At 37.8% G+C, this 144,179-nt stretch overlaps 6 protein-coding genes and 1 non-coding gene across 7 annotated transcripts; 2 read left to right on the plus strand and 5 right to left on the minus strand.

Moving 5' to 3' along the window:
* The first annotated feature begins 25,807 nt into the window (after positions 1–25,807).
* On the plus strand, positions 25,808–29,624 carry LOC107795596 (cationic peroxidase 1-like). The gene is made up of 4 exons (XM_016618264.2): positions 25,808–26,080; positions 27,224–27,415; positions 28,147–28,312; positions 29,063–29,624. The coding sequence occupies exons 1-4, from the start codon at positions 25,877–25,879 to the stop codon at positions 29,443–29,445; spliced, it is 945 nt and encodes a 314-aa protein (XP_016473750.1). The 5' UTR covers positions 25,808–25,876; the 3' UTR covers positions 29,446–29,624.
* Positions 29,625–29,687: 63 nt separating this feature from the next.
* LOC107795597 (zinc finger protein ZAT9-like) lies at positions 29,688–31,379 on the minus strand. Its single transcript, XM_016618265.2, has one exon. It carries the CDS (start codon positions 31,323–31,325, stop codon positions 29,922–29,924), a length of 1,404 nt encoding a protein of 467 aa, XP_016473751.2. The 5' UTR covers positions 31,326–31,379; the 3' UTR covers positions 29,688–29,921.
* Positions 31,380–59,058: 27,679 nt separating this feature from the next.
* Positions 59,059–60,979, minus strand: LOC107816001 (uncharacterized). The gene is made up of 3 exons (XM_016641664.2): positions 60,341–60,979; positions 60,042–60,249; positions 59,059–59,855 (listed from the first exon to the last, which is right to left on the minus strand). The coding sequence occupies exons 1-3, from the start codon at positions 60,977–60,979 to the stop codon at positions 59,059–59,061; spliced, it is 1,644 nt and encodes a 547-aa protein (XP_016497150.2).
* An 8,021-nt stretch (positions 60,980–69,000) lies between these two features.
* On the plus strand, positions 69,001–71,061 carry LOC107816002 (uncharacterized). Its single transcript, XR_012697869.1, has 2 exons — positions 69,001–69,092; positions 70,631–71,061. It is a non-coding gene; the product is annotated as an uncharacterized LOC107816002 (transcript).
* Positions 71,062–71,937: 876 nt separating this feature from the next.
* LOC107816003 (uncharacterized) lies at positions 71,938–76,114 on the minus strand. The gene is made up of 3 exons (XM_016641666.2): positions 75,775–76,114; positions 72,799–73,274; positions 71,938–72,695 (listed from the first exon to the last, which is right to left on the minus strand). Exons 1-3 carry the CDS (start codon positions 76,037–76,039, stop codon positions 72,087–72,089), a joined length of 1,350 nt encoding a protein of 449 aa, XP_016497152.1. The 5' UTR covers positions 76,040–76,114; the 3' UTR covers positions 71,938–72,086.
* Positions 76,115–79,293: 3,179 nt separating this feature from the next.
* Positions 79,294–85,628, minus strand: LOC107816004 (uncharacterized). The gene is made up of 3 exons (XM_016641667.2): positions 85,232–85,628; positions 80,378–80,859; positions 79,294–80,268 (listed from the first exon to the last, which is right to left on the minus strand). Exons 1-3 carry the CDS (start codon positions 85,578–85,580, stop codon positions 79,726–79,728), a joined length of 1,374 nt encoding a protein of 457 aa, XP_016497153.1. The 5' UTR covers positions 85,581–85,628; the 3' UTR covers positions 79,294–79,725.
* Positions 85,629–96,034: 10,406 nt separating this feature from the next.
* Positions 96,035–97,876, minus strand: LOC107829642 (ethylene-responsive transcription factor ERF035-like). The gene has a single exon (XM_016657097.2). It carries the CDS (start codon positions 97,189–97,191, stop codon positions 96,379–96,381), a length of 813 nt encoding a protein of 270 aa, XP_016512583.1. The 5' UTR covers positions 97,192–97,876; the 3' UTR covers positions 96,035–96,378.
* Positions 97,877–144,179: the final 46,303 nt, after the last annotated feature.

A 144,179-nucleotide genomic window follows, 5' to 3' on the forward strand; every position in this document is an offset into this window, starting at 1 on the left:
TACTAAGAAGACAAAATCGCTGAGAAGCCAAATTCTTGGGTTCCAACAACGGGATGGCGAGACACTTCGTCAAGCTTGGGAAAGATACAAGAAGCTACTCAGAGACTGCCCGCATCATTGTCAGACTGATGAGGTATTGGGTCACACTTTTGTTGATGGGCTAGACGAGGCATCAAAGATGAATCTGGATTCAGCTTGTGGGGGTAGTTGCATGGCGAGGCCGTACAGTGAAATTCAACTCTTGCTGAACAACTTCACAGCTAATGATCATAATTGGCAAGGAGATAGGGATGCAAGAAGAGCAATTAAACAGAAGTCAGCCGGGTTGATTGAGCTTGATGACTTCTCAGCCATGAGAGCAGATATTGCAAAACTGGCAAATCAGATGAACCGAATGACAACACAACAAACGCAACATGTACAACAAATGTCTATTTGTTGCGAAATATGTGGTGACAGTCATATGAGTGATATGTGCCCCACGAATCCTGAATCTATATACTATGTGGGGCAACAAAACAGAGGTCCTATGAATCAACATGCACAATATGGGAACACTTACAATCCAAATTGAAGGAATCATCCTAACTTCTCATGGGGCAGAAATCAACAGAATCAGAATCAGTATAGGCCTCAAGGAAATTTTAATCAGCCTCAGAAGCCACGCCAACAAATAGAAGAGAGTACGAATGACTTGCTGAAAAAGTTGTTGCTAGACAATCAACAGCTCAGGACCGATTTCAGAAATCTTGAGAGGCAAATGGGGCAGTTAGCAGCAAATCAAAATACTAGACCTACAGGTTCTCTTCCCAGTGATACAGAGAAGAACCCTCAAGTTAATGCAGTTACACTTAGAAACGGGAGGGAACTAGAGGAAGTGCCAAAGAAGAGAAAGGAAAAACCTATACCTGAGGGGGAGCTGACACCTAAGGCAATACACGAATCTAAGGAAAATGATGCAAGTTCAGAGCGAATGGAGGCTACAAGGCCACCACCACCTTTCCCCCAAAGATTGCAGAAAAAGAATGACGATCGTATGTTCAACAAATTTCTCTCTATGTTGAGTCAGGTTCAATTAAATATTCCATTAATAGATGTACATCGTGAAATTCCAAAGTATGCTAAGTACATAAAAGATATAGTGGCTCACAAGAGGAAATTGACTGAGTTCAAGACGGTTGCACTTACTGAGGAGTGCACATCAAGGGTCCAAAACAAGCTTCCCCAAAAGCTTAAGGATCCTGGCAGCTTCACCATTTCAGTGCGAATCGGTAATATTGATGTGGGTCGTGCTCTTTGTGATTTGGGTGCAAGCATAAATCTGATGCCTTTGTCCTTGTTTAAGCAATTGGGTCTGGGAGCTCCGAGACCAACCACTGTGATGTTGCAATTAGCTGATAGGTCCATAGCCTACCCCGAAGGAGTGATTGAAGATGTGCTGCTACAAATTGGAAAATTTATCTTCCCAGCTGACTTCATTATTCTAGATTTCAAGGCTGATGAACAAGTTCCAATCATATTGGGACGACCTCTCTTGGCTACTGGTGATGCAATAATTAAAGTGAGAGAAGGGAAAATGATTATGATGGTGGACAACGAGGAAGCAGTCTTCAATGTCTACAAAGCAATCCAACTTCCCTGCCACTATGAGGAGCTCTCTATGATATCTGTTGTGGAGGTGGATGCGCAACTTCTCGACACGAGTGTATATCTAGACGACTCTCTAGAAAAAGCAATCATGTTGTTTGATAGCTTGATGATTGATGATGAGATTGAAAAAATGATGCATATCCTAGATGCATCATGTGCTTACATGCAAGGAATACACCCGTTTGAGCTCCTGAATAGGCCAAGTGCCCCCCCTCCAAAACCGTCAATTGAAGAAGCTCCAAAATTGGAGCTTAAACCCCTACCCCCTCACCTTCAATATGCTTATTTGGGTAGTTCTGACACTTTACCTGTTATTGTTTCTTCTCACTTGTCTAAATTGCAGGAAGAAAAGCTATTAAGGGTGCTACGTGAGCACAAGCGAGCAATTGGGTGGACAATGTCAGACATTAAAGGCATTAGTCCAGCTTTCTGCATGCACAAAATCCTCATGGAGGACGGACACAAGCCAAGTGTAGAGCATCAACGCTGACTAAATCCAATCATGAAAGAAGTGGTAAGAAAAGAAGTGATTAAGTGGCTTGATGCAGGTATTGTATTTCCAATCTCTGATAGCAAATGGGTAAGCCCCGTTCAATGTGTGCCGAAGAAAGGGGGGATGACTGTAGTAGTTAATGAAAATAATGACTTAATTCCTACAAGAACTGTCACTGGATGGAGAATTTGCATAGATTATAGAAAATTGAACAATGCCACCCGGAAAGACCACTTTCCCCTTCCCTTTATTGACCAAATGCTTGATAGGTTAGCTGGCCAGGAATACTACTGTTTCCTGGACGGTTATTCGGGGTATAATCAGATTGCTATAGCCCCAGAGGACCAAGAGAAAACTACATTTACATGTCCTTATGGCACGTATGCGTTCAAGAGAATGCCCTTCGGTCTTTATAATGCACCTGCGACTTTTCAAAGGTGTATGATGGCTATTTTTACTGACATGGTTGAAAGATTTGTAGAAGTATTCATGGACGATTTTTCTGTGTTTGGATGTTCTTTTGATAGTTGTTTGATGAGCCTTGATAAAGTGCTTGCTAGGTGTGAAGAGACGAACTTGGTGCTAAACTGGGAAAAGTGCCATTTCATGGTACGTGAAGGTATAGTTTTGGGGCACAAGTTGTCAAAAGATGGTCTACAGGTGGATAAAGCAAATGTGGAGACGATTGAAAAATTGCCCCCACCGATATCCGTCAAAGGCATTCGCAGTTTCTTGGGTCATGCAGGTTTTTATCGTCGTTTCATTAAAGATTTTTCGAAAATTTCTTCTCCTTTGTGCAGGCTTCTAGAGAAAGATGTCACCTTCAAGTTTGATAATGCATGTCTGAAAGCATTTGAGGAGCTGAAGGGAAGATTGGTAACTGCACCAATTATCATTGGCCCAGATTGGACACAACCATTTGAGTTGATGTGCGATGCAAGTGACATAGCAATCGGAGAGGTTTTGGGGCAAAGGAGGGATAAAATCTTTCACTCCATTTATTATGCGAGCAAAACTATGAATCCAGCTCAGATGAATTATACAGTTACTGAAAAGGAGTTGCTTGCAGTGGTGTGGGCGTTTGACAAGTTCAGATCCTATCTAGTGGGAACCAAAGTCATCGTCTACACAGATCATTCAGCTATCAGATACTTGTTTGAAAAGAAAGACGCCAAGCCGAGGCTGATTCGTTGGGTCCTCCTCTTGCAAGAATTTGACTTAGAGATCCGAGATCGAAAAGGGACAGAAAATCAAGTGGCTGATCATTTGTCCAGATTAGAAAGTCGGAACCATGTAGCTGAAGGAGGGTCAATCAAAGAAACATTTCCTGATGAGCAATTATTAGCAGTCACCTCAGGTGAAGCCCCATGGTATGCAGATTATGTGAATTTTATTGCAAGTGGGGTGACACCACTAGAATTGACACCTGACAATAGAAGAAGATTCTTACATGATGTAAGGCTCTACATGTGGGATGAGCCATTCTTATATAGGCAGTGCGCAGATCAGTTGGTGAGAAGGTGTGTTCCTGAGGAAGAGATGAATGCTATACTGTATGACTGCCATGCTTCGCCATATGGAGGTCATCACGGCGGGGATAGAACCGCCCAAAAAGTGCTACAATCAGGTTTCTATTGGCCAAAATTATTTAAGGATGCACATGCCTTTGTTAAAAATTGTGATAGATGCCAAAGAACCGGAACTATCACGAGGAAGCACGAGATGCCCTTGCAAAATATTCTGGCAGTAGAGCTTTTTGATGTTTGGGGGATTGATTTCATGGGACCATTCCCATATTCTAATGGGCACAGGTACATCTTGGTGGCGGTCGACTATGTTTCTAAGTGGGTGGAGGCCATTGCTCTTCCTACTAATGACGCAAAGGTAGTGGTAAGCTTTGTAAAGAAGCACATCTTCACACGTTTTGGGACTCCAAGAGTGTTGATAAGCGACAGGGGAACTCACTTTTGTAATAAATTACTGAATAATATTCTTGCAAAATATGGAGTTAAGCACAAGGTTTCCACTGCCTATCATCCCCAAACGAGTGGTCAAGTAGAAGTTTCCAACAGAGAGGTAAAGCAGATTTTGGAAAAAACAGTAAGTGGGAATAGAAAGGACTGGGCCGGGAAGCTAGATGACGCATTATGGGCGTATCGCACTGCATACAAGACCCCCATAGGTAATTCTCCGTACAGGTTGGTTTATGGGAAGGCATGCCATTTGCCCGTCAAGCTTGAACACAAAGCATATTGGGCGATTAAAAAGCTAAATATGGACATGGACTTGGCCGGTGAGAAGAGATTGCTACAACTCAACGAGCTTGATGAGTTTCGATTGCATGCGTATGAAAATGCCAAATTGTATAAAGAAAAGACCAAAAGGTGGCATGATAAGCACATCCAACATCGTGAGTTTGAGCCAGGTCAAGAAGTTCTCTTGTTTAATTCAAGGCTAAAGCTTTTTCCAGGAAAGCTTAAATCTTAATGGTCGGGTCCGTTTGAAGTGGTTAGTGTGAAACCTCATGGTGCGGTAGAATTGCGTGATACAGGTTCCAATGCGACATTCTTGGTAAATGGCCAGAGAGTAAAACACTATTGGGGTGGTGACATTACACGTCACAAGACCTCGATGGATTTAGTGGAGGCATGAAAAATGTGTTGTGTCGTGCCGCGACGTTAAATCAGGCGCTTCTTGGGAGGCCACCCAAGTTAGTTAGTTCATTGTTTTGTAGGAATTAGATCTTGTATGTATATTGAAAAAAAAAAGGTCTAGATATGGGAAAACGAGGCGGATGCGTCGCATCACCCTCAGCATGAAAACAATTGACGGACCAATTGCTCAAGGCAGTGAAGTCTGCCTATCGCGTCCGCATCGCGTCCAACCAATTTTTGGAGAAAGCAGAGGGGATGCGTCGCGTCCAAGCTCACACACACAGGTAAGTGCTATATTTTAACACATCCTAGGCCAAAAACAAAATTCAAACATAAAAACAAACACGACACCCTAACATAAAAAGCCCGTCTTCCTCGTTTTTTCTTTAATCCTAATTGCGACGCATCCAAACGCGACAGGTACGCATCATCTTCTTCGTTCTTTCTTTTTCTTCTCTCCTAATTCTCCTCTCTTCCCTCTCTCAATGGTAGCAACAAGTTAGGTTTTGCCAATTTCAAATATCACATATGTGATTAAGAGAGGAACCGAAAAAGCCTGAGGTTTAGGGCTGTCGTTCTTGTTAGTTGTAATGGTTGCGAGATGATAAACTATAATTCCCTTCATCTCGTTAATTTTGGGAGGGTAGTCGAATTACCCAACTGATAGAATGAACTAGGCACTACTGTTGCATATCACATGTTCGACGAATTGCCCGTGAGGTAAATTTAGGCGCCGGTGAAGTCTGAGTAACCGAGCAACATTGGTATATGCTTGTGAATAAGTGTGAGGTTGTTTGTGTTGATTGTGTACAGCAATGTTTTGAGCCTATGATATATTGTCTAAATGAATTGAACATCCGTCACATGCTAGACATCTTGAATTATAAAGTGTTACTCGATTTACATTGTGTGAGCGCTATGCGTAATGATATGTCATGAGAATAAGTGTGGGGTCGAGTGAGGTGCTATGTGAAATTGAACATGGTTAGTGAGCGTCGCTCGGATAAACCTCATGTTGGGCATAATGATATCTATATAGCGCAATGCTTATTTGTAAAATTTGAAGAGAGTTATCACATCCCTGCTGAAAGCCATGAGCTATAGTTTCATGAAGTATTGAATGGCATGACTCTGTGAATAATTGGAAGTGCAAGCTGTTGCAACTGCTTTATAGCTGAACTTCACTGTTTTATACGCTAATTGTTGATTTCTTTGCATTGCAGGTACTTAGGTTCATAAATGGCAGCAACGAGTAAACCGTCCAAGCAACAAGACAAAGATAATAACAAGCAACCGCCCAAAAAGCCTACCGGAAAGGCAGCAGGTGCCCCAAATCCACAGAAAAAAAGGAAGCGGACGGAGAAGGAAAAGGAACTGCAGCCTAGGCAGTTAAGTGATGATTCAGAGCAAGAAGAAGAGGAACCATTAGTCAGGAGGACAGTGAAGAAGGGTATTACAAAAATATCATTAAATCCACCAAGCAAAGGGATAGAGATAAGAGAGCCTGTGACATACCAGAGAAAAGCCTCCAAAAAGAGTGATCCGACTGATAAAGGAAAGGAGAAGATTACTGCAGAATCTGAGTCCGAATCCGATTCGGATAATGACCTTCTACATGTCGACATGAGTGATGAAGATGAGGGTGAACCCATAGACCGAGTTGCTTGGGAGAAGAACTTTGTTAATGAGAAGGCATTCCGAGCCTATAATAAGATACTGGGTTCAAAGAAGTACATTCCAGAAAAGCCGATCAACATCGGAACACTTAAGAAAAAGTACCCAGAGTTTCTAAAATCAATTCGCGAGGTGCAACAATGGGGACCCATCTTGAAGGGTCACGGCAAAGCCAACCTCACTATTGTTAGAGAGCTTTACGCCAATTGGCGTCACGCCAGGGGCAACATTGTGAGAGTACGAGGGGTAGATATTAATGTGTCAGCTGAAGCTCTGAATAATTTCTTAGGGGTGCCACACACACTAACAGATAGGTTTGACTCCATATGCAAAACACCAGATTATGCACACATTAAGTCTGTCCTATGCCCTACCAGGAAAGATGCAAATTGGAAGCATGAGTGCGTTAGCCAAGGAATTCATGAGTGTGTTAGCACGTGTAGCTCTAAATTTCATATGCAACCACCTGATGCCATGCCAACACAAAACTGATGTCCCTCGTCACCGCGCACTAGTATTGTATGCTTTATTGGAGGGGATACCGCTCAATTTAGGAGCTATCATGCATGATCAAATGCAGCGCACCAGGATGAATTACAAGTGGAGGCTGTTCTTTGCAAATACCCTATCGGCTTTCTTGACAGAGATGGGAGTACTATGGGACAAGGAGAATGACGACATTGAGGCTAAAGCTCCAGGACCATACGATGTCACTCATGTTCTAGAGCCAAACAAGGGAAGGTCTTCTAAGCTCACCATTCAACAGTTATTTGAGCAGATGCAAGCAGATATGCAAGAGAGCAGGGCTGAGTTGATAGCGACTCGTGTCGAGTTGAGTGCCACCAGGGATGAGTTGAGTCAGACTCGTGCGGATCTAAGCCGAGTCCAGACTGAGCAGGCCACGATGATGAGGGATATATCATTACTCCTTAGAGCTCTGGTTCAAAGTGCAGATATAGACATCTCACAGCTGATTGCATCGTCCACTGCCGGACTATCCACTCATGTTCCTCCTATAGTCCCTGAGGCTCCACACACCAGGCCTACTGAGGTTGTTGTACCACCTGCTACAGAATCAGCTCCAGTTGGTGATGATAGAACAATGACAGCTCTCCCTCTGCGTGAGGATGATGTTGCAAGGCCGGAGGGGGTCTTGATGAATGCCATGGATGCAGATGCTCTTCCACATACTGCGGATGAGCCTTCCACCTTGACTTGAGGGAGTTTCTTCTCACCCTACTTTACCTTATTTGTGTGCATTGGGGACAACACACAGTTCTAAGTGTGGGGTGGGGGTTATTCATATTTTTGTATGGATGAATGTACTAAACTGTTACAATTTGACTGTTGGGGGCTGTAATATTCACTGGATTAATGGCAAAAAAAAAATAAAAAATAAAAAATAAAAAAAATTTAAAGTAGTAGCCTTGAGTAATTAGTAAAATTTTTGTGTAGGTAGTAATAATCCCCTATGATTTTTCTTTGTGCATCAGTTCTTTTTTATGGGATGTATTTTGAACCGGGTAGTAAATTTTTTCTTTTAGAATAGATTAGAGTTAGAAAATAAATGGAGGAAGAAATATGAGATTCCTAGGGGGCTCTTGACTTGTTTGATAGTAGCATATTCAGGCTTTGGCATGTGTAGTGCCTTTCCTATGTTTTAAAATTGATCATGAAGCCTTTATAAATTGGATAGCATGTTTTGTGACACCTATGTCTCGTTTACATGACTTATGTTCACTTTGTGCTTAATGCTTAATATCTCGTTGCTCCATGAATACTTACATTGTTTGAGAGTCGGAATGTGATCGTCCTTAGTGAGTCATGTGCCATGTGGGGTGAGATTTTTGTATTGTTCATGTATTGTACTTGTGTCTAGAACTTGCCCGGTATGTGAGTTGAAGCGAAATTTGAGGTGATGCTCGGTTTGAAAAATGATTTTAGACTTTCTTTGATCTTTGTGAGCTTATTGCTTATCATAAATAAAATTTATCCCTAGTTAACCATTTTGAGCCTGTAGACCTTTTATTTGGTACCCACATTACAAGCCTATACCCTTTTTATTCTTAATTGACATTGTTTTGATCCTTTTACCTCTTAAAGCACTTTAATTGTTAGATGAGCGCTAAAAGAAGTAAGAAGGGACTAAGTGTGGGGTGACTTTTGAGTGGAACCAATGAAAGAAAGAAGGGTGCACTTATTTTGTAAAATAATACACCACTAGCGGAAATTGAAAGAAAAAAAAAAAGAGAAAAATCTGGAAAAAAAAGAAAGAAAAATTTAAATGAATAAATTGTTGTCTTGTTCTTGCTAGTGGGTATGAATTAAAGTAGTGCTTAAAGAAAGAGGAAATATTGTTGGGGTGATATTATTTGTGAAATTGAAGTGGTGTTGAAGAATTTGCGCTTAAGTTATTTGGTGATGTGTTAAAGTGCTTAGGAGGTTGAGTCACTATTCTTAAAATATATCCTACCCGTCCCTTAGCCCACATTACAACCATGAAAAAGTCCTAATTTATTTTAGATCGAGCGAGCTTACATTAGTAGAGATTTACATTAAGGGCAAGCCTATGGTACCAATTACATGCATGTGACTTCTTTTGTGAGAGTGAGCGATTTTCGTTGATATATGTGAGCATGAGATTTGAATGTGTGGATTGATTTTACTCTCTTTGCTTTTGTTGTGAGGGCACATGGTTTCACGAGGGATAAGTAACGTTATTAGACTTCTCTATGATGTTGGGTGTTCAAGCCATGAGTGCATAGTGACATTAAGTCAGTTTTTGAGGTTAGGGTTGTTGTGAGCATGTTGTCTTTGTTTAAATATTTTCAAAGAATGACATAAGTAAAGGGAAGTCTATATGATGCATATTCTAGAGCCTAATTGTTGCAAATAACCATGGTCATAGGTGCAGTGTGCTTTGAATGATAAGAGCTTAATTTTGTTTCGTCTACTATAGGATGGTCTGTTCGAGGACGAACAAAGGTTTAAGTGTGGGGTAGTGATGTTTGGCATATTTCGATATGTGTTGATATTACTTTACCCATGTTTTAACCGCTTCTTGATGTTATTTGATCTTTAAAATGCCCAACATGGTTTAATTATTGGTTTTATGACTAATTGAGTTGTGTGTGGTGAATTAGGGTGTTTGGAGTGCAAAAATATGAAGAAAAGGTGCTCTAGGTAGAGGAAGAGAGATTGGATGCGTCGCATCCAATCTAGAAAAAGATCAGATTTCGTGCACCCTTAGCAGTGAAGTCGGCCCATAGCATCCGCCATAGCATCCGCACCTGGGCAAAGCTGAGATGGAGGAACTAGGGTTGGATGCGTCGCATCCACCCTCGCATGCAAAGCTGAGAAATAGAGGACGAGGTGGATGCGTCGCATCCACCCTCGCATGTGAAGCTGAGAAATGAAGGACGAGGTGGATGCATCGCATCCACCTTAGCATCAATCTCTGAAGCCGATTTGGACTAGGAATAGGAGAGCTTTGGCCCACGACTTTTGTACGCAATATATAAGTCAAAAACGCCTCCTTTAGGTCAACTAACATATTGGAGAAGGAAAAAAAGCTACAACAAAGTTCTAAAATCACGGAATTTGTCTTGAGTTCCTAGTCTCTCCTTCTTTTATTGATTCTTATGCACTCTTGTGAATTTTTGATGATTGCCTGAATATGAGTGGCTAAGAACCCTATTGTTCTAGGGTCATGGGTATACATGAATGTTGATGTTTGAAGTTTAATTTGACGAAGTTGATTTTATCATATTGGGTTGTTTATTTAATTCTGTTTTTAATTATTTTGCTGAGTAGCTAACAGTGAAATATTATCTACGAATCTAGAGTTGAACTCGAAAGTGGGAACTCTAGATTGCATATAGAATTAAATAGAGTAAGTTCTTAAACCCGGGCATAGGGGAAATGATTCGCAATTGGGATAGACATATACCTAATTGCCTTGCTCGGTTGCAATACAGGAATTATAAATGCGTTCCTGTTAAGTTTAATTCCATAGACATATAGGTATTAAGTTAGCTTGAATAGGCGAGTAAGGGCTCGACAGACTCTTATGAGTAATATCAACCTTGTGAACCAACAATCCAGATAAAGCAATTAGTTATTTTAAGCTAAGAATGCAACATGATGGTAAATAACCCGTGACCCTGGAATATTATCTCCCATTGATTGTTATTTAAAACTATTTAAGTGTTGTGTTGATTTCTGGTATTCCATTACTTGATAGTCTTTAGGTGGTAAATTAGACAATTAACTATTTTATAAGGAATCGCTTGAATCGATAAGCTATTTGAGTTTGAATTAGTCAAAAGTTAATCATAAGTCCGCGTGGGAACGATACTCTATTCACTACTCTATTACTTGACGACCATGTATACTTGCGTGAGTGTGTTTGGTCCCAACAGTGGCCTTCCAACCGTGCATGTTAATTATGGCACATTGTATATAACATAAAGAAATGAAGAAAAGAAGCTATTTTCTCTAGAAAAATATTTCCCCCACACTGTGTTAATATTTCTTCAAAAAGATCATTATATGAAAATTTGGAACTTTGATTTTTGACTAGAAATTGAAAAATCTCACATATAAACCAAATACTCTGTTATATCTCAATATTTAGGAGGAGAAAATCACAAGATTCAGAGAGAATGAATACCCTTTTGATACTAGTATATTGTCTACACATGTAATGTTAAGTTAATGGTTCAGCTGTCTGTTAAGTTCAACGTTTTATGCAATTTGGCATTGTTTTTTTCTTTTGACATGAGGACTTTTCTTACTGCGGGATCAAAAACAGGAATTAGCTAAGAATTTCGTCGCTAGTATATCGCTGATCCTAGCTAATGATAATCGCTCGTTAATCCTTAACTAAATAGGATTAGCAATGGAAATACTGTTTAGCTACGAAATGTGTTCGTCATTAATTTCTGTTTTTCTAATAATATAAGAAAAAGAAACGCTCGTTATAATTTTGTTTTAAACAAAATCTAATAATAATTGACGGGGTGAATGCAAAGGCAATTAGGCAAATGTCTAATGAAGCTAATCCTCTCCACCAACTTCTCAAAGTAGAGGCATTTCTTGATTGATTATGTTAAATTTAATCAACTGCTTTTAATGTCAAAAACAGTGGCTGATAAATTTGTCGGATGTTAATTTTTTAAAATTAATATTGGGTCAAATATCTTACCCTATGTGCTTATTATGCATCGCCTCTATATAATTCATAAAATGTAAACCACTCTTCCATAATCTCAAAGAATAATAGTCCAACTTGTTCAAACCAAAGTTTGAGTGACAAATATTCTTCAGTTAATCTCAAAAAGATTAAGTAACTGCCAAAACTCCCATAGTTGGCTAATAAAATATTTGTAATTAATTGACTTTAAGAAATTTGGTGATCTCTAATTTTCCACAACGACTTCAGCTTATTTTCCATTTATCCTGACTACATGCATTACAGTAATAACAAAATAATTAAAAAAATTCTCAGACTAGATAATTAGGCAGTGATTAGATTTGTCAGCTTTAATATATAATGATTTTTCGATCTTGGCTTCATTCAATGGTCAGAAGAATATTTTATAAAACAAGAAATTTGGTAAGTTCATTACACTATAGGAAAAAAATATTATTACTATGTTATTAGATTATAATGGTCCACCAAACTCTATAGAGAATCCCAATTCCACTAGAACACACGCACACTGCAGTAAGTAGATGACAAGAGGATTTTTATGTGAAAAATTCACAGCTCAACGGGATTAAAAACCACGACCTACCCTTGTAGGATTTCAACTTCACTACTGGGCAACTTTTAGATTACAACCTCTACAATCTAGGAATTAATCTTTAATCTCTCACTAGCTTGTAATACTCTATTACAAGCCACTTTGTAATAACTCTATTACAAAGACTTTACAACTCGACTAACTCTAGCCAAGACTCAAACACAAAAGTTTAAGGTTTACAAAGGGTTTCCTACAGAATAGTTCTAAATAAGCTAAGTAGTAATTGCAATTGAAGAACTATTACAAAGTTACAACTCAACTAAGGACATACAATGACTTGCTGTGGGGAACTGGTCCGTAGTAGTGTTGTTCTTTGTTCTTGATGCACTTGAGAATTGATTGCTTGATGATCAATGACCGTGTGAGAGCTTCGATGATTTCTCTAAGTGAAAAAGTGATTTGTTTTACCTTCCTTGATGTTAAATATGCATTTGTGACATCACTAGGATGATGTAAGCAAGGTAGGTGAAAGACACTCCCCATAAAGTTGACTGCTATATTGTTTCTGCACTGTAGTGTGTACATGCAGCAACTTTACAGTTGGGATAGTTAACTTGTACAGTTTTCTCGAAAACGATAGTTATTTGTTCCCTCTGTTATTCCTCTGACTCTGAAGAGTCGAAGCATATTCCAAGATGGAACCTTTCGATCTTAAGGTCTTGAGAATATGTAACTGGTTCCTTATCTGGTTCTTGACAGTAAGTTTGTTATATTACCAAAACATAAAACAAGGTACTTGTAACCTATCAATCTTTCCCTTATTGATGATGACAAACTTATAATTGAACATCCCAGAATAAGACCGCACAGAACCAGACAGTGAACCAAAAAAGCCTTAAGTTTCCCCCTGAGTCTGTATTCCCCCTTAATCAGTGCTAATTAATCTTCCCCCTTTTGGCATCATAAAAAGAAGAGCAACAAGTATATAGAAAAAAGAAGTCTAGCTTGAGTAACTCATGCCATTTGTGTGTACACAACATGACTAAAAACAGAGCATAAAGATAGGGCATAGTTAGCAAAAAGGGAAAAGCTGGCATTAACATTAATTTGGATTTTTCAACAGGAACAGAGTCATGTTACTACCACCATCCACAGTTTTGAACAAACAAACAAAAAACACCACAAACATCATCATAAAAACTGACACTGAGGGAATAGACTGATCACTAAAGACTAGACACTGAAGGGACACTGTTTAGGGAGTACTAGAAGGAGATGGCTTAGAAAGGGCTTGGAGGACTAAATCCATTCGAGCATTTGCTGATATTTGCTCGTTGAGCAGTCTCTCTTTCAGGTCCTCCACTTATTTCCTGAGCTCATCATTCTCTTTTGTTAGACGAGCAACCTCTTCTCCTTGAGAACAACTGGAACCAGGTGCCTCCTGCAGCTGACTTAACCGAGTCTCAAGGATAGTATTCCTTGCTTTCAATTTCCTTATCTCCGAGGTAGCACTGTTCTGAGCATTGATCAGCTAGGATATGGTAGAAGTTCTTCCAACCCCTCCAATTTTCTCGATACATTCACATTCTTCAAGAGTAGCTTTGGAGAAAGTTTGCTTCTTTGTGCCCACCTTAGCTTGTCCCAGAGGAACCTTTAAGTGCTTAAAGACCTTAGTGATAAGGAACCCATATGACATCCCATGATTATCATCTTTAAAGTCTGCCACTTTGTTCATGTGCTCTATCATAATCCCAAGTAGATTGATGGTAGTGAAGTTGTCCAGTGCTTCAATGAGGAGCAGGTCTGCACGAGAGGTGATAGATCTTCTCTCATCTCGAGGCAGTAATACCTTGTTCACCATCTCAAACAGCAGTTGGTATACAGGAAGGAGGGCCTTCTTCTGAACTCGTTCCCCATGCTGAATTGCTCTGTCCTTTAATATGGCATTTATGAAATTTTGAGAATAGGATCCATAAACACTAGACAACCCTTTAGTAGGCACACCAAGAATGGACCCCAACAAGGCAGATTCCATCACCATATCAACTCCATTCACCAACACACAAATGTGATCATCTTTAACTTTAAAAAGGCCAGCATAGAAACTTTGAACTTCCTCTTCATACACCATTGGAGCATCATTTGTGAACAAATGTGTCCATTGTTGGAACTCACAGATCTCAACCAACTGTCTCATACCAGCCTCCTCCAAGATATCGGGGGCAAATGTGCGGCCCCATAGCACCTTTTGACTTCTTAATCTCTCTTTCCCATCACTCCTTGGATCACCCACTCTGGCCTTCTTTCAGGAACCAAGTTTCTCATCCATATCAGCTTTTCTCTTAGCAGACTTGCAAACACTCTTTCCTTTTTCATCACCCTGTTAGCAGACTCTTCTACCAACTTATCACCAGATTTTTTCACCATATTTTCACCAGCAACAATATCATCAGACTTGTTCAGTCTTTCAGCAGACACAGAAGATCCCCTTTTAGGCTTGGGGAGACCATGCTTCTGTGAGCGCTTTCTTGTCAAGGAACCAGGTTCCTCTTCTACTTCATCATCCACATTCACAACTAGCATTGTCTTCTCGCTCACAACTTTACCATCTTTCACTAATTTTCTTCTCATTGACTTAGCTTGGTTGTTCTTAAGCGCAGACTCAAAAGCCTCCTTCCTTTGCAACCTTGTAGTAGGTCGTTTAGGAGTAGAATCTTGAGTAACCATTGGTCTACTCTTAGTCAAGCTAGCAATTGGCATATCATCAGAGTCCTCTTCACTTTCCCAAACTACTTCTTCATAATCAGATCTAATCTCAGGCATAACCACAGATAAAGGCTCAGCATAGAAATGAGAGGAGGTAGCATGATCAATACTGACCTGGGGCTCTTGATAGGACCCCTGAGTTGGATTCTCTGAGGAAGGATCAAGTCCCTTATTTGGGACCCCAGTAGTATTGTCCTGTGCCGATTGTTCAACAGGCACAAACTCTCTACTCTCTTTCACAGTCTTAGACTCTTCCCCCTGAGTCCCAAAACCATCATCACCTCCTTATATAACAACCCCTTCATGATCTATAGACAACATGTTCTCTATTGCCTTTTTCTCTTTTACATCCATGGAGAACTTAGTATAGAAAGGAGTGTTACCTGTGGACACAAGATCATGATCAGTCTTTGTTGAGTTAAACTTCTCGGAAGTATCAGTTTGATATACCTTTGACCCTTTTTTCATAGGTGAACTTGAAATTTCCTGATCTTCTTCCTTGTTAACAATGCTCTGTTCATCCCCTTTTTTCGACGTAGTAGGAGAAGGGCTCTGGGCTACAAATCTTTTGGGAGTCGAGATTTTGCGACTCCTATGAGAACCAGAACTTGAGTGGGTAGGAGAGGAGATGGAATATGGGAGTGACTTTGTCCTAGGGTTTGGGTTAGCAGTGGTGTGGGTTCATAAGACGTAAGGAAAAGAAACTGACTCACTGATGATGTGGCATTTGTTTTAACCGTTCAAAATTGTGCATGAAAGAACAGATAAACTACTAACCTGTGTTAGGAGAATCAGGTTCCCTGACTAATCTTGCATCTGTAAGCTTTGCCCTTTTTACCAGCGCGTACTGCATCAACTGCCTATTTACTCTGTAATCACCATGTATGTCTACCTGTAACGGTATAAAGATGAGTTAGACTTTGCAAGAAAATACTTTTTAGCTAATATTACCTGAACATGTCTTTCATAGACAATTATCGAGGGACTAGGTTCTTAGTTGGACTTTATCAATCCCAGTGCCAGGCGATTTCTTTCAAAATATTCTCTACTCAAGGCCTTGGTAAATATGTCTGCAATCTGATCTTTTGTGTTGCAAAATTTCATGCAAATGAGCCCCTTTTCAACATTGTCTCTGAGGAAGTGGTGACGCACGTCAATGTGCTTGGTTCTCTTATGTTGGAATGAATTTTTACCCATATTGAGTGCACTTGTATTGTCACATATGAGAGGCACACAATATGAGAACACTCCAAAGTCTTCCAGCTGCTGCTTGATCCATAACGATTGAGCACAGCAAGAAGCAACTGCTATATATTCTGCTTCTGCAGTTGAGAGTGACACTGAGTTTTGCTTCATTTGAACCCCACGAGATTAGGCAAGAACCCAGGAAATATGCCATTCCAGACGTGCTTTTCCTGTCCACCAGATATCCTGCATAATCAGCGTCAGCATACCCAATAAGATCAAAGCTATCACCTGAGGGATAGTAAAGAACCATGTCCTGCATTCCTTTGAGATATCTCAATATTCTCTTGGAAGCCTTCAGATGAGATTCCTTTGGATTGGATTGAAACCTTGCACAAAGGCCCACGCTGAACACAATGTCTGGTCTGCTTGCAGTGAGATACAAGAGTGACCCTATGATCCCTCTATACATGCTCTGATTTACAGGGGAACCAGGTTCATCCATGTCTAGACGGGTAGCTTTGGAAATAGGGGTGTCGATGATTTTTGATGCTTCCATGTCAAACCTTTTTAGCAATTCCTTGATGTACTTCTGCCGACTTATCAATGTTCCCTTTTGAGACTACTTCACTTGAAGTCCTAGAAAGAAATTTAATTCTCCCATCATATTCATCTCGAACTTACTCCCCATGAGTTTTGCAAATTCTTCACAAAGAGAGTCAGTTGTGGCTCCAAAGATGATATCATCAACATATACCTGAACAATGAGCATGTTTCTCCCTCGTTTCTTCAGAAAAGAGTGTTGTCAATTTTTTCTCTTGTAAATCCATTTTCTAGAAAGAATTTTGACAACCTTTCATACCAAGCCCGGGGAGCCTGCTTTAGCCCGTAAAATGCCTTGTCCGGTTTGAACACATGCTCAGGATGTTCGTGACTCTCAAAACTAGGAGGTTGCTTGACATAGACTTCTTCTTTCAGATAGCCATTTAGAAATGCACTTTTGACATCCATCTAGAATAGTGTGAACTCCATATGAGATGCAAAGACAATAAGAATTCTAATAGCTTCCATTCGAGTAACTGGAACAAATGATTCATCATAATCGATCCCTTCTTCCTGATTGTAGTCTTGAACTACAAGCCTTGCCTTGTTTCTTGTTGTATTTCCAAACTCATCAAGTTTGTTCCTGAATAACCACCTGGTTCCTATGATAGTTCGATCTGCAGGTCGAGGGACTAGGTGCCATACTTTGTTCTTTCAAATTGATGCAACTACTCTTGCATGGTTGTGATCCAATATGCATTTTCAATGCTTCTTTGATGTTTTTGGGCTCTAGTTGAGAAAGAAAGGCTGAAAACGCAAGTGAATTTCTAGCTTTTGATCTAGTTTGAACACCTGAGTCAAGAGGGGTGATTATGTTGTCAAGATGATGTGAACTTTTGTGCTTCCAGTTTTGTACCTGAATCTAATTTGTAGAGGACCCAAGTATATCTGGATAAGGTTCTTGGCTGCTTCTTACTTCAGCAAGCGGAGTGTCTTGGACTGCATCAACAACTCTATTTTTAGCTTCAGTTGTTGTGATCGTGGGACCAGGTTCCTCTCCAATGGATGGAGATGTATTTGCATCATCTTCACTGGATTTCTTGACGTGACTCATCATGTCTGCCTTTCCATTTGCCATGTCAATAACTTCACCTGGAACAGATAAAGGTTCTTCATCTTGGTCAACACGTCTGTCCTTCTCACAGGGAAGGTGAGATTCATCAAAGATCACATGTATACTCTCTTCAACACATTGAGTCCTTTTGTTGTATACTTTGTAAGATTTGCTTTGGGATGAGTATCCCAGAAAGATTCCTTTATCACTTTTGGCATCAGTACTTTTCCAAGAGCTTCCTTTCCATTGTTGAGGACAAAACATTTACACCCAAAAGTCCTTAGATGTGTCAGCTTGGGCTTCTTTTCATTCAGCAATTCATATGGAGTTTTGTTTAGAAGGGACCTGATCATGCAACTGTTCACCAAGTAGCAAGCAGTATTGACAGTTTCTGCCCAGAAATTCTTTGCGATCCCACTGTCAATCAACATTGTCCTTGCCATGTCTTCAAGAGTTCTATTTTTCTTCTCCACAACACCATTTTGTTGAGGTGTTCTTGGAGCAAAAAAACTGTGAGTGATATCATTTTTAGGACAGAACTCATCAAATTTGGCATTGTCGAACTCTGTCCCATGATCAGACCTGATGCAAGCTACATTATTACCCATCTTCACTTGAATCCTTTTGACGAAGGCAACAAACACTTCAAAGGTTTCATCCTTGGTTATGAGAAATAGAGTCCAGGTGAATCTGGAGTAATCGTCAACTATAACGAAGATATATTTCTTTCCTCCCCTGCTTGCCACCCTCATGGGTCCACATAGATCCATATGAAGAAGATCAAGTGACCTTGAGGTAATGACTTCCTTTTTGGGCTTGAATGAGGATCTGACTTACTTGCCTTTTACACATGCATCACACACTTTGTGATCCTTGAAACTTGACTTGGGCAAACCACGAACCAGGTCCGTCCTGACCAATTTGTTCAGCAACGTGAAGCTTGCATGACCCAGCCTCCTATGGCATAATTCTGCATCATTATCAATAGCACTTAGACAATTGATATCACTATTCTGCAGAGACTCAAAATTAGCAACATAGATATTTTTGTATCTTTTTGCTACTAGCACCACCTCACCAGTCACTAGGTTTGTGACTGTACATATTTTTGACACAAATTCTACCTTGTTTCCTTTGTCACATATCTGGGAAACACTTATCAAGTTGTACTTCAACCCGTTCACGTAGTACACATTTTCGATTGAGTGTGAGAGAGACTTCCCAATCCTTCCAACTTCTAGAATGTATCTTTTCTTGCCATTTCCAAAGGATACACTCCCTCCTTGCAGGGCTTTAAGTGAAAGGAAATCATTTGTACTTTCAGTCATGTGCTTTGAGTAGCCATTATCCATGTACCATTGTAGGTTGCTTCCTTTCACTGTTCCCTGCACAAGAAAATCAGGAATTAGACTTAGGAAACCAAACGATTTTGGGTCCCTTGTAATGAGGAAAGGGGTGAATGAGGGATCTTCTGGTCCAAGTAGGCATCATGCTTTTTTTTACATGAGGGACCAAGCTCTCTACCAGTAGTACTTTTTCAGCGAAAACTTTGTTTTTCTGCTGTGACTGAAATCTGGCCTTACAGTTTTCTTTAAAGTACCAGTGTTTCCACAGTGAGTGCAAAGCCAATTATCAGGTACAGTAACGTACTTGCTATGAGGGTTGTAGGGAATCTTTTTCCTTTGGAACCCAATCCCCTGCATGTTTCCTCCATTGTTGGTGTACATGGCAGTGATAACATCAGATGACCAGGTCTACTTGAGTGATTTTTCAAGATCACTCTTCACTCTTCCTAGTTCTTCATGAAGTTGTTTGTTTTTCTCAAGCTCAGCACACATACTAGACTTCACTGAATTTAACTCACTTTCAAGATTAATGTGTGCCTCGCTTGCAACTGCCTTTCCCTTTTGAGAATTTTCAGGCCTACTCTCTATTTTAGGTTCCTCAATTGTTTCCTTCAAGTCCACTACCACCACTAATAGGCCATCTCTCTCATGCTCAATATTAGCAACTCTCTTAGCTAAGACTTATTTTTTCCTTTCTTACACACTCAAAGGTCTCATTTAGGTCTACCACAATGACCATTAGATCATCACTTTCATGTTCTATATGTGCAATTATTTCATCTAAGGCATCCTTCTCTTTCTTCAGGTTCTCAATTGTTTCCTTTAAATCAACAACAACGATTACTAAGTCATCTATGGTTTGTTCTTCTTCTCCTAACTCCATAGTTAAAGCATCTTTATCATTTATAAGACTGTGATAAGCATCAATTAACATATTTTCCAAAGACATGAGTTTTTTAGGAGAATAAGATTTCAGATTTCTCTGAACATCCAGAAAATTTACCTCATCATCGTCGTCATCTTCATCATCATCAAACTGAGCCATCAAGGCAAAGATTGAGTCATACTCAGTTCACTTTTCACTGCCATCATTGAACTATCACCATGCTCATTTTCTTCTTCAGATTCGCTGGAGGAGTCTCCCCATGCAGCAAAAGCTTGCTTTACAACATTGTCAGCGACATTCTTTCTCTTGAAGTGTTTATCAGGAACCAGGTTCCTCTTGACTTCTTTGTCAAAGTTGTTTTTGTATTGATCTTGCTTTAAGAGAGGGTGCTACTTGATGAAGTGTCCTGGCTTGCCACATTTATGACAGAGGTCATAATATTTTGGCTTGCTAGAACTTCCCCTTTTTGGAATGCCTCCATTCTTGCGAACCATCTTCTGGAATCTTCTTGTCAAGTAAGCCATATCACCATTCTCACCACTTGAATCATTGTTGTCTGTCTTGAGGAACAAGTTCTTCTCCCTTTTGGGTTCTCTTCTTTCATTGTCCTTCTTCTTCTTCTTCTTTTTCTTCTTCTTCTTCTTCTTCTTCTTCTTCTTCTTCTTCTTCTTCTTCTTCTTCTTCTTCTTCTTCTTCTTCTTCTTCTTCTTCTTCTTCTTCTTCATTTCATATGTTTTCAGATTGCCGACAAGTTCATCTATGGTTAGTGTCTGCAAGTCCTTCGCCTCTGTAATGGCATTCACTTTGCTTTCCCAAGAACTGGACAGAACACTAAGGATTTTCCTAACAAGCTTGTTTCTTGGAATAGTTTCACCAAGAGAGTGAAGCTCATTAATGATGGAGGTGAAGCGAGGTGCATATCTTGGATGGATTCATCATCTTTCATCCTGAAGTGCTTGTATTCAATTGTGAGCATGTCAATCTTGGATTGCGTAACCTGTGTTGTTCCTTCGTGAGCTATCTGTAGAGCCTCCCAAATTTTTTTTGTTGATTGACATGTCGATATCCTATTATATTCATCAGAACCAATGCCATAAATAAGAATTTTCTTTGCACGAAAGTTCTTTTTTATGGCCTTTTGATCAGCGTCATTGAATTCCTTCCTCATCATGGGAATGGCTACAGCTAGGTCACCAAGATTCTTGGTGGGGACAAAGGGTCCGTCACATATGACATCTCATAGCTCAGAATCTTCATCCATGATGAAGTCGTGCATCCTAATTTTCCACCATCCATAATACTGTCCATTGAACCTAGGTGATCTGTAAGTAGACCGGCCTTCATCGATGTTTGGAGGAGCAGCCATGAGGATCTTTTCTAGGTGTTAACCTGATAGAAAGAATCTGCTCTGATACCAATTGGTAGAATATAAGGGCCCACCAAACTCTATAGAGAACCAGGTTCTCTATCAGTTCCACTAGAACACACGCACACTGCAGTAAGTAGATGACAAGAGGATTTTTACTTGAAAAATTTTCAGTTCAACGGGATTAAAAATTACGACCTACCCTTGTAGGATTTCAACTTTACTACTGAGCAACTTTTAGATTACAACCTCTGCAACCTAGAAATTAATCTCTTAATCCTTCACTCATTTGTAATACTCTATTACAAGCCACTTTGTAATAACTCTATTACAAAGACTGTACAACTCGACTAACTCTAGCCAAGACTCAAACACAAAGGATTAAGGTTTACAAAGGGTTTCTTACAGAATAGTTCTAAACAAGCTAAGTAGGAATTGCAATTGAAGAACTATTACAAAGTTACAACTCAACTAAGGACATACAATGACTTGCTGTGGTGAACTGGTCCGTAGTAGTGTTGTTCTTTGTTCTTGATGCACTTGAGAATTGATTGCTTGATGATCAATGACCGTGTGAGAGCTTCGATGATTTCTCTAAGTGAATAAGTGATTTGTTTTACCTTCCTTGATATTAATAATGCATTTGTGACATCACTAGGATGATGTAAGCAAGGTAGGTAAAAGACACTCCCCATAAAGTTGACTGCTATACTGTTTCTGCACTGTAACGTGTGTAGGCAATAACGTTACAGCTGGGGCAGTTGACTTGTACAGTTTTCTCGGGAAGCGATAGTTATATGTTCCTTCTGTTATTCCGCTGACTCTGAAGAGTCGAAGCATATTCCAAACTGGAACCTTTCGATCTTAAGGTCTTAAGGAAATGTAACCGGTTCCTTATCTGGTTCTTGACAGTAAGTTTGTTAGATCATCAAAACATAAAATAAGGTACTTGTAACCTATCAGATGTGTCTGATAGAAAGGCAGAAAAATATTTACCAAGAAATAAGTCTTTTCTAGCAATCAATAAACGAGTAACTAAATATCAAAAGATATAGAAAAAAATTGCATTAAAAGGGAAAGAAATGAATTTCTCAGCTTATATTTTCTTTTAGTAGTCCATTTAAAATATTATTTAAATTTTAATCTACTCTCTAGCTACTCTACATTCATTCTTTTTTTTGGGGTTGGGGGGGGGGGAATAAAAAATAAAAAATAAAAAGAAAGATAAAGAACTGAGAAATCTGCCCTATACGTTGACCTTGTATTGCATGCATGAGGGCAATATAAGTGTCAACTGCCTAAGTTAGAAAATTTCAAAGATTGAATTAATGGCTTTTGGAGATCTTAAATGTAAAACTAATTGAATATTTACAAGTTACAATATAATAATTAAAGGCAATAATAGTCTTAGTCGTCTCCATTTGCAATCTAGAAATGCAAGTGTAAGGAATTTTAGCATTAAGACAATTCAGAAGTTGAAAAATGATTCACCAAATGACAACTTAATTACGCGTTTTTTTTGGTTGTATTAATTGTTTAAACCTGAAATTGACATGAAAAAGTCATACAAAATCTTCTTCTCTTTCTCTATTAAATATATCTGGAGAATCTGGACGCTAGCTTGAGAGGTTTCAAGGATTTAAATGCTTAATTAATTAGACCGTTTATATATTTTCCCAATTGATCAAACAAATTAATTAAAGATTCTCCAATGTTACTGGTTTCATACAACCTTTTGGTGGGTTGGGTTAGGATCAATTACCACCAAGTCCACACATAAAAAAAAGAAAAAAGAAAAAAGAAAAATTATATTGTATATTCTAATCTTTGCAATGCCAATATGAAAAGGATATTCTAGAGACGTACATTTGATTTGGACTGAAGCTCGAAGCTTAATTGTTGTAGTTGTTTAATTATTTAATTCTCATTTTGAGAAATGAACGCTTTTAACCTTTGACTTCAAAGATACAACTTACCAGTTTTTTTGTGGTATTTAAATGTTTTGTGTATTTAGTAGTTCCTCCTTTTATTATTATACTAGTTTTAGTGTATGCGCGATATGCATGTTCCTTGTATCAATATGCCCAAGCTTTTAAAAATCACGTAAATACTATTGAAAAATATATTTGGGTTATAAAATAAAATCTAAGAAAATAAATCATAAATTTATGAAAATGGTAAATATTAAATTGTTGATCCTATTTAGCTAACTCGGTGAAGGAAGAAATCATGTCTTATAGAATTATCCAATATTTATGGATTGTAAATATTAATGAAAACGTGTAAAAGCAAATCAAACTAAAAATATATTGGCACTAATTAAACCGACTACACCTAAGAAAATAATAAACTAAATGCATGCATATTCTTGAAATTTTATTTGGAGTTATAATATAAAATTAAAGTTATATTATAGCTAGACATTTGAAGTTAGAATAGATTGTGATTATCATACTTGATATTGAATTGGATCCATATGCAACGATGATAATAAAATAAAGTTAGTTCAATATGATTTCTAAATAAAATATTGTTACTTATTAAGTGTGCATATCTTATTAAGTTTTACCATATATAAACGTCTTTATTTACAACTAATTTTTGAATAATCGAAAGGCACAAAGAAATTAGTAGCTTTTGAGCTATTGGCCACATGAATAGAATAGAAAAGAATATAAACTTTTAATTAAAAGAAAGGGCTGAAACGGGAAAAGAAAAAAAGGAGAGAGTTGTTAATGAAAAATATAAACTCTAATAACAATTAATTGTTTTGAAAAAAAATCTTAAAATGTGAGAACTTAATTGAAAAAAAAGAGAGGATAAAATCAAATTAGGTAAAAAAACAAAACCAAGCTTACAAAGAAACACCAAAACCAAACTCATTACCATTAAGTTTGTTTTGAAACAAAACATACGAAATATAGTTTGGAAGAGTCCTGTTATTTTACATGTTCAAATAAGGAAATAATTTATATAATATTAGATTTTAATTGATTTAGAAACCCTAAATATTAGGATTTTCTATATGGTTCAAACAAGGAAATATTTAATAAGTAAATTATTTTAGTTAAATTCAAAGTCTTAAATATTAGAAAAATAACTAAATAACTATTTTGTCTAATAAGAACTCTATTTTTAAAGGGTAAAAAAGGCAAACGATATTTCACTAAGGGCTTTCGTGCTTTTAATATAGTATAGTATTATTATGATTATTATTATTATTATTATTATTATTATTATTATTATTATTATTATTATTATTATTATTATTATTATTATTATTATTATTATTATTATTATTATTATTATTATTACTATTATTATTATTATTATTATTATTATTATTATTATTATTATTATTATTATTATTATTATTATTATTATTATTGTTCTTGTTGTTATTGTTATTTACTGCTATTTCATGTGATTAACCCCTTAATTAGGGTAGAATTTAAAGGTACCTTAAAGAGGGAGTTTGTCACTAATTAAAGTTGTTTGGCGATTAAGCATCCTATCTCCTTAATTAGGGTACAGTACGAGGACCCCAAAAACTAGAATTACCCTAAGATACCGAGCTTACAAGAATTAAAAACTAGCCGAAGATTTTAACTTGTTAAGTAAATTATAATTCTTGTGTCAAAGTCAAGTTTATAAAGTATAAAATAACCAAGTAAATATACGTAAAGATAATTTTTTTTTACACTAAATATAGCATATATGAGACTATATATTTTACTAAAAATTACTTGTATGGCCCTCATGCATGCAAGCAAACAACTCTAAATCTCTAATAAGTGCCTTAACTTTACAGTCAAGTAATATGGAAAAGTAAGTAACCTATTGAGGCAAGAACTTAGTGGGCGTTTGGACATAAGAATTGTAAAATTCCGAAAAAAAAAAAAAATTCAAGTGAAAATGGTATTTGAAAATTAGAGTTGTGTTTGGACATGAATATAAATTTGGGTTGTTTTTGAATTTTTGTGAGTGATCTGAGTGAATTTTGAAAAACAGTTTTTTAAAGTTTTTCAAATTTTCGAAAATTTCAAAATTCATTTTCAAGTAAAAATTTGAAATTTTATAGACAAACACTGATTTCGAAAAAAAGTGAAAAATTTTCGAAAAAAAAATGAAAAGGTTTTCATGGCCAAACGGGCTCTTTAGAATCACTGACTGCCATTAGCCTAAAAACCTTAGAAAAATTCTCTGTTCTTTGGAGTTTGGTACTGCAGGAAACTTTGAATTAGTTATTTTATTTCTCTTAAAAAAAACAGAATTAAGTAAATAAAAGTTGACATAGAACTTTGACAATTGGGCACACTCTTCTGCTTCCTACTACTATAAATATGTGAGCATATTTCACTTTAAGAAGTACCAAACCAGAAATTGGGACACTATCTTCTTCTCCCATTTTACTGCTAACTCTTCCTTAATTACTTTTATCTAAGTGTAATTATGGCTAAGATATCCTTTCTGCTACTAATTTTACTCCCCTTTCTTCTTAGAATAAGCTCTGCTGAGTTGACTTCAAATTTCTACTCTTCAACTTGCCCTAATGTCCTCTCTGTTATCAAAACTGCTGTGAATTCTGCTATCTCTAAAGAGTCTCGGATGGGGGCTTCTTTGCTTCGTCTTCATTTCCATGATTGTTTTGTCAATGCAAGTTTATTACCTTTACATCGTTTCATTTTTTTTTATGTGACATAGTTTTACTCGACACATACTTTTAAAATTTATGTTCTTAAACATATACTCCTACTATATCATAATATCTGCGTGACTACAAAACGTTTAAAACTTGTTACATTATAGCTTTACTCATTTCTTGAGTAGTAGTACGTACTATTCATGCATGCATGTGGCTTGCAAATAAAATGTAGCTTCGAGCCAATCATATATATTCTTTGGGCTCGTTTGGCCATAAGAAATTTTTCATTTTTTTGAGAAATTTATTTACTTATTTTAGAATTAGTGTTTGGCCATGAAAATTTTAAATTTCACTTGAAGTTGAATTTCGGTATTTGTCAAAAATTTGAAAAACTCCAAAAATATTTTTTCAAAATTTTCACTTCAAATCACTCACAAAAATTCAAAAACAACTTCAAATTGTATTCATATCCAAATACAACTATAATTTTTAAATATCATGTTCATTTGAATTTTTGTTCACTTTTTCCGGAATTTCACATTTCTTATGTCCAAACGCTCACTTAAACAACTTACTTTAATGACAAATAAATATGTGATAAAGAGGGACATGTTTACTGTCCAAAATATGATGCACATGAACCTATGTTCTCTTCATCAAATTAAGTATTTTATGTACATATTTTCTAGAATTGATCTAACATTATTTGTTGGCCCTCAAGCTCTAAAAAGGTCAAATGTTGGACTTAATTGGTTGAATGTTGAGTTATTTATCTAGAGGAATATGAATCGATATACTTTTTTTCTTCTTCTATGTTTAGGGCCCGTTTGGCCATAAGAAATTTTTTACTTTTTTCGGAATCAGTGTTTGTCCATAAAAGTTTCAAAATTCACTTAAGGTTGAATTTCGGATTTTTCGAAAATTTGAAAAACTTCAAAAAGCTGTTTTTCAAAATCACTCACAAAAATTCAAAAATAGCTCCAAATTGTATTCATGTCCAAATACAACTCTAATTTTTAAATACTATTTTCATTTAAATTTTTTTTTCTGAAATTTTACAATTCTTATGTCCAAACGCCCACTAAATGATGCACCCATATTCAAGAAATTCTTGATCCGCGCCTTTGTGTGACATGTTTACGTATTTGAATCAGGGTTGTGATGCATCTGTGCTATTAGATGATACGTCAAGTTTCACAGGAGAGAAGACTGCTAATCCAAACAGTGGATCATTAAGAGGATTTGATGTAATTGATACTATCAAAACTCAAGTGGAGTCAACATGTGCTGGAGTTGTATCTTGTGCAGATATTTTGGCTGTTGCAGCTAGAGACTCTGTTGTTAAAGTAAGCCAAAAATACATATACTAAAAATATTCTATAAACTTAGTTTATAAATTAATTTTTTTAGGCACGTACCTTAAATATTCCTAACAGACACCCCATGTAGTTGATGGTTAGGGAAAAGAAAAAAAAGCATGTTGATCTAAAAAGCCAAGCACAAGTCAAAGTTTGGATATACTCCCGTTTGGTCATAGATTTTGACTTTATTTTTCAACTTTTCTTTTTGAAAAAACATTATTTGTTTATGAAATATGATCATGTTTTAAGAAATATTTTTTTAAAAAATTTTAAGTTCCCAAAAAATAGTTTAGGGCAGTTTTTGGGTGAAAATTTATAGCTTTCACTCACAAAACTTCAACTTTTCTTCAAATAAAATGCATGTACAAACACAACTTCAACTTTCAAAAATTATTTTTCAACACAAGTTCAAAAACTATTTTTTTTAAGTTTCAATCAAATTTATGTCCAAACGCTAGCCTAGATATTCTTAGTGTTAATTAGATGGAAAGTACATTTTAGAAACGGAAGCTTTGCATAAATAGACAGCCAAATTTATTATTTACTTTTGTTAATTAGTTGGTATACATAAATTATAAACGATTATACACATATTATATATGAATTATTTAGATATTATACATTCGCTGATTGTTTTTAGTTTAGGTGGTTGGGTGAACGATTATTCAAGTTAATTCGTTATAAACTAATTAGCGTGGACTTGATTGATTTGTCAGCTTGGTGGCCCTAGTTGGAATGTTTTACTCGGCAGAAGGGACTCAACAACTGCGAGTTTGAGTGCAGCAAACAACGACATTCCTGCACCAACTTTGAACCTAAGCAGCCTCATTTCTTCCTTCTCTAACAAAGGTTTCAACGCGAGGGAAATGGTGGCTCTCTCAGGTTTATTTTACTTCCAAAACCACTAATTTTCTTAAAAATATTTCGTACTTATTGTTAGTATATAAATTAAGCATTCCTAGGAATTTGTTTATCCTTAGCTTTTCAAACATATATCTTTAATTTTGTGATTGTTGGTGATGGCTTAACATTGTCATCGCAATGACTAAGCCAGAATATTCACTAAGAGGAGTCAAAATATAACGAAGTATACAAAAACATAAAGGGGATTTAATATACATTAAAATTATAACGAAGTATACGAAGAAGTATATACATTAAAAAAATTATACATATATAACTACACATTGTAATTTTAGGCGAAGGTGCATAAGTTGACACCTCATGGAATAAGGTGGCTATCCACAGAGTATTTTTGGTATGTAGGTAATTATTTATCAAAAACTATTTTTTTAGATATAGGTCATTTTTTGGTGTTTAATTGTTATAAGTATTTTAATAATATCTCTTTTGAGCGGAAGCCATTCCCTTCATAATATCTCTGCCCTTACTTTAGGTCATTGCTTTAACCAACTCATAAACATTATTATCAAGCTTTATTACTCAAAAATTTCAAAAAGCACCAAGTTATTCTAGAACAATGGATCTATTTTACGCGAACAATTGGGTTCATAATCTAATATTTGTCGTTTTTCATATGTTTCGTGTAAAAAATACTAGGTTCAGTAAACTCGTAACTCTAAGGCTACATCCGCAAATAAAACTAAATCAAAATATTTTGGGATTTTGCAGGATCTCACACGATAGGCCAAGCGAGATGTACTACTTTCCGAGATCGTCTCTACAATGAAACAAACATAAATTCATCATTTGGGACATCAATTAAAGCAAATTGTCCACAAAATGGAGGTGACAACAATCTTTCTCCACTTGACACAAGTCCAACCACATTTGACAATGCTTATTACAAGAATTTGCAAAGCCAAAAAGGAATTCTTCATTCTGATCAACAGCTATTTAATGGAGGCTCAACTGATTCTATAGTTAACACTTATAGTTCCAATTCAGCCACTTTTTTCACTGATTTTGCAATGGCTATGGTTAAAATGGGTAATCTTAGCCCACTTACTGGTACCAATGGCCAAATCCGCAAGAATTGCAGAAAAAACAATTAATATTTCACACATATTAGATTCTAAAATTTGGTCTCGAGATTTTTAAGTGTTACTCTTTTTTGTTTTACGGCAAAATTTGATGTTCTATGTTTTTGGAGGTAAAGGTGGTAAAGTCCCTCTCCAATATGTAACGTTCCAAGTATTGAAATAAAATAAATAATTATTCTATCTTTTATATACTACTAAACTTCATATTGCAAGAAAATCAAATGTGAGTTTCTGTATTGCACACTGAAAAATTACACCTCAAGAAATGGAAAGTATACAAAATTAGAATTACAAGATTTTGTATCTATGGTGCCTTACAAGAAAGGAAAAAAAATATTACAAATTAACAGTATTTTTATCACTAAACAGTGAACATGTATCATCTGTTTGGTGACTTAATAATTACAATTTTTGCATAAAGATATATACTTGGGTGAGGAAAGGAAAAAGAAAATTAAAATTAAAGGAATTAACTGCATATATATAACTTATGAGTCAGCCCCAACTTCTGTAGCTGAACCAATCCCAACTTGTAACCAATGAGAAGGATTTTCAGAACTGGTATTCATATCCTTTAATTCACTTAGCTTAGCTAACTTCAATTTACTGTCTGCTTCATCATCTTCTACATTTTGCGTCAAACTATTATTATTGTTATTGTTGTTATTGTCGTTATTGTTTTTGATTTCCTCAAGGTAGTAGTTGTCACTGGAATTATCTTTAGTATTCCATGGATGCAAATGTATTTCGGTAGAGACCTCGAAACTCAAAGGATTCATAGGGTCTCGTCTAACTCGTGACATGTCTTCGTGTGATGGAATGTTAAGATCTAATGCATCACCTGATTTTCTTAAGTTTGATCGTAGATTAATTTGCTCCATATGACTATGGAAATTGTATTTCGATGAATCGGGTGAATTGGAGGTGATCCAATGGCATCTTTTGTGTCCACCTAAAGCTTGACCTGTGGAGAAAACTCTATGGCATATTGAACATTCATGGATTTTTGATTTCCTCATTGATTTTGAAGCTTGTAATGTGAATTCATCATGTGTGATATTCATATCTTGATCATCAATTAAGCTATCATCTAGTTGATCTTGCTTAGCTGCATAACACCCTTTAACTTTTTTGTGACTTGCCCTATGTCCACCTAAAGCTTGGTGGGAATTGAAAACTTTCTTGCAAGCTTTGCATTCAAACAATCCTTTAGAAGAAGCCCCTTTAGCCTTGTTGTCCAAAGGTACACGAGTTGTTACTAATGGGGTGAGGTAAGTCATGGGATTTCGTGCTCGCTCCTCATCCTTGCTAGCTGAGGCGCACGACTCCTCTGGCTCAGCCAACGATGTATCAACCCTCGCGTTGGCTAAATCTATAAGACATTTTGCAAGGAGAAGATCATCTTCCTCACTTGATAGATAAGTTGAAGTACTAAGGGTTCCAACTTTTGTTCTCAATGACCTCTTCCTTTTAGACCATCCATACCCTTTTCTTTCACCATTAGTAATGTACTCCTCGCCCTCTGAACAGGGAGAGGATACTAGGGATTCTTCTACATCTTCTGAGCTACATTTTCCATGCTCAAGAAAAGATTTCCAAGACGAGAATTCTTTCCCACAATTCTCGCATACCCTATTGCTCTTTTGTCGATTAGGGTTTGTTCTTAATTGATACATCCTCTTATTACCTCCCTTAACACTCCCTCCAAACTTATCTTCCCAATCACTAGCTGGATCATCATCATCTAAATTTGCACCTTCATCTCCAATTCCATGAGCTCTCATATGCCCACCTAGAGCTCTCCCACACACAAAACCTTTCTTGCAAACCCTACAATAATGCTTAAAAACTGGTGGTGGTGGTTGTTGTTGTTCTTGATCTATACAAGCCATTGCTTAAATTTTATATTTTCTCATTGAATGTACTACTTCAAAGTATGATTGAGAAGAAACACAAGAAATAAGAAGCAAATGTACATGCATGGGAGAGTTTGTTCTTCTTGTACTAGAAGTTGTTGTGGACTTGTACGGTTAGAAAAAGTTAGTCCTAGTTTTTAGTTGGAGTAGTGGTTTAATTTGTGGAGGAGAGTTTAGAGGTAGAGAGAAAAATAGGAGTGTGAGTGGAAGTGAGGAGTGAGAGTTGACAAGTGGAAGGATAAGGGAGTGGAGAACTAATTTTTTACAAACTTTTTACTAGCAACCAAATGGACGGCGCAAACGATTAATGTTACACATAATGGCGTCATTAGAGTAAAGTTATACTTAGTTTTATTTATTCCTTTTTTTTTTTAAAGATTTTCGCTGAACAGCCGCAAATAGGGGGTATCAAATGAACAAATATGGTTATATTTGGGCATGTTAAAATTAGTTAGATCAATAAGTGAGTTGGCCTATAAACCGTACAATGTTTGCTTGCTCAAATTGAAACGGGTCAATTTGGCAAAACATTGGGTCATAACTCTAATTTGTTTGTTTGGTCTTTTGTAATTTATTTATATAATTACCAAAATGCGAGAAGGAAGTCAAAAAAGATGCAAAGGAAAAGAGGGGCATTTGCATCTATACCCAATTTTGGGGTCACAATTGAAATTATACTTACTTTGCAAAAATATTTGCAAGCGTAGGATCAACGTCAAACTTATCGGCTTTGAAGTTAAAAAAAAATTTAGTCTGAAGTGCAATGCACTTAAGGGAAAATAAGTCTAAAGTGCAAAAATTGCATTTAAGATGCACTTAAGACCAAATAGGTCTGAAGTGCAACAAATATTTTCATGCACTTAAGGTCAAGTAGGTCTAAAGTGAAAAAATTACACTTCAGATGCATTTAAAGCCAAATAGGTCTGAAGTGCAGCCGATGTTTATTTGCACTTAAGGCCAAAGAGGTTTCAGATGCACTTATGACCAAATATGTTTGAAGTGCAAATTGCCCAGAAATAAAAAATTGTTCTACAAATTTCAACAATTCAATATACGATTTAATACCTAAATCTACTCCAAATGAGCTTAAATTTGAAATATAACCTCCAAATATCAACAAGAAGAAACCTTAATCATCAATTTATCAAAACAACAATAAATCTAACAAACTCCATTTGCAATTAAGAAGAAGAAGAAGAAGAAGAGGAAGAAATCCGAAGTAGTAGTAAAAAAAAAGCGCCACAACAGCTCACCACTATAAAAATACCATAAACCACCTTAAAATAAATTTGAAATAAACCACTGTTCCTGATTTTCTATCTTACGGCCATCAAAAATGAACTAAGGAACAATAGTCTTCGCCTCGCCATGACCGTTCCTCGTTTTTGGCGTTTTAGGGCCATGAAACTAGAATTACATCTCATTCTAAGATTTTCGTGTTCTATAGCCCACGCCTTCTGCATGTGCCCGGGCCACCGGACCCGGACTGCCTAAAATTTTGCCGGAACATCAAAAATGACCTAAGGAACAATAGTCACCGCCTTGCCATGACCGTTTCTCATTTTTTGGCGTTTTAGTGCCATAAAACTGGAATTTCGCCTGATTCCTAGTTCGTGTGCTATAGATCACGCCTTCTGCACGGGCGCGGGCCACCGGACCCGGACCGTCTATAAATTTTTCGGACCATTAAAACGACCTAAGGAACAATAGTCACCGACTCTCCATGACCGTTCCTCATTTTTTGGCGTTTTAGGGTCATAAATTGGAATTCCAACGGATTCCCAACTTTTTGTGTGATATAGTCCACGCCTTCAGCATGGGCCGTGCCACAGGACACGGAATGCCAAATATTTTGCCAGACCATCAAAAAGCAACCTAAGGAACAATATTCACCGCCTTTCCATGACCGTTCCTCATTTTTTGGCGTTTTAGGACGCTAAAACTAGAGTTCAGCTCGATTCCTAGATTTTCATGTGCTATAGCCCACGCCTTCTGTATGGGCCCAGGCCACCGGATCTGGACCGCCTAAAATTTTTCCAGACCATAAAAAATGACCTAAGGAACAATATTTACCGCCCTGCCATGACCATTCCTTATTTTTGGTGTTTTAAGACCATAAAATTGAAATTTCGATCGATTTCCATTTTTTGCGTGTGCTATAACCCACGCCTTCTGCATGGGCCAGGGCCACCAGACCCGAACCGCCTAAAAAATTTTTAGACCATCAAAAATGACATAAGGAACAATAGTCACCGCCTCTCCATGATCGTTCCTTATTTTTTGGTGTTTTACTGCCATAAAACTGGAATTGCGCTTGATTCCCAGATTTTCGTATGCTATAGCCCATGTCTTCGGCATGGGCCCGGGCCACCGGACCCCCACTGCCTAAAATTTTGTCGGACCATAAAAAATGACCTAAGGAACAATAGTCACTGCCTCGCCATGACCGTTCCTCGTGTTTTGACGTTTTAAGGCAATAAAACTGGAATTCCGCCTGATTCCCAGATTTTGAAGTGTTATAGCCTACGCCTTCTGCATGGGCCTGTGCTACCTAACCCGGACCCACTAAAATTTTGTTCGACCATCAGAAATGACCTAAGGAACAATAGTTACTGTCACACCTCTTTTATATCCCCCCCAAAAGATATATATTATGGATTGTTGTGGGTTAAAGAGTTTTTCCAATTAAAGTGATAAATTTGAATAAGGATTATTTATTTACAGAGTCGCCACATAGAATTAATTTTTTGGGTGTTCCAAGTCACCTTTTATTTGAATCCCTAATAAAAGAAAGGTTTGACTCTATTATTATTGGTCTGCAAAAACAAAGTCCGGATAAAGAATTTTGTTGACTTGGGAGAAGGTGTAAGGCATTCCCCGAGTCCCGTGGTTCTAGCACAGTCGCTTTATTAACTACAACTTGGCTTGAATTAATTTTAAATAAATTGTGATTTATTGGTTTTCATGTTTTTTTTGTCCGCTTTTTTAATAAAATATGAAATTATCTTTTAAACGAATCACGTGTGTGAATCTGTGTTGTTTATTGTGCCAAAATCATGTCACGTATACGTGCACACAATTAATAGCATTGTTATTATATTTCAGGTTGTTTCGCCCAAAGTTGCGGGAACACATATCTTGATTTTAGTTTTGAGAATCGTAATTATGTCACGCGAACGTATACATAATCACGATGATTCAATTAATTATGAGTACGCCTAAAGCATTCTAGCGCATTCATGATTTGTTTCTTTCTATTTATACAAAAAAAATTCGGAATTGTTTCAGATTTTTTTTATATTATTATTTTATAATTAAAAAGAATTCTCACTTCCCATTTTTCTTCTTTTTAAAAAAATAAAATAATTCTCCACTTTCCTTTACTTTTATTTTTTAATTTCTCACTTTTTTTTCTTTTTTTATTTTTTATTTTTCACTTATTTTACTTTTCTGTTTTTTAATTTCCACTTATCTTACTTTTTTTTAATTTTAATTTTCTACTTTCTTTTACTTTTTTAAAAAATAAAATTCAGCTACATTTACTTTTATTTTTTAATTCCAACTTTCTTTTACTTTTCATTTTTTAAATTTCCACATTCTTTTACTTTTATTTTTTTATTTTCCACTTTATTTTACTTTTTAAAAAAAAAAATTCCACCTACTTTTACTTTTACTTTTTTATTTCATACTTTTAATTTTCCTATTATTTTATTCCCATCCGAAAATTAATATTTAAAAAAAATTGGTTTTTTTAAAATTTATTTTATTTAAAAATAAAGATAAAAAATACAAAATAACACTAATAGTAATAATTTGACCTTTTAAATTATTTATAATTCTTACCCTATATAAAAAATTTGTAACAAAGCTAAAAAATATATATTAAATTTTATAAAATATTTACATAGTATAAGATGATAAAATATTTAAATATAGTAAAACATTAGGTGCTCATAGTTGCCCCTCTTTGCTTGAAAACATGAAGAGTTTTTAGGAAAAGACTAGTTGAGCCATGTGACTAATTTTTGACCAAACCGTTATTCAAAAGGAAAAGAAATAAAAGATAGGGTGCAACCGAAACCTGGTTTTGGACAACCTACATATCCCGGATTATAGGAGAATCATGTCACGTGTAGTTCAAGGAGAATGGTGGAATGATGAGTTGATGAGTTGAGTGACGTTCCGTCGAGGCTCCGGTCCGCGGTCCTGCTATTATAAAAAAGAAACTAAACAAGCCTATCAGCTATAAGTTACAAGATTCCTATATATGAGTCTTCTGAAACTTGATCTTGAGTCTTGACTCGTTCTTCATGCAAACTCTGATCTAAAACTTGATGCTCGCTAGCTGTAGGTGCTAGTTCATTGTTCTATAGCTTCTTCTAATCAAAACGGGACTGCAATGCTCGTGGCTTCAGTCATGTCTTGAGCACTCCACATCTTTCAACTGTTTTTGCATTTTGGATTCACCTATTTTTTCTTTTCTTTTATTCTAAATTGAGACTTCTTCTTTTGGCCATATCGAACCCTGTGCCTCGAGGTAAAACCTACTCAGACACCAAAATAAACAAACGAACGAAATTTTTCTGCCCCAGTTTGCACTAGGAAAATTTCATGAGTTATTGTAATAAAATTTTAAACTACTTCTTTATTGAAAGCAATAAAAGTTATTACGATAACTTTTATTGAATGGAGACCCTATGTCTAAAATGAAAGAAACTAGAGAGTGGAGACCCTATATTGGAAAAACGACTAGGGATTGGTGTACCCTGATACTGGTAAGGAATATAACTAGAGGTTGATACCTTGTATTACGGAAAAAGAATGTAATCAGGGGTTGGTACCCTGTATTACTGAAAAGAATGTAGCCATAGGATGACGTCCTATATTACTGAAAGGAAATGTAATCAGGGGTTGGTACCCTGTATTACTGAAAAGAATGTAGCCATGGGATGGCGTCCTGTATTACTGAAAGGAAATGTAACCAGGGGATGGCACCCCGTATTGCGGAAAAGAAATGTAACTAGGGGATGGTGCCCTGTATTACTGAAATGAAAATGAATCCCCTGGGTGAAAAGTTTCTACCTAGGTTAAACTGCGAATAGCGAGCCTGGGCGAAGAGTACTTCTACCCGGAACTATGAGCTGGATCCCCCTAGGTGAAAAGGTTCTACCTGGGTTAAGCTACGTAAAACAACCTGAGCGAAGAGTACTTCTACCCGGAACTATGAGCTGGATCCCCCTAGGCGAAAAGGTTCTACCTGGGTTAAGCTATGAAAAACAACCTGAGCGAAGAGTACTTCTACCAGGAACTATGAGCTGGATGCCCCTAGGCGAAATGGTTCTACCTGGGTTAAGCTATGAAAAACAGCTTGGGCGAAGAGTACTTCTACCCGAAACTATGAGCTGGATCCCCCTAGGCAAAAACTTTCTACCTGGGTTAAGCTACATAAAACATCCTGAGCGAAGAGTACTTCTACCCGAAAACTATGAGCTAGATCCCCCTAGGCGAAAAGGTTCTACTTGGGTTAAGCTACAAAAAACAGCCTGGGCGAAGAGTACTTCTACCCGGAACTATGAGCTGGATCCCCCTAGGCGAAAAGGTTCTACCTGGGTTAAGCTACGTAAAATAACCTGAGCGAAGAGTACTTCTGCCCGGAACTATGAGCTGGATCTCCCTAGGCGAAAAGGTTTCTACCTAGGTTAAGCTACGAAAAACAATTTGAGCGAAGAGCACTTCTACCCGGAACTATGAGCTGGATCCCCCTAGGCGAAAAGGTTCTACCTAGGTTAAGCTACGTAAAACAACCTGAGCGAAGAGTACTTCTACCCGGAACTTTCCCCTAGGCGAAAAGGTTCTACCTGGGTTAAGCTACGAAAAATAGCCTGGGCGAAGAGTACTTCTACCCGGAACTATGAGCTGGATCTCCCTAGGCAAAAAGGTTCTACCTGGGTTAAACTACGTAAAACATCCTGAGCGAAGAGTACTTCTACCCGGAAACTATGAGCTGGATTCCCCTAGGCGAAAAGGTTCTACTTGGATTAAGCTACGAAAAACAGCCAGGGCGAAGAGTACTTCTACCCGGAACTATGAGCTGGATCCCCCTAGGCAAAAAGGTTCTACCTGGATTACGCTACATATAACAACCTGAGCAAAGAGTACTTCTACCCGGAACTATGAGCTGGATCCTCCTAGGCGAAAAGGTTCTACCTGGGTTAAGCTACGAAAAATAACCTGAGCGAAGAGTATTTCTACCCGGAACTATGAGCTGGATCCCCTAGGTGAAATGGTTCTACCTGAGTTAAGCTACCGTAAAACAACCCGGGGCGAAGAGTACTTCTACCCGGAACTATGAGCTGGATCTCTCTAGGCGAAAAGGTTCTACCTGGGTTAAGCTACGTAAAACCGCTTGGGCGAAGAGTACTTCTACTCGAAACTATGAGCTGGATCCCCTAGGCAAGAAGGTTCTACCTGGGTTAAGCTATGAAAAATAGCTTGGGCGAAGAGTACTTCTACCATGAACTATGAGCTGAATCCCCTTAGGCGAAAAGGTTCTACCTGGGTTAAATTACGAAAAACAAGCCTGGGTGAAGAGTACTTTTACCCGAAAACTATGAGCTAGATCCTCCCAGGCGAAAAGGTTCTACCTGGGTTAAGCTACGAAAAATAGCCTGGGCAAAGAGTACTTCTACCCGGAACTATGAGCAGGATCCCCCTAGGCGAAATGGTTCTACCTGAGTTAAGCTATGTATAAAAACCTGCTATGAGTGATGTATGCTGAAAATAAAATAAAAATGGAGGTTTTGCGAAACTTACCTTTGGTGACATTCGTCCTTTAAGAATCGCCATTCTGCACTGCTTTGTTCCTGCTTCAAAACAAAGAAACATTATGAGTTTTAAAAGTGGTAGTTGGTTTGTGGCCTTGATGTCTTTGGCAACTTGACTTTGTGCCCATCTTCTTTTGATGATGATTTCAACCTGCCACTAGATGTTTCCTGAATACCACTTGCATTTCTGGCCCCAGAAAGCCTTTGATTTTTCAAACTTTTACATGACGGTTGGTCGCGTGGGACTTAACCTTTTCAACTTTATTTTGCCTTTGTGGCATTTCACTTTTTACTTTCAATTTCAGAGCATTGGGGAACCTTTGGCTTTTCAAACTTTTCCAAAACGATTAGCCACTTGGGACTTAACCTTTTAAACTTCATTTTACCCTTGTAAGCACTTTCAATTTGATTTCCTTCTTTCGAGAGTTTTTTATTTCAATGTATAAGCCACCATGGCCAGCTGGGGTTGACGTGATGCCCCTGTCGAGGTTGGGTGCCTTTTCAATGTATTTGTTCACTTCAAACGAGAGCCCTATAATCGGTCTTACTATCCTTTCTTTGCCTTTATTTTGACACGAAGTTATACCGAAAGGGATTCAAAGAAAACAATAATGGAATGGAGAATGAGTTTAAACAAGAGGTGTCCCTTTCGGGGAATAGAAATTAAAGAATGACTTATCTGGGAGTACATGCGGATTTCAATGAACATGACATGCCTTTTGGATTGGATGCATGATCTTTGTAAACTGTCTGACTCTCAGCAATTCAACACAACTTTTGCCTCGAAACCGAGAAACCTTGCCCAGGACTATATCGATGCCAATGGCTGTGAATATCCTCTTTTCGATCAGTAGTGCTCTTTGCGGATTTTCACTAACTGACCTCTCTCATTTCTCTTCTCACCATCACCTTATAGTGCCCTTTGCGGGTTTTCACTAACAAGACTCTCTTATTTTTATTTTCTCTGCTCGACATCGCCCTACGATGCCCGTGAGGGTTTTCACCAATAAGACACTCTTATTTTATTTCTCTCATTTGGTTGTATCAGATCCAAGTAACTGTATCCTCCAATTCTTGAACATTCTCGTTGATTGATCGGAAAGACTTAAAAATGATTTGGGTAAAAAGGATTTGGATTGAATTATAATTTTGGAACCTTAAGGCGAAACCATCGTCGAACCATTGTAACATCTGCCCCAGTTTTTTTTTTTTTTTTTTTTTTTTAGAAATGTGGATTTTTATTTTGGTGTGACTGAACCCTAAGAGAGGCTACCTACGTATCCTTTCGGAATCAAGTCGAACGAAGTTCAAGGTAACATGAACTATTTTTTTTCTTATTTCTTTTTTTTTTCTTTCTTGTTTTTTTTTCAATAACTCCTTCAGGTTCCAAAGAGGGTAATCAAAGAAAAGTAACCGGCTCAAAGGATTGGCAAAAAGGGTTAATGGTGTTTGGGTAGCGAGAATGAAAGCCTTCGTCATCCCAATCAAGGAGCATTAAAGCTGCGTGAAGGGTCAAACATAGTACCTTTTTGACTGCATCAATTTGGAGCCAATTTATTTTAGCTTTTTCATGATGTGGGGGGGTACATCTCAGAACGAGTTTCCCCACTTCAAATTTCCTGGGCCGCACTTTCTTGTTGTAGGCACTGGCCATTCTTTGTTTGTACAACTGCCCATGACAAACTGCGGCCAATCGTTTTTCATCAATCGGTGTCAATTGTTCCAATCGATTCTTGACCCAATCTTTATCCTCAATCCCGGCTTCAACAATGATCTGAAGAGAAAGAATTTCAACTTCTTCTAATTTCATTCGGACTTGGCTTATGCCTACTATTCCAATTCATTGTTTATTTTCTCACAAGCCTTATCTTCAACACATTCTGCTTCTTGATTCATTATTTTGAGGTCTAACAACATTTTAGGATCTGGGCATGAAGTCCGCAAGCATGTCATGTTATTAAAATCTGCATTAATAGAACTTTAAAGAGAACAAGGAAGGTGACAAGATTAAGAAAAGAGACATTCCTGTACAATGAAATATTAATTTCATTTAATTTGATTTTTTTTTTAATTTTTAAAGATAGAAGGGTTTACATCATAAAGTAAGATAGTAAAAGTAAAACGTCCGGATTACACCCTGAAATAATCCAGACGCAGAAAAGATAGCTAGACCGGCTACCGAGACTCCCATCTGACAGAGAACTTTTCAGATTTGGCACCCGTTTTTAGGTTTCTCTTCTGCCGCGGCAATGGCTACTGTAGGTTTTAGTGCTTGATCAAATTTCCCATCTTCACAGATCATTCTGACTACTGACCCATTGGTGTGAGTAGGTAGAGGATTGTTCATCATATTAGGGGCCTCTTCGTCCATAAGCATTATTGCCTTGACCTCGATGAGGTCTTCCACTGCTCTCTTAAAAATCCAATAGTCTTCCGTATCATGTCCCACAGCTCCAGAGTAGTATTCACATCTAGCATTAGCCCGGTGCGCCGGTTCGAGGCTATTGGCTGCAGTAGACCTAGCCTGACTAGCTTTTTGAAACAAGCTCGAGTATGATTCACCACCATGGGTGAACTCATTCCTTCTGGGGAGGCTTTTTTTTTCTTTTTTCTTTTTTTTTTGAATTTGTTTTTCGTACCTTGATTTCTTTTTTCTTTCTCTTTTTGTTGTTTTTCGCTCTTTGTTTTTCTTTGTTATTTTTTTGTCACTCTTTTCTTTCTTTTTAACTCAATTTTTTTCTTTTTTTTTCCGGTTTATTTTTTCACTCAATTTGTTTATGGCTATGATCGAATCCGATAGGGATTGCCTACGTATCATGACGCCGCATGAATTAAATCATTACGTAGTTCAGGGAGATTGGGAATAGACTGACCCATTTTTCTTTTTCTTTTTTCCTTTTTTTATATAAAGACTTTTAAATATTTATTTTTGAGTTTTTTTTTCTTTTTTATGGAATTTTGAATTTTTTTTTTAAAAGAAGGAAGAAATTATTTTGGATTTTGATTTGAAAATTGTTTTTGTTCTTTTTTTCGAATGAAAGACTTTGGAAATGAAGGAAAAATATTTTGGATTTTTTTTTTTGGAGTTTCTAAGGAAAGAATTATAGAGAGGGAATCAAGGAAAGGGAAACTATTTTTGAATTTTTCTTTTTTTGAAAATTGGGGCCGGAACCGATGAAGTTTGCCTACATATCTCACATCCGTTGATTATCAGATCTGCGTAGTTCCGTCAATATTTCAGGAATGGGATGACACTTTTATTTTTGGGAAAAAATCAATCTTATTTTGTAATAATTGTTTTGGGGTAAAATTTTGACAGGGTTTTTGGATTTTCAAATACCGAGATTTTTTAAAAATCGAGTAAATCTTCTCTCTCCTATTTTGTTCCTTCTGGTTATCTCTCAATTCTTATTTTTATGTTTTAGAAGCCGGTCAACATGCACAAACCGAATCAAACATAATGTACATGTAGCGCATAAGATGCATCAGGATGGTCTTGTAATTATCGGTTACACCTGTCCTAGACGGACCCAACCCCTGTGTTGAGTCGCCAAAGTCAAATGCACGTGATGCAAACAAATATTCCTACTAGGGATCCGGCATGAGGCTATGTTATTCTAGGTTTAAAATCCTGGGGAGTGTTTTAGACCAGGCTTACCCAAGCGGACAGCTCGAGCCGAGGTGGGGGCAACATACCGAGAGCACGAAAGTCTACCCGACCTAGTTACTGATCCAACCTCGTTCTATTTGGTATGACCTATAACAGAAAAGTGGGCCACGCGCACATGTACACCATAAATTCAGAAGACTCAGAAGGGAGGCGTAAGAAGACAGTTTATATAGTTCAAATAATATCAAAGCGGTAAATGGGCGGCAATTAGCACTTTAAGTCCACAAACAAATTAATATCAACAATAAAGAAAGCCAAGTATAGATTACATTACAAGCTCGAATTCTGAACCCTGAACCTTGAACCAGAAGTTCTGGGTTCTTTTCCCCAGCAGAGTAGCTAGAGCTGTCACACATCTTTTATACCCCCCAAAAAGATATATATTATGGATTATTGTGGGTTAAAGAGTTTTTCCAATTAAAGAGACAAATTTGAATATGGATTATTTTATTTACAGAGTCGCCACTTGAAATTAATTTTTTGGGTGTTGCAAGTCACCTTTTATTTGAATCCCTAGTCAAAGGAAGGTTTAACTCTATTATTATTGGTCTGCAAAAACAAAGTCCGGATAAGGAATTCTGTTGATCGGGGAGAAGGTGTAAGGTATTCCCCGAGTCTCGTGGTTCTAGCACGGTCGCTTTATTGACTACAACTTAGCTTGAATTAATTTTAGATAAACTGTGATTTATTGGTTACCATTTTTTATCTGTCCGCTTTTATATTAAAATATAGAATTATCTTTGAAACGAATCACGTGTGTGAATCCGTTTTGTTTATTATGCCAAAATCATATCACGTGTACGTGCACGCAATTAATAGCATTTTTATTATATTTAAGGTTGTTTCGCCCAAAGTTGCGCGAACGCATACCTTGATTTTAGTTTTGGGAATCGTAATTATGTCACGTGAACGTATACATAATCACGATGATTCAATTAATTATGAGTACGCCTAAAGCATTCTAATGCATTCATGATTTGTTTCATTCCTAGGTTTGAGATTATTGTGAATGCCATGAATTAAGAAATTACTTGTGGAAGAAGTGTATGATTATAGATATTTGAATAAATAAACCATCATATACCAATACCCTACAACCCAACAATTGAAACCCAAACTCATTAGGGTCCAAATCTTCTCAACTTTAAAGCAAGTTTGAATACCATATTTCCAATAACATGATTAAGCATATAGCATTTAAGGATTAACTTATATTATTATTTATAAAGTTTAAAGGGAAATAAATAAAATCACATGAAATAAGATAAAAAGAACAGAGGGAAGAATAAACATTTAATGCAAAATTTCCAATTAAATGTGTCTCCAAGAACATGTACAATAACTCAGACGAACGTCGAACAAGCATAAGCGACGAATAACATCAAACCTAGTGAACAGAGCTCCAACGGAATTCTCGACCTCGACTATTGACTCCACTTTTTGGCGTGTAAAAAGGGATGTTATGAAGTATTTTTGTTGGATTTTGGGTGATGACTTGCTGGATTGTTTGAAGGAAATACGAAGAAAGAATGACACGAGTAGAAATTCCCTTAGCGTAGAAGAAGAAAAAACAATTTCTCTCAATTCCCTCCTCCCTTCTTTTTTCTCCTTCTCCCTCTTTTCTCCTCACATTTCTTTTCTATTTATAGAAAAAAATCAGATTTTTTTCATTATTTTTTTATTTTTTTATTTTTTATTTTTTAATTAAAAAGAATTCTCCACTTTCCTTTACTTTTATTTTTTAATTTTCCACTTTTTTCACTTTTCTTTTTTTATTTTCCACTTATTTTACTTTTCTTTTTTTTTAATTTCTTCTTATCTTACTTTTCTTTTTTAAAATTTCTACTTTCATTTACTTTTTTTTTAAAAAACACTCAGCTACCTTTACTTTTATTTTTTAATTCCAACTTTCTTTTACTTTTCATTTTTTAAATTTTCACATTCTTTTACTTTTATTTTTTTAAATTTTCTGCTTTCTTTTACTTTTTTAAAAAAAAAATTTCCACCTACTTTTACCTTTTTATTCCATACTTTTAATTTTTCTATTATTTTATTCCCATCCGAAAATTAATTTTTTTTATAATTTTTTCGGTTTTTTAAAAATTTATTTTATTTAAAAATAAAGATAAAACATTAAAAATAATACTAATAGTAATAATTTGACCTTTTAAATTATTTATAATTCTTACCCTATATAAAGAAAATGTAACAAAGCTAAAACAATATATATTAAATTTTTAAAAATATTTACATAGTATAAGGTGATAAAACATTCAAATATAGTCAAAAATTAGGTGCTCACAGTTACCGTCTCTCCATGACCGTTCCACAATTTTTAGTTTTTTAGGGTCGTAAAATTAGAATTCCGCCCGATTCTCAAATTTTCTTGTGCTATAGCCTACACTTTCTGCATGGTATCAGGCTTGCGAACTCGGACCGCCTAAAATTTTGCTGAACCATCAAAAGTGACCTATGAACAATAGTCACCGCCTCGCCATGACTATTTCTCGTTTTTAGGCGTTTTAGGGCAATAAAGCTGGAATTCCACCTAATTGATTTCTAGTTTTTGTGTGTTATAGCCCACGCCTTTTGCATGAGCCCAGGCTACCGGACCTGGACCGCCTAACATTTTATCGGACCATGAAAAATGAACAAACGAACAATAGTCACCGCCTCGCCGTGACCATTCCTCGTTTGTTGGTGTTTTAGGGCCATAAAACTCGAATTTCACCTGATTCCCAGATTTTTGTGTGCTATAGCCCACGCCTTCTGCATGGATCCGTGGGCCCGGGCCACCTAACCCGGAACGCCTACAAATTTTCCTCACCTTCAAAAATTACCTAAGAAACAATAGTCACCGTCTCGCAATGACTGTTCCTCGTTTTTGGCGTTTTAGGGCCATAAATTTGAAATCGCGTCTGATTCCCAAATTTTTGTGTGTTATAGCCCACGCTTTCTGCATAGGATCAGGCTACCGGACTTGAACTGCCTAAAATTTGGACGGACCATAAAAAAATACCTAAGGAACAATAATTACCGCCTCGCCATGATTGTTCCTTATTTTTTGGCGTTTTAGTTCCATAAACTGGACTTCCGCCCAATTCTCAAAATTTCATATGCTATAGCCCACGCCTTCAGCATGGGCCTGGGCCACCGGACATTGAACGACTAAAATTTTACCAGACCATCAAAAGCAACCGAAGGAACAATATTCACCATCTCTCCATGATCGTTCCTCATTTTTTGGCGTTTTAGGGCCATATAATTGGAATTTTGGCCAATTCCCAATTTTTTTGTGTTATAACTCACGACTTCTGCATAGGCCCGGGCCGCCAAACCCGCACCACCTAAAATTTTATCGGACAATCAAAAAATGACCTAAGGAGCATTAGCCATCGCCTCGCCATGACCGTTCCTCCTTTTTTGTTGTTTTAGGGCCATAAAACTGGAATTCTGCGTGATTCCTAGATTTTCGTGTGCCCTCGCCTTCTGCATGGGCCCGGACCACCGGACCTTGAATGCCTAAAATTTTATGGGACCATCAAAAATGACCTAAGGTACAATAGTCACCGCGTCACCATGACTGTTCCTAGTTTTTTGGCGTTTTAGTGCCATAAAACTAGAATTTCGTCCGATTTCTAGTTTTTCGTGTGCTATATAGCCTGCACCTTCTGCATTGGCCCAGCCACCAGACTCGGGCAACCTAAATTTTTTTCGAACCATAAAAAATAACCTAAGGAACAAGAGTCAATGTCTCGCCATGACCGTTCCTCGTATTTTGGCATTTTAGGGCCATAAAACTAGAATTTCACATGATTCCTATATTTTTGTATGTTATAGCCCACGCTTTCTGCATGGGCCCGGAAAACTAGATTTGGACCGCCTAAAATTTTGTCGGACCATAAAAAATGACCTAAGTAACAATAGCCACCACCACGCCATGACCGTTCCTCGCCCTTTTGACATTTTAGAGCTATAAAACTGGAATTCTGCCCAATTCCTATATTTTTGTGTGCTATTTTCACGACCCACATTGGAGGGTTGCGACGGGCACCCAGTGCATTACTCAATAGAGTACCAATGTAACGTATCTTTATTATTATACCATCATGGTTAAATAGTCCAGAAGAGCCGTCATGAGATTATCATAATAAAACATAAGGGAATACTCGACATAGGACAACCCAACATGATATACAAACTTATACATATGACATATGGGCCTATAAGGCCGACATGATTATTTGTACACTCAAACCATAGGCCAACAAAGGCCATACAAGTATCCATATATATGACATATGTCTACAAGCCTCTAAGAGTACATAAACGTCATAAAGGTCGGGACACGACATACCAATCAATACATGTCCAAATCATACTGACCAAATAGGCAACTCCGGAGCAAGTGGAGTGCACCAACACCTTCCGCTGAGCTGATAGCCTACTAGGAGGACTGTCAACCAGTCTATCAGGACCTGCAGGCATGAAACTCAATGTCCCCATGCAAAAGGGACGTCAGTACGAATAAAGTACTGAGTATGTAAGGCAGGAAAGTATAAATAAGAATAGTAATGTAAAGAGAGATAGAGAATATACAACTTGTAACATCTAAGTGCCTATGGAGTGCATACTATGTTGTCGTGGGATTGTTGTTACAAGACCATTTCTTATTTAGGTCACTATGCTTAGGTTGAAGTCTTCTTCCTTATTTCCTCAACTAGTCTTTCGGGGTAGTACATAGTGGAGAACCTCTTACTCCTATAAAGCTGCGAGCTTATTACATTGTATACCCGAAGGAATTTTTGATGTTCTTACTCGCCTATAATTATCCTTAGTTACTTACCTCTGCACCCTTATGTTGTAGGGTTCTTCTGAATTGAAATTTTGACTGTCTCCTTAGTGATACTTTCTTTTATTTTTGTAACACTTATACGGTACCTTTAACTACCCTAACTCTTAACTGAATATTTCTCAAGGATCACGATGTCATATCTGCAAGACTAAGTTCCCTATTTTGGGGTTCACTATGTTTATCTTGCACGATCTGTTGATTTATCAGTGTCCTCTTGTCTATCCATAACTAAACTCTTCCTGAATTAACTACTAACTACTCGTTGGTCCATTCTCATATCTATATTTTACGTAATCTCTCTTGGGTTATTTCCTTTGTCTTAACTTACCTCTTACATTGGATCCTTATGTATCAAGTGGTTATTCGCACTTATTTGCTTCCTCTCCCAGACGTCGTGCTTGCATAATGTTCTGGAGTCGTAACATATCTGTGGGATTTGAATAAATGCAATCCATTCCTTTCGCCTTTTTACCGCATTCTTACTTTACTATGCCAAAGTTACCTTATCATCTTTGGCGTCTTTTCACATCTTCACTGACATCTTACTCACCTTGAGGTAACCCTTCTATACCAAGTATAACTGAATTTTTTTTTCGCACGAGGGTGACACCTAGTGTAACTTGCACACTTAGTCTCTTAAGCTTAACTCTGTGCACATTGCTTGCTTCAGGTAAGAGTATTCCTGAAAGACCTTTAAACGTCATTCTTCTGTTGTCCATTATATTATTGCCGGAATGTGATCTCTGAAATTATCATGATATCGACTATTATCAAATCTTCTGATCCGTAATTCATGTTCCGTATATCTTGTTCACTAGCCCATGACAATTTCTATTACTCCGGGGGTCTAACTTTTCCTTCTAGTAATCGCGTTGGAGTCGCCAACTCATTTCTTGAAATGTGGATATAACTTTATGGCTTATACTCTTTATTATCTCAAGGCCATTCACTTCTTGTCTTTTTTCGCTTGACTATAGACTCTATCATCCTGTCATGTAGTGATTTATTGTCATCACCCATTTATTACATCTTATTCGTAATACTTCATTTACTCTCTTCTTATTTTCCTGCTAATATTTTCGTCTATTACCTTATTCTGAAAAGTTCAAAAAAATATTCTTTCACTTTTACATCCCCTTGCTCCATCCACCGGCTCTTCGGGTAACCTAACATTAACTCTTTACTAGGGACGTGAGCCATACTAAGGTAAATATTTATCCCTTCTAGGATTCCAATGCCTATCTTCTGAATTTTATGATCATGCTAGTATTCATATCTAACTATACTATTCTAGAGTGCACCATCTAGGTGTCTCACAAGGAGAACTATTACCACATTTACAATATCCTTCGGAAATGTCAGCTAATGCTAACAATCCATCCACCATTTTGGGTTACTCTAATCCCAGCTGGATCCTGATATCCCATCCTTCTCTTAAACTATATATGTTAGCTCTCATAGGGCATAACTGACATGGGTGTGGCCAATTGTACATACCTCTGTTACTGTTGAAGGTAACTTAGAATACTTATATTTCTTTGTCTGAATTGTAAAAACTGATAATCTTCACTAACTAGGTACCTCGTACCCTTCTTCACCTTGCTTCTTTTACTTGTTGAAACTTGTATCTACCTTCTTATACTCTCATTACTTTTTAAACCATATGGGTAGATATATATTCATGCCTTAGGGCTCCTTATCAACAAGATTACACGCCATAGTACACACATAATCTACTAAAGACCATATATTTACTTATCATAAGCATGATGAAAAATCGAGTACCTCTAACTCAAAACTTCCACAACCATATTCAATCTCTTACAAACTGTATTTATGCATGTAGGTATCGTTGTATTACGAATAAAGTAGAATTTAGGAGTTTGAATTCTTACAACAGAGCTCTATCACACGATCTAGCATAAGAAGAAAGAGTGACGGTCATAAATGCCCGGTAGCCTCCTGCTTATAAGTGTGATGCACAATACACCCATAAACAAGACTCTACTAGACACGGCTTGTAGACTCCCTAGGATAGAACAACTCTGATACCAAGTTTGTCACGCTCCAAACCTGGGGAGGCGAGACAGACACCCAGTGCCTTACTCGATAGAGTACCAATGTAACATATCTTTCTTATTATACCATCATAGGTAAATGGGCCAGAAGGGCCGTCATAAGATTACCAGAGTAAAAAATAAGGGAATACTCGACATAGGATGACCCCAAATGATATACAAACTTATACATGTGACATACATGCCTATAAGGCCGACATGATCATTTGTGCACACAAACCATAGGTCGACAAGGCCATACAAGTATCCATATATCCATATACATAACATCCGTCAACAAGACTCTAAGAGTATATAAACATCATAAAGAGAGGGACAGGGCCCCGCCATACTAATCAATATATGTCCAAATCATATTGACCAAATAGGCAACTCTGGAGCAAGTGGAGTACACCAAGACCTTCCACTGAGCTGATAGCCTACTAGGAGGATTGTCAACCTGTCTATCGAGATCTGCAGGCATGGAATGCAGCTTCCCCAGGCAAGAGGGACGTCAATACCAATAAAGTACCGAATATGTAAGGCGGGAAAGCATAAATAAGAATAGTAATGTAAAGAGATATAGAGAAAATACAACATGTAACATCTGAGTGCCTCTGAGGGCTACTGACATGAAATGCATGATATATATATATATATATATATATATATATATATATATATATATATATATATATATATATATATATATATATATATATATACATATGCCTCTGTGGGCATCATCATCATCATATCATACCCGGCCGTAATAGGCTCGGTAAAAACATACCTGGCTATCATAAGGCTCGGTAGAATCATACATGGCCACGTGGAGCTCGGTAAAACCCAACTCATCAGTGGTTGGACAATAAGTGTCGTACCCGACCGACTGCAATGCGACTCGATAAAGTAAAATAAATACATATATATAATGCATGCTAGACTCATGGAATCACATTCTCAACCTTTCGAAGTGACGTAAAGTCGTTGTACCTTCGATTAACATTATAGACATCCATACCATCAATATGAACCTCAATAGGATTCAAGGATCATACAGACTTGCTTAGAAAAACTTTATTAGGAAAGAACAATATGGACAGCCTTAGTTGCTAGGAGTAGATCCGTTATGAAATAACATATCGTTTACGTTCATTTCACTTTCGATCATGCCAAAAGAAAGAAGAAAGCGGCTTAACATACCTTTGCAATCTTCTCTCCAATCGTCAACCAAGCTTAATATGATCTTCTTACATCTATAATGAGTAAACCGACTTCGTCGTCATCATATAAGCGTTGTAACTCTCATATTTCAAAACCAATATTTTACAAGAAAACGGATAGCACTTCCCCTATTTATACTACATCCCATAAGTTACTAAAAGTCAACAAACATCCCAAAAGGCAAAAATATAATTCACAATAAGCTCTCTGATTAGTTCAACAACCATTTTGAGCTGCAAGCTCGATTTATAATTAACAAAATATAATTTAATCCAATTCCTTTTCCATAAATATGCCTACAACATCTATAACATCATACTTATGCTTACCATATCATTTTCAGCCCAAAATATCATAAGAATAATCTTCAAAAACAGTCCACATGCCTAGTACCTTAACCTTTATCGTCAACCTCTTGTTTTTCATGTTATTTTCTTCAATCAACTGAATTAGACCATGGATAAGCTAACAACAGCAGCCAAAATATAATCAAACTATTTATAATAATTTCCAGACACAACAAACTATTTATATAGCCTCAACACAACCCACAAAAAAAGATAACGATTCTTTATGCCATGTCAATTACTATCTTGTAGATTTTCACTCAAACAATTCAATCAACACATGATTAACCTTAAGCACAACCAAGAACATGATTTAATTACCTTAGGAAGTAGATACAACTTGAAATACCCAGCTGGTGTAGCTCACAACAACCCTCAATCACACCACAACACTATAGGAGTTGTATTTTCTTCTTGAATCAACTTTTGTGTTCAAGTTGGCATATAAACACTTGTATTTCTCCTTGAAACTCTAATATATATGAGTTAGGGACTGATTATTACCTTAATCAACAAGAAAAATACGAAATCTGAGGTTACATCACTTTGAAGAATCCTCCAAAACAGCCACAAGATGAAGAACTATGATCTAGGAAGCACCACGAGATTTCTAGCGTTGAATTCACGTTTTTATCTTTGGTTTTCACTCTAGAATCATGGAGACTGATTTGAGAGTGTTTTAGGAGAGTATAGGGTCTGGTTTGGTCGAAAACTGACCCCGATCCTTAAAGGTTGGAGAATCACCCACTGCCTATGTGGGTCCCATGGGAGCTGCTTGCGCAGTCTCACAAAAATACGAATATGTCTCTACTCTGATGTCGTATTGCCAAACGGTTTAATGTGTTAAACACTAGGCTCGTAGACCTTCAATATGGTATTTGGATCATCCCTTAATTCCAAGTATATTGGGAGAAAAGCTCAGCTACATTTGACCTAATCTTGAGCACATTATGAATGTAACTTGTGATGACCTTTGCCAACATTTGTTCCAAAACTCGCTTGACTTCAAAACGTAACACACGACTATCATACGACAAAAATAAATCATAACATAACCTACTTATCATGTTAAGCACCCTAGTCTCACCAGAAAAGTACATGTTATAACATTTCAAACTTGTCGACTTTCGACGAAACTTATTTTCTTCAATTCGTTTAGCTTCTAAGCTTTTCAACCCTCTTGGTACTAGTTATTCATGATCTTAAATATTTGAGCTTACTTTAATTAAATTACGACGTACTCTCACGTACAAAAACATGTGGTGTAACAGCTATAGCCCACACCTTCTGCATGAGCTAGGGCCACCGGACCCGGACCGCCTAAAATTTTGCCGGACCATCGAAAATGACCAATGAAAAAATAGTCACCACCTCTCCATGATTGTTCCTGATTTTTTGACGTTTTAGGGCCATAAAATAGAAATTCTTCCTGATTCCCAGATTTTCGTGTGCTATAGCCCACGCCTTTGGCATGGGCCCGGACCACCAGACCACCTAAAAATTTGTTGGACCATCAGAAAAGGCCTAAGTAACAATAGTCACCTCTTCTCCACGACTGTTCCTCATATTTTGGTGTTTTAGGGCCATAAAACTGAAATTCCGCTTGATTCCTAAGTTTTCTTCTGCTATAGCCTACGCCTTCTACATGGGCCCGGTCCACTGGACCCGGACAGCCTCAAAAAAATTTTGGACCATAGAAATGACCTGAGGAACAATAGACAATGCCTCACCATGACCGTTCCTCTTTTTTGGCGATTTATGGCCATAAAACTGAAATTCAACCCGATTCTCATATTTTCATATGCTATAGCCCATGCCTTCAACCTGGGCCCGGTCCACCGGACCCTGACTGCCTAAAATTTTTACAGACCATCAAAAAAGTACCTAAGGAACAATAGTTACCGCCTTGCCATGGCCGTTCCTTATTTTTGGCGTTTTAGGACCATAAAACTGGAATTCCGCCCGATTGTCAGATTTTTGTGTGCCATAGGTCGGACACCGGACCCGTACCAGCTAAAAAAATTTTGGACCATAAAAAATGACCTAAGGAACAATATTCACCGCCTCGCTATGACCATTCCTCATTTTTGATATTTTAGGGCCATAAAACTGGAATTCCGCCTGATTTCCAGATTTTCGTGTGTTATAGCCCACGCCTTCTACATCATATCACCTAAAATTTTGCTGGATCGTAAAAAATGACCTAAGGAACAATATTCATCGCCTCACCATGACCATTCTTCATTTTTTGGCATTTTCTGGGCATAAAACTGGAATTCCATCTAGTTTTAATTTTTCGTGTGTTATAGCCCACTTCTTTTGCATGGGCCCGGGCCGCTAGATATGGACCACCTAAAATTTTTCCGGATCATAAGAAATGACCTATGGAACAATATTCACTGCCTCGCCATGACTTTCCTCAGGTTTTGACTTTTAGGGCAATAAAATTGGAATTCCTCCTAATTCCCAAATTTTCGTGTGCTATAGCCCACACCTTCTGCATAGGCCTAGGCCACTGGATCTGGACCGCCTAAAATTTTGTCGGACCATAAATAAATGACCCGAGAAATAATATTCACCGTCTCTCCATGACCGTTCCTCATGTTTTGGCATTTTAGGGCCATAAAACTAGAATTTCGCCCGATTCCCAGATTTTCGTGTGCTATAGCTCATGCCTTCTGCATGGGCTCGGGCCACTGGACCCGGACCACATAAAATTTTGCAGTACCATAAAATACGACCTAAGGTATAATTGTCACCGCCTCACCATGACCGTTCTTTATTTTTTGGCATTTTATGGGCATAAAACTGGAATTCCGCCCGGTTTCAGTTTTTCATGTGCTATAGCCACGCCTTTTGCATGGGCCTGGGCCGTTGGACCTGGAATACCTAAAAAAAATTTGGACCATAAAAAATGACCTAAGGAACAATATTCACCGCCTCGCTATGACTATTTCTCATTTTTTTTGGTTTTTAGGGCCATAAAATTGGAACTCCACCTAATTCCCAGATTTTCGTATGCGTAGCCCATGCCTTCTGCATGGGCCTAGGCCACAAACCTGGATCACCTAAAATTTTGTCGAACCATAAAAAATGACCCGAGGTATAATATTCATTATCTCGCCATGACCGTTCCTCATGTTTTGGCGGTTTAGGGCCATAAAATTGGAATTTCGCCCGATTCCCAGATTTTCGTGTGCTATAGCCCATGCCTTTTTCATGGGCTCGGGCCACTGGATCTCGACCGCCAAAAATGACCTAAATAACAATAGTCATCGTCTCTCCATGACAATTCCTCATTTTTAGTATTTTAGCGCCATAAAATTAGAATTCCGCCCGATTTCAGTTTTTCTTGTGCCATACCCCACGTCTTTTGCACGGGCGCCACTGGACTCGAACCACCTAAATTTGACATACCATAAGTAACGAGCTAAGTAACAATATTCACCACCTCTCCATGACCATTCCTTTTTTTTTGTGTTTAGGGCTAAAAAACTGGAATTCCACCTAATTCCTAGATTATCGTGTTCTATAGCCCACGCCTTCTGCATGGGCCCGGCCACCGGACCCAGACCACCTAAAATTTTTTCGGACCATATAAAACGACTTGATAACCAATAGTCACCGCCTCGCCATGACCGTTCCTCATTTTTTGGCATTTTAGGGCCAGAAAATTGAAATTTCTCTTGATTCAGATCTTCGTGTGCTTTAGCTCACGCCTTCTGCATGGGTCCGACTTGACCCGGACAATCTTAACTTTTGTCGTTCCATAAAAATGACCTAAGGAACGATAGTCATCTCCACCCCATGACTGTTTCTTATCTTTTGGCGCTTTAGGACCATAAAACTGGAATTTCGCTCGATTCTAAGATTTTTGTGTGCTATAGCCCACACTTAGTCACCATCTCGCCATGACAAATGACCTAAGGAACATTAGTCACCGTCTTGCCATGACTGTTTCTCGTTTTGTGGTGTTTTAGGGCTATAAATCTGAAATTCCGCCCGATTCCCAAATTTTAGTGTGCTATAACCCACGCCTCCGGCATAGGGTCGGGCCACCGGACCCGGACCGCCTAAAATTCTTGTCGGACTATTAGAAATGACCTAAGGAACAATAGTCATCTCCTCTCCATCACTGTTCCTCGTTTTTTGGTGTTTTAGGGCCATAAAATCGGAATTCTGCCAGATTCCCAAATTTTTGTATGGGCCCGGGCCACCGGACCTGAACCGCTTAAAATTTTGTCGGACCATAAAAAAAAACTTTAGGAATAATAGTCAACGCCTCGCCATTACCGTTACTCATTTTTTGGCATTTTAGGGCAGTGTTTTAAAAGGCGTGAGCGTAAGGCGAGACGTTTTATATATGCCTCAGCGGGGCGTAAGCCCCATAGTTATTTAATTTTTAATATTTTATAAAATAATATAATGACCGTAAATATTTATAAATAGGTAAAATTTCATAAAAATTGAAGAAAATTATATATATGTGTGCTCCATCCCCACAAAAAACTAATCAAAATAATCTATTATACGCTACTTACAAGCACAAGTAATTTGAGTCTAAAATAATAAAGTTTTCTATATGGAGGAACAAAAAAGATGATTAACCTGCAATTTGAACTTTGAATTTGCTGTTATGAAGAAGAATGTAGTTCTCTTTGTATTTGTAAAAAAAATTAAATATTGGTTGCTTTTGGGAGATATTAGCAGACAAGATAAAAAATTGGGAAAATCATGAATTAGGGCTTAAATCAATAAAAAGGGTCTTGACTTTTAAATTTAATACTTTTGAGTTCCTTTTTAAACCTTTTGAGTAATTACCAAACTGACTTTTGAGAATTTGGGTATTATATGAAAGACTAATTCAACAAATTTTGTTTTAATTTGAAAAAGTCTCTTGGGCTTACTCCTCACTAAAAAAAATGCGCCTCGAACGCCCGGGCGTACGCCCCAAATTGCTGGGCATACGCCTCTTGAGACTTTCGCCCCACGCCATTGCCCCGGGGCATTTTTGGTACGCCTCGCCCCAGGATCGCCTTTTAAAACAGCGTTTTAGGGCCATAAAACTGGAATTTCTCCCGACTCCCATATTTTCGTTTGCTATAGCCCACACCTTCTGCATGTGCCCGAGCCACCGGACCAGGACTGCCTAAAATTTTTCTAGACCATCAAAAACGACCTAAGAAATAATAGTGACCTCCTCTCCATGACCGTTCCTCATTTTTAACATTTTAGGGTCACAAAACTGGAATTCCGCCCGATTTCCAGATTTTCGTATGCTATAGCCCACGCCTTCTGCATGAGCCCGGGATACTGGACCCAGGACACCAGACCCGGACCGCTTAAAATTTTGCCGGACCAACGAAAATGACCTAAAGAACAATGGTCACCACCTCTCCATGATCGTTCCTCGTTTATTTGCATTTTAGGGCCATAAAACTGGAATTCTGCCCGATTCCCGATTTTTCAGGTGCTATAGCCCACGCTTTTTATTTGGGACCGGGCCACTGGATCCGGACCGCCTAAAATTTTGTCAAACCATCAAAAATAACCTACAGAACAATAGTTTCCGCCTCTCTATGACCGTTTCTCATTTTTTAGCATTTTATGGTCATAAAACTAGAATTCCACCTGATTCCCATATTTTCGTACGCTATCACCCACGCCTTCTACATGAGACTAAGCCACCAGACCCGGACCGCCTAAAATTTTGTCGGACCATCAAAATCCACCTTAGGAATAATAGTCACTGCCTCTCCGTGATTGTTCCTCTTTTTTGGCGTTTTAGTATCATAAATCACGAATTTTGCCCAATTGTCAAATTTTCATGTGCTATAGCCCACATCTTCTGCAGGGGCCCAAGGGAACGGACCCTGACCGCCTAAAATTTTGCCGAACTATCAAAAACGACCTAAGGAATAATGATCATCGTCTCGTCATGACCGTTCCTCATATTTTCGCGTTTTAGGGCCATAAAACTAGAAGTCCGCCCAATTTATAGATTTTCGTGTTCTATAGCCCATGCCTGAGGCATGGATCCGGACCACCGCCTAAATTTTTTTCGGACCATAAAAAATGACCTATGGAATAATAGTCACTGTCTCGCCATGACCGTTCCTCGTCCTTTGGCATTTAGGGCCGTAAAACTGGAATTTCGCCAGATTCCCAAATTTTTGTGTGATATAGCGCACGCCTTCGGCATGGGCCTGGACCACCACCTAAAGGTTTTTCGTACCATCAAAAATAGCCTAAGGAACAATAGTCACCACCTCGCCATGACCGTTCCTCAAGTTTTGGCGTTTTAGTGCCATAAAATTAGAATTTCAACCAATTTCCAAATTTCGTTTGCTAATAACCCACGCCTTCAGCATGGGCCCGGGCCACCTGACCCGGACCGCCTAAAATTTTTTCAAACAATAGAAAACAAACTAAGAAACTATATTCACCATCTCTCCATGACCGTTCCTCGTGTTTTAGCGTTTTAGGGCCAAAAAATTGAAATTCTGCCCGATTGTCAGATTTTCGTGTGCTAAAACCACACCTTCTGCATGGGCCCGGACCACTTAACCTGGACCGCCTAAAATTTTGTTGCACTATAAAAAATGACCTAAGGAACAATAGCCAATGCCTCTCCATTACCGTTCCTCATTTTTTGGTATTTTATGGCCATAAAATTAGAATTCCGCCAATTTCCCAAATTTTAGTGCGATATCGCCCACTCTTTCTACAGGAGCCCGGGCCACCGACCCGGACCTTCTAAAAATTTTTTGCACCATTAAATACTATCTTAGGAACATTAGTCACCACCTCTCCATGACCGTTCCTCGTTGTTTGACATTTTAGGGCCATAAAACTAGAATTCTGCCTGATTTCCACATTTTCGTATGCTATATCCCATGCCTTCTGCATGGGCCCAAGCCACCGGACCCCTACCGCCTAAACATTTTTGGGACCATCAACAACGACCTAAGGTACAATAGTCACTACCTCGCCATGAACGTTCCTCATATTTTGGCGTTTTAGGGCCATAAAATTGGAATTTAGCCAAATTCCCAGTTTTTCGTGTGCTATAGCCCACGCCTTCTGCATGGGCCAAGGCCACCAGACTCGGACAACCTAAAATTTTGTCGAACCATAAAACACAACCCGAGAAGCAATAGTCACGGCCATGCCATGACTATTTCTCGTCCTTTGGCGTTTTAGGGCCATAAAACTGGAAATTTGCCTGAATCCCATATTTTCGTGTGCTATAGCCCACGCCTACTGCATGGGCTTGGGCCACCGAACTCGGACCGCCTAAAATTTTTCCAAACCATCAAAAACGAGCAAAGGAAAAATAGTTTTCGCCTCTCCATGACCGTTTCTCATTTTTTGATATTTTAGGGCCATAAAACTGGAATTTTGCCCGATTCCCAAGTTTTCGTGTGTTATAGCTCACGCCTTCTGCATGGGCCAGGGCGACCGGACCCGGACCGCCTAAAATTCTTTCGGACCATAAAAACGACTTGAGGAACAATAGTAAACACCTCGCCATGACCGTTCCTTATTTTTTGGCGTTTTAGGGTCATAAATTGGAATTCAACCTGATTGTCAGATTTTCGTGTGCTATAGCCCACGCCTTCTGCATGGGCCCGGGCCACTGGACCCGGACCACCTAAAATTATGTCGCACCATAAATAATAGCCTAAGGAACAATAGTCAGCGCCTCTCCATTACCGTTCCTCATTTTTTGGTATTTTAGGACCATAACATTAGAATTCCGCCCGATTCTCAAATTTTAGTGCGATATCGCCCACTCTTTCTACAGGAAACCGGGCCACCGACCCGGACCTTCTAAAATTTTTCCGCACCATCAAAAACTACCTTAGGAATAATAGTCACTGCCTCTTCGTGGTTGTTCCTCATTTTTTGGAGTTTTAGGGCCATAAAACTGGAATTCTGCCTGATTCCTAGATTTTTATGTGCTATTCCCCACGACTTCTGCATGGGCCTGGGCCACCGACCCCGACTACCTAAAAGTTTTTGGGACCATAAAAATGACCTAAGGAACAATAGTCACTGCATCGCCATGACCGTTCCTCATGGCGAGGTGATGACTATTGTTCCTTAGGTCATTTTTATGGTCCGACAGAATTTTAGACGGTCAGGGTGTGGCGGACCGGGCCCATGCTGAAGGCATAGACTATAGCACATAAAAATTTAAAAATCGGGCGAAATTTCGATTTTATGGCCCTAAAACGCCAAAATATGAGGAACGGTCTTGGCGAGGCGGTGACTATTTTTTCTTAGGTCATTTTTGATGGTACGAAAAATTTTAGGCAGTCCTGATATGGTGGCCATGCCCATACAGAAGGTGTGGGCTATAACACACGAAAATCTGAGAATCAGGCGAAATTCTAATTTTATGGCCCTAAAATGCGAATAAACGAGGAACGGACATGGCGAGGCGGTGACTATTGTTCCTTAGCTCATTTTTGATGCTCTCACAAAATTTTAGGCAGTCCGGGTCCTGTAGCCCGGGCTCATGCAGAAGGCAGAGGCGGACCCAGGATTTAAGCATAATGGGGGCACCATTAAATTTAGAATCCCAATCACCAGCGATAACGTTTGGGTGCAACTCTTTGAAATGACTATGATAATTTATCATCAAAATAAAAACATCAATATTATCAAATACCATTAACTTGATACTAATATAACAAAAGTACATTTTCCACTCATAGTTGAACTCAACGCGCTTTCATATTTTGAAAACGGTCAATAATAGCATCATTGCTTATATTTACAAATACTTCCTTCTCAAAGTAACAAACTAAACAATTATTTAAAAATGCATCACTAATACTACTACGCAATTCATCTTTGATGTACTTCATGGATGAGAATGCTCTTTCTACCGTTGCAGTTGCGACAGGTAAAATTAAAGTCAACTTCACAAGCAAATAAACAAGTGAATAAGTCTCCACAAGATTTGCCTCAACCAATGCTTTTGCCAAATCACCAATTCCTTTCAAATCAGAGAACCTAGGGTCACCATGTTCCATGTGCCATATGAAAGTGTCAAGTTGGCGACTAAGATCTCGAAACTTCAATTCACCAAACTCATTGGGATAATGCTTGGCCAATGTCATTATTCTTTCCTTATCAAAATTAGCAAATAAATTAGCCGGATTCAAGCTAGCCATACCAAGAAGCAAGTTACTACTCACAACATCAAAATGACTATTAAGCTCCAGAAGTTGCAAATCAATCACTGCATAAAAAATCTCAACACGTAAGTGATGTGCATAAGTAACACTAGAAGGCCTACATTTCGACTTTCCACGAATATAGAATTCTTCCATATTGGGCACCAAAATATCATGTTTTGCACAAAATGAAGATACTTCATCCATCAATGGTTCCCATCCTTCATCTCTTATTTCTTGCAACCTTTCGTTCGTGATATTAAGAAATACCATGGCATTGACAATATCTTGCTCTTTCTTCTGTAAAGCTTTGCTCAACTCGTTTGACATTATCAACACTTTCAACATTAAGTGAAGCAAGAAAACAAATTCAGATGCTTTAATTTTACTCGAAAATTTTTTTGCTTGCAACCTATCATTGACATCACATTCACATTCAATCACCCCAAGCACATGAACAATAGAAGAAAATAAAATAACAAAGTTATCCAACGTTTTACAATGTGATCCCTATCGAGTGTCACCTGGACTTTGAAGCCCTCGCTCTTGATTTAATCCTTTCCCACTTTGAACTTCACCACTCTCTAGCAATTTCTCCAACAATTTTGCTTGATATTCCCGAAGTTGGTCTCTACGCTTAAAAGAAACTCTAATCACATTCAACACGTTAGTAACAATAGCAAAGAAAGTCTCCACCTCTTTGTATTTTTTAGCAACAGCTACAAGCATCAACTGTAATTGATGAGCAAAACAATGAACGAAATATGCCTTGTCCACGTATTTTGGATGGACTTAATGAGTGTTTCATTAGCAAAGAAAGTACTACTTCTTTCAACGACTTTGCAGATGTATCACTAACACGAACAAGACCAATAAATGGCTCGTTCACTTGGCCTTTTTTGTCAACATACCGCAAAGCAAGGGCCATTTGTTCATGGTGTGAAATGTCCTTGGACTCATCAACTAATATCCCAAAATAATCTCCATTTAGGTCATCATTTATAGCTTTCACAGTCTCTTGTGCACAAGCACTCACAATATCCTTTTGAATATTTGGCGAAGTCATCATATCATTTTTTGGAGCATGTTTTAATATAACTCTATCTACATCTGGAAGCCTATTTCCAAGACACTCCAAAAGCCCAATAAAAAGGCCTTTGTTTTTTGAAGATTCACTTTCATCGTGACCTCGAAAAGACAACCCAAAGTCCAAGAGAAACCTTACAACATCGATTGAGGCATTTAAATGAATTCGATATTTACTTTTTTGTTTCTCAGATTGCTTTTCAAAAGCAGCTTGAATTGATTGAGATTGATTTGACAAGTCTAGCATTTTGTTGAAACACTTATGGTGGAGGCTATTTACTTCACCAACATGTAGACCAAGTCTTTCGGGTCCTTTATTCCAAGCCTTAAAGTCGATTTTTGAAAGAGTCACCCGTGCTACTATGAAGGTAATCATTTTTGAATAAATAATAACATAAATAAAATGCGGCATCTTTCTTCACACTATACTCTAACCATCTAGAATGTGAATCTTTAAACCAACCCGGACTAAATTGGCGCATTTTTTTCCAAATAAAGTTTTAGGAAATTTGTGATAAACTGGTTGGCAAGGCCCTCTTTGGATGTAGTGTCTTCTCACTTCATCCCGTATTCTGAAGCTATATCTATCAATGTGTATTCTCTCTCCAGGGTCAGGATTAAGTGATTTCACATCAAAATCCTCTACAAGATGGGAGGAATTGTCTCTAATACTAGAACTTGATTGAAAAGAATTAAACCTCGTCAAAAATATGTCCATCTCAATTCACATCAACAAAACTTCCTACAAAGCAACAATGCCAAGCAAAACAATATTTTAATAGGGGAATCACACCCTTTCTATCACGAACAAAAGCAAATATAATATTTCTAATAGGGGAATCACACCACTATATTTTATTATAAGTCATAACTCATAACTATATTTTTATTATTATTATCTTAAAGATAGAAGGAACACTTACCAATTTGTGAAAGGTATCCTCGAAATCTAAATACAACTTGGTTTTAAATTATCCACTTCACTGAAATAATATTTCAAATAGCATTAGCAAATAATCTTCAAATACCTATGAAATTAATTTATTAAGATAAAAGAATTAGCACACCAACTAAAGATTTAACATCATGTAAATGTGCACCAATCACCATGATTGTTGTCTGCTCAAACAATGAATTCAAAAACTAAAAGAACAGTAGCGAATTCAAAAATTAAAAGAAGTATCCTTAAAATCCGAATACAAGTTTCTTGCAAAACTTGCAAGCATTATCTACTATATTTAAGAACTCCAGAAAATTAAGCTAACAAAAAGAAGAATTTACAGGACTACATGAGCACTTTACTCATCAATTATTTGTTCAACTTAAGTGCTTGCTACTAATTGGATTTGCATTTGATGGTGTTAGTGAAAAGGGATATTTTGAATGGGGAAGAAAGTAAATCTGTTCATAAGTCATAGCTCATAACCAATCTAGGTCAAAATCACAAAAATCAAAAAAATAATATTTATAAAAAGAAGAAAAACTTACTCAAATAATCAAAGATCTGAAGAAGAGTGGGATTCGAAGTTCAAAGGGATGCAAAGAAGTGAAGAACTGAAAAGAAGGTTGAAGTTGAAGGGAGGCAGAGAAGCTGAGAAGGTTTGTTTCTTGGAGAAAAAAGAGGGTTTGTTTTCGTATCTTTGAGGGAGTTAAAAAATATTAAGCTATTTAAGTCTTAAGTTAAAAAGTAAAAATTAAATAATATGGAATGTAGGACCCCAGATTCGAACCTAGGTCCAGAGGAAAAAGAAGGTTGCTGAGCACTTCCACAAACCATCTCTTCTGTCCAGCCTTTGTGACTTAGGGGGCCGCTTTAAATATTTAAAGGGGTCCTCCCTGTATTAACAGATATATATAAAATATATATACAATATTTTTGTCGAGGCCAACGGGTTCCGTTGACCCCCGACTCCCAACGCGTAGGTTCTTCCCTAGCAGAAGGCGTGGGGTATAACACACGAAAATCTAGAAATTGGGCGTAATTTCAGTTTTACTGTCCTAAAACGCCAAAAAAAGGAACGGTCATATTGAGGCGGTGACTATTGTTCTTTAGGTCATTTTAATGGTCCGACAAAATTTTAAACGGTCCGGGTTTGGTTGCCCTGGCCCATGGAGAAGGTGTAGGCTATAGCACATAGAAATTTGGGAATCAGGCAGAATTTCAATTTTATGGCCCTAAAACACTAAAAAAATGAGGAACGGTCATGGAGAGGCGGTGACTATTATTTCTTAGGTCATTTTTTATACTCCGAAAAAATTTTAGGTGGTCCAGGTCTTGTAGTCCGGGACCATGCAGAAGGCATGGGCACATGAAAATCTAGGAATCAGGCGGAATTCGAGTTTTATGGCCCTAAAATGCCAAAACACGAGGAACAATCATGGCGAGGCGATGACTTTTTTTCTTTAGGTCATTTTTTATGGTCCCAAAAAATTTTAGGCGGTACGGGTCCGGTGGCTCAGGCCCATGCAGTAGGCGTATGCTATAACACACGAAAATCTAGGAATCGGGCGGCATTCCAGCTTTATGGCCCAAAAATGTGAAAACATGAGGAATAGTCATGGAGAGGCAGTGACTATTGTTCCTTAGGTCATTTTTTATGGTCCGAAAAAATTTTAGGATGTCTGGGTCCGGTGGCTCAGGCCCATATAGAAGGTGTGCGCTATAGCATACAAAAATCTAGGAATCAGGCGGAATTCAAATTTTATAGACCTAAAACATCAAAAACTGAGGAACGGTCATGACGAGGTGGTAACTATTGTTCCTTAGGTCGTTTTTGATGGTACGGCAAAATTTAAGATGATTAGGGTCCAGTGGCTCGGGCCCATACTGAAGGCGTGTACTGTTGTAGCACATGAAAATTTGGGAATTGGGTGAAATTCTAATTTTATGGCCCTAAAACGCCAAACAATGAGGAACAATCATGGCGAGACGGTGACTATTGTTCCTTAGGTCATTTTTTATGGTCCAAATTATTTTTAGGTGGTTCAGTTCTGGTGGTCCGGGCCTATATAGAAGGCATGGACAATTGCACACGAAAATATGAGAATTAGGCGGAATTCCAGTTGTATTGCCCTAAAATACCAAAATATGAGGAACGGTCATAGCGAGATGGTGACTATTTATCCTAAGTTCATTTTTGATGCTCCAGTAAAATTTTAGGCAGTTCGGGTTCGGTAACTTGGGCCCATGCAGAATGCGTGGGCTATTGCACACGAAAATCTAAGAATTGGACGAAATTCTAGTTTTATGTCCCTAGAACACAAAACAACGAGGAACGGTCATGGAGAGGTGGTGACTATTGTTCCTTAGATCGTTTTTTATAGTCCGGCAAAATTTTAGGCGGTCCGGATCCGGTGACTCGGGCTCATGTAGAAGGCATGGGCTATAGCGCATAAAAATCTGGGAATCAGGTGGAATTCCAGTTTTATGGCCCTAAAATGCTAAAAACAAGGAACGGTCATGGCGAGATAGTGAATGTTGTTCCTTAGGTCATTTTTATGGTCCAACAAAATTTTAGGCGGTCCGGGTCCGGTGGTCCGAGCCCATGTAGAAGGCGTGGGCTATAATATACGAAAATCTGAGAATCAGGCGGAATTTTAGTTTTTCGGCCCTAAAACGCCAAAAAACGAGTAACGATTATGGAGAGGTTGTGACTATTATTCATTAGGTCATTTTTTATGGTCCCGCAAAATTTTAGACGGTCCGGATCCGGTAGCTCAGATTCATGCAGATGGCATGGACTATAGTACATGAAAATCTAGGAATCGGACGGAATTCCAATTCTATAGCCCTAAAATGATAAAATATGAGGAACGGTCATGGCTTAGGCATAATCGTTCCTTGTTGTTTTTTGGTTTTTTTTAGGCCTAGAATGGAATGCCAAGTGATTTCCGAATTTTCGTATACTATTATCCACGCTATCTGCATGAATCCGGGCTACCGGATCCGACCCACATAAAATTTTGCAGGACCATAAAAAATGACCTAATGAACAATAGTCATGGCTTCGGAATGACCTTTTCTCATTGTTTTAGCATTTAAGGGCCAAAAAGCTGGAATCCAGGCCGATTTCTAAATTTTCATGTGATATAATCCACACTATCTGCATGAATCCGGGCTAATGGATCCGAATCACCTAAAATTTTGCGGGACTATAAAAATGACCTAATGAGCAATAGTCGGAATGAACGTTCCTGATTTTTTGGTATTTTAGGGCCCAAAAACTAGAATTCGGGTCAATTTCTAATTATTGTGTGTGCTACCGGATCCGAATCGCCTAAACTTTTGCGTGGCCATAAAAAATGACAAAATGAATAATAGTCAAGGATTCGGCATAAACGTTCCTCATTTTTGGTATTTTAGGGCCAAAAAGCTGAAATTCGGGCCGATTTCCAAATTTTTGTATGCTATAGTGCATGCTATCTACATGAATTCGGGCTATCGGATCCGAATCGCCTAAACTTTTCTGGTGCCATAAAAAATTACCTAATGAACAATAGTCATGGTTTCGGCATGACCGTTCCATATTTTTTTGGCATTTTAGGGTAAACAAACTGGAATTCGGGCCGATTTTCAAATTTTTGTATGCTATAGTCCACACCATCTGCGTGAAATCGGACTACCGAATACGAATCGTCTAAAATTTTGCGTAGCCATAAAAAATGACCCAATGAACAATAGAGGCTTCGGCATGAGCGTTCCTCATTTTTTGACATTTTAGGGCCAAATATTAAAATTCGGGCCGATTTTTAAATTTTCTTGTGTTATAGTCTATAAGTCATGGCTTATGCATGATCGTTCCTCGTTTTTAGTTTTTTAGGGCCAAAAAATAAAATTTGGTCCTATTTCCAAATTTCTGAATGTTATAGTCCACGCCATCTGCATGAATCCGAGCTACCGAATCGCCTAAAATTTTGCAGGGCCATAAAACATGACCTAATGAACAATAGTCATGGCTTCGGCATGACTTTTTCTCATTTTTTGGTATTTTAGGTCCAAAAAACTAGAGTTTGGGCCGTTTTCCAAATTTTCATTTGAGTCCACACAATCTGTATGAATCCGGGCTACCAGATCCGAATCGCCTAAAATTTTACGAAGCCACTAAAAATTACCTAACGAACAATAGTCATGGCTTCAACATGACCGTTCATCATTTTTGGCTTTTTAGGGTCAAAACAATATAACTCGAACCGATTTTCAAATTTTTGTGTGCTATAATCCACGCCATTTGCATGAAACCGGACTACCAGATCCGAATAGCCTAAAATTTTGCGAGGCCATCAAAAATGACCTAACGAACAATAGTCATAGATTCGACATGATCGTTCCTCATTATTATGCATTTTAGGGCCAAAAACTAGAATTCAGGCTAATTTTCAAATTTTCGCGTGCTATAGTCCATACCATCTGCATGAATCCGAGTTACTAGATCCGAATCGCCTAAAATTTTGCGGGACCATAAAAAATAACCAAATGAACAGTAGTCATGGTTTCGGCATGACCGTTCCTCTTTTTTTGGTCTTTTAGGGCCAACAAATTGAAATTTGGGCAACTTTTCAAAATTTCGAGTTACCGGATCCGGACCAAAAATTAGAATTCAGGCTAATTTTCAAATTTTCGCGTGCTATAGTTCATACCATATGCATGAATCCGAGCTACTAGATCCGAATCGCCTAAAATTTTGCTATGCCATAAAATATGACATAATGAACAATTGTCATGGCTTTGGTTATGACCGTTCCTCTTTTTTGGTATTTTAGGGCCAAAAAACTTGAATTCAGCCGATTTTCAAATTTTTCTGTGCTGTAGACCACGCTATCTGCATGAATCTGGACTACCGGATCCGAATCGCCTCAAATTTTGTGGGGCCATAAAAAATGACCTAATGAACTATAGTCATGGCTTCGACATGATTGTTCTTCGTTTTTTGACATTTTAGGGCCAACAAAAAAGAATTCGGGCTGATTTTTAAATTTTTGTATGCTTTAGTCCACGCCATCTCCATGAATCCGGACTACTGAATCCGAATCGCCTAAAATTTCACAAGGTCATCAAAAATGGCCTAATGAACAATAGTCATGGCTTCGACATGACTGTTCCTCGTTTTTTTGCCATTTTAGGGCGAAAAAACTAAATTCGAGTCGATTTTAATTTTTTTGCGTGTTATACTCCACGCCATATGCATGAATCCGGGCTATCGGATCTGAATTGCCTAAAATTTTGTGGCGCCGTAAAAAATGATCTAATAAATAATAATCATGATTTCGGCATGACCATTCCTCATTTTTGGCATTTTACGATAAAAAAAATTAGAATTCGGATCGATTTCTAAATTTTTGTGTGTTATAGTCAACGCCATCTGCATGAATTCGGGCTACCGGATCCGAATCGCCTAAAATTTGTGGGGCCATAAAAATAACCTATTGAACAATAGTCATGACTTTGTCATGATCGTTCCTCATTTTTTGGCATTTCTCGGCAAAAAAAGTAGAATTCTGGCCGATTTTCAAATTATCGTGTGCTATCGTCCACGACATTTGTATGAATTCGGGCTACCAGATTCAAATCTCCTACGGGTCCATAAACCATGACCTAATGAACAATAGTCATGGTTTCGGTATGACCGGTCCTTATTCCTTGGCATTTTAGGGCCAAAAAACTAAGATTCTGGTCGATTTTTAAATTTTCGTATGCTATAGTCAACGCCAGCTGCATGAATCTAGGCTATCAGATCCGAATCGCCTAAAAATTTTTGGGGCTATCATAAATGACCTAATGAACAACCTTGTTTGGCATTTTAGGACAAAAAAACTAGAATTCGAGCTGATTTCCATATTTTTGTGTGCATAGTTCATAGTTAGGTCTGATGGTAAGCACCCTTCACTTCTAACCAAGAGGTTGTGAGTTCGAGTCACCCCAAGAGCAAGGTGGAGAGTTCTTGGAGGGAAGAATGCCGAGGGTCTATTGGAAACAGCCTCTTTACCCCAGGGTAGGGGTAAGGTCTGCGTACACACTACCCTCCCCAGACCCTACTAGTGGGATTATACTGGGTTGTTATTATTGTTGTTGTTGTTGAACTGACCTGCAACTATCATGCATATATCTGTGCCCTATGTACCTGAACTCTAACTGATTCTTATTATTATGAATTGCAGATGATGGTTAGTTTGATCCCATAAATGGGTCTGGGGAGGGTAGTGTGTACGCAAACCTTACCCCTACCCCATAGAGATAAAGAGGCTGTTTTCGATAGACCTTCGGCATGGCGTGAACATTAGCACATGAAAAATTGAAAATCGTCTTTAATTTCTGATTTATGGCTATAAACGCCAAAAAATGAGAAACAATCATGACGAAATAATGACTATTGTTTATTAGGTAGTTTCTGATGGGCCCATAAAATTTTAGGTGATTCCGAGCCCGTCTCCCAAATTCATGAAGATGACGTGGATATTAGCACACGAAAAATTAGAAATCGTTCGGAATTCCTATTTTATGGCCCTAAAATTCCCCAAAAAACGAGTAACAGTCATTGCAAAGCCATAATTATTGTTCATTAGGTCATTTAAAATGCCATAAGTGATTGATTAGTTCGGAACAAGAATATTCTGGGACTATAATATCACATCGTATACGGGATAGATAATACCAATTTTTTGTATAAACTTTACATTAATTTTAGTTAATATGAAATATCAACCACGAAATAAATATAATCTCAAATTTTAGATGCCAAAATTAGCATCCTAGTGCAAGTAACTAAACAACCCCTGAAATCGTTATACTATGGAGATCCTATGCTAAATGTTAAGATTATTATAATGTGTTCAAAGCGTGAAATAAGAGTAGGCGTTGGACATATGCAAATACTGATATTTTATAACTAACTCAATATTTGGTTTACAATTTTGTCCATTATTTCAATTTTACTTTGAAATAGAGAATTTAAAGTTGGCAAAGATAATTTTTAGCCCGTTTTAAAAATTATTTACATTTGATAACTGCAAAATGTATAAACTTTGTATATTTTTGTATATAACATAAAGAAATATATCTATACAAAAAATTATAAAAATATATATTTTTCAGCTATTATTTTGATATCAGTTATACAGTGTCATTTTTCTATTAAAGTGAGAAAGTTCGAGTTAAAAAACTTTAGTTCTTTTTTCTAGATGAAATTATGTCTTTTTTTATTAAAAAAAAAACCTCAACCAACTTTATCAAATAGTGTGACTTTACCTTCTTTTTTTTTTAAAGAAATATTATTTTGCATTTACTTCATAAACTCCCAGATCAGATTTTTGTCAAGCTGAGCTGGATTACGTGTCAATAACTGATTCGCTATGTCGATGTGGCCTCCTCCACATATAAATAAAGCTTTAAAGTCCAAAATACGAAACCAATTAAAAAAAACAGGTCAAAATTTTTCTCTCATTTTCTCCTTTCAGATCGGGAAGACTTTTCTCCTAATCTCAACGTTCTAAAGGTAAATTTGTTGAATTAATATTTCCTTTTATTTTATGAAATTTTGTTTTTGCCTGCGGATGCAACTAGATTTATACAGGCGTGTGTTAATTGTTGCTTGTGAAATTCAAATTTTAAGTAATTGATGATTAATACTATTAATTTAATAGAGATAATTGCTTTCGTATGTGGTGAGATCTGAAATCTGAAGGATCTCAGCTTCTTTTGAATTGTATTGATGTTTTATGATCTGATTGATGGCTATGACATTTGATCCTTTCGGATCGGGTCCAGATGGCAGGACGTTATTAGGAAAAAATATAGAGTATATGATTTTTTCAGAAATACGAGCTGTGAATTTGTGCTCGTGATTTATAAATGGTAAAATGATTCTACCAAGCTGAAAGTTATGGTGATAATGAGTGCGGAGTTAAATGTTAGATTAGTCTATTTTTTTCACTAATTCGCATAAGCGTAAGTTTAATTTATACCCGGGGCGGAGCTAAGTTGAAAAAAGGGGTTCAATTGAATCGTCTTACTAGAAAAATTATAGTGTGCAAAAAGGAGAAAGTGAATTTTTATATAAAAATTGTTGAATTCAATATAAGTAAAAATATAGTAAAATGGCCTAGGGGTTCAAAACTTGCTGTAGGTCATAGATTCAGATCCCCCCCCCCCCCCCCCTTTTTTTTTTTTTTTTTTTCCGAATCTCCTTAAATAAATTCCTGGTTTCAGAACTGCTTATACCCATTACCCAAACATTTTGTGATATTAAATTTCTGGAATCATTGGTTAGTTAGAGTAATTGGTGTATAAAAAGTACTTGCTTGAAGAACTAGAAGTTAGCACCCAACGGTATCTTAGTGGTCAATGAAGTGGGTGCAAACCTTGGAGACCCGAGCTCAAATCCCACAAAGATAAAAATACCAAGTGATTTCTTTCTATCCACCTAAGACTTGGTGGACAAAGCTAACCGGTACCTGTCCTGGTGGGAGGTAGCAAGTATCTGTGGGAAGAGTCGAGGTGTCACAAGCTGGACCGGACTCCACCATTATAAAATTTAAGAATATACAGTTCTTAAATCTAGAAGCCTTGTATTTGAGTTGTACCAGTCTTATAGAGGTAGTTGGCAATTCTAGGCTGAAGGTGCAGTATAGCAGGTAGTAGGGGCGAAAATGATAGATAAGCCATTCACCATTCTTTTGATATGTTTTTCTTGCCTTGAAAATACATTCAATTGAACTCGTACTCAGTGGAGATCGCAAGCTCGGCGTTCTTGGCAAAGTAGTAACATATCCGAAGGATATATCAACATCATAGTTATAATATAATGTTACCTTTCTCAAAGAACATCATAGTTGTAATGTATTGTCGGAATGCCTGGATGCAGTAGTTACCATGTTCGCTTTAGTTAATCGATTCTGCAATTATTTGATGTTTAGTTGCTTACCGTCTTTTATATGTTCACTGTGTTTGAGTACTTGCAATATGTTAGTGTGTTGACAGATTTTCTCTGAATCGTCGTGCTAAAGATTTTTAGTACTTTGAAACTGTGATTAGAAATGGCTTTGGGTGGAGGTGGACCACAAAGGGGAACTGCAGCAGCTGCTGCTGCTAACCTGCGTCGAAGGAAGACCGCTGGTGGTGGTGGAGCTGCAGGAGGAGCAGGTGGTAACATGCTCCAATTCTACACTGATGATTCCCCCGGACTCAAGATATCCCCCAACGTTGTGCTTGTGATGAGTATTGGCTTCATTGCTTTTGTCGCGATCCTTCATGTCATGGGTAAGCTTTACTTTGTCCGCAGAGAGGCCTAGAGAAATTCACATATCTCCTAGAAAATTCAGACATCTCATTGCTGAGTTGGGGAATTTTGTTGGGCAACAGCTTTGTTCATTGAAGGAAAACTGACATTGTAGCTTTATTTTCTTTTTGTTTGTCTATGGTATGAAGTTTATAAAAACGTTTTCTAGTTATGAGTCGACTCTTTCTAGCCTGTGTTCCAGTGTCTGATGAATAGGACTGCGCCTAATTCTTGTTTCTTAAACCTTTAATGGAATCATGTTGCAAGTATAGCTTTAGCGAAATGATTTCTTTTACTTGATGCATGATGCAGCTAATGCTTCCTCTTTGTGTATTGACGAGGGTGATCAAATGTATTGTGACCTATGACTGTCCTCAGCTGTTATCGGTTCAGAATTGAACTGAGTTATTCTTTTCCGTTGTTCCTCATCAGCAAAGTCTGGCAAACAGTACTGGGTTTAGAGTTGCATCATTTCGTCAAATGGGTGAAGATCAAAGACAATTATGTTAAATGATCTCAAAAGAGTTGAAGGAGACGCTCAAACTTCATATTAATTCTACTCCTTGACCCTTTAGGGTCAATATTTATGAAAAAATGAAAATGAAAGACAAGCAATTGAAAACTATATGGTACTACTAATTAAGCTGATTATTTAAGACGTATTGACAAAAATATCACCAAATTCAGCTAACCTCTCTACTCCCTTGGGGTAGGGGTAAGGTTTGCATACACAATTCAGCTAACCTCTCTACTCCCTTGGGGTAGGGGTAAGGTCTGCATACACATTGTAATTCGCTAAATAATAGCAAGGTTGGAAAAAAGGGTACATGCAGTATATAATACAACCATAAGCTAGAAGCACCAAGTTTTAGAGAGATCTAAATAACCTAAATAGCGATCTATAACTTCGGTTTTGGAACTGCTAGGCACTTGTATTATAAATTCCAACTTAATAAACATGTTGCGCTAGTCAAAGATTGGAGTTTTAAAGTAACAGGCCTCCTTTCCTGGTTCACTTCTCACATAAATCGCTGCACAGACAAATATAACGCACTTTATATACTGCAAAGATCTGATCTTAGCACATTCATTTATAGTCTATTAACACCTCCAAACACTTCCATGGAGCAGCAAAACATACTTGTTAAGATATAAGAGTAGCCAAATATTACTGCATTGCCATAAGCAAAAATAGGTAAAATAGAAAGAACTTCAAGCTGAGCTCGGGGGAACTGTTGCTTCTTCGACACTTATGCCGTGTATTGTAGGCTCCTTGTTGTTCGAGGTCATAGGCTGATCAGCACCACCATCACCTTCCTCCTCAGTCGAGAATTCCTCGACATCAGCTTCAGTAGGAAGCATGTATATCTCCAGGCCATAGATTTTGGGGTCAAAAGTGGGATCTTTAGCCTTGATTTTCTCTATGGCTAGCTTCACCCCATTTCCCATGTAAGGAGCAGCATACTCCATGAGTTCCTGTCTATGCAAGGAGGAAGCCTTGTATTTTTGGATAGCAGCTGGACCGGCCTCCTCCAACTCCTTTTTCAGCTCAACGATCTTCTGGTGAAGGATTGTTTGGACCCGCAAAAGTGACTCCTTCTCACCAGTCAGAGCGGTGATCGTGTTTGCAGCTCCAGCTAACTCATGTTCAAGCCTCTCCTTCTCCTTCTCAGAGTTCTCGAGCTTCCGATTGGCTTCTGCCAACTTATCTTTCAAAGGGGCCATCACATTTTTCAGGTCATCACTCGCTTTTGCCGCTTCATTATACTTGGCAGTGGCTTCTTGAAGGCGTTTAGACTGAAGACAAAAATAGTTGATACCCTATAAAAAGGGGGAAAAAGCGGTCAAGAAAGATAACAGTAGAGAAAAGAAACAAAGGTGAAAGGAGAGGCTAACTTCATCAAGAAAAAGGAGAGAAACTGACCTCATAGAAGTGACGAAGCCCCTCTTCCGTGACCTCTTGATCCATCTTCTTATTCGCGACAACCCGTTCCCACATCTCGATTGTTGAGTGCAGAAGATCAACGGGTTGAATGTAAGGCTGCTCCTCCTCAGCAAGTTGCAAGCTAGGGAGCACTGAGCTGTCTGATAATGGAGCTGAAAGAGTGGAGGTCGAAGGAGCACCAGTTATGGGAACACTGCATGGCTTAGACTCTCCATAATTCTGTTCAAAAGTAGCAGCAGATGCATGAGCAGCAGAATTGGCGGGCTTGCTTGAGCTTGTAGTTTCGAACCCTGTGGCTCCAAAGACCCAAGGTTGAGAGGCTGAATCGTGTCTTTTATCTTGCCTTCTGCCCTGAGCTTGTCTAGCAGCTCGACAGGATAGAAACTTCTCACATTGGCTTGCCAAAATTGCAACAACCTCATCCTGCTCGGAGGAACAACTAACATGGACAGTTACTGCAAATAAAAAAATAAAAAAAAGATCAGCAACCTGAAAGGTTGGTAACTAATAATTTCACTTAGTTGACTTAAAAGAAAAATATAGTCATGTAGGAGAGTGTAACATCAGCTTCACCAGCAAAGAAATGGTCACTATGAGCTGCAAAGCCCCCTCTATGAATCAATACACAAGCTGATGTAGCAGCAAGCCGGTCTAGAAACTTGATCGATTTCCTAAACGCTGAGTTGAGCTGGGGCTCAAGATTCACTCATGCCAGCTCGTATAGATAGGCCACTCCCCAAATAGTGGACAAAACAAAAAAAATCCTTACAAGCTGTGAAAACCAACTAAGATTATTGGATGGCACTTGAGTTTACAATATTCTTCTACGAGCTCTTGAGTTTACAATAACCAACCAAGATAATTTGAAAAGTCACTTGGCGAATAAACTCGAAAAAGAGACTGTACTTCATACCTATGATCCTACAGAAAATTCTAAGGGAAAAAATCACCTGGCATTGCAAAAATCGGTGGAATAGAAATGTTATACTAATACTCAAGTAGCTCAACAACTTGCAGATGAAAAAGAAAAACTTAGGGTGACCTAAAGGTATTGAGGTAAGCTACACATCTTCACAAGCACTGTTAGCACTATCATCAAGCATAGCTTGCTTAGGGGTAATACTTTCCCACGAAGGTCAGTGGCGGAGTCAGAATTTTTATTAAGGGGAGTCAAAATATAAAGAAACAAACTCACCAAGAAGTCAAGGGGTGTCATTATATAGTATATATATACATATTTTTAAAAACATTACCGAGCTAAACAGTGTAATTTTCTAACGAGGGGTGTCACATGCGGCTCCGCCACTGACGAAGGCAAATAGACCTCTAGTTTTCCTCAACAATCAGAACCCAAGAAATACAAACGAGAAGTTTGTCATGTCCTATTTTAAGGTTAACCAAATCAAGCGAGAGTAGTCTAAATAGGGGATATTACGTAGACCACATGGGGCAGATACTTTCAAATTCTGAGTCCAGCGGTGGAGTTCAAAGATACTATTCTATGTAGGAAAAAAATCATGTCATCTTGTAACAGCCTGAGAATACACAATTCAGGCAAAAAAAAAAAAAAAAAGATGAAGAGGCATACTTATTGGAAGCCAAGAAAACAGAGACACATACAGGTGATGGAACGCATACAGGTAATGCAGCAAAAGAATGAGTAAAATAAAGCTGAGAACTGCAAAATTGAACATTGAAGCTTACCTTAGCTGATAGAATATGGCAGACTAGAAAAGTAAAAGGCAGAAAAACCAAACATATTGAAGGATAACAGCAAACACACACAAGGAGGGAGCTGGTAGTTGCATGCACAAAGATAGAACTCCCTCAGAACAGCTAAGGGAAATGAAGGATGCAGAATGCATGTGCTCAATGTTTATGAAAAGGCATGTGCAATGAGGAGAGAATTGCGTCACCAAAAAGGAAGCAACGTATCGCTTTATTTGCAAAAAATAAAAAGAAAAGATATGTGACAAATCATAAAAAAGTGAGCAATGCATTAACTCGCTTACTTCCCAACTTGAACATATCCAAGCTCATAGAGTTGGAGAAAATCTGATAGCATAATTGCTCGAGTTAGCTAACTCATATATAAGCCCAACTCAAAGATGGATAATAGGTCATGGATAACAAGCTACCAAATATCAACCAAGACGCAGTCACGCCAAGAGCCAGAGGGAAGGTCAAGCCGAAGGCAGTCCTGAGAATAGGGTGAACATTTTATACGCCAGCCACATCTTAACAACTTGGAAGTTAGGCTTAATGGCCCATAATCCATGACATTGAATCACAGCCACATTACGGCATACCATAACAACCAAAATAAGTGCGCACACAGACGGGCAAGTCGATGAGCAAGCATTGGATGACATTCACTAACTGCAACCAGCAAGAATCAGCACTATTACCTATGATCAATTAGGTGGCAACACGTAGCCTTGGGCGAAAAGCACGGATAACTTTTAATGATCTCTCGTTCCCAATTTATGAGATACTCTTTTCCTTTTCTAATCTGTCCCAAAAAGAATGATACACTTCTATATTTTGAGAAATAATGTAATTTTAAACCTATTATTTTATCCTTAACGAGATGATCTACAAAACAGACACAAATATCTACGAGCTAACCAGCTATTTCGACCAAATCTACTTGATAGCATTAGCACATTCATTAACAGCTCTATTTCAACAAAGGCATAAATGCTTGTGGCAATAACCGCATTAATCAGAGCACGAAATATAGCCAGTAAAAATACCGCCTCTTTTAACAACAGTTTTGTTAAATTAAATTGAATCAAAGAAACAACTAGAAATTTCAATTTCACTTCCTAACCTAGTTCGATTAAATTAATTTCTACTTCCTAAATTGCTTTCATTAAGACGGATTATTGCATTACGAGGCACAGAGCTTAAAAATTAGACATTAAAACGAAACAAAAATGAACAAAACTATACCAGACTCCGTTGCAGAGACTATAACAGAGGTTGTTGTAATGCTTGTTGTAGTCGGTCCTAAAGATGCAGAAATTTCTGTTGATGAGCTGGCATTTGAAAATGAAGAACCATAATACGACGGAGTAGTAGAATCGCAAGTTTTTTCAGATAGTGCACTGACTGTTGATGAAGGTGAAAGCTGTGGAGGAAAAGTACCGGCCGACGGTTGGAGAAATGTATCGCCGGTTTCCGGCGATGGAGAGGTGGATGAAAATCCAAACCTCATTGTGTCTCCGTTACTTGTTTCCCAAGGAAGTGAAAAGGGTGAGTTTAGTAATAGTACTAAGAAAGTGCGAGTGGAGTGGACTGGGAATTGGACGGAAAATGACAAAATTAGTTCCTTATGCAAGAAGATTGGTCTATATATTTTATTTTTTAATTAATGGGAAAATTACACTATATAGCTGCTCACATAATAGCCGAAAAAAATTATTTTTTATATATATACATTATGTATGTTATATACAAAAATTATACAAATTTTATACATTTTTTTCGAATATCGAATGTAAATAGTTTCTGACGCGGGTTAAAAGTAAAAAAAAAATATTTTTCTAATTAATGGTAGTATCGGGCTAGTTTGCGCATCCTCGACTATTTTACATAACATTATCTTTCACCGTCACATGTACCGCATGTTTATGTCCATCAAAGCTTATACAGATACGAAAAAATTGCATAATATTTTTTTTCTTTGGTGATCATATTTGAACCCTAGTATCAATATATTTACTTGAACAATTTTAATTATTTCAACTTATCAAATTGAGTATGTTTGATCTTTGTTATATTTAAAAGACACAACTATAGTTATCTTCAAAACAATTAGCTAGTGAGAAGTGAACCACTTGAATTGGAGAAATTATTGGGACATACTTCTTTCAATTCATTTTCCTTAATTCCTACCTTAAGAATAATGTTACTCAAACTAATTGAGCCCACCATGTGCTTCCTTTACTATTTATTATGTGAAATAAGGAATGAATCAATGTTTATTATCTAAGCTGATAGTTAGATTTTCAAAAAGAATTATTATGACGTATTAAGAGAATATCACCAAAATTATCTGCACAAAGTCAAACTTGAGCACATAAATTGGAAGAGATATAAAAAATTAGAAATTAAGAAAGTAATGATAACAAGGATTTATAGTAGCCTGGTTGGACAAAATGGTATGCACAAATCTTATAAAACGACCCAAAGGCTAGAAGTACATAATTTAACACTTACACGACGTCTAAATAACATAAATAGTATCTATAAGATCCAACTTAATAAACATGTTGCACTGGTCAAAACTCTACGTTTTAAAGTAATATAGACCTCTTTTCTGGTTCACTTCACATGTAAGTCAAGCACACTGCACAGATAAAAATAACACTTTATATACTGCAGAGAACTGATCTTAGCATATTCACTGTTATGAATTTTAGAAAAAATATGCAAGCAGGGGCGGCCCAACCTCATCGAAGGCCTAAAGCAAAATCTTAATAAGAGGCCTTAATATATATATATATATATATATATATATATATATATATATATATATATATATTATTTAATGAACATCGTTTTAAAAAAATTAGACAAGTGAGGATGTGGAATTAAAAAAATGAGAACTTAGTTTTATAAAATACAGAAAATTAAATGAATTTAACGTTGATTGCATCACAACTGAAATGGGAGAACCCAGAAAAAATAAGTGAGTCCTTTTTTTTTTAGTAAGTTCCTTTCTATATTTGGTAACAATTCAACTTTAGATTTTTTTTTTTTACCATTAATGAGATGATTTCTAACCCAAAAACTTCTATGATTTATATAAGATTACAAGTTTCAAAAGCCTTCTTTTATTTCATAAAATCCATGTCCAGGCAAACACTTTCATATAAATTGGGACGGAGAGAGTATAATTTATGTAAGAAAAATAAATAATAAGTTAGATTATTAGATATAGTTACGTGACCAACTAATGAATAGATAAATATAATTAAGTAAAAAAATAAAATAAGATTGATAGAAAACTATTTTAGTGATATTAATTAGAGGAAGAAATCGAGTTATTAAAAATCAATATGACAATAAAAAAATAAATTTATCAATAATAAAAGATAGTTATATAAATAATATACTACTATATATAGAGAAATACTAATAATTTTGGGGCACTTAAATATTTGGGGCCTAAAGCAAGTGTTTCACTTGCTTTAGGGTTGGGCCGCCCCTGGCAGCAAGAAGGTTGAAAATAGGATTGAAAAACTGTCTCTAAAATTTTATTAATCATAGGGCTTTAAATAGCCAAATAAATAAAGTATTAGACTCCTCCTACAACTAAATTATTAAACTCTTACTATAATTAAAATTCCGAATCTTCTAGTAGACTCCTCCTAAAACTAAACAACTAATTATTCTAGAAAACAGTAGAAGTAACAGATGCAAAATCCAACACTCCTCCTTGCTTCTGTTGCTTCAAACTAAAGAAGGTCATCCTCAATTCCTTCTTCTGCTATTAGTGCTTGTGCATGGGCATCTTTGAACTTGCACACTTTTGTAACATGACCTTTTTTGTTTGTAATTTCCACATAATGCATCAGATCTCCACAAACAAAAAATTTCTAAGTGTGTTTTCTTTTTACAATATTTGCAATAAGGATAATCGACTTTTTCTTTTTGGTGTTTCACATAAAAAATACCCTCAGTAACTTTGTCTTGTCTGAAGGCCCTTCTTTGCTCTTGTGCTTGAAGAGCACTTATTAATTCTGCAACAGAGATGGTAGAGAAATCTTTAGACTTTTCCAGAGAGGAAATTTTGGATTCAAATCTCTCGCGAATTGTCACAAGATTTTTTTCAACTATCATGTCATCTTTGAAATCCTCGCCAAGTAAGACAATTAAAGAATTTCGGTCAGAATACTTAGCGATGGTCTCATCATCTTGCATTCTAAGAGATTCAAAATCTCTTTTCAAATTTAAAATCTGATTTTGTCTGCCTCGTTCACTTCCTTGATACTCCTGTTTGAGTGTTTCCCAAGCCTTTTTTGCTGTCTCACATGCAATGATTTTAGAGAAATTGAATCTGCAACTGAATTTTGAATTATAGTTTTGGCTTTGTATTTTTTGGTTTTCTTATCTGAATGAGCTTTGATTTGGGCAAGGGTAGGATTTGCAGGAAGTGGTTGTATAAGTTTGTCTTCCATTACAACTTCCCATAGATCATAAAATTCAAGATAAGATTTCATCTTTACTGACCAAATCTGATAGTTTTCACCAATGAAAGTTTGTGGGGTATTCAAAGACAGACTGCTGCTTGCCATTGTTAAAAATTTGGTTAAAAATTGGTATGGGTAAAAATACGTATGATTTAAAAGTGGTTGAAATTGGTTGTTTTTTAGCGAATTCAGAGATCTGTCAAGATCAATGGAGGCTCTAATACCACTGTTATGGATTTTAGAAAAAATATGCAAGCAACAAGGTTGAAAATATGATTGAAAAACTGTCTCTAAAATTTTATTAATCATAGGGGTTTAAATAGCCAAATAAATAAAGTAGTAGACTCCTCCTACAACTAAATTACTAAACTCTTACTATAATTAAAATTCTGAATCCTCTAGCAGACTCCTCCTAAAACTAAACAACTAATTATTCTAGAAAACAGTAGCAGTAATTGATGCAAAATCCAACAATTCATATATACACTATTAACACCTACAAGTAGAGCAGCAAAACATACTTGTTCATAGAGAGAGTGGCCACATAAGTTGCATTAGCATAAGCAAGCATAGGTAAAATAGAAAGAACTTCAAGCTGAGCTCGGGGGATCTTTTGCCTATTCGGCACTTATGTCAACGACACATCTATGATCAAAGTCTCATAAGCTTGCTCCTTCAGCCAAATCTCGAGCTGTAGCACTTGGCTTCACCTCATTGTGCTCTTGCTCGGCACCACCATCACCTTCCTCCTCAGACAAGAATTCATCGACATAGCTTCTGGAGGAAGCATGTATATCTCCAGGCCATAGGTTTTGGGGTCAAAAGTGGGGTCTTTAGCCTTGATTTTCTCTATGGCTAGCTTCACCCCCTTTCCCATGTAAGGAGCAGCATACTCCATGAGCTCCTGTCTGTACAAGGAGGAAGCTTTGTATTTCCGGATAGCAGCAGGACCGGCCTCCTCCAACTCCTTTTCCAGCTCGACGATCTTCTGGTGAAGGATCGTCTGGACCCTCAAAAGGGATACCTTCTCACCAGTCAGAGCGGTGGTCGTGTTTGCAGCCCCAGCTAACTCATGTTCAAGCCTCTCCTTCTCCTTCTCAGAGTCCTGGAGCTTCCGATTGGCTTCTGCTAACTTATCTTTCAAAGGAGCCATCGCATTTTTCAGGTCATCACTCGCTTTTGCTGCCTCGTTATACTTGGCAGTTGCTACTTGAAGGCGTTCAGACAGAAGACAAAAATAGTTGATGCCCTACAAAAACGGGGGAAGAGGTCAAGAAACAAAAAAGAGAGAAGAAACAGAGGTGCAAGGAGATGCTAACCTCATCAAGAAAGGAAAAAAAAAAAGAAAAAAAACTGACCTCGTAGAAGTGACGAAGCCCCTCTTCAGTGACCTCTTGATCTGTCTTCTTATCTGCGACAACCCGTTCCCACATCCCAATTGTTGAGTGCAGAAGATCGACAGATGAACAGTAAGGCTGCGCCTCAGCAGCCTGAGAGCTGCGGAGCACTGAGCTGCCTGACTTTGAGTCCAATGGAGCTGAACTAGTGGAGGTTGAAGGGGTGATGGTGATAGGAACACTGCACGGCTTGGACTCCCCATATTTCTGTTCAGCAGTAGCAGCAGGTGTATGAGCATCATCATTGACGGGCTTGCTTGAGCTTGGTGTTTCGGACCATGTGGTTCCAGAGACCCTAGGTTGAGCGGCTGAAACGTGCATTTCATTTTGCCCTCTGCCTTGAGTTCGCCTGGCAGCTTGGCAGGACAGAAGCTTCTCACATTGGCTTGCCAAAATTGCAGCAACTTCATTTTGCTCCGGGGAACAACTAGCAGGGTCTATTACTGCAAATAAACAAAAAAAAAAACATGAAATGTTGGAAAGTAATAATGTCACTTAGTTGACTTAAAAAAGAAATGCAGTCATGTAGGAGAGTGTAAACATCAGCTCCACCGGCAAAGAAATGCCTCTGTGTGCGGCAAGGACCTCTCTAATGAATCAACACAAAAGCTGATGTACCAGCAAGGCGAGCTAGGCACTTGATCTTTTTCCTATGGGCTGAGTTGAGCCGGAGCTCACAGAGATAGGCCACTCGCCAAGTAGTACAAAACAAACAAGCTGTTTAAACCAACAAAGATTATTGGAATGGCACTTGAGTTTAAAGAACTTTCTACGAGCTATGATAACCAAGTTAATCCGAAAGGCACTTGGTAAAATAAACAAAAATGACACTGTACTTCATACCCATGATTACGGAAAAAAAAATCAATCTCCTGGAATTGCGAAAATCAGGGGCATAAAAATGTTACAATACTCAAGTAGCTCAACGGCTAGCAGATGAAAAGAAAACCTGAGTTAGACCTAAAAAGAGATAAGATGCACATCACGTTCACAAGCTCTGTTAGCTCTATCGTCAATCAAAGCTTGCTTAGGGGTATACTTGCCCACGTGGGCAAATAGACTCTAATTTCCTAAAAAATCTACATACGAGAAGTTTCTCATGTCCTATTCTAAGGTTAACCAAATAAAACGAGAGTAGACCAAAAGGGGGAAGTAGGCATCTACCAAAGGGGGCAGACACTTCCGAATTCTGAGTCTGGTATGGAGTTCAAAGATAATATTCTATGTGGGAAGAATCATATCATCTTGTATCCGTCTGAGAATACACAAGTCAAGCAAAGAAAAAGATGAATAGGCATACTTGTTGGAAGCCAGGAAAACAGACGCATACAGGTGATGGAACAATAAAAACAGATGTAAAGCAGCAAAGGAATGAGTAAAATAAAGAGAATTGCAAAATACGTCCAGCTACCAAACGTCAACCAAGACCCGGTCACACCAAGGACACGGAAGGTCAAATTGAAGGTAGTTCTGACTTCTGAGAACCTGAATAGGGACCATTTTACACGCCACCGCATCTTAGCGACTTGGCGATTTGCCTAAAAATTGCCCCTACATCATGACATCAAGTCACAGACGGCACAACCATAACAAGCGAAAATGCCAAATAGGTGTGCACATGGACGAGCAAGCACTGGATGACATCACTAACTGCAACCAGCAAGAATCGGAGCCATTACCTATGATCAAATAGATGGCAACACATAACCTTGGGCAAAAGTATGAGTAACTATGAATAGTAGAGACAGAAGCAATAAGTCATAACTCTAAATACACTCTCTATAAGGAACTCCGCTTACATCTCCTGTACTTACTCTCCACCATTAACTCTCCCAAATTCATCTCTACTACTGCCCCCTAAGCTTTTATGGGTTTCTTCTTTGTTACTTGGGTCGACCACTAAGCCATAATGTCTCAAAACGAGGAGGCCATATAAGAACTTTTTTCTATTCTTTTGTTCCGAACTTGGTGAAGAACTCCAATTCTAATTTAGGCATCAAAAAATAACCTTTGAATGGATGGAATCTCATTGAAATCATCTTCTCCCATTTTCCCAGGCAATGAAGCCACCTCGAAGCGACACTCGCGTGGCTCATTCTTTACGACCTACGAGCTAACCAAACCAACACTCCTGCTTCTTTTAACAATAGTGTTGTTGCAGGGAGCGAGATGGACAACATTACTCTGTACATTAATCACATTATTTTGTATTACTTCCTAATTCTCATCATGCAACTCTCTCTCTCTCTCAATGACATCTTCATCATCAGACAGGAACTATATGTCATTGACCATTGGCTGCTCTAATGCCTTGCTCACATGCTCACTCTTACTCATAGCATCTCCATCTTGATCATCTAAACATACCCTCAGGCGGTAGCAGAAGAATCTAAACATTCCAGCAACCATATGCAAAATTTCTTAAATGATTGGAAGAGGAACTTGTAGTCAGTTTAACCTATGGTGCTCGGATCCTCCTAAAATGCCGCAGCACCCCTGTCAGATCCTCCATAAAACGCATTAGTTTTGGATGATCGGAAACACCGGGCGGCATTTTTGAAGGATATGAGCAACATAGGATTTAACCCCAGTTAGGATAAGTTGTCACCTAACATAAATTTGAAAGACACTGTATTTAATCCTTATAGTTCATAAGATGGCTGTACTCCTGTACTATAAATTCAAACATGTAACGGGCACAAAGTATGTTTTGCCCTTTCCTATAAATTACAGCTTCATCTACCCCCAAATATATTTGCCTAAAGTACATCATCGTTTTATTTAATAAGTATATATTTCCTTAAGGTACATCATTTTTTCTATATTGTAAGGAAATATTTCCCGAAACTACATCACTCTGAGCAATTAGAAAACTGTTCACTTCTCTCATAAATAATGCTATGTATAGCAACACTAGAATACAACAACAAAATATGAAGTCACCACCACTGGACATGGACTTATGGTTTAGTGACTGGTTTAAACACCCGGTGCAGATAAGTTTTTACCTGGACTTATTACTGAAATCAATGAAACGGCTAGAAAATTAATTACTCTCTCTTTAATGATTACTCCCTCCGTCCAAGTTTACTTATCCACTATTGACTTGGCACATCCTTTAAGAAACAATAAATAACATGATAACTTTACTATATCACCCTTATTTATTATATGTTGGAAAATGAATTGGAAATAAGTAGTACTTAATAAGAAGGGTAAAATAGGTATAAAGTGGCAAATTATCATTGGTTTTTCAAAATTGGATAAGTAAAAGTGAACATCTATTTTTAATATAGTAGACAAGTAAACTTGGACGGAAGGAATAAAAAAATTAATCCCTCCATCTCAATTTATATGATACTTTTTCCTTTTTAGTCTGTCAAAAAACTACCTTTCTATATTTAGAAAGAGAAAATGCATAAGTACCCCCTGACCTATAGCTGGATTTTCAACTACACACTCTACCTTTGAGGGGTTTTTATTACCCCTGAACTATTTTAAAGTCAAATAAATTCACCCTTAAAGTACCCCAACCAAATTTTCGTTGGTAAGTGAACCACACTTGCTTGACACATCAGATTTCATTAAAAAAAAACCTTTTTTTTCTTTTCCTTTCTCTTTTCTCTTTTGTACTTTTTCGTTATTCTTTTCTTTTTTTCTTAATCTATTCCAAATATTTTCCTTTTTCTTTTTCATTCTCTTTCTTTATCATGTATATAACTGTGAATTCCGACAATTTTTCTTCCCTCCGTCACTAACTATTTTCCGTTTCTTTCTCCGATAAGTTTGTCGGCAAGCGTTTTATCTTTTATTAGTTCGTTTTCTCTTTTGTTTTCTCTTTTCTTACTCTTTTTTGTTAGTAGGGGGAAATAATGGTGTTCCGATAACTTCCTCCAACCTAGACAGTAGAAGATTCGCACAAAACAATTCCTGTCAAAGCAATGCTTTGATAATAGTTGCATCATAATTTTCACTTTAAAGTAATATATTCTCAATATATTCCTTTTATTTGCTTTAGGTTTGTGTGTGATGATATCTAATATGAGTATAAGTGTGTCTACTAGGTTAGGAGAAGACCTTTTCCAATTAAAATATTTCAATACCTCTATTTTTTCCGGTGTGAGAAGGTTTTACGATGATTAACCCCCCCCCCCCCAAATATGAGTGTATTTTGCTTTGCTTATGAATAGATCTTTTTGAGAGTTTAATTTGTGTGTGAAAAGGATAGAAAAAGGAAGAAGAAAAACAGAATAAATGGAAGAAGAATGGTTAAACAAAATCGCCGGCAAATGAATATTCGCCGGAATTAGAGAAGAAACGAAAAAAGAAGTAAAAGAAAAAGATAAAGGAAAAGGAAAAGAAAAAAAAAGTAAGAAATTATATATCTCACTAAAAATGCTAAAAAAGCAAAAAGAAAAATCTGAAAATCCTTTTTTCTTCCTTCTCTCCCAAGGAGAGCGAAATACACATAAGCTTTAAGGGTACAAATAATTCTACTTTAAAAACCCGCAAAGTTAGAATGAGTAGTTAGGAATCCGGCTATAGGTCAGGCGATACTTATGCATTTTCCCATTTAGAAATGACTAACTTTATACTTTCTATTTTAACCATAATGAGAGTAATTTCTAGCAGCATAAATATTTATAGCTTGGTCTAGACCACAACTTTTAATTTTTTTCTTTCATAAAATTTGTGTCAAGTCAAACAGCATCATATAAATTGGGACGGAACGAGTAATTAAGATAGAATCACTGTATTACGAGGCACAGAGGTTAAAAATTAGACATTAAAAGTAAAAAACGAACAAAACTTTACCAGACTCCGGTGCAAAGATGGTTGATTGTGCGGCTGTCAATGTAGTATTATTTGAAACCGAAGACGACGAATTAGTCGGAATATCTGTACTCGTAGGCTTTTCTGTTGTGGTGTTTGAAGGAGCAGTGACTGGAGTAGAGGACTCAAAAGGGGAAAGGGAACCAGTAAAAAATGTGTACGTGTTAGTAGAAGTTGCTGGAGTTGAAGGAAAACCCGGCGATGAAGAAGATCCAAACATTGAAGAAGCAGTGGTAGGGTTAAAACTTGAAAAGAAGAAATATGGTGAAGAAGAAGAAGAGGAGGAGGATGAATATGCTCTTCTTCTTCTTGTCGATCGTCTTCTTGTCATTCTAACATTTGACAGGAAAGTGACAAGAATTATTTACTTTTGTGGGAAGATTGGTTTAAAATAGTACTCCCTACTTTTACTTTTATTGTACACTTTATACTTTCACAGTTCAAAAAATAATAAATAAATTACCGTTTTGCCATAAATTCTCAAATTTATTTTGAAAAATTTGATTTTGGTGAAGTTTGAACATCTGTTTTGGGTGAAGTTTGGTTCGAAAAAATATGAAACATGACTTATATCAACAAGTTCTAAAAACTATCACAAATACCCAACAATACCATTATCAATAACATTCATTATATTATCGCAACCATAGTCCTGAACATAAATAAATTTGATACAAAATTATTATTTTTATAATGAACCACATGATACGCTATCAGATGACCGAGAAGACGAAACAATATCGTTAAAAATAATAAATGGTGGGATCTTTTATAAAATACAAAAGTTTGGAGCAATTTTAAAAAAATATAATAGTGATATTTGAGCTGGTTTTGGGATTTGGCCAAAATGTAAGCAAAATCTATGGCCAAACATGTGTTTGCCAAATAAAATTCAAGTTTATTTAGGCAAAATCTATGGCCAAACGGGTCCTTAGTAAATTTGAAAAATAATTGAGAAAACTAACCTCCATAGCCCCTCAAAATTTTAATAGCCCATATTTTTTTCCATTGACTCGAAATGGCCCTTCAGCTCAAACATATTGCATCTAGTAGCCCGAAATGTCTATTTTATTTATTTTTTGTATATTGACAGTCTACGTTATATATTTTTTGTATATTGACAGTCTATTTTGTATATTTTTTGTATAGTATCAGTCTATTTTGTATATATTTTATATAGTGACAGTCTATTGTATATAAACTGTATAACGACAGTCTATTTAGTATATTTTTGTACATTGACAGTCTATTTAGTATATTTTTTTACGGTAAAGGGCCAAATATACCCCTCTACTTTCGAAAATAGTCTAAGAATACCCCTCGTTATACTATTGGGTTATCTATACCTCTGAAGTCATACTTTGGGTTCAAATATACCCCTCATTTAAACGGAGGGACACGTGTCATCGTCATGTTAGTCAATTCTAAATATCTCCTAATTAAATAAAAAGATTCATTACCCATACCCGAAAAATAATATTTTTTTTTTTAAAAAACTGAAAAAAAGTGAATTTGTTTTTACTAAAAACTGAAAAAAATAAAAATATTTTTTTTCCAGTTTTTACAAAAAAACTGCTTTAGAGAAAACTGAAAAATATTTTCTAAAATAATGTTTTTGTAAATACTGGGGAAAAAAAAGGTGAAAATCAATTTTCTAAAGCAATTTTTTTTTGTAAAAACTGGAAAAAACTGAATTTGTTTTTACTAAAAACTGAAAAAAATGAAAATATATATTTTTTCCAGTTTTTACAAAAAACTGCTTTAAAAAAAGCCAAAAAATATTTTCTGAAATAATATTTTTGTAAAAACTGAAAAAAAAAACTAAAAAGCAATTTTCTAAAGCAATGTTTTTGTAAAAACTGAAAAAACAAATATTTTTTTATTTTATTTTTTAGTTAAAAATATTTCAGTTTTTTTCAGTTTTTAATTGCTTTTCACTTTTTATTTTATAGTTTTTACAAAAATATTGTTTTAGAAAATATTTTTCAGTTTTTTTAAAGCAGTTTTTTTTGTAAAAACTGGAAAAAAAATATTTTCGTTTTTTTCAGTTTTTTAGTAAATTTGTTTTTTAGTTTTTTTCAGTTTTTATAAAAAAAAAATATTTTTCGGGTATGGGTAATAGGTCTTTTTAATTAATTAGGAGATATTTAGAATTGACCAACATGACGATGACACGTGTCCCTCCGTTTAAATGAGGGGTATATTTGAACTCAAATTATGATTGCAGGGGTATAAATAACTCAATAGTATAACGAGGGATATTCTTAAACTATTTTCGAAAATAAAGTGGTATATTTGAACCTCCGACGTTTTGTTTTTTGTATTACTTGAATGGGTAAGTGAGGATATGCATAGCCAAGTGAAGTCAGGACAGAATAAGAGTAAAAGGACACTTTTTTCATTCACAACTTATATAAAGTTAAAAACCGTATCTTTTGACTAACCAAACTTACTGTTTTCTCTTTTCTTTTAACCGTTTATAGTAAGGAAGCCCCTAATCCTTTTGGGCACGTAGTATTAAATCCTATCAATACACCACACGTATGTACCCCAACAACACCTCATTTAACCTCGACGCAATAATGGATACAATTTTGGAACATTTCCATTGGAGACTTCCTTCATCCGCCTTCTTACTAGCCATTTCGTTCTTATTATTCTAAGTATTTACCCAACGAGAAAAACGAGTTTCATCCTCAGAGATTTCTGGGGTTTTACTTTCCCAGATTCTAGGCATTTGACCTTTTATTATCGTTTATATATATATATATATATATACACATACAGACTATCCGTTATTTTTTCAACTTTTGTAATTTCATTCATCCAAAAAAACAAAGGAAGATGGTCCGAGTAAGCAATTTGATAATCACATTCCTTAATTGTGTGACCCTAGCGGTTTCACTTGTAGCCATAGGGTTTTCAATTTGGCTTCATTTTAATGGCAGCTCTACACTTTGCCAAAAGTGTTTCAGAAGCCTTTGTTAATACTGGGAATTTCTCAACTGGTTGTTTCTGTGCTCGGATTTGTTGGGTCTTGTTGCCGAGTCACGTTTTTCCTGTGGATATATTTGTTTTTGCTGTTTTTCCTCATCGTAGGGTTGCTTTGTTTCTCGGTGTTTGCTATTTTGGTCACAAATAAAAACGTGAGCAGGGCTTTGTCTGGGAGAGGTTATATGGAAGTTAAGTTTGGAGATTACTCGCACTGGTTGCAGAAGTATGTGGTTAATGCTGAGAATTGGGAGGAGATTAAGAGTTGTTTGGTTGATACGAAATTCTGTCAATGTTTACCTCCGGCTAACGGTTGTTATTGTTTTTAGGCTATGACTTGTATGGGTCAATTTGTTGCTATCAGATGATATATGTTTGGCCCGATACGTTTGTTGAGGTTTTTTGTTTTTAAGATGAAATAGTCTTAAAATGAAGGTGAATGGGAAATGGAGGGAAAATGAAATTTTTGAGTAAAATTTTAAGTTTCCCCCTCTTGACAATGAGATATTGTCCCATATTGGAAGAGGAAAAGATTTTTGATGGGTATATATATAATTGCTCTTCTTGTAGCTCTTAAAGAGTTAAGAAGAAAGCAAGCATCGCGCCACCGTCGTCGTCGCTCGCTCGGCTCCGGCTTCGGCTTCGGCGCCATGAATGTGCTTGCTCCACCATGGAGGGTGGACGATTGTTCTTCTTCAACACTGGCTGCTATATATATGTGCAACAGTTGTTGAAGAAAGACACACAACGCACAATACACAAGACTGAAATCGCTCAACAGATTTGGCTATACATTGCACTCCTTCCTCTCAGCATTTCCATACGATTTTCTGAGTTTCTACTCCTTCGTTCTGCATTGTTTTTAACTTCAAACAAAGCAACTGTAAGTGTGATTTGCTACCGAACTTTGTGTTCGCTGAAACACTGGGGTTTGAAGTACCGCTACACCAGTGTGTGATTCGTTCTATCCTGGGAGGAAATAATCCATAACCTTGGGTACTAGGAGGGGATTAAATTCCTTAAGAAAATACTGTGAATTCAGTGGGCTCGAATTAATTACTGTTTCATTACGATAACTTATATTTTTCAGAATTATTATTTACAAATACAGCAATATTGGCGGGACTAACAAGCTTAAGGAATTTAATTATTTATTTCTGTATTTGTGTTATTCTTATTATTCTGCAAACTAAAACATTTATGGTTTTGTGTACTCCCGCTTTGGAGAGTAAAGCCTTCGTGGCATTTTGTTGGAGACTAAAATCTACGTGATTTTTGCTCCAGTTTGAAAATGTTTATTAAACGTTTGTTTGTGTCATTCTTTTACAGAAAAAATGACGACTGAAAGCGAAAACCAAGCTATTCCGACGGTGACTGCCAATGCAACGACAAGCCGAACACCGGCGTTGGCACCGGCAGAAAAACCCGAAAAATTTTCCGGAATTGATTTCAAGCGCTGACAGCAGAAGATGTTCTTCTACTTAACTACGTTATGTCTACAGAAGTTCATCAAGGAAGATGTTCCTGATCTGCCAGATAAAACTCTAGAGAATGAACGCTTTATCGTGATTGAAGCGTTGAAGCATTCTGATTTTTTGTGCAAGAATTATATTCTTAGCGGACTGGATGATAATCTGTATAATGTATACAGTGGCGTGGAGACGTCAAAAGAATTGTGGAATGCGCTTGAAAAGAAATATAAAACTGAAGATACCGGGATGAAGAAATTCGTTGCCGCAAAATTTTTGGACTACAAAATGGTAGATAGCAAGTCTGTTATTAACCAAGTTCAGGAATTGCAAGTGATTATTCATGATCTACTTGTTGAAGGTCTTGTCATCAATAAAGCATTCCAAGTAGCAGCAATGATTGAGAAGTTGCCTCCGTTGTGGAAGGACTTCAAAAATTATTTGAAACACAAACGAAAGGAAATGTCCCTTGAAGATCTCATTATTCGGTTGAGAATCGAAGAGGACAATAAAGCTGCTGAAAGGAGAGGCCGTGGAAATTCAACAATAATGGGAGCAAATATTGTTGAAGATAACAAAAAGAGGAAAAAGGCTTCTGGTCCGAAATACAACCCAAGCAAGAAGCGGTTCAGTGGAAACTGCTACAACTGTGAAAAAACCGGACACAAATCTACGGAGTGTCATGCTCCGAAGAAAGACAAGAAAAGGGGTCAAGCAAACATGGTAGTAAACCATGATGATGTTGATAACTTGTGTGCCATGCTTTCTGAATATAACTTGGTGGGAAATCCTAAACTGTGGTGGTTTGATTCAGGAGCCACTCGCCATGTTTGTGCAGTTAAAGAAGCTTTTGCTACTTATGCTCCTGCTGGACCCGGAGAGACAGTTTATATGGGAAATGCTTCAACAGCAAAAGTTGAAGGATATGGGAAGATATTTCTGAAAATGACTTCTGGCAAGGTCATGACTTTGAACAATGTCCTTCATGTTCCCGAAATGAGAAAGAATTTAGTCTCTACTGGACTTCTTGTTAAGCACGGTTTTAAGTACGTTTTTGTGTCCGACAAGGTTATCATAAGTAAGAATGAAATATTTGTAGAAAAAGGTTACCTCACCGAGGGCCTTTTCAATCTGAATGTAATGGTTGTGAAAAACAATTATAATATTTCAGCTTCTTCTTACTTACTTGAGTCAAATGATTTATGGCATATACGTTTGGGTCATGTCAATTATAAAACCTTGCGTAAAATGATTAACTTGGAAGTACTGCCTAAGTTTGAATGCGAAAAATCAAAATGTCAAACATGTGTGGAATCTAAGTATGTTAAACATCCTTATAAGTCAGTTGAAAGGAATTCAAATCCTTTAGACTTAATTCACACAGATATTTGTGACATGAAGTCAATACCATCTCGTGGTGGAAAGAAGTATTTCATAACTTTTATTGACGATGGTACTCGATATTGCTATGTTTACTTACTGAATAGTAAAGATGAAGCAATAGACGCATTCAGGCAATACAAAAATGAAGTTGAAACGCAACTTAACAAGAAAGTAAAAATGATAAGAAGTGATAGGGGTGGTGAATATGAATCTCCTTTTGAAGAAATATATTTAGAATATGGAATTATTCATCAAACAACAGCCCCTTACACGCCCCAATCTAATGGGATTGCGGAAAGAAAGAATCGCACATTAAAGGAGATGATGAATGCGTTGTTGATAAGTTCTGGTTTGCCACAGAACTTGTGGGGGGAAGCCATTCTTACGGCTAATCGAATATTAAATCGAGTGCCCCATAGCAAAACACAATCCATTCCATATGAAAAATGGAAAGGAAGGAAGCCCAACTTGAATTATTTTAAAGTGTAGGGGTGTTTGGCAAAAGTGCAAGTTCCTAAACCCAAAAAAGTAAAGATAGGACCGAAAACCGTTGATTGTGTTTTCATAGGATATGCGACAAATAGTAAAGCATATCGATTTCTGGTTCATAAATCAGAAAATCCCGACATTCATAATAATACGGTTATAGAATCAGATAATGCTGAGTTTTTTGAAAATATATATCCGTATAAAAAGGAATGTGAGTCGTTTGGTGAAGGATCTAAACGACCTCGGGAAGAAATAAAAGAAAGTACATGTAATCAGGAGGATCCAAGACGTAGTAAACGTCAAAGAACGTCTACTTCATTTGGACCAGATTTTGTGACTTTCTTATTGGAGAATGAGCCTCAAACATTTAAAGAAGCTATGACTTCTTCGGAATCATTGTTTTGGAAAGAGGCAGTCAATAGTGAAATAGAATCCATATTGAACAACCATACATGAGAATTGGTTGATCTTCCTCCTGGAAATAAACCTTTGGGTTCTAAATGGATTTTTAAGAGAAAAATCAAAGATGATGGCACTATTGATAAATTCAAGGCAAGGCTCGTAGTCAAAGGGTATAGACAACGAGAAGGTCTAGACTACTTTGATACATACTCTCCAGTTACAAGAATTACGTCCATACGGATGTTAGTAGCATTAGCTGCAGTGTATGGTCTTGAAATTCATCAAATGGATGTTAAGACGGCCTTCTTAAATAGAGAGTTGGAGGAAGAAATTTACATGGAACAACCTGAAGGGTTTGTGGTTCCAGGTAAAGAAAAGAAGGTATGTAGACTTGTTAAGTCTCTTTACGGACTAAAACAAGCACCCAAACAATGGCATACGAAATTTGACCAAACAATGTTGTCAAATGGTTTTAAGATAAATGAATGTGATAAATGTGTGTACATTAAAAATGTTCCAAATCACATAGTCATTGTTTGCCTATATGTGGATGATATGCTGATAATGAGTAATGACATTGCCAACATAAATGCTACTAAGCGTATGCTCAATAGCAAGTTTGATATGAAAGACTTGGGAGTTGCTGATTTAATTCTGGGAATTAAGATCCATAAGACTCCTCAAGGTCTGGCATTGTCACAATCTCATTATATTAAGACAGTACTTGAAAAATTCATGCACTTGGGCTTTAAAGTTGCAAAGATTCCAATTGACGTGAATCTTGCATTAGCAAAGAATAAAGGCCAAAGCATATCACAATTGGATTATGCTCGTGTGTTGGGATGCTTAATGTATATCATGAATTGTACACGACCAGATATAGCTTGTGCTATAAGTAAACTGAGTCGATATACGAGCAATCCAGGCCAATCTCATTGGATGGCAATGAAACGAGTTTTGGGATATTTAGAACATACCCAGAACTTTGAATTGCACTACAGTAAATTTCCTGCGGTGATTGAGGGATACTGTGATGCAAATTGGATCACCGGTTCAACTGATTCTAAGTCCACGAGTGGATATGTATTCACTATTGGTGGAGAAGCGGTATCTTGGAAGTCGTCCAAACAAACATGTATTGCCCGCTCTACAATGGAGGCTGAATTCATAGCCTTAGATAAAGCCGGTGAAGAAGCTGAATGGCTCCGGAATTTCTTGGAAGACATTCCATTTTGGCCCAAACCGTTGGCACCAATATGCATACATTGTGATAGTCAAGTGGCAATTGGAAGGGCTGGGAGCGTTATGTATAACGATAAATCTCGTCATATACGACGAAGACATAAAACCGTTAGGCAATTACTCTCTAGAGGAATTATCACGATTGACTATGTAAAGTCAAGTGATAATGTGTCGGATCCACTTACAAAAGGCCTAACTAGAGATGTAGTTGAGAAATCATCAAGGGGAATGAGGCTATGGCCGAGAACAAGTCATTGTGGCGGTAACTCTACCTAGAAGACTGGAGATCCCAAGATCTAGGTTCAAGGAGATCAAACAAAGTCATTAATGACGGTTCAACATTGTCAAATAAAATTTTAGTCCGTTCTCGTAATAAGACAATGTTCAGTACCAAGGATAAAGTATTAAGGCTTTTTAATGATTTCTAAATTTGATACGGGGTATATCAAATAGTGTATCTACAGGATGACACGTTTAAGAATCACCTATGTAAGTGTGAAGTGTTAGCCGCTTCAAGGAGAACTTTGTAAGGCCAGTTCTCTACGCACTTATGAAACCAGGCGGTGTTCATGGCTGAAACGAACACAACAATGAGAACCAAAGACGGTTAAGGGTTGATTGTGTGACTTATGGTTGTCTAGGTATACACCAAAGATCGACGGTTCAAATATATCAAATCTACCGATTGACCGAGTATATCCGACATAAGTTTACTACGAAAAGTTCAAAGGGAAACCTACTTATCCAGATGCGATTTATCCTTGCTTGTAAATCACACAATTTTTCCATGCATACTTCCGTGATATAGCCATTTCCCATTCATGTGGGGGATTGTTGAGATTTTTTGTTTTTAAGATGAAATAGTCTTAAAATGAGGCTGAATGGGAAATGGAGGGAAAATAATATTTTTGAGTAAAATTTCAAGTTTTCCCCTCTTGACAATGAGACATTGTCCCATATTGGAAGAGGAAAAGATTTTTGGTGGGTATATATATATAATTGCTCTTCTTGTAGCTCTTAAAGAGTTAAGAAGAAAGCAAGCCTCGCGCCGTCGTCGTCGTCGCTCGCTCGGCTCGGCTTCGGCTACGGCTTCGGCTTCGGATTCGGATTCGGATTCGGATTTGGATTTGGTCAAATGATCGATTGATTGATTAATTTTTTGGACTAAATTTATTTGTTAATAGTAAATATTAACGTAAGAATATCCGCATTTGTAACGGATATTTTTCAATCCGTGTATTGACCACAAGGCAGCCGCCTAATGCTCTTCCCACCATGAATATGCTTGCTCCACAAACAAGCTAATGCTTGCTCCACCAACACTGGCTGCTATATATATATATGTGCAGCAGCTGTTGAAGAAAGACACACAACACACAAGACACAAACTGAAATCGCTCAACAGATTTGGCTATACATTGCACTCCTTCCTCTCAGCATTTTCATACGATTTTCTGAGTTTCTACTCCTTCGTTCTGCATTGTTTTTAACTTCAAACAAAGCAACTGTAAGTGTGATTTGCTACCGAACTTTGTGTTCGCTGAAACACTGGAGTTTGAAGTACCGCTACACCAGTGTGTGATTCGTTCTATCCTGGGAAGAAATAATCCATTACCTTGGGTACTAGGAGGGGATTAAATTCCTTAAGGAAACACTGTGAATTCAGTGGGCTCGAATTAATTACTGTTTCATTACGATAACTTATATTTTGCAGAATTATTATTTACAAATACAGCAATATTGGCGGGAATAACAACGTTATAAATGAATTTCTCTCAAAATAATTTGGAATGAGTAATTAATGTTAATGGCAAAATATGAAATTTTTTTTCTTGATATGCGAAAATGACAAGTAAAAATGAAAATTTATTTTTAGAATACTTGAAAACTAAAAAGTGAACTGATGTATGAAATTTTTTTTTCTTGATATGCGAAAATGACAAGTAAAAATGAAAATTTATTTTTAGAATACTTGACAACTAAAAAGTGAACTGATGAAGTATTTTTTTTAGAGTTCTTTTTAAACCGTAATTTCGAAACCTTAAATTTAGAGATCTTTTTAAAATATGAATTGGGAAAAATGAATTGAGACAGTTTAAACCGCTCATATGCTTCATGTGTATTCCTTACATCGGAGGATAACACATTAGAACCACTCCAATCGCCACGCCATTTTTTATACTCTACTAAAAAGTCCTTTTTATCCTCCCTCTATCCCCCCTTCAAAATAAACTTTGTTTTTCTAAATATCTATAAAAGATAAAAAGAAGAAGACCCTATATTTGATAATTGAAACAATTGTATCAAAGAGAAGAAAATAAAATTGGTGCCACATTGTCTGGTAGTGAGTGACAAATGATCTCAACATCACTCTCTTTTTTCATTGTCTATTACTCTATCATTGAACAGATTACTGTGATTTATTGGCAGAGAGAAGAAACAAATCTAATCCCGAGGACCCAAGCAAATCTTCCTTACGCGTGTATAATTTATTACTTTAATTACTAATACATATTTTTATTTTCTGGGTATATATTCGATAAATACTTATTCGCACCAAATATTAATTCTACGATAATTATGGATTCTAGTATCTGCTCAAAACTTTATTTTATAGCGATATATCATACTAATCTATGATACATTATTACTAGCATAACAACAAAATCGAACCGATGTCCTCTATAAGTTGCAAGCAGGGGCGAAACTATGTTTGGCCAAAAATGGTCAATTGAATACCTTTTGCCGAAAAATTATACTGTTTAAGAATACTTGCTATTAATAAAATAAATAATTCAAGAAAGGAAACCAAATTCATAATTTAAGTCACATGAACATAAGCTCCACATTTTGTGTTTGACAAAGAAGATATTAAATATTATTGCAGATTACAATCAATCCTTTTTGCCCTGCAGCTTCGAAAAAAAATAAAATACGTGCACTCAATCGCACCCTCCACTTTCAACCAAGAGATTGTGAGTTCGAGTCAACCCAAGAACAAAGTGGGGAGTTCTTGGAGGGAGGGAACCGAGAATCTATCGGAAACAACCTCTCTATCCCAGGGTAGGGTAAGGTCTGCGTATACACTACCTTCCCCATACCCACTAGTGAGATTATACTTGATTGTTGTTGTATCGCGTTTCAGGTAAATATCTATCCAGGGCAATCCCACAAGAATGGCTCCTCGAGCCGGAATACAGTAGTGTCATCTCCAACCAGCTGCTGCCACGTGGACATTGTGCAACAATAACGGTCATTTTGATCCGCCACATCAATGGAGAGATCAGGTAAATCAAAAAAAGTGTCATCATCCTCTCTTGAAAAAGAATTTGGTAATTCTTGGGTGTTTTCCGATAATAAATTGGTTGACGAATGACAACTTCGTAATTCAACTCGGCTCGGCTCCGCTCGAATTTCTTCATTTTCGTCGGGAAATGTGATGGCGGCGGCAAAAGCCGCCGCGGTTTGGATGTCCTTAGGAGAAGCGGAAGCGGGGCGCGGAAGTTGATGAGCTAAATGGGGAAAATTAAGGTAAGCCGAGTCACCTTTGATGGCTAAAGCCGCGACGTCATGAGCTCGAGCCGCCATTTGAGCCGTAGGATAAGTACCTAACCATATTCTTGATTTTTTTCTTGGCTCTCGAATTTCGGACACCCATTTACCCCAACTCCTTTTACGTACTCCTCTATATGTTGGGTGCTTTTCATCTTCATTTTTCTTCCATTTCTTCTTCTCTTCGCCATTCTCATTAATTTGGATGAGTTCTTGAACTTTCCTTGAGCTTTTCTTCGAGTCGTAATTTTTTCGAGTAAGCTCATTGCTCGAGGAGGAAGAAGAAGAAGATGACGACGATGATGTTGTGTTTGAAGGAGAATTCAAGACATTAGAAGAAGAGTTAGAGAAGAAATTGTGACGACGATAATTGGCTCGAATTTCAAGGTTGATTATTTGTTCTTGATTTTCCATGATATTTTTTTTTGTTGCTAAAGTGGCTAGTTGATTGTCTTTCTTTGTAAAGTTGTGGAATAGTAGCAAGTAAAGAAAGTGGGAAGGAAAATGTATTTAGACAGAAATGATATATTTGTGTTTGGCTTCTGTGGTCCTTTAGATAAATTGTTGTGTTTATTTAAATAAAGGAAAAGGAAAGAGGAGGAAAGAGAATAAATATGAAAGGGACGAAGGGGGGGGGGGGGGGGGGGGGTGTTGAGAAGATGTTAGTAAGGAAATGTGAAAATAAGTAGTGAAATCTTCACTTTCATGCCTAAGCAGTATTTTTTGTCAGTTTGCATGAAGCAAGCAGCCATAGACCAGAGAAAATTGCCATAATCAACAACCATGTATTTCACATGAAAATTGGCATATTATTACCATAGTAGGTTTGTCGATCATTCAGTCCATTCTTTCTAAATTATACACGGGGATGAGAAGGGGGAACTTGTGACATTCATGACGCAGGGCGGGTAGACGAGGGCAGGACAAAAAGAAGGACCGTCAAGCTTCTAAGCTAGCTTTCAAAAAAGGGGATGATCATGACAACTTAGACAAATTTCACATCAAAATGGATGAAGAAAATGAATAGTTATATAAGACATAATATAAATTTAGAAGGTAACACGTATTTTTTGGCTGGACGTGCATAGCCCAAGGGACTTATCTGTGAGGTCTGTTGGACTAAAACGGAAAACGCATGCCATAGTTTTGATATATAACATGACGGGAGAAGGGGATTACAAGGTGAAAAATTGGTTCTCTACTAATAAAGTGAAACAAGAGGTAAGGAAAAAAAATAATCAAAGAATGTGGTGCAGTGGATGAGACTACTCTTCCCTTAATCAGATGTCTCGGATTCGAGCCCCGTGTATAGAAAAATCTTTCGTAGGAAGCGCTTCCCCCCCGAATGGGGTCCTACGCGGTGCGAATCCAGATATAGTCAGGCTCCAATGCAGATACCGGACACCGGGTGAGAAATCAAAAAAAAGGAGGTAAGAAAAAAAAACTGAAATTTTCACTAATCACTAACTTTTTACTGAACATTATCTCTTCTTTATGTTGTGTAACTAATTTGTTGTTGTTAGCAATGGCAAGCTTGAAAATGGAGTGATATTTTACTGTTAATTAGACTACTGTCTTTTTATCTTATTAAATAAATGGGTTTTGTTGATATGTCTTCTTCCAGCTGTCCTAATTCCTGAATTTCTGCGGTGGCTTCAACTTGCCGTAATTCAGGTACCCAAACTCTTCAAGAAAAATTAAATTAAAGAAATTCCCAGACTATCTTAATATCAGTTGAGTCTGTTTGGTACGACGAAAATCATATTTCATAAAAAATGTTTTCATGCAAACATGTTTTTTATAAAAAATATTCTCATGAAAAATATTTTTTAGTATTTGGATGGTAAATAAAAATTTTCCTTCTAAAAATTTATAATATTAACAAATCACAAGGTGTTATGATGAACTTTATAGTACAAAAATTGTAATAATAATGTCTGAATATTAGTCGAAGCAAGTAATATGGAGTTTAAAAGTCCAGGAAGTTTTAAAAAATAATTTTCGTCCATTAGTGAGGAAGTAAATGTCCCCCATTTGATAAAAGTATTTTCCTTAATATTTTTTAGCAGTCAAACATCAGAAAATAACTTCCGTCAAACCAAACACACGTATTATTATTTTTTTTTACTTCTCTCTGACCGTTGTAACATTTACAAAATCACTTTTTAGTTTTCTGTGTTCTTAACAGTGCAGATAAATTATAGAAAACAGTGAATTCTTAGTAAATTGACCAATAAAAGATACTTATAAAAAAACAAAAAGAGATGAAGTAGCTAATTAGCATTATTGAGGAGCAAATATCTTCCACGTTGATATCATTTATTTATTTTTAAATGTGAGCTTTTGTAATAAGGGGAAACGACAATAAACTGAATGCTAATAGACATGACCTTAGATTGACGGTGTATTTCTAGAAATGTAAAATCAATTAATTTTAGAATTTAGAATAAATATTTTTAAGTCTTAAAAGTTAAAATAAAAAATATTACTACACTTTGATACACGTGCCTCACATGTTAATGGGTCCTATCCCTAGATTTGCATCCCTAATTCATTCTATTTGAATAAGAAATTCTTAATTCCCTTATTTACTCTCTTTTTCCTCTCTTATTTTTTTTTTTTAAAAAAAAATTGTTTTCAGAATTAGTAGTCCGATTGAATTTCGTAAGTTTACTAAATGGCTAGGAAAAAGTAATAATAAGAAATTAAGAACAAAATAATATGTGATTGGACCTTCCAAAATAATAATTTTAATGTGGCTGATTTTTTTTTTTTTAATAATTAGTTTTGCTACTGCTTCATCCTTTTCAAATGTGATATCGAAATTACTCAGGTATGCTCCACAAATAGTACTTTATCGTCTTTAGTAGTAATTGATTTTATGTACCACCTTTAACTTCCCTTCATCCATCAAAATTGAAAGAAGTGTGTTTACCCTAAAAATTGAGTAACAATTAAACTTTTATTGTGATTTTAAGTATATGTGATTTAGACTAGCACCAATTGATAAATAATGAATTAAATAGATAATTTGGACAATAAAATAAATCAAACCAGTTTGCAAACGATGTCTCAACCTTGATTCGAGATAGTCTCGAGGTTAGTTACTACGAACAATATAGGATAGAACAAGCAGTGATGAACAGTAAGTAAGACAAAGAAAACAGTGTATATGTATATTCTTATCAGTGAATAATGATGCCTTATAAATAATTGAAACTCCTCTTTATATAGTAGAGGAAACCTAATTATGGTACAACTCTAATAACGGAAATAGACCCCACAATTGGCACTAATAACCGCTTTGATTTGATCCGTTCCGGGATTTCCGTCATGATCTTCGACCGATTGCTGACATCTCGCCGTTATGTTATTACGCCTTACTCGAAGTCAGTCATGCTTGATCTCGATTGTTACTGGCCTCGATTTCAGTGAACACTTCGATCTCCAGGCTCGACGTTCTATCTTCGAGCTCGAGCCTGATCTATTATGAGGTTACCCTCGAGGCACTCCCCTCCGCCAAAATCGGGTATGCCCGATTTCGACCGTATACAGATAGTCCCCCATTTTTTGGAGTGTAACGAGAAGAAAACGAATTCGAGACTTCGATTTAATACCTCAATCAATTATGACGTCAACATCGTGACGTAAGCGACAGAAGCGACTGAAGCGTCGCGTCTGCACAGTTCCCAACATCATTAATTAACGCTAGTTGATGGTCGGCCACCAGTGCTTTCAAACCGACAAAGTGACTATTATAAATAGACCATCTTTATAATCTTCTCAAACTTTACTTTCAAACTTCTTCTAATCTTCAAAAGTTCCTCTATCTTCTTCAAGTTCATTAATTTTGCTGGTTTCCGTTTACCAATCTATTATTAAAACATAAATTCCGCCTTCTTCTTCCTTAAACCTCACATAACAATGGCAAAAATATCAAATACCGTTCCTCAAGAGGAAAAAGGCCTCCACAAAACACCAGTGGAGCCACGTATCGAAGAGTGCATCCCCGGGCCATGTGAACTTACTTCCGACTTTAAAGTCAAAAAACCCTCTTCGGTTCCTGGCCGATGCGAGCCCATGACTAGATACATATGTTCGATATCCGAAGGCGATCTCGAGCAGGTGAAAAAGGACTTCCACTGGGAGAATAAAGAGGTGGTGATTCCTACCCCCGAAGAGGACATCACCACTCAAGTGAAAGGGTTCTTAAGTGTGTATACTTACCCCTTCACACTGGGTTCCGTCGATCCCGTCATAATCGACTTCTGCTGCCAATACCGGATAATCCTAGGCCAGATCTACCCCTCTTTTTGGCGCATTGTCATTTTGCTCAAATTCTTCTCGAGCAAGATCGAGGGGATGTCTTTCACCCTCGATCATCTCATTAGGCTATGCAGCCCCTATCTTTATTGGGGTGGACTGATAAGGCTTCACCGCCGGGCCACAAAGGTGCTATTCTCGAGCATAGATGAGGACAAGGATTGAGGATGGATGTGTCAGTTTGTCCGAGTTAGGACCTCCGATTTAATTCCCGCCGAGAAGATGCCATTCCCCGAAGAATGGAACATGAAGCGTAATGATGTTGGGCATATTTCGATATGTGTTGATGTTACTTTACCCATGTTTTAACCGCTTTTTGATGCTATTTGATCTTTAAAATGCCCAACATGGTTTAATTATTGGTTTTATGACTAATTGAGTTGTGTGTGATGATTTAGGGTGTTTGGAGTACAAAAATATGAAGAAAAGGTGCTCTAGCTAGAGGAAGAGGGGTTGGATGCGTCGCATCCAATCTAGAAAAAAAATCAGATTTCGTGCACCCTTAGAAGTGAAGTCGGCCCATAGCATCCGCCATAGCATCCGCACCTGGGCAAAGCTGAGAAGGAGGAACAAAGGGTGGATGCGACGCATCCACCCTAGCATGCGAAGCTGAGAAGTGGAGGACGAGGTGGATGCGACGCATCCACCCCAGCATCAATCCCTGTAGCCAAGTCGAATTAGGAATAGGAGAACTTTGGCCCACGACTTTTGTACGCAATATATAAGCCAAAAATGCCTCTTTTAGGTCATCTAACATATTGGGAAGAGGGAAAAAGCCACGACAAAGCTGTGGAGGCCGGAATTCATCAAGTTCCATCTTTCTCCCACCAAACTTAGTAATTTTTATGTTTCTTTGTATGATTTGTTGTTTGGCTACCATGTTTATGTGGAGCTAAACTTCACGTTCTAGGGTTATGGTTCTTTCATGACTATTAATATTCGGATATTGATTTTGCCTTCTTGATTTATCATATTGGTTTATTTATTCAATCTTGCGCTTAATTATTTAATTGCTTGATCACCAATTGAATACTATTTACGAATCTAGAATTGAACTCGAAAGTGGGAATTCTAGATTGCATATAGGATTGAGTAGAGCAAGTTCTTGAACTCGGGCATCGGGAAACAGATTCGTGGTTAGGATAGACATATACCTAATTGCCTTGCTTGGTTGATTTACAGGAATTATAAATGCGTTCTTATTGATTCTAACTCCATAGACATATAGGCATTAGGTTAGCTTGAATAGGCGAGTAAGAACTCGACAGATTCTTATGAGCAATATTAACCCTGTCAACCAATAAGCTAGATAAATTAGTCGGTCAATTCAATTGAAGAATACAATAGGATTGTTAGATAGCCCATAACCCTAGATCGTTTTCATTACATTGATATCATAAAAATATGCTCTTTCTCTGTTCAAAGTTCATTATTTATATTTTTTTATTTAATTAGTTTAGAATCAAATATTTTTAGGTTTAATTCTTGTTTATATAATTAGGATAGTCTAATTTAGTTAATAGTTAATCATAAGTCCTCGTGGGTTCGACATCCGACTTTTAGTCACTTTATTACTTGACGACCGCGTATACTTGCGTGTGCGTTGTGGATGATGATTATTCTTATTTTGATGATCTTTGTCCATATTGTGGAGGACCCCACTGGTGGAAAAATTGTCAGAATATTCCCAGGAGCGAGTTGTGCGCACAGTCTCAATCCTTTGAGTGGAATATTTGTAATATATGTGGTGGTCAAGGTGGTCATTGGGATGGTTGTCCTAATTCTTTTTATCCTTCTCTGAGCCCATATTATGATCTTTCTAACAGTGTTTGTGAGTTTGATAGGGGCAATGAAGTGCAAGATATGGAACGTGATGCATATATTAGGGATATTTTGAGGCAAGTAGCAAAGCGGCAAGATGAACTCAAAAAAGATATGAAAAGAATGAGGGCAGCAATCACAAGAATGAAGGCCAATATGGAAGAATTGAATGAAGAGAGCGAGTACCAGCAAGAAGATAATTTTGAAAAAGTGGAGATTTTGAGCCATATGTCGCTGGTGGAACAATCTGAAAGATTAGAAATATATAAGGCTCAACATGAGGAAATTACAAATGAGATGAGATACTTTATAGAAGGAAGAGCCGAATTGGGACAAGAGATCGATAAATTTGGCACTTCTATTCATGACTTAGAGACTCAATTGAATACAAAGGTTGATGCGTCTAACGTCCAACAAAACAGTAATGAGTTGTGTAAAGCTAAAAATGAGCTTATACGCCAAATTGAGGAGCTAAAAGTGGAGAGCCAATCACTCGAGCATATTTTTGTTGATGATGCCCATGTTGAGAAAAGTACACTAGAGCCATGTGAGGAAGTAGATAATGTTATATTTGAAGATTCTTGTGTATGTAAATATGAGGATGTAAAGAGTAATACAATTCTAGAGTTAGGGCGTATTGGTCCTCATTCCAATCATTTTTTCACATTGTGTTTAGATAGTAAGATAGTAATCAAGCCATCTGAGCCTATGGGGGAGTCAAAGAGTGAGGATGAGAGTGCTTGTATTCTTGAATTTGTCATGCCAAAAAGCAAAAAATACATTCCTCATCTAAAGGCCGAGAAGTGTAGAGTGAAAAATTTATTACTTGGCCTGGTTATCTTTGTAGCCCCACCACTGGAGCATAGACGCAGACTGGATGCCATGTTAGGGGCTCAATTCATAAGTTCGAGGTGGAGGCAAAAAAGCGGTTCACGTCGTGCCGCGATGTTAAATCAGGCACTTGTTGGGAGGCAACCCAGCTTTACTGTTTTTTTTTTTTTTACTTTCTATTTTATTTTATTTTTATTATTTTGTAGTATTTATTTTTGTTTTGTAGGATTATGAGCATAAGAAGCAAAGCCATTCGAAGAGTGCAAAAGCGAGCTAGATGGTGAGGACTAAGTGTAGGGTGCCCACACAAAGGACGATGCCTGGGAGAAGTCTGAGTGTCTCGTGAGCCGCTAGCCTTTGGCCTACCAGGGAGTCTCGTTTACCCTCTTATTATTTATAGTGTGCATTGAGGACATTGTAAAATTTTAAGTATGGGGTGAGGAGATTGTTTGGATGAGTTTCTGTGCTATTTTAGCTTAGTTGTAGTACTCATTCTTAAGTGTAGTAGCTTTTGTGAAAAAAAAAATGAAAAAAGTAGAAAAATTGGACTTTTCCCGACGATTGATCTCCTAGACAGTTTTCTTGAGGGACTAAAGTCTAAATAAAAATCCAAAAATATGTCTTTTAGCTTTCTTTAGGTAGTAATAATCCCCTCTGATTTTTCTTTGTGCCTCGGTTCTTTTCCATGGGATGTAGTTTGAACTGGGTAGCTTTTTTCTTTCCGAGTAGATTAGGAATTTAGGAAATAAAAGGAGGAAGAATGATGAACCTAAGTGCCCTTGACTTGTTTCATAGTAGCATATTTATGCTTTGGCATGTGTAGTATCTCCCCTATATTGTGATGTTAATCTTGATGCCTTTATATATTAGATAGCATGTTTTGTGACGACTATTTCTCGTTTTCTTGACTCGTGTTCACTTTGCGCTTAATGCTTAATATCTCGTGGCTCCGTGAATACTTGCATTGCTTGAGAGTCGGAATGTGATCGTCCTTAGTGAGTCATGTGCCATGTGTGGTAAGGTTTTTGTGTAGTCCATGTCATTGTACTTGTGTCTAGAACTTGCTCGGTATGTGAGTTGAAGCGAAATTTTAGGTGATGCTCGGTTTGAGAATTGATTTTAGGCTTTCTTTGATCTTTTTGAGCTTAATTGCTTATCACAAATAAAATTTATCCCTAGTTAACCATTTTGAGCCTATTGACTTTTATTTGGTACCCACATTACAAGCCTATACCCTTTTTTATTCTTAATTGACATTGTTTTGATCCTTTTACCTCTTAAAGCACTTTAATTGTTAGATGAGCGCTAAAAGAAGTAAGAAGGGACTAAGTGTGGGGTGAATTTTGAGTGGAACCAATGAAAGGAAGAAAGGTGCACTTGTTTTGTAAAATACTACATCACTAGCGGAAATTGAAAAAAAAAATATATATATATAGATGAATAAATTGTTGTCTTGTTCTTGCTAGTGGGCATGAACTAAAATAGTGCTTAAAGAAGAAGAGACTATTTTTGGGGGTGATATTATTTGTGAAATTGAAGTGGTGTTGAAGAAAATACGCTTAAAGTAATTTTGTGATGTATTAAAGTGCTTAGGAGGGTGAGTCACTATTCCTTAAATATATCCTACCCGTCCCTTAGCCCACATTACAACCATGAAAAAGTCCTAATTGATTTTAGATCGAGCGAGCTTACATTAGTAGAGATTTACATTAAGGGCAAGCCTATGGTACCAATTGCATGCATGTGACTTCTTTGTGAGAGTGAGCGATTTTCTTTGATATATGTGAGTCATTAAAATATATTTGATCATGAGATTCGAATGTGTGGATTGAACTCTCTCTCTTGTTCTTGTTGTGAGGGCACATGGCTTCACGAGGGATAGGTAATATTATTAGACTTCTCTATGATGTTAGGTGTTCAAGCCATGAGTGCATTGTTACATTGAGTCGGTTTTTGAGGTTAGGATTGTTGTGAGCATGTTGTCTTTGTTTGAATATTTTTAAAACAATGACATAAGTAAAGGGAAGTGTATGTGATGCATATTCTAGAGCCTAATTGTAGCAAATAACCATGGTCATATGTGTAGTGTGCTTTGAATGATAAGAGCTTAATTTTGTTTCGTCTACTATAGTGATGGTTTGTTCGAGGACGAACAAAGGTTTAAGTGTGGGGTGGTGATGTTGGGCATATTTTGATATGTGTTGATGTTACTTTACCCATGTTTTAACCGCTTTTTGATGCTATTTGATCTTTAAAATGTCCAACATGGTTTAATTATTAGTTTTATGACTAATTGAGTTGTGTGTGATGATTTAGGGTGTTTGGAGTGCAAATATATGAAGTAAAAGTGCTCTAGGTAGAGGAAGAGGGGTTGGATGCGTCGCATCCAATCTAGAAAAAAATCAGATTTCATGCACCCTTAGCAGTGAAGTCGGCCCATAGCATCCGCCATAGCATCCGCACCTGGGCAAAGCTGAGAAGGAGGAACAAAGGGTGGATGCGACGCATCCACCCTAGCATGCGAAGCTGAGAAGTGGAGGACGAGGTGGATGCGATGCATCCACCCCAGCATCAATCCCTGTAGCCAAGTCGGATTAGGAATAGGAGAACTTTGGCCCACGACTTTTGTACGCAATATACAAGCCAAAAACGCCTCTTTTAGGTCATCTAACATATTAGGAAGAGGGAAAAAGCCACGACAAAGCTGTGGAGGCCGGATTTCATCAAGTTCCATCTTTCTCCCACCAAACTTAGTAATTTTTATGTTTCTTTGTATGATTTGTTGTTTGGATACCATGTTTATGTGGAGCTAAACTTCACGTTCTAGGGTTGTGGTTCTTTCATGACTATTATTATTCGGATATTGATTTTGCCTTCTTGATTTATCATATTGATTTATTTATTCAATCTTGCACTTAATTATTTAATTGCTTGATCACCAATTGAATACTATTTATGAATCTAGAATTGAACTCGAAAGTGGGAATTCTAGATTGCATATAGGATTGAGTAGAGCAAGTTCTTGAACTCGGGCATCGGGGAACAGATTCGTGGTTAGGATAGTCATATACCTAATTGCCTTGCTTGGTTGATTTACAGGAATTATAAATGCGTTCTTATTGATTCTAACTCCATAGACATATAGGCATTAGGTTAGCTTGAATAGGCGAGTAAGAACTCGACAGATTCTTATGAGCAATATTAACCCTGTCAACCAATAAGCTAGATAAATTAGTCGGTCAATTCAATTGAAGAATACAATAGGATTGTTAGATAGCCCATAACCCTAGATCGTTTTCATTACATTGATATCATAAAAATATGCTCTTTCTCTGTTCAAAGTTCATTATTTATATTTTTTTATTTAATTAGTTTAGAATCAAATATTTTTAGGTTTAATTCTTGTTTAGATAATTAGGATAGTCTAATTTAGTTAATAGTTAATCATAAGTCCTCGTGGGTTCGACATCCGACTTTTAGTCACTTTATTACTTGACGAACGCGTATACTTGCGTGTGCGTTGTGGATGATGGTTATTCTTATTTTGATGATCCTTGTCCATATTGTGGAGGACCCCACTGGTGGAAAAATTATCAGAATGTTCCCAGGAGCGAGTTGTGCGCACAATCTCAATCCTTTGAGTGGAATATTTGTAATATATGTGGTGGTCAAGGTGGTTGTAACGACCCAACCGGTCGTTTTGACTTTTACAACCTCGTTCCCCTAAATAAAACTTTCCTTATGTGCTTTAAATGATTTATGACTTGTGAGATGGTTGGTTCGGGATTTGGAAGTGTTTGGGTTGAAATCGGAACAATTATTTCCTTAAATTGGCTTTAAAAGGGCAAGTTTGACTTTGGTCAACTTTTTGGCTAAACAGACTCAGATCAGTATTTTGACAGTTTCGGTAGGTCCGTATCGTTATTTGTGACTTGGGCGTATGTCCGGAATCAAATTCTGAAGTCCCTAGCCCGAGATATGGAATTTTGATTAAAAATAAAATTTAACTTCAAATAGTGACCGGATGTCAAATTATGTGAAAACGACCCCGGAATAGAATTTTGATGATTCCAAAAGCTCCGTATGGTGATTTTTGACTTAGGAGCGTGATCAGAATTTTATTTGGAAATCCGTAGTGAAATTAGGCTTGAAATGGCTAAAATAGGAATTTAAAGTTTGAAAGTTTGGCCGGGGAGTTGACTTTTTGATACCGGAGTCGGAATCCAGTTCCGAAAATTTTCATAGCTCCATTATGTAATTTATGACTTGTGTGTAAAATTTGAGGTCAATCAGAGTTAATTTGATATGTTCCGACATCGAATGTAGAATTTGAAAATTCTTAGTTTCATTAAGCTTGAATTGGGGGATGATTCATGGTTTTAGCATTGTTTGATGTGATTTAGATGTTCGACTAAGTTCGTATGATGTTTTAGGACTTGTTGGTATATTTGGTTGAGGTCCCGAGGGCCTCGGGTGAGTTTCAGATGGTTAACGGATCAGAATTTGGACTTAAAAAGCTGCTGCAATTTTTCCTCTTCTGTTTGGCATTCTGGACTGTCATCGAACCCAGGCATCGAGCCAGGCATCGAGCCCAGGCATCGAACCCAGGCATCGAGCCCAGACATCGAACCCAGGCATCGAGCCAGAGTTGACGAGGCTCATGCTCGAGCTTGTGTATCGAAGCCATGATCGAAGGCCCATCTCGAGGGCCATGATCGAAGGCAAGGCTCGAGGGATAGGATCGAGACCCAAGATCGAGGGTCACAATCTAAGGCTCAAGCTCGATGCCATGATCGAGGCTATGATCGAAGGACCGGACCCGATGCAATAATCGAGGCCATGATCCGAGGTCCCGGCTCGATCCTGTGATCGAAGCCACGATCGAGGCCTGATCGAGGGCCATGATCGAAGCCTGATCGAGGCCCTGTTCGAGGCCAGTTCCGAAGTGCTGGGCAGTATTATAAAAAGAGGGCATTCGTCCCATTCGCCATTTTTAACAAATTGGAGCTGGAGCAGAGGCGATTTTGGCAGATTGTCAAGGAAAGACAATTGGGGTAAGTGATTCCAACTCGGATTTGGTCTATATACACAAATATATCATTGTCTTCATCATTTAATTAGTGTTTTGAGATTGAAATTTGGAACAATTTTAAAATCTCATAGAAGCGAAATTTTGAGATTTCGGTATCGATTCGGAGTCGGATTTGAGTGAAATTGGTATGGTTAGACTCGTAATTGAATAGGTTATCGGTTTTCATAACTTTCGCCGGATTTCGAGATGTGGGCCCCACGGGCGAATATTTTATTAATTTCGGGATTTGTATTGAAATTGTAGTATTTTCTTATAGAGTTGATTCCTATAATTTTTAGTGATTATATTGAATTGTTTTGGCTAGATTCGAGCCGGACAGTGTTGGATAATCGTGGAAAAGGCTTTCTAGTGGGTTAAATTGGAGCAAGACAAAGTAAGTCTCTTGTCTAATCTTGTGAGGGGGAAATTACCTCATAGGTGATTAAAAAATTAAATAATTGTTGCTAATTGTGGGGGCTACGTACGCACGAGGTGACGAGAGTCCGTGCGTAGCTACTATTAATGCTAAAGTCCGGGTAGTTTAGGACTCAAAGCATGCATTACTTGTGTAAATTATATTCTTTGATTAATTAATATTAATTTATATATATGAATATATGTTGTGAATTGTTAGATAAAGATATTAAAGGATGAAAACCTCATATACTTGATTCTCTGTTTAAATTGTTAATTGTTAAAAGAAATTATTCTTCCTCCCAAATTTATCTCATAATAAGTATACTCTCCTCCGGAGGTACATAAAAATGTCCTCCTTTCTTGTGGAGCGGGCCGAACGCCTCGGCAGGATAGATGCATCTATGGATCGCGCCGCACGTCCCTCGGCAGTGTACACGACACTCTAGATCGGGCCGTACGTCCTCGGCAGAAATCGTGCTTAATAATAATAATAATTACACGATACTTGGACAGTTCATTACAGCTTGTAAAGTTATTTGATAAATTGGAAATTTATTGAAATTAAATTGTAGCTTGTAAAGCTATTTGATAAACTGGAATTTTTATTGAAATTGAAGGATTTACTTAATAGATTAGAAATTATTTGAATTGAAGGAATTTAATTATTATACTGATAATTATTGGAATTGAAGGAATTTAATTACTTCTACTGGTTCAATAAATTATTGTTAATTATGTGAATCATCGTTGATATAAATATTTCTATTTTCATGATTATTTAATATTATTGACCCATAGTGAGTGTCATAGTCGGCCATCTCGTCTCTACCTCTTCGAGATTAGGCTTGATACTTACTGGGTACACGTTGTTTTCGTACTCATACTGCACTTGCTGCATATTTTATTGTGCAGGTACATATATGTATAGCGGCCTTGTGGGCGCATAGGTGTTATAAATAATTGTGGGGACATAGGTGAGCTGCATTCTATATTACGATCCGCAGCTAACAGAATCTCCTTCAGAGTTATTATATTTTTCTGTCTAATTTGTATTCTGGACAGATGTTGTATTTTATTTTAATTCTCTAGTAAATGCTCATGCACTTGTGACACCGGGTTTTGGGAATGGTTGTGAATTGTTTAGAAATTTAGCTGCAAAAATATTTATCATTCACTCTATGAGTTTTTATCTCTACAATTTTATTAAAGAAATTTTTATTTCAAAAATACTAAAATGGGTAATTAAGTTAATTGATTATGGTTGGCTTGCCTGACAGTGGTGTCCGGAGCTATCACGACCTTTTGGATTTTGGGTCGTGACAACATGGTATCAGAGCACTAGGTTCACTTAGGTCTCACGAGTCATGAGCAAGTCTAGTAGAGTCTTGCGGATCGGTACAGAGACGTCTTTGCTTATCTTCGAGAAGCTACAGGGCTGTTAGGAATACTTCTCTTTTTGATTCTTCATCGTGTGATTCAATTCCTTTGAGGCTTATGCCTACATTTCCTTCCTATTCAATCTTATGCGACGTGAAACACTTGTTATACATTGAGGATCGAGGAAAATTTTAATGGTACTACAAATGTAGTACAAGATACTTTTCCTTGTGTAATTAATTGGGCTATTGTCATCGCCTTGTGAAAGGCCGCTCTGTCATTTCAAATTAAATATCAGTACTACCTAAGGTTTGAGATTTGGCATTGATTGTTATGATGATTCGTGTGCTGTTATCGCACAGTGTTTATGAAATGGAAAAATGCATGTCTATGTGTCAGGGCAGTAAACGACTTGAAAGAAGGTTTTCTTAGTACATGATTTAGAGGTTCCATGTTTTAATTTCAGCGGAGAAAAGGCAACCGGACTATGAATGTTCATGTTGAGGGTTGATGGAGTAATGAAACTTGATATTTTCGAGTGTGGTAGAGTTCTCAATTTTGATGTGGTGTCATCGCCTTGTAAAATGCGTTAAGGTTCGCCAGTGTTATAGTTTTCTTCAACTCACATTCACGACGGGGTGTTAGGAATTGGTATAGGGGAAGCAGTCATTAGAGATCGCGGTGTGCAGTAATTCAGGATCGAAGCAGCATTTCTAGTATTGATGTCTCGAGAAGGATGATCGTCAGAAAGGTTTAAAGCTGGTAACGAGCTATTGGTTCAAATGCGACAGAGACAGATTTTGAGTTAAGGCAACAACTGGGCAGCGAAGGATGAGGAAGGACATGTGGAAGGTGCCTTGCAGTGGTTAGGTTTCGAAAAGGCCAAGTGTAAGAAAACAGAAGCAGAGTAGTTGCTTAAAGGAGATGGTTGACCAAAGTGGGAGAGTGGCAAGGTAGCACATGGGTTACGTGGTAGGATGATTACATGTCTTGAGGAACATTTTGAGTGATTTGGGATGTAAAATGGACAGTGACTAGGTCTACGAACTTAATTTAGAATATTGGCTGCTATATTGAGGAAGACTGGATACAACAGGAGGGAGTTTATTGATATGAAGAAGGATACAACATGACTTTGGATTGGAATATATTGTCGTACCTTTAGTTGATGTCCATGAGGAGTGAACGGACTGGTGCAGCTGGTGAATGAGCTTGAACTCAGGATGATCTACTGATTTCGTAGTAATTGCACCCAGTGCAATGACGTAGGAATATTTTGGCATGTAATTTTCCACAAGTGGGTTATTTCCTGTGAGCAGGATAACGGTCGCGTGGTGTTGACGAAGCTTCTGCAAAAAAAAAAAATAAAAAAAAATCTGGCTACTCGGTAAGAAATTTAATATGTAAATGTGGCTAGTGGTTTGAAGTGTTTATTAAAGGTTAATAGAAGGATTTCGAAAAAAATTGGCGAGTTGCGTGTGCAGGATCATGTCAACGATGAAGAAAGAATCTCAGTGGATTCCAGAATTTTGTAATTGTAGCTTCAAGCTAAGTGGGAGAGCCCCATCGCCTATGATTGGATTACGTAGTGTCAAGTTGTGCAGTTTCTGGTTATCGGTGTATTGGTGGGTCATTGCAACTAAGGAAAGAAAACATCAGTGGTAATTTGAGCAAAGGATTTGGGGAATGTGTGCCATATTTGGCCTTATCAATTCATATTCAGGTTTTTGGAAGACTCAGAGTTTATGCTTCGTGTAGATGTAATGCATAGGAAAGTAAGACAATCGGATGTTTCCTTGATAAAGTGTCCATGTGCTAGCAGGGCCTTGGAATTGATCATGTTTGGAAGCAAGTCAGAGCAAGTGACTCTCAATAACGGTCTTAGCGGGTCCAAAAAATTTAAAGTGTGGTGTCTAAGGATCTTGAGTCTATAGTATGGTTGAGTATCGAGCTTTTGTAGTAGATTATGAAACGAGGTTTGGAGTACTCTACGTTATCTTCAGGTTGTGGTATAGCATTGGAAAAATGGAAGAAAATAATTTCGGATTCATAAAAGAAATATCAGAATGGGTGTACCAGTTGAAGATGTAAAAAGTGCCCATAAGAAGGGATATGAGATAATAAGTGGGTTTTGAAATAGCATGGTCTCGTGAAATAAGGTCACTTGGGATGAGTGCGGATTTGAGTTCGTGATGTAATGAATGAAACTATTATTATTTTTAAGGCAAGTTGAGAGTAAATTGAGAAAAGACGGATCGGCTAACAATGGTTGAATTGGCACGATGGTGGCAATGATCAGTTCCTTCAGCGCATTGAATTATGCATGTGAATTGTGGCGGTACGTGCGAGGCTTGACGGGCGCCGTAATTGATTTTATTTGGAGGAATTCAAGTATTATGACATGTTATGTGTAGAGGGATCCCAGAAGAGTTATGGTGGTTTAGACCACTACTTGAGGTCGGTATTTTCTACGGATATGGGAATTCAGTCATGTGTTGCAATGATTCTCTTGAAATGAGTTAAGAAGAAGGTTTATATATGATGAAGTGTTTACTTTATTAGTGGTTCGGGAGTTATGATGGAATTCTTGTACTCCTGCGCATTGGCGTGGTTAAGTGCACAAACTAGCATGGGATTCGAAAGTTGAGGATTTAAGATTTCGGTTCGGTGTTGACAAGGATGTCATGAACTCGGATGAACAGGAAAGGGATTTAGATGTTTAAAGTAAGATGGTATTGTTTTTGGCATCATCTAAGGTCGATGTCAGGTGTAAGAGACCTTGTGTATTGATTTGTGAATTTTTGATATGCTTTACAGCATTAGTATAACCGGTAGCATGGATGTGCAGACTTGTTACCTGGTGCAAAAGGTCGTGGGAGCGTGTCTCACGAAAATATTGTGTAAGAGTGACATGTAGTCACTTGATTGAGTGAAGATTGTAACCAAGTATGAAAGCTCCCTATATCAGAGTGACATGTGTCTCTATATCAGGCTGGATGTATTCATTTCAGCATAAAAGCTCCCTATGTTGGAGTATTCGGATGTGGGATGTCGTTTTGTCGTCGATTATTTCATGTAATACTATTTTGTGCCGTGATAGTTATGGGATGGCTTGATGAAATTTTTTTATGTGATGAGGTTCCGCATAGCGATGGAGTTATGTGAGCAGGATGGCTCTCGAGATTCAGATCATATATCGTACCTTAGTTGTGCTTGAGTTTTTTTGCGTATGGCGCTGTCGGTTCTTCCAGGGATGATATTATGCACTGAGCGTGCTTGTGTCCGATATTCAGATATTTTGTAGTAATGAGCATTTTAGCTCGGTAAGTATTTTCTTATAGATTCTTTTTGTGCGGATCGTGTGGCACGCCGCCACGGGTATGTTGTTTGGATCGGGTTGCATGCAGCAACGGTATCATGTGTGGATCAGGTTGTACGTCGCAATAATGTGATGTTGAGTACAGTCTCCTATATTCTATTTTGTGTGTTTGTGTCCCTTTTTCTAAGGAAGGTTCATGACACCTTTTCGGTTGTGTAATTAGTCACGTGGGTTGAGAAATCCTTTACAGAGTTTGGTTTTCTTATGTATCGCAATCGAGTTCGTAGCTTATTAGCTCATCGTGGCATCATATGAGGCTTATTTGTTCGTTTTATCGTGTCTGAGGTGGTTTATTGCCTGAGCAGCTTGTACTTGGTGAGACGAGATTTTTGGATTCAGGATCAGTGCGATCGGATTATATGAAGTGTAATAAATAGCAAATATCATTATTTGGTTATAATGAGGCAATGGTTCTTGTCAGAAGGAGAAACTCAATAATTGTTGACTCGGCAGTTGATTATGAATTTCTACACATTTCTTCCATCGTGGAAGCATTTCAAGAGTTGGAACATGACTTATATGTATCATGAGGTATGTTGTGAACATCAAATTCATGGAATTTTGGCTATTGTTATCGGAGGATGTTATTATAGTCATGTGAATAATGCGGTGCATGGTATAAATTCAACAAAGGTATGCAATCCTGTTTTAGTGCATCGTGTAGTGATTGTTACGACATTCATAGGTTGGAGACAGGCATGGTGGAGAATTCTGGATGTTAGAATTGGGCTCTAAGGCTTATTTGCCTAAATAAATGGGAGAATTTTAAGATTGGCTCGAGTTAATGTGCTCAACTGGGGGTGGTAGCACGAGTAGGTGCACGAGGTATTCAACAGTAATTTTGGATAACTCCGGAACACTCCTTAGCTTGTTCGAGGAGGAACGTATATTTAAGTGGGAGAGAATGTAACGACCCAACCGGTCGTTTTGACTTTTACAACCCCGTTCCCCTAAATAAAACTTCCCGTATGTGCTTTAAATGATTTATGACTTGTGAGATAGTTGGTTCGGGATTTGGAAGTGTTTGAGTTGAAATCGGAACAATTGTTTCCTTAAATTGGCTTTAAAAGGGAAAGTTTGACTTTGGTCAACTTTTTGAGCAAACAGACTCAGATCAGTGTTTTGACAGTTTCGGTAGGGCCGTATCGTGATTTGGGACTTGGGCGTATGCCCGGAATCAAATTTTGAGGTCCCTAGCCTGAGATATGGAATTTTGATTAAAAATAAAATTTAACTTCAAATAGTGACCGGATGTCGAATTATGTGAAAACGACCCCGGAATAGAATTTTGATGATTCCAACAGCTCCGTATGGTGATTTTTGTCTTAGGAGGATGATCGAAATTTTATTTGAAAGTCCGTAGTGAAATTAGGCTTGAAATGGCTAAAATTGAAATTTAAAGTTTGAAAATTTGACCGGGGAGTTGACTTTTTGATACCGGAGTCGGAATCCAGTTCCAAAAATTTTCATAGCTCCATTATGTAATTTATGACTTGTGTGTAAAATTTGAGGTCAATCAGAGTTGATTTGATAGGTTCCGACATCGAATGTAGAATTTGAAAACTCTTAGTTTCATTAAGCTTGAATTGGGATATGATTCATGGTTCTAGCATTGTTTGATGTGATTTATAGGTTCAACTAAGTTCGTATGATGTTTTAGGACTTGTTGGTATATTTGGTTGAGGTCCCGAGGGCCTCGGGTGAGTTTCAGATGGTTAACGGATCAGAATTTGGACTTAAAAAGCTGCTGCAATTTTTCCTCTTCTGTTGGGCATTCTGGACTGTCATCGAACCCAGACATCGAGCCAGGCATCGAGCCCAGGCATCGAACCCAAGCATCGAGCCCAGACATCGAACCCAGGCATCGAGCCAGAGTTGACGAGGCTCATGCTCGAGTTTGTGTATCGAAGCCATGATCGAAGGCCCATCTCGAGGGCCATGATCGAAGGCAAGGCTCGAGGGATAGTATCGAGACCCAAGATCGAGGGTCACAATCTAAGGCTCAAGCTCGATGCCATGATCGAGGCTATGATCAAAGGACCGGACTCAATGCCATAATCGAGGCCATGATCCGAGGTCCCGGCTCGATCCTGTGTTCGAAGCCACGATCGAGGGCCATGATCGAAGCCTGATCGAGGCCCTGTTCGAGGCTAGTTCTGAAGTGCTGGGCAATGTTATAAAAAGAGGGAATTCGTCCCATTCGCCATTTTTAACAAATTGGAGCTGGAGCAGAGGCGATTTTGGCAGATTGTCAAGGAAAGACAATTGGGGTAAGTGATTCCAACTCAGATTTGGTCTATATACACAAATATATCATTGTCTTCACCATTTAATTAGTGTTTTGAGATTGGAAAAATTTTGAAATCTCATAGAAGCGAAATTTTGAGATTTCGGTATCGATTCGGAGTCGGATTTGAGTGAAATTAGTATGGTTGGACTCGTAATTGAATGGGTTGTCGGATTTCATAACTTTCGCCGGATTCCGATATGTGGGCCCCACGGACGAATATTTTATTAATTTCCGAATTTGTATTGAAATTGTAGTATTTTCTTATAGAGTTGATTCCTATAATTTTTAGTTATTATATTGAATTGTTTTGGCTAGATTCGAGCCGGACAGTGTTGGATAATCGTGGAAAAGGCTTTCTAGTGGGTTAAATTGGAGCAAGACAAGGTAAGTCTCTTGTCTAATCTTGTGAGGGGAAAATTACCTAATAGGTGATTAAAAAATTAAATAATTATTGCTAATTGTGGGGGCTACGTACGTACGAGGTAACGAGAGTCCGTGCGTAGCTACTATTAATGCTAAAGTCCGGGTAGTTTAGGACTCAAAGCATGCATTACTTGTGTAAATTGTATTCTTTGATTAATTAATATTAATTTATATATATGAATATATGTTGTGAATTGTTAGATAAAGATATTAAAGGATGAAAACCTCATATATTTGATTCTCTGTTTAAATTGTTAATTGTTAAAAGAAATTATTCTTCCTCCTAAATTTATCTCATAATAAGTATACTCTCCTTCCGGAGGTACATAAAAATATCCTCCTTTCTTGTGGAGCGGGCTGAATGCCTCGGCAGGATAGATGCATCTATAGATCGCGCTGCACGTCCCTCGGCAGTGTACACGACACTCTGGATCGGGCCGTACGTCCTCGGCAGAAATCGTGCTTAATAATAATAATAATTACACGATACTTGGACAGTTCATTACATCTTGTAAAGTTATTTGATAAATTGGAAATTTATTGAAATTAAATTGTAGCTTGTAAAGCTATTTGATAAACTGGAATTTTTATTGAAATTGAAGGATTTACTTAATAGATTAGAAATTATTTGAATTGAAGGAATTTAATTATTATACTGAGAATTATTGGAATTGAAGGAATTTAATTACTTCTACTGGTTCAATAAATTATTATTAATTATGTGAATCATCGTTGATATAAATATTTCTATTTTCATGATTATTTAATATTATTGACCCATAGTGAGTGTCATAGTCGGCCATCTCGTCTCTACCTCTTCGGGATTAGGCTTGATACTTACTGGGTAGACATTGTTTTCGTACTCATACTGAACTTGCTGCATATTTTATTGTGCAGGTACATATATGTATAACGGCCTTGTGGGCGCAGAGGTGTTATAAATAATTGTGGGGACGTAGGTGAGCTGCATTCTATATTACGATTCGCAGCTAACAGAATCTCCTTCAGAGTTATTATATTTTTCTGTCAAATTTTTATTCTGGACAGATGCTGTATTTTATTTTAATTCCCTAGTAAATGCTCATGCACTTGTGACACCGGATTTTGGGAATGGTTGTGAATTGTTTAGAAATTTAGCTGCAAAAATATTTATCATTCACTCTATGAGTTTTTATCTCTACAATTTTATAAAGAAATTTTTATTTCAAAAATACTAAAATGGGTAATTAAGTTAATTGATTATGGTTGGCTTGCCTGACAGTGGTGTCCGGAGCCATCACGACCTTTTGGATTTTGGATCGTGACAACATAGTATCAGAGCACTAGATTCACTTAGGTCTCACGAGTATGAGCAAGTCTAGTAGAGTCTTGCGGATCAGTACAGAGACGTCTGTGCTTATCTTCGAGAAGCTACAGGGCTGTTAGGAATACTTCCCTTTTTGATTCTTCATCGTGTGATTCAATTCCTTTGAGGCTTATGCCTACATTTCCTTCCTATTCAATCTTATGCGACGTGAAACGCTTGTTATACATTGAGGATTGAGGAAAATTTTAATGGTACTACAGATGTAGTACAAGATATTTCTCCTTGTGTAATTAATTGGGCTATTGTCATCGCCTTGCGAAAGGCCGCTCTGTCATTTCAAATTAAATATCAGTACTACCTAAGGTTTGAGATTTGGCATTGATTGTTATGACGATACGTGTGCTGTTATCGCACAGTGTTTATGAAATGGAAAAATGCTTGTCTATGTGTCAGGGCAGTAAACGACTTGAAAGAAGGTTTTCTTAGTACATGATTTAGAGGTTCCATGTTTTAATTTCAGCGGAGAAAAGGCAACCGGACTATGAATGTTCATGTTGAGGGTTGATGGAGTAACGAAGCTTGATATTTTCGAGTGTGGTAGAGTTCTCAATTTTGATGTGGTGTCATCGCCTTGTAAAATGCATTAAGGTTCGCCAGTGTTATAGTTTTCTTTAACTCACCTTCACGACGGGGTGTTAGGAATTGGTATAGGGGAAGCAGTCATTAGAGATCGCGGTGTGCAGTAATTCAGGATCGAAGCAGCATTTCTAGTATTGATGTCTCGAGAAGGATGATCGTCAGAAAGGTTTAAAGCTGGCAACGAGCTATTGGTTCAAATGCTACAGAGACAGATTTTGAGTTAAGGCAACAACTGGGCAGCGAAGGATGAGGAAGGACATGTGGAAGGTGCCTTGCGGTGGTTAGGTTCCGAAAAGGCCAAGTGTAAGAAAACAGAAGCAGAGTAGTTGCTTAAAGGAGATGGTTGACCAAAGTGGGAGAGTGGCAAGGTAGCACATGGGTTACGTGGTAGGATGATTACATGTCTTGAGGAACATTTTGAGTGATTTGGGATGTAAAATGGACAGTGACTAGGTCTACGGACTTAATTTAGAATATTGGCTGCTATATTGAGGAAGATTGGATACAACAGGAGGGAGTTTCTTGATATGAAGAAGGATACAACATGACTTTGGATTGGAATGTATTGTCGCACCTTTAGTTGATGTCCATGAGGAGTGAACGGACTGGTGCAGCTGGTGAATGAGCTTGAACTCAGGATGATCTACTGATTTCGTAGTAATTGCACCCAGTGCAATGACGTAGGAATATTTTGGCATGTAATTTCCACAAGTGGGTTATTTCCTGTGAGCAGGATAACGGTCGCGTGGTGTTGACGAAGCTTCTGCAAAAAAAAAAAAAAATAAAATAAAATTCCGGCTACTCGGTAAGAGATTTAATATGTAAATGTGGCTAGTGCTTCGAAGTGTTTATTAAAGGTTAATAGAAAGATTTCGAAAAAAATTGGCGAGTTGCGTGTGCAGGATCATGTCAACGATGAAGAAAGAATCTCAGTGGATTCCAGAATTTTGTAATTGTAGCTTCAAGCTAAGTGGGAGAGCCCCATCGCCTATGATTGGATTGCGTAGTGTCAAGTTGTGCGGTTTCTGGTTATCGGTGTATTGGTGGGTCATTGCAACTAAGGAAAGAAAACATCAGTGGTAATTTGAGCAAAGGATTTGGGGAATGTGTGCCATATTTGGCCTTATCAATTCATATTCAGGTTTTTGAAGACTCAGAGTTTATGCTTCGTGTAGATGTAATGCACAGGAAAGTGAGACAGTCGGATGTTTCCTTGATAAAGTGTCCATGTGCTAGAAGGGCCTTGGAATTGATCATGTTTGGGAACAAGTCAGGGCAAGTGACTCTCAATAACGGTCTTAGCGGGTCCAAAAAATTTAAAGTGTGGTGTCTAAGGATCTCGAGTCTATAGTTTGGTTGAGTATCTAGCTTTTGTAGTAGATTATGAAACGGGGTTTGGAGTACTCTACGTTATCTTCAAGTTGTGGTATAGCATTGGAAAAACGGAAGAAAATAATTTCGGATTCATAAAAGAAATATCAGAATGGGTGTACCAGTTGAAGATGTAAAAAGTGCCCATAAGAAGGGATATGAGATAATTAGTGGGTTTTGAAATAGCGTGGTCTCGTGAAATAAGGTCACTTGGGATGAGTGCGGATTTGAGTTCGTGATGTAATGAATGGAACTATTATTATTTTTAAGGCAAGTTGAGAGTAAACTGAGAAAAGACGGATCGGCTAACAATGGTTGAATTGGCACGATGGTGGCAATGATCAGTTCCTTCAGCGCATTGAATTATACATGTGAATTGTGGCGGTACGTGCGAGGCTTGACAGCCGCCGTAATTGATTTTATTTGGAGGAATTCAAGTATTATGACATGTTATGTGTAGAGGGATCCCAGAAGAGTTATGGTGGTTTAGACCACTACTTGAGGTCGGTATTTTCTACGGATATGGGAATTCAGTCATGTGTTGCAATGGTTCTCTTGAAATGAGTTAAGAAGAAGGTTTATATATGATGAAGTGTTTACTTTATTAGTGGTTCGGGAGTTATGATGGAATTCTTGTACTCCTGCGCATTGGCGTGGTTAAGTGCACAAAGTAGCATGGGATTCGAAAGTTGAGGATTTAAGATTTCGATTCGGTGTTGACAAGGATGTCATGAACTCGGATGAACAGGAAAGGGATTTAGATGTTTAAAGTAAGATGGTATTGTTTTTGGCATCATCTAAGGTCGATGTCAGGTGTAAGAGACCTTGTGTATTGATTTGTGAATTTTTGATATGCTTTACAGCATTAGTGTAACCGGTAGCATAGATGTGCAGACTTGTTACCTGGTGCAAAAGGTCGTGGGAGCGTGTCTCACGAAAATATTGTGTAAGAGTGACATGTAGTCACTTGATTGAGTGAAGATTGTAACCAAGTATGAAAGCTCCCTATATCAGAGTGACATGTGTCTCTATATCAGGCCGGATGTATTCATTTTAGCATAAAAGCTCCCTATGTTAGAGTATTCGGACGTGGGATGTCGTTTTGTCGTCGGTTATTTCATGTAATACTATATTGTGCCGTGATAGTTATGAGATGGCTTGATGAATTTTTTTTATGTGATGAGGTTCCGCATAGCGATGGAGTTATGTGAGCAGGATGGCTCTCGAGATTCAGATCATATATCGTACCTTAGTTGTGCTTGAGTTTTTTTGCGTATGGCGCTGTCGGTTCTTCCAGGGATGATATTATGCACTGAGCGTGCTTGTGTCCGATATTCAGATATTTTGTAGTAATGAGCATTTTAGCTCAGTAAGTATTTTCTTATAGATTCTTTTTGTGCGGATTGTGTGGCACGCCGCCACGGGTATGTTGTTTGGATCGGGTTGCACGCAACAACGGTATCATGTGTGGATCGGGTTGTACGTTGCAATAATGTGATGTTGAGTATAGTCTCCTATATTCTATTTTATGTGTTTGTGTCCCTTTTTCTAAGGAAGGTTCATGACACCTTTTCAGTTGTGTAATTAGTCACGTGGGTTGAGAAATCCTTTATAGAGTTCGGTTTTCTTATGTATCGCAATCGAGTCCGTAGCTTATTAGCTCATCGTGGCATCATATGAGGCTTATTTGTTCGTTTTATCGTGTCTGAGGTGGTTTATTGCCTGAGCAGCTTATACTTGGTGAGACGAGATTTTTGGATTCAGGATCAGTGCGATCGGATTATATGAAGTGTAATAAATAACAAATACCATTATTTGGTTATAATGAGGCAATGGTTCTTGTCAGAAGGAGAAACTCAATAATTGTTGACTCGGCAGTTGATTATGAATTTCTACACATTTCTTCCATCGTGGAAGCATTTCAAGAGTTGGAACATGACTTATATGTATCATGAGGTGTGTTGTGAATATCAGATTCATGGAATTTTGGCTATTGTTATCGGAGGATGTTATTATAGTCATATGAATAATGCGGTGCATGGTCTAAATTCAACAAAGGTATGCAATCCTGTATTAGTGAATCGTGTAGTGATTGTTACGACATTCATAGGTTGGAGACATGCATGGTGGAGAATTCTGGATGTTAGAATTGGGCTCTAAGACTTATTTGCCTAAATAAATGGGAGAATTTTAAGATTGGCTCGAGTTAATGTGCTCAACTGGGGGTGGTAGCACGGGTAGGTGCACGAGGTGTTCAACAGTAATTTTGGATAACTCCGAAACACTCCTTAGCACGTTCGAGGACGAACGTATATTTAAGTGGGAGAGAATGTAATGACCCAACAAGTCGTTTTGACTTTTACAACCTCGTTTCCCTAAATAATACTTCCCGTATGTGCTTTAAATGATTTATGACTTGTGAGATGGTTGGTTCGGGATTTGGAAGTGTTTGGGTTGAAATCGGAACAATTGTTTCCTTAAATTGGCTTTAAAAGGGCAAGTTTGACTTTGGTCAACTTTTTGAGCAAACAAACTCAGATCAGTGTTTTGACAGTTTCGGTAGGGCCGTATCGTGATTTGGGACTTGGGTGTATTCCCGGAATCAAATTCCGAGGTCCTTAGCCCGAGATATGGAATTTTGATTAAAAATAAAATTTAACTTCAAATAGTGACCGGATGTCGAATTATGTGAAAACGACCCCGGAATAGAATTTTGATGATTCCAACAGCTTCGTATGGTGATTTTTGACTTAGGAGCATTATCAGAATTTTATTTGAAAGTCCGTAGTGAAATTAGGCTTGAAATGGCTAAAATAGGAATTTAAAGTTTGAAAGTTTGACCGGGGAGTTGACTTTTTGATACCGGAGTCGGAATCCAGTTCCGAAAATTTTCATAGCTCCATTATGTAATTTATGACTTGTGTGTAAAATTTGAGGTCAATCAGAGTTGATTTGATAGGTTCCGACATCGAATGTAGAATTTGAAAACTCTTAGTTTCATTAAGCTTGAATTGGGGTATGATTCATGGTTTTAGCGTTGTTTGATGTGATTTAGAGGTTCGACTAAGTTCGTATGATGTTTTAGGACTTGTTGGTATATTTGGTTGAGGTCCCGAGGGCCTCGGGTGAGTTTCAGATGGTTAACGGATCAGAATTTGGACTTAAAAAGCTGCTGCAATATTTCGTCTTCTGTTGGGCATTCTGGACTATCATCGAACCCAAGCATCGAGCCAGGCATCGAGCCCAGGCATCAAACCCAGGCATCGAGCCCAGACATCGAACCCAGGCATCGAGCCCAGACATCGAACCCAGGCATCGAGCCAGAGTTGATGAGGCTCAGGCTCGAGCTTGTGTATCGAAGCCATGATCGAAGGCCCATCTCGAGGGCCATGATCGAAGGCAAGGCTCGAGGGATAGGATCGAGACCCATGATCGAGGGTCACAATCTAAGGCTCAAGCTCGATGCCATGATCGAGGCTATGATCGAAGGACCGGACTCGATGCCATAATCGAGGCCATGATCCGAGGTCCCGGCTCGATCCTGTGATCGAAGCCACGATCGAGGCCTGATCGAGGGCCATGATCGAAGCCTGATCGAGGCCCTGTTCGAGGCCAGTTCCGAAGTGCTGGGCAGTGTTATAAAAAGAGGGCATTCATCCCATTCGCCATTTTTAACAAATTGGAGCTGGACCAGAGGCGATTTTGGCAGATTGTCAAGGAAAGACAATTGGGGTAAGTGATTCCAACTCGGATTTGGTCTATATACACAAATATATTATTGTCTTCACCATTTAATTAGTGTTTTGAGATTGAAATTTGGAAAAAATTTGAAATCTCATAGAAGCGAAATTTTGAGATTTCCGTATCGATTCAGAGTCAGATTTGAGTGAAATTGGTATGGTTGGACTCGTAATTGAATGGGTTGTCAGATTTCAAAACTTTCGCCGGATTCCGATATGTGGGTCCCACGGGCAAATATTTTATTAATTTCGGGATTTGTATTGAAATTGTAGTATTTTCTTATAGAGTTGAAGCCTATAATTTTTAGTGATTATATTGAATTGTTTTGGCTAGATTCAAGCCGGACAGTGTTGGATAATCGTGGAAAAGGCTTTCTAGTGGGTTAAATTGGAGCAAGACAAAGTAAGTCTCTTGTCTAATCTTGTGAGGGGGAAATTACCTCATAGGTGATTAAAAAATTAAATAATTATTGCTAATTGTGGGGGCTACGTACGCACGAGGTGACGAGAGTCCGTGCGTAGCTACTATTAATGCTAAAGTCCGGGTAGTTTAGGACTCAAAGCATGCATTACTTGTGTAAATTGTATTATTTGATTAATTAATATTAATTTATGTATATGAATATATGTTGTGAATTGTTAGATAAAGATATTAAAGGATGAAAACCTCATATACTTGATTCTCTGTTTAAATTGTTAATTGTTAAAAGAAATTATTCTTCCTCCCAAATTTATCTCATAATAAGTATACTCTCCTTCCGGAGGTACATAAAAATGTCCTCCTTTCTTGTGGAGCGGGCCGAACGCTTCGGCAGGATAGATGCATCTATGGATCGCGCCGCACTGCCAGCGCCGCACGTCCCTCGGCAGTGTACACGACACTCTAGATCGGGCCGTACGTCCTCGGCAGAAATCGTTCTTAATAATAATAATAATTATACGATACTTGGACAGTTCATTACAGCTTGTAAAGTTATTTGATAAATTGGAAATTTATTGAAATTAAATTGTAGCTTGTAAAGCTATTTGATAAACTGAAATTTTTATTGAAATTGAAGGATTTACTTAATAGATTAGAAATTATTTGAATTGAAGGAATTTAATTATTATACTGAGAATTATTGGAATTGAAGGAATTTAATTACTTCTACTGGTTCAATAAATTATTATTAATTATGTGAATCATCGTTGATATAAATATTTCTATTTTCATGATTATTTAATATTATTGACCCATAGTGAGTGTCATAGTCGGCCATCTCGTCTCTACCTCTTCGGGATTAGGCTTGATACTTACTGGGTAGACGTTGTTTTCGTACTCATACTGAACTTGCTGCATATTTTATTGTGCAGGTACATATATGTATAACGGCCTTGTGGGCGCAGAGGTGTTATAAATAATTGTGGGGACGTAGGTGAGCTGCATTCTATATTACGATTCGCAGCTAACAGAATCTCCTTCAGAGTTATTATATTTTTCTGTCTAATTTTTATTCTGGACAGATGCTGTATTTTATTTTAATTCCCTAGTAAATGCTCATGCACTTGTGACACCGGATTTTGGGAATGGTTGTGAATTGTTTAGAAATTTAGCTGCAAAAATATTTATCATTCACTCTATGAGTTTTTATCTCTACAATTTTATTAAAGAAATTTTTATTTCAAAAATACTAAAATGGGTAATTAAGTTAATTGATTATGGTTGGCTTGCCTGACAGTGGTGTCCGGCGCCATCACGACCTTTTGGATTTTGGGTCGTGACAACATGGTATCAAAGCACTAGGTTCACTTAGGTCTCACGAGTCCATATTATGATCTTTCTAATAGTGTTTGTGAGTTTGATAGGGGCAATGAAGTGCAAGATATGGAACGTGATGCATATATTAGGGATATTTTGAGGCAAGTAGCAGAGCGACAAGATGAACTCAAAAAAGATATGAAAAGAATGAGGGCATCAATCACAAGAATGAAGGCCAATATGGAAGAATTGAATGAAGAGAGTGAGTACCAGCAAGAAGATAATTTTGAAAAAGTGTAGATTTTGAGCCATATGTCGCTGGTGGAACAATCCGAAAGATTAGAAATATATGAGACTCAACGTGAGGAAATTACAAATGAGATGAGATACTTTATAGAAGTAAGAGCCGAATTGGGACAAGAGATCGATAAATTTGGCACTACTATTCACGACTTAGAGACTCAATTGAATACAAAGGTTGATGCGTCTAATGCCCAACAAAACAGTAATGAGTTGTGTAAAGCTGAAAATGAGCTTATATGCCAAATTGAGGAGCTAAAAGTGGAGAGCAAATCACTCGAGCATATTTTTGTTGATGATGCCCTTGTTGAGAAAAGTACACTAGAGCCATATGAGGAAGTAGATAATATTATATTTGAAGATTCTTGTGTATGTAAATATGAGGATGTAAAGAGTAATACAATTCTAGAGTTAGGGCGTATTGGTCCTCATTCCAATCATTTTTCCACATTGTGTTTAGATAGTAAGATAGTAATCAAGCCATCTGAGCCTATGGGGGAGTCAAAGAGTGAGGATGAGAGTGCTTGTATTCTTGAATTTGTCATGCCAAAAAGCAAAAAATACATTCCTCATCTAAAGGCCGAGAAGTGTAGAGTGAAAAATTTATTACTTGGCCTGGTTATCTTTGTAGCCCCACCACTGGAGCATAGACGCAGACTGGATGCCATGTTAGGGGCTCAATTCATAAGTTCGAGGTGGAGGCAAAAAAGCGGTTCACGTCGTGCCGCGATATTAAATCAGGCGCTTGTTGGGAGGCAACCCAGCTTTACTGCTTTCTTTTATTTTTTTTTACTTTCTATTTTATTTTATTTTTATTATTTTGTAGTGTTTATTTTTGTTTTGTAGGATTATGAGCATAGGAAGCAAAGCCATTAAAAGAGTGCAAAAGCGAGCTAGATGGTGAGGACTAAGTGTGGGGTGCCCACACAAAGGACGATGCCTGGGGGAAGTCTGAGTACCTCGTGAGCCGCTATTGCTTCGGCCTTTGGCCTACCAGGGAGTCTCGTTTACCCTCTTATTAATTATAGTGTGCATTGAGGACATTGCAAAATTTTAAGTGTGGGGTGAGGAGATCGTTTGGATGAGTTTCTGTGCTATTTTAGCTTAGTTGTAGTACTCATTCTTAAGTGTAGTAGCTTTTGTGAAACAAAAACACAAAAAAGTAGAAAAATTGGACTTTTCCCGACGATTGATCTCCTAGACAGTTTTCTTGAGGGATTAAAGTCTAAACAAAAATTCAAAAATATATCTTTTAGCTTTCTTTAGGTAGTAATAATCCCCTGTAGTTTTTCTTTCTGCCTCGGTTCTTTTCCATGGGATGTAGTTCGAATCGGGTAGCTTTTTTCTTTCCGAGTAGATTAGGAATTTAGGAAATAAAAGGAGGAAGAATGATGAACCTAAGCGCCCTTGACTTGTTTCATAGTAGCATATTTATGCTTTGGCATGTGTAGTATCTCCCCTATATTGTGATGTTAATCTTGATGCCTTTATATATTAGATAGCATGTTTTGTGACGACTATTTCTCGTTTTCTTGACTCGTGTTCACTTTGCGCTTAATGCTTAATATCTCGTGGCTCCGTGAATACTTGCATTGCTTGAGAGTCGGAATGTGATCGTCCTTAGTGAGTCATGTGCCATGTGTGGTGAGGTTTTTGTGTAGTCCATGTCATTGTACTTGTGTCTAGAACTTGCCCGGTATGTGAGTTGAAGCGAAATTTTAGGTGATGCTCGGTTTGAGAATTGATTTTATGCTTTCTTTGATCTTTTTGAGCTTAATTGCTTATCACAAATAAAATTTATCCCTAGTTAACCATTTTGAGCCTATTGACTTTTATTTGGTACCCACATTACAAGCATATATCCTTTTTATTCTTAATTGACATTGTTTTGATCCTTTTACCTCTTAAAGTACTTTAATTGTTAGATGAGCGCTAAAAGAAGTAAGAAGGGACTAAGTGTGGGGTGACTTTTGATTGGAACCAATGAAAGGAAGAAAGGTGCACTTTTTTTGTAAAATACTACATCACTAGCGGAAATTGAAAAAAACAAAGAAGAAAAATATAGATGAATAAATTGTTGTCTTGTTCTTGCTAGTGGGTATGAACTAAAGTAGTGCTTAAAGAAGAATAGACTGTTTTTGGGGGTGATATTGTTTGTGAAATTGACGTGGTGTTAAAGAAAATACGCTTAAAATAATTTTATGATGTATTAAAGTGCTTAGGAGGGTGAGTCACTATTCCTTAAATATATCCTACCCGTCCCTTAGCCCACATTACAATCATGTAAAAGTCCTAAATGATTTTAGATCGAGCGAGCTTACATTAGTAGAGATTTACATTAAGGGCAAGCCTATGGTACCAATTGCATGCATGTGACTTCTTTGTGAGAGTAAGCGATTTTCTTTGATATATGTGAGTCATTAAAATATTTGATCATGAGATTCGAATGTGTGGATTGAACTCGCTCTCTTGTTTTTGTTGTGAGGGCACATGGTTTCACGAGGGATAGGTAACATTATTAGACTTCTCTATGATGTTGGGTGTTCAAGCCATGAGTGCATTGTGACATTGAGTCGGTTTTTGAGGTTAGGATTGTTGTGAGCATGTTGTCTTTGTTTGAATATTTTTAAAACAATGACATAAGTAAAGGGAAGTGTATGTGATGCATATTCTAGAGCCTAATTGTAGCAAATAACCATGGTCATATGTGTAGTGTGCTTTGAATGATAAGAGCTTAATTTTGTTTCGTCTACTATATTGATGGTTTGTTCGAGGACGAACAAAGATTTAAGTGTGGGGTGGTGATGTTGGGCATATTTCGATATGTATTGATATTACTTTACCCATGTTTTAACCGCTTTTTGATGCTATTTGATCTTTAAAATGCCCAACATGGTTTAATTATTAGTTTTATGACTAATTGAGTTGTGTGTGATGATTTAGGGTGTTTGGAGTGCAAAAATATGAAGAAAAGGTGCTCTAGCTAGAGAAAGAGGGGTTGGATGCGTTATTTCGTGTACCCTTAGCAGTGAAGTCGGCCCATAGCATCCGCACCTGGGCAAAGCTGAGAAGGAGGAACAAATGGTGGATTCGACGCATCCACCCTAGCATGCGAAGATGAGAAGTGGAGGACGAGGTGGATGCGACGCATCCACCCCAGCATCAATCCCTGTAGCCAAGTCGGATTAGGAATAGGAGAACTTTGGCCCACGACTTTTGTACGCAATATATAAGCCAAAAATGCCTCTTTTAGGTCATCTAACATATTGGGAAGAGGAAAAAAGCCACGACAAAGCTGTGGAGGCCGGAATTCATCAAGTTCCATCTTTCTCCCACCAAACTTAGTAATTTTTATGTTTCTTTGCATGGTTTGTTGTTTGGCTACCATGTTTATGTGGAGCTAAACTTCACATTCTAGGGTTGAGGTTCTTTCATGACTATTATTATTCGGATATTGATTTTGCCTTCTTGATTTATCATATTTGTTTATTTATTCAATCTTGCGCTTAATTATTTAATTGCTTGATCACCAATTGAATACTATTTACGAATCTAGAATTGAACTCGAAAGTGGGAATTCTAGATTGCATATAGGATTGAGTAGAGCAAGTTCTTGAACTCGGACATCGGGGAACAGATTCATGGTTAGGATAGACATATGCTTAATTGCCTTGCTTGGTTAATTTACAGGAATTATAAATGCGTTCTTATTGATTCTAACTCCATAGACATATAGGCATTAGGTTAGCTTGAATAGGCGAGTAAGAACTCGACAGATTCTTATGAGCAATATTAACCCTGTCAACAAATAAGCTAGATAAATTAGTCGATCAATTCAATTGAAGAATACAATAGGATTGTTAGATAGCCTATAACCCTAGATCATTTTTATTACATTGATATCATAAAAATATGCTCTTTCTCTGTTCAAAGTTCATTATTTATATTTTTTTATTTAATTGGTTTAGAATCAAATATTTTTAGGTTTAATTCTTATTTAGATAATTAGGATAGTCTAATTTAGTTAATAGTTAATCATAAGTCCTCGTGGGTTCGACATCCGACTTTTAGTCACTTTATTACTTGACGACCGCGTATACTTGCGTGTGCGTTTGGCCGCAACACGAAAGTTGTTCTTCAACGATATCATTTGGTCACTTGTTATGTTTCCTTTACCTATTCTCATCTATATTCTTCTTTATGGTGCAGCTTCAACCTGGTTTTCCGGTGCGGTCCCGGACCTCGCAGGTTGGGTTTTCCAACTGGTTTCAACCTCTTCGTATGCTGAGCGCTCGTGGCATAATTTGGCCAAGGGTCGATGGGAGGACAAAAATTATGGTAAGTTTCCCTGTTCGAGTTTGATGCTTTCCTGTGAAATACTTCCCTTTAACTTGATTTCTTCTCATACCGGTCTTGGAGATAGTGTCGTTATGAGGTCGTCTCCCTTCGGGGGAGAGAAGGTCCCGAAGCCGACCAAAGATAAGAAAAGGAGAAGGGCCTTGCCGCCAGATACCCCAAGGCCTAAGAAAAGCAGGGCTCGAAAGTCAAATCTCGCCGTTCTGCCTGCCGATGTAGTCCAAAAGCTACAAGATGAAGATGAGGAGGGAGAAGATACCGACTGCCTACTGGTGGCTCAGAAGAGAGGAAGCATCGAAGCTTCGAAAGCTATTGAGCCGGTGATGGTCGAGGGGGTTCAGCCGCAGACCGAGGTGATCTTGGGGGAAGGACCAAGCAGAGTCCCTGAATCATCAGGTATTGATGATGCCCCATGCCGTGATGAGCAACCGGCGGGTGTGCCCGAAGGGTCTAGTTCTGAGGCCCTTCAAATAGAAGAGAACGCCCCAAGTGACTCGCTCGGGGCAATTAATATCGATGATTTGCCGCCCGACCCCACGTTCTCTAAGGGGCAGTTTCGGGGAGCCCGATCCATGGGGACCCCTGATGTGGGGACGACCCCCAGAGGGGATGACATATTTTGTGGCTGCTTCGCGGGGGTCGATGATGTTTCCGACCTTGACGCATCAGTCATTTTTATGAGGCTCAGCGGCTTCTGAACCAAGTGAGTTTTAGCCCATGCTATCATGCTTGTGTTTGTTCTTATTTCTCTAAGTCTGATTTCTTTTCTTTCTGTACATGCTACAGTGCTCCATCGAAAAACATCTTCCAAGTACCTAGCTGAGTTGGCCCGATGCGAGGCCGATCTCAAAAAGCTTACGGAGGAGAGAAATGCTCTCAAAATCCTCTATGTGCACAAAGAAGAGGAGATCAAGAGTATTCGAACCCAGCTGACAAGAGCTCATGAAGATCAGACCGAGCTCATTGAACGGGTAATGTAAATTTTTGGGAGCATGTTATATATCAACTCGATATTGGCGACTAACATTTTTATCCTGCAGGTTCAGCAGAAGGCCGAATTGGTTGAGCAGCTTCGTGGGGAGGCTAAGATGAAATAGGCAGAGACTTTGGGGTGGAAGCAGACCATGGACTATCTCGCCTCGGAGAAAGATGCGGTTCGGGCCCAACTATCTTCGGTTGAGCTTCAACTCCAAAGTGTGAAGGTGGAGAACTTGGCCCGAGCCCAGAAGGTCGAAGAGCTCAAGACTCGGTTGGCCACTGAACTTGCAAGGGCCACATCCGAGGCAAAGGCTCTCGTGACCTCCTACCGAGCCGATGCTGAAGCCGCTAACACTCGGGCAAAGAAAATTTATGACGTTGCTGATGTTAGATTGTCCCGTGTTGCCGATTATGCTAGGCGCCAGTCTCGAAGAGAGACTTTTGAGGAGGTACATGCTCGAGGCTTCGACCTCTCGGCTGATATTGAGAATGCGAAGATTTTGGAGGATGAGGTCGGGGCTTTGCTTTCCGATGATGAAGACTCTGCGACTGGATCCGAGAGCGGAGGAGATGAAGATGATGCTACCGAAGATGCGGCTCCCGAGGCGGACTAAACACTTAGGATTTTTTCTTCTTTTGTTTTTTGTGTAAGACCCTGTGTGGTATTTGTAAATACTTTGCATATATGAAAGATTCCTTTTCTTTCCGATTTTTGATTTATGATAAATTATGTTTTGCCTTTGCCTTGTGAAGACTTTATTGCAATCGGTTGCTGTAGCCTCTACAATCGAGTGAGCGATAACTCGAAATCAGAGTAGAACAAACCTTTGGGTTTTTTTAGTTAAGCAAGGGCGAGTCCCCGAGCTTAAAAATATGTTCGGGGTTTTGATTTCGGACGGCTTGATCAAAGCCGTAATTGTACTATTTTTATAGCCGAGTTCGAGTAAGTTTCGAACTCACAGTAACAGACCCCTTAAGGTTTTATATCAAATAATGATGAATCCTCGAGCTATGTTTAAGTCAATTTTATTTGAGCTCGGAATAGTGGAACCCTTAGGTCTGAATTGAGTGAGAACAAAATCTCGAACTCTAAGTGTATTGGCCCTTAGGCTCTTTAGATTGGGTCGATATGGCCTCTAAAAGATGGCTATTTTTTTCCTTTTTCGGCTTAGAAGACTTAGTAAAATATTTCTTTATGCCTTAACACATATTCTTCACCCATTGGGTTTTTTGAGGGTTCAATGTCGATTGAAACCCCTTTGCCTTTTGTGCCTTAGCACGTTTGTGTTAAGATAATTTGATACCTCTTAAGATTTTTCGAGGGCTGATTTTATCGAAACCCTTTTGATTACTTGCCGAGGGTAGCCCTTTTTTAACTGGTTTTTCAAAGAATTCGAAGGCCTATTTTTATTGCGGGATTCGGACGTCTCCGAGCCGCCTTAATTTGGCCGTAGCCTTTGGGTATGCCTCCTAGGCTTATTTCCCAATAACACTTCGAACTTGTTTGAAGTGTTAGTCCCCAAGAATGATGGCCTTGGCCTATAGATCGAGTGGTGCCTCTTTGAGGTCTTATAAATTTGAGTTTAGATTACTCGAATTGTCGATCGTCTATGGCAGTCCCCGAGTGTACGAGGTATATTTGCACTTGGTCCTTGAGCCATTTCTCACAAAATCATAAGTATGGAGCTTGTATAGTAGAAAAGTTTCTTCGAGACACAAGATGTTTAATATAAAAAGAATGCTTCTTTGTATAATTTATACATGCGTACATGTTTCGCCATCGGGGCTCGACTAATCTATACAGACATGGTTCATTCGATCGTTTGTCCCATTACAAAGTTTCTCTATCAAGACCCTTTGACACGAAGTATTTTTCTTGAAAGTGTAACATCCTAGGGTGATGCCCGGGTGACGCCCCCAGTATTCGAGGTTGATTGTAAAGAAGCCTTGGATACTGTTGAATTGTCCTCAGGTAGCACATAATTGTTGCCTCGTTAAAAACCTCACCGGAAAAACCCACTTGGGAATAAAACCGATCTAAGGGAAAAAGAGTGCAACGCATGCTTTAAAACCTGAAGTCTCGATATCTTCGATCGATCATCTGCAGTGATTTAGTGTCAAATATATTAATGAAAAAAGGGAATAAAGTCATACCTTAGCAATAATACTGTTTGAGAAGCGATATGTTCCAATTATTTGGCAGTTGTTCAACGTCCATCATGCCGAGCTTATAAGAGGCCTTTCCGAGGATGTCGAGGACTTGGTAGGGTCCTTCCTAAATTGGGCCGAGCTTCCCTTCATTGGGATCTCGAGTGTTGATGGTGACTTTCCTCAGGACTAAATCCCCGACTCTGAAGTGGCGAAAGTTGGTTCTCCTATTGTAATATCTTTTGATTCGTTGCTTTTGTGAAGCCATTCGAATGAGTGCGGCTTCTCGTTTTTCATCTAATAATTCGAGGCTAGTATTCATAGCCTCGTGATTTGACTCTTCTGTTGTATGTCGAAACTTGGCGCTGGGTTCCCCGACTTCGACCGGAATCAAGGCTTCGGAGCCATATACTAAGGAGAACGGGGTTGCCCCCGTACTGGACTTTGATGTTGTTCGATATGCCCAGAGAACTTCGGGTAGAATTTCTCTCCATTTCCCTTAGCATCGTTCAACCTTTTCTTCAGGTTTAGAATGATAGTCTTGTTCGTCGATTCGTCCTGTCCGTTCCCACCAGGGTGATATAGTATTGATAACATCCTTTTTATTTTATGGTCTTCGAGGAATTTCGTCACTTTTCTGCCGATAAATTGTTATCCATTGTCACACATTATTTCGGAGGGTATCCCAAATCGACATATGATATGATCCCAGATGAAGTCTATGACCTCTTTCTTCCTCACTTTTCGAACGCCTGTGCTTCAACCCATTTAGAGAAATAGTTAGTCATAAATAAAATGAACTTAGCTTTACCTAGGGCCGATGGTAGAGGGGGCCGACGATATCCATTCCCCATTTCATGAACGATCATGGGGATAGGACTGAATGAAGTTGTTCTCCGGGCTGATGGATCATCGGTGCAAAACTTTGACATTTATCGCATTTTCGAACAAACTCCTTAGTGTCTTTTTCCATGCTATTCCAGTAGTATTCTGCTCTAATGATTTTGTGAATCAGTGATTCGGTGCCGGAGTGGTTCCCACAAGTGCCTTCATGGACTTCTCGTAGAGCATAATCGGTGTCCCCTGGTCCTAAGCACACTGCCAATGATCCATCGAATGTTCTTCTGTATAATGTTCCATCTTCAGCCAATGTGAGTCGAGCAGCTTTGGTTCGTAGGGCCATCGACTCTTTAGGGTCCGATGGGAGATTTTCGTTCTTCAAGTATTAAATATATTTATTCCTCCAATCCCAGGTTAAGCTTGTAGAGTTTATCTCGGCATGACCTTCCTCTATCACGGATCTCGAGAGTTTAACGACAGTCCCCGAGCTGATCTCATCTTCCTTGACCGATGACCCTAGATTTGCAAGTGCATCGGCCTCACTATTTTGTTCTCGAGGTACATGCTGTAAAGTCCATTAATTGAAATGGTGCAAGGTTACCTACAACTTATCCAAATACCTTTGCATTCTATCCTCTCAAACTTCGAAGGTTTTGTTTACTTGATTCACTACCAGTAAAGAGTCACACTTGGCTTCAATGACTTTTGCTACCAAGCTTTTAGCTAGCTCGAGACCTTCAATCATGGCCTCGTAATCGGCCTCATTGTTAGTCAACTTAGAAGTTTTGATAGATTGCTTAATAGTGCTACCCGTGGGCGGTTTCAAAATGATGCCTAGCTCGGACCCCTTCACATTCGAAGCACCATCTGTGAAAAGGGTCCATACCCCCGATGATGTACCCGATTATAACAAGAGTTCCTTTTCGACTTCGGGTACGAGGTCTGGCGTGAAGTCGGCCATGAAGTCCGCTAAAATTTGAGACTTGATGGCCATCCGAGGTTGATATTCGATATCGTACACACTGAGTTCGACGGCCCATTTGGCCAATCGGATCGATAGTTCGGGCTCGTGCAAAATATTACGAAGTGAGTAAGTGGTTAATACGCATATGGGATGACATTGAAATTATGGTCTTAGCTTTCTAGAGGCGCTTATCAGTGCAAGCGCCACTTTCTCTAAGTGTGGATATCTAGTTTCTGCTTCTCCTAAGGTTCGACTTACATAATAAACGGAAAATTGCGTACCTTGCTCTTCTCGAAATAGGACACCACTTACCACGATTTTCGATACTGCCAAGTACAAGTAAAGTTTCTCATCTGCCTTTGGAGTGTGAAGCAGTGGTGGGCTCGATAGGTATCACTTTAATTCCTCTAATGCCTATTGACATCCCGGGGTCTAGGCGAAATCGTTCTTCTTTTTGAGAAGAGAGAAAAATCTGTGGCTTTGATCCGACGACCTCTAAATGAATCGGCCTAAGGTAGTTATCCATCCAGTTAGCCTCTGCACGGCTTTTACACTGTCCACGACGGTGATGTCTTCTATGACCTTGATTTTATCGGGGTTGATCTCGATCCCCCGATTCGATACCATGAATCCAAGGAACTTACCCAAACCAACCCCGAAGGCACATTTCTCGGGTTTGAGCTTCATGTTGTATTTCTTTAAAATCTCGAACGTTTCCTGCAAATGAGCCAAATGGTCCTCTGCGCGCAGGAACTTAACTAATATATCATTAATATAAACTTCCATTGATTAACCTATTTGTTCTTCGAACATCTCATTTACTAGGCGTTGGTAAGTAGCTCCTACAGTTTTTAGCCCGAAGGGCATTACATTATAACAATATGTTCCATACTTGGTGATAAATGAAGTTTTTTCTCGGTCCTCCGGGTTCATTTGGATTTGATTGTACCCGGAATAGGCATCGAGAAAAGTAAAGATCTCGTGGCCGGCCATGGCATCGATCATGCAATCGATGTTAGGCAGTGGAAAAGAATCTTTGGGGTACGCCTTGTTTAAATCCTTATAATCTACACACATTCTAAGTTTGTTCCCCTTTTTAGGGACTACAACTACATTGGCTAACCATTCAGGATATTTCACTTTCCAAATGGACCCTATTTTGAGAAGTTTGGTTACCTCATCCTTTATGAATGCGTGCTTTACCTCGGACCGGGGTCTTCTCTTTTGCTTCACCGGTTTGAACCCAGAGTCCAGGCTTAGCTGATGCGTCGTTATCTCCGGTGGGATCCCTGTCATGTCTAAATGGGACCAAGCAAAACAATCTATGTTATCAATAAGAAATTGAATAAGCTTTTTCCTGAGTTCGGGGGTTAACTGCGTTCCGAGGTATACCTTTCGTTCGAGCAGGTACTCGATCAATATAACATGTTCCAGCTCTTCGATCGTTGATTTGGTGGCGTCAAAATCTCCGGGTACAATAAAAGTTTGAGGGGTAAGAAAATCCTCCTCTTTTTCTTCTATCTCCTGCTTCCCTGATTCGGTCGAGGCTAGTTGCTGTGATTGCTATTTGACTTCCTGTTTACCTTTGATGCTCGACCTTTCCGAGGTTAATAGTGTCGATATCGGCGTTACCTCATCGACCGAAAACATTTTCTTTGCAGTATGCTGCTCCCCGTATACTGTTTTTACACCGGCCGACGTCGAGAATTTCATCATTTGGTGAAGAATCGAAGGGACTGCCCTCATATTGTGGATCCAAGACCTTCCAAGTAGGGCATTGTACCTCATGTTGCCCTCGATTACGTGGAACTTGGTATCTTGAATGGTTCCAGCCACGTTCACCAGTAAAATAATCTCCCCTTTAGTTGTTTGACTGGCCATTTTGAAGCCGTTTAAGACCCGAGCTGCGGGCACAATTTGATTTAGTAGGCCTAGCTACTCCACAACCCTCGATCAGATAATATTCACCGAGCTACCTGAATCCACTAAAACACGCTTAACTTGAACTTTATTTAATAAGATAGAAATTACCAGAGCGTCGTTGTGGGGATGAGAAATGCCTTCTGCTTCTTCGTCGTTGAATGATAATTCTCGGGTTCATTTTTTCCTAGTGATTGATACCTTAGCGCGTTTGAACATGGGCCCCTGTGGGATGTCGACCCCACCGACGATCATATGAATGACATGTTGGGGTTCTTCCTGTTCATTTTTCCTATTGGCGTCCCTTTCTCTGAAATGATTCTTGGCTCGATCGCTGAGGAATTCTCGAAGATGTCCCTCATTGAATAGACGGGCTACCTCCTCCCTTAATTGCCTGCAATCCTCAGTCTTGTGGCCATGCGTGCCATGATACTTGCACATAAAATTTGGGTTTCTTTGGGAAGGATCGGTTTGTATGGGTCTGGGCCACCTAGTATCTTTGATCCTTCCGATTGCCGATATAATGCCCGACGCATCGATGCTAAAGTTATATTCCGATAACCGAGGTGCCTCTGTGGGATCGGCATACTTGTCAAAACCACTCTTGCTCATAAGTCCCCGAGAATTCTGTCTTCGATCACTTTTGCGATTGTTCCGGGCGGAATTGCGTCTTGAACCATTGTTCCTTCGATTTGTGGTATATGGTTGATACCGGTCTCTGTTCGATCTTGGCTCCCTATCAACGTCCCTTTGGTTTTTAACTGCCGACCTGTTTGGATGTACTGAACCGGAAGGGGATCCTAGTTGGTCGCCCTCGACCCTAATCTTCGATTGATATCGATTGTGCGCATCTGCCTAAGTTACAGCTGGATACTCGATCAAATTTTGTTTTAACTGACGTGATGCTATCGAACTCTACTCATTCAACCCTTGGGTGAAAGATTGAACGGCCCAATCATCTGTGACCGGTGGCAACTCCATTCGTTCCATTTGAAATCGGGACACGAACTCCCTCAGCATTTCATTATCCCTTTGTCTTACCTTGAAAAGGTCCAATTTCATTGTTGCGACCTTTATGGCTCCGGTGTGTGCCTTCATGATAGAATATGCTAACATGGCAAATGAGTCAATGGAATTTGGTGGCAGGTTGTGATACCAAATCATTTCTCCCTTCGAAAGGGTTTCTCCGAATATTTTCAACAGCACAGATTCGATTTCATCATCTTCTAAATCGTTACCCTTGATGGCGCATGTATATGAAGTAATATGCTCGTTGGGATCGGTGGTCCCATTATATTTGGGTATGTCTGGCATACGAAACTTCCTTGGAATAGGCTTCGGAGCCGCACTTGGAGGAAATGACTTTTGTACAAACTTCTTCGAATCCATCCCTTTCAAGATTGGCGGTGTCCCTGGTATCTGGTCAACTCGAGAGTTGTATGTTTCCACTTTTTTGTCGTTGGCTTCAATTCTCTTTTCCCCTGATTCAATTCTTTTGGTGAGCTCCTCGAACATTTTCATTACTACAGAATCAGTCCCCGTTTCGCTACCATTCGACCTTTCCAGTACTGGCTCGGTACAACGAGTAATTGATGACTCGACCCTATTTGGAGCCCTATGTTGATTTTGTAACTAAGCAATAACGGCTTTCTGAGCCTGAAGCATCTCGAATATCACTTGGAGACTGACTCCTTCGTCTACTCTGCCCTGTGTTCCTTGGTCACTAGTTCGGCCTTCTCTGCGTACGCTTCCATCGAGACTTGCGCCTAGGTCCGTATTTAGCGCAACGTGCAAACTGACGTCGACTGGGTTGGCAGCCGGTGCTTCCCTGAGATTAACCTGTGTCACCTCGACTCCTGAAGCAATCACATTTTCGTTTTCACCATGGAATCCGAGGCCATTGTCACCGTGTGTGGATGCGTTTTGTGAGTTTGACATGTTTTAACCTGAAAGCAAAGATACTTGATAAGAACAAGCATAAAATAATGTGTTTTACCAGAATCAGTACTGAACAATAACTATTATCCTTAGCCCCACTGTGGGCGCCAAACTGTTTACCCTAAAAATTGAGTAACAACTAAACTTGTATTGTGGCTTTAAGGATATGTGATTTAGACCAGCACCAATTGATAAATAACGAATTAAATAGATAACTTGGACAATAAAATAAATCAAACCAGTTTGCAAACGATGCCTTGACCTTGATTCGAGATAGTCTCGAGGTTAGTTACTACGAACAATATAGGATAGAACAAGCAGTGATGAACATTAAGTAAGACAAAGAAAACAACGTATACGTATATTCTTATCAGTGAATAATGATGCCTTACAAATGATTGGAACTCCTCTTTATATAGTAGAGGAAACCTAATTATGGTACAACTCTAATAACGGAAATAGACCCCACGATTGGCACTAATAACCGCTTTGATTTGATCCGTTTCGGGATTTTCGCCGTGATCTTTGACCGATTGCTGACATCTCGCCGTTCTGTTATTACGCCTTACTCGAAGTCAGTCATGCTTGATCTCGAGCCCGATCTATTATGAGGTTACCCTTGAGGCAGTCCTCTGCCGCCAAAATCGGGTGTGCCCGATTTCGACCGTATACAAAGTGTCATATCCCAACATGTAATTATTAGTTTTATTTTTTCCTATATTAGGACCTTAATGTTGGCTTAAATTCTAACTCCATCCAAAAATTGCATCATTAAGAAGCACTAACTAAGAAGTCTATACATGGTTATAAGGAAAATTAATAGCCTGTTTGGCCAAGCTTCTAAAATCAGCTTATTTTGAGAAGTGCTTTTCTCAAAACTACTTTTTTAAAAAGTGCTTTTGGGGAGAAGCAGTTTGTGTTTGGCTAATTAATTTGAGAAACACTTTTGAACAGTAATTAGTGTTTGGCCAAGCTTTTGAAAACTGCTTCTAAGTGTATTTTTCTCAAAAGTGCTTTTGGAGATAAGCTACTTTTTTCTACTTCTCAAAAACTGCTTCTGCTTCTCCTCAAAAGCACTTTTTTCTTTCCAAAAGCTTGCCAAACACCTCATTTTTTGGCCAAAAGTGCTTTTGGCCAAATAAAGCACTTTTGACCCAAAAAGAAGCTTGGCCAAACAGGCTATAAAGCACTACTAAGCTCAATGGGTGTTATGACTTATAAGACCAACAAATGTTATGGTATGGAGCGGTAAATATTCCTAAATCTTTAATTAAAGGTCTCGTGTAATAGTTCAGTCTACTAATCTTGTTCGCTTTGGGCTAGGCCCACATGGTTTTAAAATGCGTTACTAGGGTCTAAGACTTGTTTACTTATATCTCCAGCATCTCTCTCGTATTTTGTCGATATGATATTCGCTTAGGGTGTCACATACAACCCCTTTTAGGAAACAACCTCTCTGTCGGTAAGGTCTGCGTACACTCTACCTCCCCAGATCCCACTTTATAGATTTTTAGTGGGTATATTATTATTGTATATCAACTTATCAAATATTTGAGCCGGTTTTATTATTTTACCTTTATTTTATACTTTTTTTATTGAAATTTGTCCTTGATATTCTTACTTAAGGCCTCTATGTAAAATTTGGCTTTAGGCCACAATCTCGTTGAGACTTGAGACGGCCCGGCTAGAACATCCATTTCCTTCCTCTCTAACCGTTGTAACATTTACAAAATTTGTGTTCTTACAAAAGCTTTGAATATAAATTCAAGAAACATCACAAACAGTGTAGATAAATTATAGAAAACAGTGAAATCTTAGTAAGTTAACCAATAAAAAATAATTATAAAAAAACAAAAGGATGAAGTAACTAGTTAGCATTATTGAGGAACAAATCTCTTCCACGTTGCTATCATTTATTTTTAAAAAAATGTGAGCTTTTTGTAATAAAGGGAAACGACAATAAACTGAACGTTAATACACGACCTTAGATTGACGGTGTGTTTCTAGAAATGTAAAATCAATTAATCGACATTTTTAGAATTTAGAATAAATATTTTTAAGTTTTAAAAAATTAAAATTAAAAAACATTACTACACTTTGATACACGTGCCTCACATATTAGTGGGTCCTATCACTAGATTTGCTTCCCTAATTCATTCTATTTGAATAAGGAATTCTTAATTTCCTTATTTACTCCCTTTTTTCCATTTTTAAAAAATTGTTTTCAGAATTAGTAGTCCGATTGAGTTTCGTAAGTTTACTAAATGGCTAGGAAAAAGAAATAATAAGAAAAACTAAGAACAAAATAATATGTGATTGGAACTCCCAAAAAATAATTAATATGGTCGATTTTCCCTCTTTTGTAATTAGTTTTGCTACTGCTCTAGCTAATTGTTCATCCTATTCAAGTATGATTTCGATATTACTCGGGTGTGCTCCACTGATAGTACTTTATCGCCTTTAGTAGTAATTGATTTAATGTACCACCTTCCACTATTATTCATCCATCAAAATTGAAAGAAGTGTCATATCCCAACATGTAATTATTAGTTTCATTGTTTACTATATTAGGACCTTAATGTTGGCTTAAATTTAGGGTTGCTTATCGGACGGATCGGGTGAATATTTACGCTTAACGGTTCGGCTTATCGGTTATCGGCTTGTAAATATATTAATCCGCTAGCCATCTGATAAGATATCCGGCGGATTGGTATCGATTTAGCTATTATCGGACAGTTATCGGGCAGTTTATCGGCTAAATTAAATAGACTATGAGTGCATACACCACTTGACATTAAATCACTAAATTTAAACCCATTTATATTAATTTGCTTGATCTAAACCTGCCTAAAAGTCTGATGCCTTTTTGTTACAGCAGTACCACTATTTGTCAGTACAACTATTTGTTTAACTGATATTCTTGTTTGCAAAGACACTTATAAGCTATAATCGCTGATGCTAATAAAATCTAGAACAATGGAAATGGAAATTTAGAAATACATCTAGAACAATTGGAGGAGACATTCAAAATACAATTGATGTAGCTAACAGTTCTTGGAGGAGAAATTAAGAATTTAGATTTTAGAGTTTCAAAATTAGTGAAAGAGATATTTAATATACATAGGGATAAAAATTCTTAACGGGTTAACGGTTTATTCGATAAGAAAATTGAATAATCCGCCCCCAAACCAATAAGCCGTTAATTATAAAATTTCAATCCGTTCACCACCCGTTAATCCGATGCTAATAAGCCAATAAGCCATTTTTGCGGTTCGATTTTCGGTTTCGCTTCGATTTTGAACATCCTTACTTAAATTCTAACTCCATCCAAAAATTGCATCATCAAGAAGCACTAACTAGGAAGTCTATACATGGTTATAAGGAAAATTAAAGCACTACTAAGCTCAACGAGTGTTATAACTTATAAGACCAACAAATGTTATGGTATGGAGCGGTAAATATTCTTTCATCTTTAATCAAATGTCTCTTGTAATAGTTCAGTCTACTGGTGATATTGTTCGCTTTGGGTTAGACCCGCATGGTTTTAAAATGCGTTACTAGGGTCTAAAACTTGTTTACTTCTATCTCCAGCATATCTCTCGTGTTTTGTCGATATGATATTCGCTTAGGGTGCCACATATACCCCTTTAGGGACTCATTGTCCTCATTGAGGTTTGTCCTACCATCACTAAAAAAAAATAATTGCTAACGGATTTTACCAACGACCTGAATTTGTTAGTGTATTAGCAATAAATTACTAACAAAATCGTAACTGATTTATTTTTCAAAATTTAGTAACGGATTCCTAACGAATTGCCAACCAAAATTTTACTAACTGAATATTTTTAGTTGGTAAATATGGCGGGAAACATTGGCGGCTAATCTAGCAACAACCTACTAACGGATTACCAACTCAAATATTACCAACAAACATTTTTCGTTAGTTTATATTACCTACGGAGTACATATCCCTTGTTAAATTTGGTGGGAAAAATGAAGTATAGTTGTGATAACCCAAAATGTCATCTTTAAATTTAATAATTAATTCTGTATTCTAAGACCTCGAAAAGCACTATTTATCATTCCTCGACTTGCGTGCACAGTCCGTAAAATTTTCTGGAAAGTTTTTATGTGAAAAATGAATTAAAATATGAATTAGAGCTTTAAAACTCAACTGAGTTGACTTTGGTCAATATTTTGAGCAAACGGACTCGGATTACTTTTTTGACAGTTCCAGTAGGTCCGTATCGTGAATTGGGACTTGGGCGTATGCCCAGAATTAAATTCCGAGGTCCCTAGCCCGAGATATGAAATTTTGATAAAAAATTAAAAGTTCAAGTTCAAATAGTGACCGGATGTCGAATTATGTGCAAACGACCCCGGAATAGAATTTTGATAATTCCAACAGCTTCGTATGGTAATTTTGGACTTAGGAGCATGATCAAAATTTTATTTGAAAGTCCGTAATGGAATTAGGCTTGAAATACCGAAAGTTGAATTTTTGGGAAGTTTGACCGAGGAGTTGACTTTTTGATATCGGAGTCGAAATCCGATTCTAAAAATTTGAGTACCTCCGTTATATCATTTATGACTTGTGCGCAAAATTTGAGGTAAATCAGACGTGATTTGGTAGGTTCCGGAATCATTTGTAGAAATTAGAAATTTCAAAGTTCATTAGGCTTGAATTTATGTGTGATTCGTGTTTTAGTGTTGTTGGATGTGATTTCCAGGATCGACTAAGTTCGTATGATGTTTTAGGACTTGTTGGTATATTTGGTTGATGTCCCGGGGGCCTCGGGTGAGTTTCGAATGGCTAACGGATCAAATTCGGACTTAGAAGAAACAACTGAAGTTTCTGCCCTCTGCTGCATTCGCACCTGCGGAAATTCTATCACAGGTGCGAGCTCGCAGAAGCAAGCCTGGAAAGCGCAGATGCGCAAATGGACTATGGGGCAATGGTCGCAGGTGCGAGGGAAATTCCGCACCTACGTGAGCGCAGATGCGGAGGGACGCGCGCAAAAGCGGATTGCGCAGGAGCGCAAACAGGCGCGCAGATGCGGGCAAAGGCGCAGATGCGGGACTTTTTCCGCACATGCGGTTGGCGCAGAAGCGGCCAAGTTGCCGCAGATGCGAAAATCCCTGAACAGTACAAAAACAGAGGGGTTCCGAGCTTTTGCCATTTTTTGGGCATTTCAAGCTTGAGTTGGGCGCTTTTGAGCAAGGTTTTCACGG

The sequence above is a fragment of the Nicotiana tabacum genome, chromosome 13 (genome assembly GCF_000715075.1).
Source record: "Nicotiana tabacum cultivar K326 chromosome 13, ASM71507v2, whole genome shotgun sequence".
In the NCBI taxonomy this organism is placed as follows: Eukaryota; Viridiplantae; Streptophyta; class Magnoliopsida; order Solanales; family Solanaceae; genus Nicotiana; species Nicotiana tabacum.

Bases quoted from the DNA above. Each gene is read 5' to 3' on its own strand.
- LOC107795596 (XM_016618264.2), top strand. From the start codon at position 25,877: ATGGCTAAGATATCCTTTCTGCTACTAATTTTACTCCCCTTTCTTCTT. The intron at 26,081-27,223 runs GCAAGTTTATTA...TATTTGAATCAG, and splicing joins TCCATGATTGTTTTGTCAAT to GGTTGTGATGCATCTGTGCT. The intron at 28,313-29,062 runs GTTTATTTTACT...GGGATTTTGCAG, and splicing joins GGAAATGGTGGCTCTCTCAG to GATCTCACACGATAGGCCAA.
- LOC107795597 (XM_016618265.2), bottom strand. From the start codon at position 31,325: ATGGCTTGTATAGATCAAGAACAACAACAACCACCACCACCAGTTTTT.
- LOC107816001 (XM_016641664.2), bottom strand. From the start codon at position 60,979: ATGATTACCTTCATAGTAGCACGGGTGACTCTTTCAAAAATCGACTTT. The intron at 60,250-60,340 runs GTACTTTCTTTG...CATCAATTACAG, and splicing joins CAAAGTCGTTGAAAGAAGTA to TTGATGCTTGTAGCTGTTGC. The intron at 59,856-60,041 runs GTGACACTCGAT...TAATGTTGAAAG, and splicing joins GCGAGGGCTTCAAAGTCCAG to TGTTGATAATGTCAAACGAG.
- LOC107816003 (XM_016641666.2), bottom strand. From the start codon at position 76,039: ATGAGGTTTGGATTTTCATCCACCTCTCCATCGCCGGAAACCGGCGAT. The intron at 73,275-75,774 runs GTATAGTTTTGT...TTTTATTTGCAG, and splicing joins AGTCTCTGCAACGGAGTCTG to TAACTGTCCATGTTAGTTGT. The intron at 72,696-72,798 runs GTCAGTTTCTCT...CCCTTTTTATAG, and splicing joins GGCTTCGTCACTTCTATGAG to GGTATCAACTATTTTTGTCT.
- LOC107816004 (XM_016641667.2), bottom strand. From the start codon at position 85,580: ATGACAAGAAGACGATCGACAAGAAGAAGAAGAGCATATTCATCCTCC. The intron at 80,860-85,231 runs GTAAAGTTTTGT...GTTTATTTGCAG, and splicing joins CATCTTTGCACCGGAGTCTG to TAATAGACCCTGCTAGTTGT. The intron at 80,269-80,377 runs GTCAGTTTTTTT...CCGTTTTTGTAG, and splicing joins GGCTTCGTCACTTCTACGAG to GGCATCAACTATTTTTGTCT.
- LOC107829642 (XM_016657097.2), bottom strand. From the start codon at position 97,191: ATGGAAAATCAAGAACAAATAATCAACCTTGAAATTCGAGCCAATTAT.